At 43.2% G+C, this 144,179-nt stretch overlaps 1 protein-coding gene across 5 annotated transcripts; it reads right to left on the bottom strand.

The window, feature by feature from the left end:
• Positions 1 to 6,830: 6,830 nt before the first annotated feature.
• fmr1 (FMRP translational regulator 1) lies at positions 6,831 to 76,169 on the bottom strand. 5 transcript variants are annotated; one of them, XM_033030288.1, is made up of 16 exons: positions 75,670 to 76,169; positions 65,002 to 65,054; positions 61,769 to 61,862; positions 57,247 to 57,318; positions 56,071 to 56,219; positions 55,851 to 55,944; positions 55,633 to 55,749; positions 42,592 to 42,762; positions 28,605 to 28,683; positions 28,400 to 28,509; positions 16,595 to 16,681; positions 14,204 to 14,399; positions 12,635 to 12,835; positions 11,797 to 11,876; positions 10,666 to 10,695; positions 6,831 to 7,887 (listed from the first exon to the last, which is right to left on the bottom strand). In XM_033030288.1, the coding sequence occupies exons 1-16, from the start codon at positions 75,718 to 75,720 to the stop codon at positions 7,717 to 7,719; spliced, it is 1,755 nt and encodes a 584-aa protein (XP_032886179.1). In that variant the 5' UTR covers positions 75,721 to 76,169; the 3' UTR covers positions 6,831 to 7,716. The 5 variants fall into 5 exon arrangements, with proteins under 5 accessions (XP_032886179.1, XP_032886181.1, XP_032886182.1 ...); XM_033030291.1 differs by having other exon boundaries at positions 7,733 to 7,882; positions 75,670 to 76,140; XM_033030290.1 differs by lacking the exon at positions 10,666 to 10,695 and having other exon boundaries at positions 75,670 to 76,141.
• Positions 76,170 to 144,179: the final 68,010 nt, after the last annotated feature.

Raw genomic sequence — 144,179 nt, forward strand, 5'->3', positions numbered from 1 at the left:
GCACAGAACGCAGGAGGATGAGTGGTGATGTTTAGAGGTGTATAAGATCATGAAAGTAATAGATAGGGTAAATGCAGTCTTTTGTCCAGGGTAAGGTAATCAAAAAGTAACATGCAAGTGAAGCAAGCTATTAAGAAGGCAAATGGCATTAGGAGATGATGTGAGTACAAGAGTAAAGATACCTCACTACAGGACCTTGTCGTGTCCTATAGTACAATATAAGTGTATCTAGTGTACAATACGCACTATTAGTACATCAAAGATACACTATAAACAAGCTTCTCTCTCCAGGACATGAAAAGGTAATGTTTCAGGTCAGGACCCTTCTTCAGACTGGAAAGTCCCGCCCCAAAGAGTCACCTATCCATGTCCTCCAGAGATGCTGCCTGACCCGCTGAGTTACTCCAGCATTTTGGTTTCAATGTTTTTATTGGAAGCATTTGTACAAAAAAACTTGACAATTTTACACCTTTATGAACAGCTTCAATTTTAACACTTTCCAAAAAGGACATTAAATTAAAAAGGAGTCAAAAAAAGAGGGGAGATATACCCGTCGACCCACCCATACGCCTGCTCACCCAGCTTTATGAGTAATTTCGAATTTGTGTTCAAATATTGTGTTGTTCGAGAAAATCAATAAAAGGTGACCATATTTTTTAAAAATTGCTTCAGTTTATCATTCAAGATAAACCTAATTCTTGCTAGATGTAATGTGTCCGTCATTTCTATAATCCACATCTTCACTTGAGGAACTTCAGCATTTTTCCAGAATTTAAGTACGTTTTTTTTGCTGATATTAGTCCATAGCCGACAAAGCGTAGCTGAAAAACAGTCAATTTACTACATGCCTCTGATATTCTCAGTATTATCAGTTTTGAGTCTCTAATCAGATTTTCAGCATTTTGGAGAGTGTTGAATACTTCCGTCTAAAAACGCTCTATTTTTGTAGTACAAAACTGTGGGTTAAAGTGGCCTCTTGGAACTGACACTTATCGCAAAGAGGGGAAAATGTTGTTCAGTTTGTTTTTTGAGTAGTATAACCTGTGCAACACTGAAGTGTATCAGGCAATGTCTGGCATTTAGGGAGCAAGTATGGATATATTGTAAACTTTCGTCCCATATATCATTTGAGATTTGTGACCCATCTTATCTTCCCATGCACACCTGTAAACCTCAGGTGATGGGGTATTGATGTTTTGAAGAACGTTGTAAATGCAGGATATCAACTTCTCTGTATCTGCATGTCTATTCAAACATTCATTGAGTTTATCTGGACTTGCAGTGTTGTAGTCTTGCATGTATGTTTTCACATAGTCCCTAACCTGAAGATATCTGAATAAATTATTGGTATTCAAATCGTATTTCTCCCGCAACTCTTGGAAGGAGGAAAAAGTCCCCTTCCAAAAAAGGTATCCCAGTGTTCCTTTGTTCTTCCATTGTGTGAAAACACCATCTAAAGTAGAGGGTTTAAAAGAGGGGTTGTTTGTAATAGGAAGGAGAGACTGAACTTCAATTGTTACTGATACGAACAGTACCATGTATTATACAATACAATACAATACAATTCAATTTATTGTCATTTGGACCCCTTGAGGTCCAAACGAAATGCCGTTTCTGCAGCCATACATTACAAACAAATAGACCCAAGACACAACATATTTTACATAAACATCCATCACATTGCTGTGATGGAAGGCCAAAAAAACTTTTCTCTCCACTGCACTCCCCCCCCCCGATGTCAGAGTCAAAGTCAAAGCCCCCGGCGGGCGATGGCGATTGTCCCGTGGCCATTTAAGCCACGCCGGGTGATACAAGGCCGCACACCGGGTTCTTGATGTTAGAGCCCCCGGCGTGCGCTCGCAAACTCCCGCGGCCATTCCAAGCCGCGCGGGGCGGTGCTGTAAGGCCCCGCTCAGGTGCTCTTCAACCCCGCAACTCGGGCGGGAGAAGTCGCCGTTGCGGGAGCCCTGAAAAGCGGTCTCCCTCCAGGGACCCGCGGGCTCCCGGTTATGCCCGCCAAACCCGCAGTTGCAGCCACCGAATCTCCGGGGGTCGGGCCGCAGCAGCGTCCACCACAGCTCCACCCGCTCTGGACTCGGCCAGCTCCACGACGGTGAGGTGAGTAGTCGGCACCACAGCCCCCGGTCTTCCTGTTGGAGGCCGCTCCTTGTTGCAGCCCCAACGACAACGGAGACCCGACAAAGAAAAGGTCGGGTCTCCCGTGCAGGGAGAGATTTAAAAGTTACCCTCAACCCCCCCACACCATCCCCACCCCCCCACACACATACCCCAACAAAAATAACAAAAACTACATTAAAACATAGACATAAAATAATAAAAACGCAGACGGACTGCAGAGGCCGCTGCTGACGAGAGTCGCGCCGCCTACCGCCTATAGGTTTAAGAAGGAACTGCAGATGCTGGAAAATCGAAAGTAGACAAAAATGCTGGAGAAACTCAGGGGGTGAGGGCAGCATCTATGGAACGAAGGAAATAGGCAACGTTTCGGGTCGAAACCTTCTTCAGACCGAAGAAGCGTTTCGGCCCGAAACGTTGCCGATTTCCTTTGTTCCATAGATGCTCCCTCACCCGCTAAGTTTCTCCAGCATTTTTGTCTACCCATGTATTATAGGGTTGTGATCGTACATTGACTTATTCAGGGGTATTGGAGACAGGACAATCGAGCCTATGGTGAAAGGCAAGCAATCTTCTCTTTTCATTTTTAGCCAGTTGGCCTGTTGGTGTGAATTATCCAACCAGAAGATTATGGTTTTAATATTTGTCGCCCAGTAGTAAGAGGAAATTGGGTAAGGCTAGTCCTCCATTCTCGGATTTGCACAGGCGTCGTTTATGTATTCGGTGGCTTTTGTAGTCCCAAATGAAGTTAGTAAAGTTGGAATCAATTTTTTAAAGAAAGATTTGGGCAGATATCTCAGTACTGTCTGGAATAAAGCTGTGGGAGAAAGATCATCTTTAAGGCATTCAATCTGCCGAGGAGGGAAATAGGCAATGATTTACAAAATTGAATATGTATGAAGTTTTGTGATTAATGGAGGGAAATTTGTTTTGAACAGGAGGGAATATTTCCTGCTAACGTAAACTCCGAGATACAATCCTAAAAGGGAACTGTTGGAGCCTGGTGACGTCTTGTTCGTTTATTGGCATAATTTTGCTTTTATTTCAATTAATTCTGTAGCCAGAGAAGGTGCCGAACTGGTCTATAATGGATAGTAAATTTGGGATACTAGTTTGGGGGTTAGTAATGTATAATAGTACATCGTCTGCATAAAGGGAAATTTTGTTCATAGTATGTCTAGTATTGTAACCATATATGTCTGGGTGGGAACTGATACTCTCAGCAAGTGGTTCTATGGCTAATGCAAATAGCATCCGGGAAAAGAGCACATCCTTGTCTATTGCCCCTGAATAAGGAAAGTATTTGATTGGTTAATATTCTGGCACTCGGTTTCGTATATAGAAGCTTCAACCATGAGATGAAGTTTTTGCCTAATTGGAATTTTTCCAGCGCTGTGAAGACTATTCAACTTGGGTCAGCATTTTATGTCTACAATGCAACTCCAGTATTTTATGTCTACAATGGACTGTTAATTGGTCTACATCAAACATCTTCAGCTAAGTTGTAATACCAGTTCCACAGTTCACAATTATGCATCCCTCTTGGGATCATACCATCCCTAGTCAACAATCGGCCTATTGGAACCACCCTGACTGCTGCCGGTCCTGATTTGTCCTGGTCTTTTCTTGCTTCCAGGTCCTCTCCCTACAATCAGCCCGAAGGAGAGTACCAACCTGAAATGTCACCCATCCATGCTCTACAGAGATGATGCCTGACGAGCTGAGGTACTCCAGCACTGTCAATCTTCAGCTAAGTTATTTTACATAATTGAGATCCATATCAAGAAAGTTTTCAGATACATTTTGTCACATATCACATCAAACACGGTTATTGGCATTAATTTTAGAAACTAGCATCTGCAGTTCTTTATGTCTACATCAAGAGTCGTGTTTTATTGTTATATGTCCCAAAACAGAACAATGAAATTCTTACTTTCAGCAGCACAACAGATATGTAAATATATTACTCTGTAAATCCCATAACAAAAATTTGAACAAAGAAAAATCCAGTTTACATTTAAAAAAAGATAGACAATAGTAGTGCAACATCAAAAATAATGTCCCCAAGTCTCTATAGCTCAGAGCCTGTTTGGGGGTTGTAGTGTTTAATAGCCTGATGGTTGAAGGGAAGAAACTGCTCCTGAATGTTAGTTTACCGGTTTCTGTACCTTCTTTCCGATGCAGGAATGAAAGTAGCCGGGGTGGTGTAGGTCTCTGATAATGCTGGCTGCCTTTATGAGGCAGCAACTCAAAGCATTTTGTTGCTCTATCTAAAATTGGGATATTTGACTACCCAGAGAATCAGGTCTCAACGCACTAATTTTGGGTGTCCAAGGTACTCTGCCCAGAAGCTTCTGGACCATCTATGTGAATGTGTGTCCCAGCAAAGGTGTTCTGAGCATTTAGAGGTGTCTTGACAGTTATAGCGTGTAAACATTTGTAAGTATGTAATTCAATCGACCATTTGTCAGACTCAAAATACTAAAAGTGTCATTAAAGGTTTTTAAATTGTATTGTATCACCTGCAGTTATCTTTGTTCTTAAGAGTACAAAAACTCTACTGCTTGCTATGACGATTAAAGACCTTTTTTATCTACCAGCTTCCGTCTCCACCATTCACAACAGGCTCAGCCAAAGGTATCAGCACACTATAAGTATTATATAAAAAGCCAATATTTTAGAAAACATTTAGAGATTTAAGGATCATGCTTAATGCATTTGGCGGCTGTGTGAAATATCCATGGCAGTGGCACTGAGTACAACCATGGAAAATGCTGCCTGACCCAGTGAGTTACTTCAACACTGTCTTTAATTTAGTGTGGAAACATGCCCTTCAATAGGTCATCTGTTGTGACCCTGATTAGTCCTCGTCTTTTCTTGCTTCCAGGTCCCTCCCCCTACAATCAGTCTGAAGGAGGGTACCGACCCGAAACGCAACTCATCCATTTTCTACAATGATGCCTGACCAGCTGAATCAATATTGATTTGTCACATATGCTAATGCATAGTGTTTTTTTTTTTGCCTATATTACATGCCATTTTTGACACCATTATTTTGACTCAAAGGTCTGGTCGGCTGCGCACTCAATGTACAGCAGCAATTCCCACAAACCAACATCCCTCTCCTAGCCATTTCTGTGTCCTGGGGGCACCACCTGCAACCTACCTGAAGGCGCTGGAGGAATTACCCCGGTTTACCCTCCTACCAGTCTTTGTTCCTCGTGTCTGATTTCTACAGCTCCCACCTGGTTATGCTGTCTGCTAAGCCTTCGGGAGGGTCGTCAATGTCCGAGCCATCAATGTCCCGCCGACCGCGAGCATTCGGGCAGACTCAGACAAGCCTTCGGGCGGGTTCCTGGTCCCGCTGGGCCTACCGGGCAGATCCTCCGTCGTTGGTCCGCAGCGGGCCGGTCCATGGCGAGCAAGCAGGGCCTACCAGGGGGGCCTCAGTCATTGGTCTGTGGTGGGCGAGTCCTCTTCAGAGGTTGGTCCGCGGCGAGCGAGTTGGGTCTGCCTGCCGGGAGTGTCCCGGCCCGAATTTGACCCAGAGTCCGCGCCAACCAGCAATCCTTGCACATTAACACTATCCTACACACTCTAGGGATAATTTACTATTTTACCAAGCCAATTTACCTACAAATGTGTAGGTCTTTGGAGTGTTGGAGGAAACTGGAGCTCCTGTACTTCTGTACAGATAAGCACCCGTAGTCAGGATAGAACTCGGTCTCTGGCGTTGTAAGACAACTCCACTGCAGCGCCACCATGTATATTATGGAAAATACAAGCTCTACTTTAATCAATTGGCACAATAACATTTAGAATTCTGCTATTTACTACAGTATCCGGTAGTGTTACTCAGAGGGAGGCAGCGACTGCGAGCGCGAGAGAAAAAGGGAGGGAGCATGAGGGAAACAGGGAGAGTGGGTGCGACAGAAAATGACGGCGTGAAAGAGAAAATTACCAGCACATTCTCGTGCAGCACAAGTTATACTAAGCCACCAGGCTCCTGTATATTGGCTGTGGTGTGAAATTTTGGAAAAACAATGAATTATAAGAGGTTCATAATCCCCCTAAAATTACAAACACAAGATGAGTCTGATCTGTATCTTTGTCAAGGATTTATGGGCAAGAAATGTCCAAAAAGTAGCAAATTGAATTAACAAATGGGCTAGGGAAATTAAATATCAGCTTCACAAAGTTGATTCTAATCACGGGGTACGTCTTTACAACTAAATATTGTCCAACCTGTGCATTAGTAAGCACGTAATTGTTCAGACCCATTCAGTTTTCCAACAAAACCTGGTTAATTATCTCTTCATTTACTCAAGACAAGTCATCAATTGCAAACATCAACCCATTCCTTTAGTTCCCCTCCCAAGTCACCTCAACAGTAACATAGCTCCTTACACCACTTGCCTAATTCCCCATACAATTAAATAAAGAGACACCAGGGGAAAGAAATGGGAAAGAAAACATTGCAAATGTTGTATTTTGTACACTGCCACATCTTGTCATATTTCTAACCATTGTAACCACATACATAACATTTCATAATTTTTACCAGGGAAATCAACTTAACTAGCGAAGAAATCAGTGTCGGATTAAATTAGCTAATAGAAAAGTCATTAAAAATGATCTCCAACTCTTAACCCTTAACTGTAGTAAATCAGAAGGAAGTAACTTTTGTCCTACAGTCAGCAGAGGAAGATCAAACTTTATTAATTGAAACTGCTTGCATACAAAATATATTGCACTTCAACCGAACAATATCAACATAAAACCAAATTATTTGTTTTCACTACTATGTACAGAGAAAAATATTGCCCCGTTGCAGATCATACACTGTAAGGTCAATCTACCTTTGTTAATCATCTATACTAAGTTAACACAATAGCCCATAGTGGACAGGTACATAAACAAAGCTTTACCCCTCCCCAAATACTGTACATTCCCAAAAATAAATAACTACAAATCATCAGTTTGGCAACAATCTCCAGGCATTATATGCCTATCAAACAATACACTATTTAATTCTTTACATTTACCCTTGTACATCAAATGCAGAGGTGTAAAGAAAAAAAGTGCCCTCCCACACTGACCAATCAATGCCATACAAACTTCAGTGCAAGGATTTCTGATCCTTTACTGTTCAGCTAGATGCATATATAAGGAAAATCATGAAAAGCATGCATTCTTTTGTAAAGGTTCGCCGGTATTTAACCACACTTTATCTACATACATGTATTTTACATTGTTACTGTCTTCTGCTCATTTAGCTTCCCTGATTTCTGCAACTATAGTAAGGTTATCCCCTTCTGGCAAGTTATATTGAAGGCACAGATCAAACAATATACTTTTTTTTTTCTTCAAAAAGGAGTTTGCTAAGTGAAATGAAAATGGTTACTGCACAAATGCTCCACCTGTCTGGCAAAAGACAACAGTGGGCCGTGTGCATCTGCTGTGCACAAATGAGTTTTATGTCTTTGGCCTAATAGGTTTCTCTAAGTGACATGTAAGCATCTGGTTTGTATGGTTAATGAAAGGAAATTAAGAGAGAACATCACTCTGCAGGTACACGCTTTAAGAGACGCCGTTCACCATCACTTGCTGGTTGTCTGCGGAAGTTTCCGACTTCTCCTTCTTTGGAGTGCGCTCCTTGCCTATGCGTTGTCGAGTGCTCTCACCAAAAACGTTTGGGCTGTGTGAAGCTTTCGTTATGACACTCCTTTCATTATTGCTGTCAGTTCTGATCTGAAACAAATCAGAAAGTGTTCAGAAACTAAATACTGCAGGCATTACACTGAATATGCACCAAAATCAGAACAAAACATAGATCAATACAGCACAAGAACAGGCCCTTCGGCTCGTAATGGCTGTGCCAAACACGACGCCAAGTCCATCTCTTATCTACCGGCACATAACCAATAACTCTCCATTCCATGCAAATCCAGATGCCTATCCAAAAATGTAATCTCTCCATATCGAGTCTGAAGAAACATAGAAAATAGGTGCAGGAGTAGGCCATTCGGCCCTTCGAGCCTGCACCGCCATTCAATATGATCATGGCTGATCATCCAACTCAGTATCCTGTACCTGCCTTCTCTCCATACCTTTAGCCACAAGGGCCACATCTAACTCCCTCTTAAATATAGCCAATGAACTGGCCTCAACTACCTTCTGTGGCAGAGAATTCCAGAGATTCACCACTCTCTGTGTGAAAAATGTTTTCCTCATCTCGGTCCTAAAAGATTTCCCCCTTATCCTTAAACTGTGACCCCTTGTTCTGAAGGGTCCCAACACAAAACGTGACCAATCCATGTCCTCCAGAGATTCTGCCCAAGTTACTCCAGCATTTAGTCTATTTTTGTTAACCAGAATCTGCAGCTCCTTGTGACTCCATCACATGTGCAAACAGTACATACAGAAAGTATTCACACACCTTCACTTTTTCTACATTTTGTTCCATTACAGCCTTATTCTAAAATTGATTAAATTCTTTTTTTTTAAAATCATCAATCTACACAATAACCCATAATAAAGCAGCGAAAACAGGCGTCTAGAAACTTTTGCAAATTAAAAATAAATAACTGAAATATCACATTTACACAAGTATTCAGACCCTTTACTCAGTACTTTGTTGAGGCACCTTTGGCAGCGATTACAGCCTCAGGTCTTCTTGGGTATGACGCTACAAGCTAGGCAGACCTGTATTTGGGTAATTTCTCCCACTCTTCTCTGCAGATCTTCTCAAGCTCTGTCAGGTTGGATGGAGAGCGTCGATGCACAGTTATTTTCAGGTCCCTCCAGAGATGTTTGATGGAATTTAAGTCCGGGCTCTGGCTGGGCCACTCAAGGACATTCACAAACTTGTCACAAAGACACTCCTGCGTTGTCTTGGCTGTGTGCTTAGGGTCGTTGTCCTGTTGGAAGGTGAACCTCCGCCCCAGTCTGAGGTCCAGAACAATCTGGAGCAGGTTTTCATCACGTGTCTCTCTGTACTTTGCTCCGTTCATCTTTCCCTCAATCCTGATTAGTCTCCCAGTTCCTGCCGCTGAAAAACATCTCCATAGCATGATGCTGCCACCATCATGCTTCACTGTAGGTATGGTATTGGCCAGATGAGCGGTGCCTGGTTTCCTCCAGACGTGATGCTTGGCATTCAGGCCAAAGAGTTCAATCTTGGTTTCATCAGACCAGAGAATCTTGTTTCTCATGGTCCGAGAGTCTTTTAGGTGCCTTATGGTAAACTCCAAGCGGGCTGTCATGTGCCTTTTACTGAGAGATACTTCCATTTGGCCACTCTACCATAAAGGCCTGATTGGTGGAGTGCTGCAGATATAATTGTCCTTCTGGAAGGTTTTCCCATCTCCACAGAGGAACGCTGGAGCTCTGTCAGAGTGACCATTGGGATCTTAGTCACCTCCCTGACCAAGGCCCTTCTCCCCCGATGCTCAATTTGGCCGAGTGGCCAGCTCTACGAAGAGTCTTGGTGGTTCCAAAGTTCTTCCATTTAAGAATGATGGAGGCCATTGTGCTCTTCGGGACCTGCAATGCTGCAGAAATATTTTTATACCCTTCCCAAGATCTGTCTCTCGACACAATCCTGTCTTGGATGTATACGGACAATTCCTTCGTCTTCATGACTTGGTTTTTGCTCTGACATGCACTGGCAACTGTGGGACTTTATATGGACAGGTGTGTGCCTTTCCAAATCATGTCCAATCAATTTAATTTACCACTGGTGAACTCCAATCAAGTTGTAGAAACATCTCAAGATTTATCAATGGAAACAGGATGAATCCAAGCTCAATTTTGAGTGTCATAGCAAAGGGTCTGAATACTTATGTAAATGTGATATTTCAGTTATTTCTTTTTAATTACTTTGCAAAAATGTCTAAACACCTGTTTTCGCTTCTTCATTCTGCGGTATTGTGCGTAGATTGATGATAATAAAAATAAAATAATCAATTTTAAAATAAGGCTGTAATGTAACAAAATGTGGGAAAAGTGAAGGGGTCTGAATACTTTCTGAATGCACTGTAGTTGCTTTTGAAAATCCTTGCATTACTCTGCACATTGATAACATTTAGTTTTCCTCAAAATTCCTGATCTTTTCTGAACTCTGTCTTGTTTGACAAAACTTGCCATTCTCATCTGTGATGATGTTTATTGGTTCTCTACATAGTCTAGAACAAAAACTATACCAGTCCCTTGCTTATTCCCCTTACCAAAAAGTATTTGTTTAATTGCAGCCTTCTTCACATGGCTCTTGTATGCATGCCCCCTCTCATGCCTGCTCCATGAACAGCACAAAAGCCTTGATGAAAGTTTCCTACATTATTAATCTTATTATTACTTCTTGATCCATGTCTTTGATCACCCCTCCAACATCTGTTCTTTTCAGCATCATTCACTTTTCAGCAATGACACCTCAACACAATTCACTGGGTTATTTCAAAAGGCGCTACGAGCGCATAAGACCATGTGCCGTTCTGCACTAGAATGTAGCATGTTGCCAGTCAGTCATACCTGTGATTCCCCATATTGTGGCTTCCCAACCTTGGCAGTGCCAGCAAAACATAAAAAGGGGGAGAAAGGTAATAAGTTTTAGAATGTACAAGGTAATCAAGTTCAAGCTAGCGTCAAGTGTACTTTCCAACACAAGGTAAACAAGGTAAAAGATACGGAAATTTGAGCACACGAGCAACTCAGCTAGCACACCGCACTAAACCAAATACCTTATTTTTGAACAAATACCTCATTTGAAATTAAACCAAATTGCAGCATCCCAAAATCATTATATCTTATTGAGGAAATATATTAAGAAAAATATGAGAAGATTCAAACATTGGGTGTAAAAAATTCTCGTTGGGTAAAATCCCCTTTTCAACGGCACTGATCTGGATTACATAAAGATATCGATTAAATAGAATACTGAAGTTATAAAAGTTCAATCCTAATTTTTTGCATGTAAATTTCTAGATAAAGTTATTTTCTGAACATTTGCTGATTTCTATCTGCCTACAAAGCCTTGAACAAGTCAAATATCACAAAACACAACATTGCTTACATGGAACGTTAACTCACCACATAATCAGTTTTTTGAACTTTGGAAGATTTGATTGCATTTAAGAGGGTTCTGAATTGTTCAGTTAATGACTTATGGATGCTTAGTTGATATTGAATTAAGTTTTCATTAGATGAACAGATAGACTGCTTCTCATTTAAATATTCTTTCAAAATGTGACAACTTTAGAAAATCAATTGCTGATGTCCTAATACCTCAAGCTTAAAAGCAAAAAAAATGCTTGTGCTAAACTTGTGTAAATGTTGATTGTGAGATCACAATACTGTAACACAGATCATAGATTCCACAGGTGAGTTAGTCTCCCATGAAATATGATATAAAATAAACTTATAGGTTTTGAGCACTTTGAAATCTAACTACCCTGATTATCTGACAAAGAATGAGAGTCATACAGCACAGAAACAGACACTTCGGCCCAACTCGTCCATGCCGACCAATATACATCCTTTAAGCTAGTCTACACTTAGAGACATAATTTGGTAGACTTAGCTTCGAGGACATTTAACAGCAGAATATACCTCAGAGTAGACAACTCCAAACCATGCAAACCTAAACCATAACCGAAAGGCTACCTCCAATGAGCTGTCCGTCGTCCCAGTCTTCGAGTCTCTTGATGAATTGCGTTTACGGATGTCTGCCCTCAAGAATTCATCTAAAACACCAAAAACAAAACAAAATTGAAGTCATCCCAGATTTGGACTCGGGCCACAGATCACAGAACACGAATGCCTGAGCAAAATCATGTATGAAAATGCACACACACAAACAGAATATATTCAGTTTGAAACATGATACCATTATGTGTGGCACAGTGGCGCAGCTGCTGCCTCACAGCACCAAAGACCCAGGCTCGTGTGGAGTTTGCACATTCTCCCTGTAACCATGTGGATTTCCACTGGCTACTTCGGTTTCCACACACATCCCCAAAACATGCAGAGTTGTAGGTTATTTGGCCTCTATTGTGTAGGGAGTGGGTGTGAAAGTGGGATAACATAGAACTAGTGTGAATGGGTGATTGATGGTCGGCGTGGACTCAGGGGCCGGAGGGCTTGTTTTCATGCTGTATCTTTTAATCAATCAAAACTATTCATCTGTGCAAGGAAAATGTTGTAACCTTTTCAGTTTGTAGGACGTGAGAGTGTTAGCCATGCACACGAAATTCAGGTGTCATTAAAAAAACCCCACTGTTAACCTTGACACATCTAGGCGCGGAAAGACACAATCAGCAAATACAAATTGATGTCATTTGGATTGTAATGTCAATCTAGGATTAAATGATGCAAAACCACAAAATGACAGAACAACGATTCTTGTCAGTAGACTTCTTTCATGAGACCTTGACCAAAAAAGCCTGTAAATCATGGAAGAGTTGACATGCACGGAGAAAAGAGCAAATGTGTGGCCATTTACCTGAAGTTGCCGACAGGTTTTTGTTACTCCCACGGCCGCGGCCTCCGCCGCGACCACGCCCGGCATTGCCACGCCTGCGATTGTCACCCCGGCGAGAATATGGTTCCCTCTCCTCATCTGTAGGCGCCAGCGACCAATCACTTAGCTCATCTCTGTGCTCGGATTCAGTCTCAGAGGCATTAGATGCTTCAGAGTTGTTTCCTTAGCAACAAGAAGGGGAAAAAAACAATGGAATTAAGAGATATTTTACAAAATACAAACTGAAAGAAAAACAATATTCTTTATTTCTGAAATAGCATTTGAATAGGAACACAACTCCTCTCTTAGATGCCACTTATCAACCTTATAAAACAAATAAAATGAGTCCAATAGTCATTGTTTAATATATTCGCTGGCAGCTCTACCCACATTGTTCTAACCTTTTCTTTAATAAATATAACTCTGAAAGCTGCACATCAAAATCCACATGGCAAAACCCTCCCACCTATTTTTTTCTCCAAATAACTTAATTTCCATTATAATCCTGCCTTTAAGAAACATGGTTGACATGCCTCAGGCCTCACGCATCATCTCCTAGCCTCCAAATCTCCGATTTTTAAAATATGTATCTAACCCCTCTTTAAATACCTCAAATTTTCCAGTTTTCATCTTCTTCCCAGGCAGAGAACTAGAGAGATTCACCCACCACAATCTGCGAGGTTCCTCTCTGTGCCTTAGTTTTAAATGAACAATTCCTTACTCTGAAATCATGTCCCCTCGTTCAAGATTCTCCCACTAGTGGAAACATCACATCAATAAGATTATATCAATATCAATAAAAGTCAATAATCTATTAATCTAATTTCTTCAGCCATCCTCTCATGTCAGGAATTAGCCTATTGAATGTTCCTTGCATCACCTTTAATGCTAGTTCCCCGTTCCTAAATAAGGGGACCACAACCACCTGTAGTCGCCTCTCCAGTAACCTCTACAATTGTAAGAAGAATTCCTCATGATTGCTCCAAACAATTTTTAATCAAAGCCAAAGTGACATTGGACTTCCGAACCACTTGCTTCACCCGCCTATCAATTTACTGCGATTCATGGTCAATAATGCCTAGATCCTTTGTGTGCTTTGCACACCTGCATTCGTTCGTCCATTTAGATAAGTCTTAAATGTGATTTCTCTTATCGAAGTACATCACCTCAGCTTTCCATATAACACTCCGTTTTCTGAGTATTTCACTCACTCACCATGTAGTATTTCAATCATCACACTCACTATCTAGCACAGTCCAAAAATCCTCATCTCGATTTGTCACCCTCCCCACCCCATTTCCGTGTCACCGGCAATCTTGGATACCTTACACACTGCTCCACATTCAAGTTATTAATATGAATAGCAGTTCAAAATATTCAAGAGAAGAATCCAATTTCTATCACATGAATTTCTTCAAACGGTGTTTACAAAATTTAAATACATTTTTTGAAATTGTAAAATACAAAGTTTTAAAATACAGTCATGTATAAATGTTGATTGCAAATAGCAAACAAACAAATAAACTGATTTTTTGCAGGTTGAAATGATACCTGATGCATAGCCTGGGCCTCGCCTACCGCGACCTCGACTACCATAAGGTCTTCCCCCGCGCAAGTAACTTGTGCTCTCGTCGGTTGAGTAGCCCCTTTCTTTATCGGGGCGGTTTGCCGGAGTCCTCAAACCGGCACCCATCTGCCGAAGCTGCTCATCTATTTGTAAACGTTCCATCCGGAGCTGGTCAACCTCCTGTACACAAAACACACAATCACCTTTACCTCGGCCACAATTAATAAAGACAGAATCTACCGAACCTGTTCAATGTTCCTAGAATGTTATGACCCTGATAATTAAAGTTATATGATTTATGTTTTTGGTGCCGGCAGGTGCGTGGCAAAGGGGGAGTGTGAAGAAATGGAAATGCATCCAGTAGGATTTGGGCTAAATGCAAAGATTGGCAACATTTTCTGAAAGCAGATCTTTCACCCCAAACAGTTTATAGCATTAAGTTAAAGATGGACAATCAGGGCAGCATTCTACAAGCTGACAGAAATGGATCCATTTCATCCGACTCATCTTTCCTTTCACCAACCTGATAACAGTAAAGTTAGCAATATGCATTTTGGAAATGACAAGGCTGCATATGAACAAATTTGAATTTAATGTACATTTTTGACTCAAGGAAATGAAAATATTTTAGCCAGACTCGCTTCACTGATAATCTACCTTGAGGATGGCATCTGAGGACGGGAATGGCAAGGAGAGCCACAGTGCAACATGTCAACATTAGCTAGATATAGTCAGAGTTGTACATAAAAGAAACGTTTTCAGCATACCACATCTATGCTTAACTACCAATCCCACATACCTGTAATAATTCCATGTCCCTCTCTGCCCTGCTCATTCAAATACCTTTTCGAAATTGGGGTCAATGACACAGCATAGACTTCCAAACATTTACCACCCTTTGAACAAAGAGATTTCCCCTAATTTCAGTTCTCTAGAACTGCTGAGTTCCTCCAGTGGTTTGTTTTTTTGCTCCACATTCCGGCGTCTGCAGTCTTGTGTCAATATCCTAGTGAATCTTTTGAGCTGCTTCTTGAGCGTAATCACAAACTTCCCGTAGTGTGCTGATCAGAACTGCACACAATACTCAAACTGCAACCTACTCAACTTTTTGTACCACTGTAACAAGTTGTCCCAACTACTGTTTTCAATGCATCGGTTGATAAAGGGAAGAATGCCATCCATTTTTTTCACTTGCCTGTCTACCTGTGTTGCAACTTTCAAGATATACTTGGATCTTAAGATCTCGCTGTTCAATAACACTTCCCAGCCCCTGCCATTCATTGTGCATGCCGTGGCCTGGTTTAATTTCCCCGCTAAGCTGCTTTGCTATTACTTTAATACTTCTCTCCATCCATTCCCAATTCTGATGGAATGCCATACATCTAAAACATTTACCGTTTTCTCCTCCAGAAATACTACTTCACTTGTTGAACATTCCTAGCATTTCCCATGTTTAAGGTAGACAAAAAAGCTGGAGAAACTCAGTGGGTGAGACAGCGAGGGAAGGAATAGGCAACGATTTGGGTCGAGACCCTTCTTCAGACTGATGTCGGGGGGGGGGGGGGGGGGGGGGGGGGGGGGAAAGGAAAGGAAGAGGTGGAGACGGTAGGCTTTGTGAGAGCTGGGAAGGGGAGGGGAAATAGGGAGAAAGCAAGGACTACATGAAATTGGAGAAGTCAGTGTTCATACCACTGGGGTGTAAACTACCCAAGCAAAATATGAGGTGCTTTTCCTCCAATCTGCGGTGGGCAATTTCCTCCATTCACTCTGGCCATGGAGGAGGCCCAGGACTGAAATGTTGGATTCGGAATGGGAGGGGGAGTTGAAGTGCTGAGCCACCGGAGATGAGGTTGGTTATTGCGAACTAAGCGGAGGAGTTATGCGAAGCGATCGCCAATGTCATTTGAAGAAAAATGTCTGATACAAATAACTTGTATTGTGGCCAGAGCTTTTCATTTTAAGCAACGGGTAATTGAAAATTCCTTTCCAATTTCAAGCAATCAGCTTACTGGGATACTATTTACACAACAGAAGCTAATAATAGATAACAGATGAGTTGGGAAAGAGAAAATTGGTTTGTGGAAGTCTACATTCCACCATTCTATTGTTGGCCAAAAACTTTCAATACTGCATCACCATTGTAAAGAATTTTTAGATTTTACAAAATATTGAGATTTTAGATCACTCCAATGTCATCTTTTGATAGCAGATTTAAACTGCAGTAAGAGGTGAAAAAACTCAAGAAGAGCAACATAATATTTCTTACATCTCAGGCAGAATAAAGTTTATTACAACAAATATTCCTTCTCCATTTTACGTATCAAAACAAGGAAATTAAACAAATTAGCAATATATGTTAAGAGTTCACTTCTTACCTTTAAGTAGTTTAGATGATAGTCTAATAGAACGCGAGCATTGCTAATGCTTTCCTTTGTTCCAACGAAGACAAAAGGAACCATGCCCTGAAAATGATCAATGAATTAAAATATTTATGCCCTTAATAGAATGATCTTTCAAATTAAAACTTATTTTATTAGTACATCTCAGTTTAAAACATTTTAGTACGCTGATGAATTCTATGACATCTTAGTATTACACTGCTTATGCTTTTGTAAGCTCAAAGATAGATTCTCTGCTTCTCAAATGAATTTATAAAAAGCATGAGTTAAGGTATGGGTAATATTTAAAAGCACATTGGTGAATCTGGTGATCGAGAAATATAACTACCATGATATTCCTGGTCATTTAGACTGAGTTTGAGGTCAGATCATTGCTTTCATATCTTGCCACCCTAATCCACTAAACATTAATCAACTTTTGTCCTTATGGCAGCTATAGCTGTGGACTATTTTGGTTATGTGGTCCTTGAACACTCCATTCCAGGACTAAATGATATTTTGGAAGATTCAAAACTGATCTGTAGAGCCAAGATCGACTGTGAATACTTAAACATTTTCATTCTTTTCTGAAATGAAAAGAGAAAAGCCAAATTCATCTCAAGAGTCTTTGAATTGGATAAAGCCTGTAAAGTTGTAGTGAATACATTTACTTTTAGCAAAGACAGTAAGACAAAAAGCTGATAATTGTTTTGGCTAATATTTACACATCAGTAATGAATATCAGTAATGTTTGTGAAAGTTGCATTTAATTACTTGCCAATATCACACAAGGATTTAATTCCATGATAGAACAACAGGCTTCAAGTAACACAATCAACTCTTGTTCATATATTATTGTAATATGTCTTCAGGACATCTAAGACACTCCAGCGTACAATGAATTATTTTCAAAGTACAAATTTCTGTTATACCGGTTGATATGGTAACCATTTTGCATGCTGCATGGTGTCACAGCCATATAATGATATTGGTTTGTTTTGTGTCGCGTTAATTAAAAAAGACCAGTATTGATCAAAAGCCAAAACTACAGTCATGCACATGCCTCTATTGTAGACTGGCAACTAATTAGGGATGGACATTAAAAGAGATGCCCAAATCCTGAAAAATGTATAGGGTTATTGGGCTTTGTGGAAAATTTTCAGAAACAGGAGATGGGGCAGTGCTGCAGAAGGATGATGATTACAATTGATAAATTGGACTTTCATTACGAGGATGGAGTACAAAACTAGGATGTATTGCAACAACTGTATTAGGTGTTGGTTAGGCCACCACTGGAGTACACTGTACCAATTTGGTCAGTTGTACAGGGCCTTGGTGAGACCACACCTGGAGTATTGCGTACAGTTTTGGTCTCCTAATCTGAGGAAAGACATTCTTGCCATAGAGGGAGTACAGAGAAGGTTCATCAGACTGATTCCTGGAATGGCAGGACGTTCTTTTTTTTAAATTTAATTTATCTATAAATATGTTTATTAGAAGCAATGTACAGTAGTATAAACCATGTATAACATAATACATTTTGTGTACAACCTTGTTTTTAATTTAATAATAGAAACATAACAGAACCAAGGGTACAGTGGGCTAAAGGTACAGTGCTTTAGTAAAGGTACAGTGAGCTAAGGGTACAGTGCTTTAGTAAAGGTTGTGCTTTTTGTTTATATAATAAAGGTACAGTTTAAAGGTCAAGAGGGAGCAGCTGTTGTGAGTCAGATACCTGCTGATTTCTCCCAGCAGTTTCTATTGTATTGTATTGTACTTGTATCGGATCCAGGGTAAGGCGGGAGAATGACAGCCAGAGCAGTGTACTGTTCTGGATGTCAGATGTGGGAGGTCATGGTGTCGGATGGCCCTCCAGACGTCCACATCTGCACCAGGTGCATCGAGATGGGGCTCCTAAGGGACTGTATTAGGATCCTGGAGCAGCAGCTCGATGACCTCTGTCTGGTCAGGGAGAGTGAGGAGTTCATAGAGAGGAGTTATAGGGAGGTGGTCACTCCAAAACCACGGGAGAGAGACATGTGGGTCTCGCTAAGGAAGGGCAAGGGGCAGAGGCAGGGACGAGTGAGTACTCCAATGTCGGTACACCTTGCAAATAAGTACTCCTGTTTGAGTACGGATGGGGGTGACAGCCTGCCCGGGGGTAGCGACAGCGGACGGGCCTCCAGCACAGAGACCGGTCCTGTTGCTCCGAAAGGTAGGGACAAAAAGAAGAGGGCAATAGTAATTGGGGACTCTATTGTTAGGGGGTCGGATAGGCGATTCTGTGGACGCAGTCGGGAGACCAGGATGGTGGTCTGCCTCCCTGGTGCCAAGGTCTCGGACGTGTCTCAACGCGTCCAAGATATTCTGAAATCAGAGGGAGAGGAGCCTGAGGTCGTGGTACATATAGGTACCAATGACATAGGTAAAAAAAGGGAAGAGGTCCTTAAGGGAGGATTTAGGGAGTTGGGAGGAGAGTTAAGGAAAAGGACCAAAAAAGTAACAATCTCAGGATTACTGCCTGTGCCACGCGACAGTGAGAGTAGGAATGGAGCGAGGTGGAGGATAAATGCGTGGCTGAAAGACTGGTGCAGAGGGCAGGGATTCAAGTTTCTGGATCATTGGGACTTCTTTTGGGGAAGGTGGGACCTGTACAGAAAGGATGGGTTGCACTTGAACCCGAGGGGGACCAATATCCTGGCGGGGAAATTTGTAAAGGCTACTGGGGAGACTTTAAACTAGAATGGTTGGGGCGAGGGACTCAAATAGAGAAAGCTAGTAGACAGAATGGGAGGCAGGAAGCAGAAAAGGGAAGCACTCGGACACAAGAAGAGAAAGAAGAAAAAGGAAATAAACAGAGAATAAGAGTTTCTTAAATGTGCATATTTTAATGCTAGGAGCATTGTAAGAAAGGTGGATGAGCTTAGAGTCTGGATAGACACCTGGAAGTATGATGTTGTGGCGATCAGTGAAACATGGTTGCAGGAGGGCTGTGATTGGAAACTAAATATTCCAGGATTTCGTTGCTTCAGGTGTGATAGAATTGGAGGGGCAAGAGGTGGAGGTGTTGCATTGCTAGTCAGGGAAGATATTACAGCAGTGCTTTGGCAGGATAGATTGGAGGGCTCATCTAGGGAGGCTATTTGGGTGGAACTGAGAAGTGGGAAAGGTGTAGCAACACTTATAGGGGTGTATTATAGACCGCCAAATGGGGATCGAGAATTGGAAGAGCAAATATGTAAGGAGATAGCAGATATTAGTAGTAAGCACAAGGTAGTGATTGTGGGAGATTTCAACTTTCCACACATAGACTGGGAAACACATTCTGTAAATGGGCTGGATGGTTTGGAGTTTGTAAAATGTGTGCAGGATAGTTTTTTGCAGCAATACATAGAGGTACCTACTAGAGGAGGGGCAGTGCTGGACGTCCTGTTAGGAAATGAGACGGGACAGGTGGCGGAGGTATGCGTTGGGGAGCACTTCGGGTCCAGTGATCACAATACCATTAGTTTCAATATAATTATGGAGAGGGTCAGAACTGGACCTAGGGTTGAGATTTTTGATTGGAGAAAGGCTAACTTTGAGGAGATGCAAAATGATTTAAAAGGAGTGAACTGGGACATTTTGTTTTATGGGAAGGATGTAGAAGAGAAATGGAGGACATTTAAAGGGGAAATTTTAAGAGTACAGAATCTTTATGTTCCTGTTCGGTTGAAAGGAAAGTAAAAATTGGAAAGAGCCCTGGCTTTCAAGGGAAATTGGACATCTTGTTCGGAAAAAGAGGGAGATCTACAATAATTATATTCAGCATGAAGTAAATGAGGTGCTTGAGGAGTATAAGGAATGTAAAAAGAATCTTAAGAAAGAAATTAGAAAAGCTAAAAGAAGATATGAGGTTGCTTTGGCAAGTAAGGTGAAAGTAAATCCAAAGGGTTTCTACAGCTATATTAATAGCAAAAGGATAACGAGGGATAAAATTGGTCCATTGGAGAGACAGAGTGGGCAGCTATCTGCAGAGCCAAAAGAGATGGGGAAGATATTGAACAATTTATTTTCTTCGGTATTCACCAAGGAGAAGGATATTGAATTATATGAGGTAAGGGAAACTAGTAGAGTAGCTATGGATACTATGAGTTTCAAAGTAAAAGAAGTACTGACACTTTTGAAAAATATAAAAGTGGATAAGTCTCCAGGTCCTGACAGGATATTCCCTAGGACATTGAGGGAAGTTAGTGTAGAAATAGCCGGGGCTATGACAGAAATATTTCAAATGTCATTAGAAACGGGAATAGTTCCCGAGGATTGGCGTACTGCGCATGTTGTTCCATTGTTTAAAAAGGGTTCTAAGAGTAAACCTAGCAATTATAGACCTGTTAGTTTGACTTGAGTGGTGGGCAAATTAATGGAAAAGATACTTAGAGATAATATATAAGCATCTGGATAAACAGGGTCTGATTAGGAACAGTCAACATGGATTTGTGCCTGGAAGGTCATGTTTGACTAATCTTCTTGAATTTTTTGAAGAGGTTACTAGGGAAATTAACGAGGGTAAGTTCAAGTTCAAATTTATTTGGTCACATACACCTTTAGGTGTAGTGACGTAAAGCAGTGGATGTTGTCTTTAGTAAGGCCTTTGACAAGGTTCCTCATGGAAGGTTGGTTAAGAAGGTTCAACTGTTGGGTATAAATGCAGGAGTAGCAAGATGGATTCAACAGTGGCTGAATGGGAGACGCCAGAGGGTAATGGTGGGTGGCTGTTTGTCGGGTTGGAGGCAGGACACTAGTGGGCTACCTCAGGGATCTGTGTTGGGTCCTTTGTTGTTTGTCATGTACATCAATGATCTGGATGAAGGTGTGGTAAATTGGATTAGTAAGTATGCAGATGAGAGGCCCGGGACCGTTGGAGACAGCGGAGGAGGGTCAGGGCGGTGAGTACTTAAATCGGGCACGGGGCTTGTTTTCACAGAGGCCCGGGACCGTTGGAGACAGCGGAGGAGGGTCAGGGCGGTGAGTACTTAAATCGGGCACGGGGCTTGTTTTCACAGAGGCCCGGGACCGTTGGAGACAGCGGAGGAGGGTCAGGGCGGTGAGTACTTAAATCGGGCACGGGGCTTGTTTTCACAGAGGCCCGGGACCGTTGGAGACAGCGGAGGAGGGTCAGGGCGGTGAGTACTTAAATCGGGCACGGGGCTTGTTTTCACAGAGGCCCGGGACCGTTGGAGACAGCGGAGGAGGGTCAGGGCGGTGAGTACTTAAATCGGGCACGGGGCTTGTTTTCACAGAGGCCCGGGACCGTTGGAGACAGCGGAGGAGGGTCAGGGCGGTGAGTACTTAAATCGGGCACGGGGCTTGTTTTCACAGAGGCCCGGGACCGTTGGAGACAGCGGAGGAGGGTCAGGGCTTACCAAATCCCGTAACGTTCCACACTCCATAGGGAGGGTTTCTGGGGAAGCCGCTGATTGGTGGAAGCAGACTAGAGGAAGCAGCTGATTGGGTGCAACCTCAGGTTAGCATTTATGCTTTATGGTTAAAGGTTCAGTGCTTTAGTAAAGGTACAGTGGGCTAAGGGTACAGTGGGCTAAGGGTACAGTGGGCTAAAGGTACAGTGCTTTTTGTTTATATAATAAAGGTACAGTTTAAAGGGCAAGAGGGAGCAGTTGTTGTGAGTCAGATACCTGCTGATTTCTCCCAGCAGTTTCTATTGTATTGTACTGGTATCGGATCCAGGGTAAGGTGAGAGAATGACAGTCAGAGCAGTGTACTGTTCTGGATGTCAGATGTGGGAGGTCATGGTGTCGGATGGCCCTCCAGACGTCCACATCTGCACCAGGTGCAGAGAGATGGGGCTCCTAAGGGACCGTATTAGGTTCCTGGAGCAGCAGCTCGATGACCTCTGTCTTGTCAGGGAGAGTGACGAGGTCATAGAGGGGAGTTATAGGGAGGTGGTCACTCCAAAACCACAGGAGAGAGACATATGGGTCACGCTAAGGAAGGGCAAGGGGCAGAGGCAGGAACGAGGGAGTACTCCAATGTCGGTACACCTTGCAAATAAGTACTCCTGTTTGAGTACGGATGAGGATGACAGCCTGCCCGGGAGTAGCAACAGCGGACGGGCCTCCAGCACAGAGACCGGCCCTGTTGCTCCGAAAGGTAGGGAAAAAAAGAAGAGGGCAATAGTAATTGGGGACTCTATTGTTAGGGGGTCGGATAGGCGTTTCTGTGGACGCAGTCGGGAGACCAGGATGGTGGTCTGCCTCCCTGGTGCCAAGGTCTCGGACGTGTCGCAACGCATCCAAGATATCCTGAAATCAGAGGGAGAGGAGCCTGAGGTCGTGGTACATATTGGTACAAATGACATAGGTAGAAAAAGTGAAGAGGTCTTGAAGGGAGGATTTAGGGTGTTGGGAGGAGAGTTAAGGAAAAGGACCAAAAAGGTAGCAATCTCAGGATTACTGCCTGTACCACGCGACAGTGAGAGTAAGAATGGAGCGAGGTGGAGGATAAATGCGTGGCTGAAAGACTGGTGCAGAGGGCAGGGATTCAAGTTTCTGGATCATTGGGACTTCTTTTGGGGAAGGTGGGACCTGTACAGAGAGGATGGGTTGCACTTGAACCCGAGGGGGACCAACATCCTGGCGGGGAAATTTGCAAAGGTCACTGGGGAGACTTTAAACTAGAATGGTTGGGGCGAGGGACTCAAATAGAGAAAGCTAGTAGACCAAATGGGAGGCAGGAAGCAGAAAAGGGAAGCACTCGGACACAAGAGGAAAAAGAAAAAAAAGGAAATAAACAGAGAAGAAGAGACGGGGGGTTTCTTAAATGTGCATATTTTAATGCTAGGAGCATTGTAAGAAAGGTGGATGGGCTTAGAGTCTGGATAGACACATGGAAGTATGATGTTGTGGCGATCAGTGAAACATGGTTGCAGGAGGGCTGTGATTGGAAACTAAATATTCCAGGATTTCGTTGCTTCAGGTGTGATAGAATTGGAGGGGCAAGAGGTGGTGGTGTTGCATTGCTAGTCAGGGAAGATATTGCAGCAGTGCTTTGGAAGGATAGATTGGAGGGCTCATCTAGGGAGGCTAGGGAAGCGGAAAATCAAAATGTGACAGGAGGATCCAGAATGTGTGAAGATAAAGCTCTAGATGTAAAAGGGGCAAAAACGGAAAGGAAGGGTAGTAAAAATCATCTGAAAGTGCTTTATCTAAATGCACGGAGTATTCGAAATAAGATAAATGAATTAACGGTGCAATTAAGTATATATGGTTATGATATCGTGGCCATTACGGAGACATGGCTGCAAGGGGATCAGGACTGGGAGTTAAATATAGAGGGGTACTCGACAATTAGAAAAGATAGACAGGAAAGAAAGGGAGGAGGGGTGGCCCTTTTAATAAGGGAGGGAATAACGGCAATAGAGAGGAAGGATATTGCGTTGAAGGATCAGGATAGTGAAACAGCTTGGGTACAGATAGAGAATAACAAGGGGAAAAAAACACTAGTGGGTGTAATTTATAGACCTCCAAATAGCTGTGACGCTGTTAGTCAGAACATAAATCTGCAAATAGTTGACGCATGTAAAAAGGGAACTGCTGTAATCATGGGGGACTTCAATTTTCATATTAATTGGGCAAACCAAACTGGGCAGGGTAGACTAGAGGAAGAGTTTATAGAATGTATTAGAGACGGGTTCCTAGAACAGTATGTCACAGAACCGACAAGGGGGGAGGCAATCTTGGATCTGGTCCTGTGTAATGAAGCAGGATTGATTAAAAATGTCATAGTTAGGGACTCGTTGGGAACAAGTGACCACAATATGGTCGAATTCCATATTCAAATAGAAGGGGAGCAGGTTGAAACTCAGGCTAGGGTGCTTAGTCTAAATAAGGGGGATTATGAAGGTATGAGGACTGAGCTGATCAAAGTTGACTGGGATAGCAGACTCAAGAATAAGACGGTACATGAGCAGTGGTGTACGTTTAAGGATCTACTGTATAACCTTCAAGAAAAATTTATTCCTATGAAGAAAAAAAGGGGTAAGGGTAAGAACAGTCAGCCATGGCTCAGTAAAACTATAAAGGATAGTATTCGGCTGAAGGCAAGGGCATATAAGGTAGCCAGAGATAGTGGGAGGGTAGAGGATTGGGAAGCATTTAAAGGTCAGCAAAAAATAACTATGAGATTAATTAAGACGGGGAAAATAGACTATGAAAGGAATTTAGCGAACAACATAAAAACTAATAGTAAGAGTTTTTATAGCTATATAAAAAGAAAAAGGGTGGCTAAGGTGAACGTTGGTCCATTGGAGGGTGAGACTGGAGAGTTGTTGGTGGGGAACATGGAAATGGCAAAGGCATTAAACGAGTATTTTGTATCAGTCTTCACCATAGAAGACACAAAAAATATTCCAACGCTGGATAAACAGGGGGCGGTAGGAATGGAGGAGCTAAATACTATTAAGATCACCAAGGAGGTGGTATTAGGGAAATTAATGAGACTGAAGGAGGATAAATCCCCTGGGCCTGATGGATTACATCCAAGGGTCTTGAGGGAGATAGCGGTGGGGATTGTGGATGCATTGGTGATAATTTTCCAAAACTCCCTGGAGGCAGGAACGGTCCCAGTGGATTGGAAAATGGCCAATGTAACACCTATATTTAAAAAAGGAAGTAGACAGAAGGCGGGTAACTATAGACCGGTTAGTCTAACATCGGTGGTGGGTAAAATGTTAGAGACAATTATTAAAGAAACACTAACGGGGCACTTGGATAAACATGACTTCATCGGACAGAACCAGCATGGTTTTGTGAAGGGGAAATCCTGTTTAACGAATCTGCTCGAATTCTTTGAGGAAGTAACAACCCGGGTGGATAAAGGGGAACCGGTGGATGTGGTATACTTGGACTTCCAAAAGGCTTTTGACAAGGTGCCACATAAGAGACTATTGCTAAAAATAAAAAATTATGGGATTGGGGGTAATATATTAGCATGGGTAGAGGATTGGCTGACAAATAGGAAGCAGAGAGTGGGGATAAATGGTTCATACTTGGGATGGCAACCGGTAACTAGCGGGGTTCCGCAAGGGTCGGTGCTGGGACCCCAGTTGTTCACAATTTATATAAATGATTTGGAGGAGGGAACCAAGTGTAATATATCAAAATTTGCGGACGATACAAAAATGGGAGGAAAAGTTGGGGATGAGGAGGATAGGAAGAGTCTGCAAATGGATATAGATAAGCTAGGTGAGTGGGCAACAACTTGGCAGATGAAATTTAATACTAATAAATGTGAAGTCATTCACTTTGGGAAAAAAATGATAGGGCAAGTTATTTTCTAAATGAGGAGGAGCTGCGTTGTAATGCAACGCAAAGGGATCTAGGGGTATTAGTACATGAATCACTAAAAGTCAGTATGCAGGTGCAGCAAGCAATCAGGAAGGCCAATGGAGTTTTGGCCTTTATTGCTAGGGGGATTGAGTATAAAAACACGGAGGTCTTGCTGCAGCTGTACACAGTATTAGTGAGACCACATTTGGAATACTGTGTACAGTTCTGGGGTCCATACTTAAGGAAGGATGTACTAGCCCTGGAGGCAGTGCAGCGAAGGTTTACAAGATTAATTCCTGCAATGAGGGGATTGACATATGAGGAAAGGTTAAGTAAGCTGGAGCTCTACTCTTTGGAGTTTAGGAGAATGAGAGGCGATCTCATTGAAACATATAAGATCGTGAGGGGCCTTGATCGGGTGGATGCACCGAGGATGTTCCCAATGATCGGGGAAACTAGAACTAGGGGACATAGTTGCAGAATAAGGGGGGGCTCTTTTAAAACTGAGATGAGGAAGAACTTCTTCACCAAGAGGGTGGTTAATTTATGGAATTCACTGCCCCAGGGAGCAGTGGAAGCAGAAACGTTAAATATATTTAAGTCTAAAATAGATGTTTTTTTAGCTGCCAAGGGGATAAGGGGCTACGGGGAGAGGGCAGGGATATGGACCTAGGTATGGTTAGTATAGTAAGACCTGAGTGATCTCCTGGACAAGTGTCGATCGCCTGGTTTGGGGTCGGAGAGGAATTTCCCGGATTTTTTCCCCCGAATTGGACCTGGGTTTTTATCCGGTTTTTTGCCTCCCCCAGGAGATCACGCGGTTCTTGGGGTGGAGAGGGGTGATAGCGGTATAAAGGGGAGGGTAGTGTCTTGTGTTCTGTGTCTTGTGTCTACTGTTTGTGGGTAAGTGTGTCTGTTTAGTGTTCAGCCATGAGCGAATGGCGGTGCGGGCTCGACGGACCTGGTGGTCTACTCTCGCACCTACTTTCTATGTTTCTATGATACCAAGATAGGGGGTGTTGTGGATAATGAAGAGGATTTCCAAAGTCTACAGAGTGATTTAGGCCATTTGGAAGAATAGTCTTAGTGAAACATTTTAACTCGGTTGGATCCTGCAATTAATTGGCTGTGTTGAGGAAAGATCAAATTGACACTGGACTGGAGTTCAGAAGGACAAGAAGACACTGAGGAAATGTGTTCTGAAGGGCTTGCCACGAGAGATGCTGAGAGGGTGTTTTCCTTCATAACATGGGGACAGAGTTTCAAAGGGGTAATTTACTTGAGAAAGAGACAAGGGGGGCTGTAAATCTTTGAAATTATATATTTCAGTGAGCTGTGGAAGATGAATCATGGAATATATTCAAGGACAAAAAACAAAACATTTTTGATTTGTCCAGGGTTGTATTATTAGAAAAGTATAGCCGAGATTAAGGCCAGCACCGTTCCAGTGCCAGAGATCTAGGTTTAATCCAGATCACGGGTGAAGTCTGTACAGAATTTTTACATTCTACTGTGACCACTTGGATTTTCTCTGGGTGCTCGGGTTTCTTCCGACACTCCAAAGATGTACAGGTTAATTGGTTTCCGTAAATTATATTTGTCCCTAGTGTGTAGGATAGTGTTTATGTACAGGGTAATTGCCGGTTGGCATTGGTGGGCCGAAGGGTCTGTTTCCACACTATAGATTGGCCATGACCTATTTGAATACTGGAGCAGGTTTGAAGGCAATTTCCCTTACTCCCGCTCCTTTAGATCTTTCGCACCTGGGCAACTGAGTTTTCAATGACGAGAGAAAAATGTTAAATAAAACCACAAAAATGGATGCTGAAAATACAGCATTTGAACAGAAGAAAATGTTAACATTCTAGGATCACGACTATTTATCAGAACTGTATAAAAGTTCTGAGCTCTATGCAGAGATTCAGCCAGAAAGGCATTAGAAGAGTGAAGTCAAAGAAAATAGGTGCAGGAGGAGGCCATTCGGCCCTTCAAGCCAGCACCGCTTCAAGTCAGGAGAGAACGAAATAAAAAATGAGGGTATTAGCATGGATGAACTAAGGCAGGAATTAAAAATATTGTTGTGGTAACGACACAGGTGTAAATGAAGCTTCCCTGGGTCAAATGCAACACCATGTTGGAAATAATAAACAAAGATGTCAGTTCTGACAGCAGATAGCAGGCAAAAAGTGGCGTAACCTCTTTCTTCAGGAAAGAGTGTGATTTGATGTATTAGAAATTATGGGCTTAGTTTACCACTTTGGGGATAGAGGGCAACATTGAAGTCCTTGATACTGAACCACTGGGAAAAGCAGTCTTCAATTGTATTGGACCTTGAGGAAATAATATCTGCTGTCTCATTGCTGGAGGGGACAGATTCCACAGTGTATTTGAACTAGGGTATCATACATACTTTGGATATATTTTTTCTCAATAACATGCTGCAGTGTTATTAGGCATTGAACATAGCACAACATACCTCTTCCCGTGGAATCTTCTTATCGCCATCTCCTTCAATTCTCACTCGGACAACTCCAGATTTGTCGACAATTTCTTGTATGAGCTTTCCATTTTTGCCTATTACCTTTCCTGGAAAGGAATGTATTGCATAGATATTAGGAGCCACCAAATCAGATTATACAAGCTTAATAAATGAATATTTGTTTTATAAATGATAGTCTTACCTACAAGGTTCCTCGGTACTTGTACAGAGTCTTCTGTAAATTCGAGATAATTCCTGGCCTGCTTGACTGCTTCTTGGTCCTATAAATCAGATTGATATTAAAGGAAGAATGTCGCCTAGAGAAAACATTAATTTCAACTAAATTAATGACATTAATGATACTATTTCTGTATAAAGCTAAACTGCAAACCTACTTGTATTGGATTTACTTGCTATTTTTGTCTACTGAATGAACCTTAGAACGATTACAGCACGGAAAGCAGCCATTTGACCCGTCAAGTCTATGCTTTCCCCCTGCAAGAACAATCCAATAATTTGCATTCTCCATTGGCCCAAGTTAAGTTAAAGAACAACTTCTTCCTATCAACCATCACACTCTTGAACCACCCTGCACAACCCTAAATACAATCCTACCATGGACTTTGAATAAGGTTGCACAATTTCATTTGGCTTGCACTATTATGGTCTGATTTACGAAGTGTAACTGATAATTGTTGTTTAATTGTGCTGTTGTTGCGTTTAATGCGACTGTAAAACTGCAGCAAGCAAGAATTTAATTGTTCCGACCCTGGTACATATTATAATTAAACACGCCCGACTCTTCAGAATCACACAATTCACTTGAAGTTAAACCAACCTTTTATAGATTCAACATAACCATTCTATGAGTCTATCTATAAAGGCTAGCATCGTATCTGCTTTAAAAAATATATTTGTCATAATCAGCACTCGTCACAATACATACACATACACAAACACCCAGGTGTCCATATATTAGTACAATTCATAAGAATTGTACTCAGTAAATTCCATGCATGCGCAAAAGGTTGACAAAAATTGTGCCTGCCCAAATCTTCCAGCCTTGTGAATTCCGTAACTACACTCCATTATTGTTTATTATATTTCCCCACCTGAACATTCTGAAATCGTGCTCTTGGACCCTGGTTCGCCATTCTTATGTGGAAAAAAATCTGTGTTCCTAGTTTGGTCTTTGGGGAACATGAACACACATCTTCCTTTTCCCCCCCCGGGAAAAAAAAGATGTTCATGGCATTTCTGACGTCAAGGTAATGATGGCATGATCTTTCTTTCAGCATAAAAGTTTATAAACCCAGATGAGATTCGAAAAATAAATCAATTCTACAGCATACACACAAATATGCGAAAGAGCCCAAGAATAAAATGGTCTGACCGCATGCAGAATGTTTATGTTTATTCAGAACAGAGGGGACCTTACTCTTTCTTCCACATAGTATAATGCCAAACCACTCGCCTTGGTGGGGTGAAGATAGTAGGCTTTAAATTAGATCAATTGACTGCCAGGCTGCAAATCATCCTTAGTTGAAATATCAATGTAGAATTGGGTGCAAGTACACAACATGCAAATATGAATTATAAACTCCTCAGGTTAACAAAATCCAAGACTGAGAAGACATTCAAAAGGCTTTAAATGCATTGGTGTTTAGCCAAATGAATATCAGTTTAGCAATTTGTCTAGTACCTTCCTAGGAGATGCCTATGAATCTCTTGAAAAGGCTAGTTATAAAATGTAAATAAAGGATTCTTCGTCTCCACATAAATGTCAATCCACTGACAATCCATGCAGAGTTGGATAAACATTCACTTAGTTAAAAGCTTAGGTAAGAAGCTTATGCAAAGCATTCACGCAACACAATGCATATGGCAGAAATAAAAACAAAATTGCTGGAACCAATCTGAAAGTCAGATAACATGTGTGAAAGAAGGCTCAAAGAATAATTCTTGACCTGAAATATTAACTCTTGTTTCTCTTTCCAGGGATGCTGCTTGACCCCCTGGTCATTTATAACATTTCCTGGTTATATTTTATATTTGCAGATTATCATCTGCAGTTTAAAAAAAAATTAGTTAAGGCACAGCTCATCAATTATTTAAAAACGTTCATTCTCTCATGGTCACTAACTTGTATCACATTGTGATTTACGTATAAATGGTAATTAATTGCCAGGAAGTGCCAAATTTGAGAACGATATGCATCCTAGTGGCTGCCTTTTTACGGCATTGACTCTTGACTCTTCATTACATGTTTGGCACACAAAGCTTAATAGCAGTGATGAATCCCTGCTTTCATTACATTTAAGAAAGAACTGTAGATGCTGGAAAAATTGAAGGTAGACAAAAAGCTGGAGAAACTCAGCGGGTGAGGCAGTAACTATGGAGCGAAGCCATTCCATCGCTCCATAGATGTTGTCTCACCCGCTGAGTTTCTCCAACTTTGTCTACCTGCTTTCATTACTGTTGGTTACTGGATCTCTTACACTCTTTCCACCTGCCTCCTTAGGCCATAGTTTATTTGGACCTTAGCCTCAGATGATGGTAGATCTGCTTTTCTCAGAGTCTTTTCCTCTAACCCAAAGAATGCTTACGATTTATTAGCTATCGAGCTCACCTTTGGGCATTGTGGTAGAGAGCACATTTACAGGTGCTAATTATACTCCTGCCTTTGGCTGGAAGCCATCACTTCAGCCATAAGATGTGGATTGACCACAATGGTTTTGGTGAGCACTTTGATATTGATTTTCCAGTTGCAGCATTTCATTATGTCGGGGTCAGATGAATGGAGGCGACAGCGTGGATCTGACAGTGGTTGGTTTTGCTGTCACTGGCATCCACCATGGCACAAGACATGCCCATGTACTCAAAGAGCATTAGCTGCCAAACAGTGGATCACAAGACCGTATACTTGTTTCTCTTGACAAAAGGTGCTGGTTATGATAATGCTGTGTTTTCAGCATTATGGTTGGAGGAGAACTCCACTGGAATTAGTTTTCCTTTCTCCTTTGCTGTCTTTCTACAGTTTTCCTCGGGGGATAAGCTTTGGGACATTGGGACATCGGTCATGTTCCATCACCAAACCAATCTCAGCACAAGACTGTCATTGAATTAACCCTCTTCTCATTCTTCCTCTTTGCAATACTTGAAGCTCATCTCACAACAAGCTCTCTGCTGGTGTGAAACTGTTCAGCCTTATCACCACCACTTCAGAATCAAGCTTACACCACCTTAGTCAATGAGATAAAGCATGTAGATAGCTTGATCTTGTATAGAGCTCAAAAATCATCCCCGATTCCTTCAGCAAAATGTAAAAGGGAATGGGCTTTATACTAACCTCCCCACCACACAATACTGCTTCCCTCTCCAATTAATCATCACTTTGACGAGGCCCTGGTCAACAAGGATGTCACCGATAGCTATATCAGCAAAGACATATAACTGTACAAATGAATCTGTGCAGGGATGATTATCTGTTGCATGGATGTTGGTGGCTCGATCTGTTGCACTTGTTCCATTCACCATGTCTTCTTTAGGATATGATGCTTCTGTTGGACCTCGGCATCCACTGCAGTGCATTAGCAGAGCTTGAATGGCAAGACCAAAAATCACCTCCAAGCTCATGATCCACAAGCAGCAATGATTGCTCCCCTCTCGGCAGAGATGTCCAGACACATCAAAGCACAAATTCAGTTTCGAAAATCTTCCAAATCCGATGGGAGGTCAGGTGAATCAATTACATTACCCTCTTCCAGGCCACCAACTCCAGCCTCAAGATTCTGATTGTTTAACTAGCTGAGATGTAAAGTCACTTTGTCTTCAGAACTGACGCAAAACTCCCAAAATAAGCAATTGACAACAAGCTCTCTTGAGCTAAAGGATATCTTCAGGAAGGTGAAAACAAGCCTCAAAGCCAGCCTTAAGGGCAGCATCTGGTAGAGCTACTGTCTCTCAATGCCAGAGACTCGGATTTGATCCCGACCCTGGGTGCTGACTTCTGCGTGGGGTTTGGATATTCTGCCTTTGACTGCATGGGTTTCCTTTGGTTACGCCCATTTCCTCCCACACCCCAAAACGTGGGGTTTTGCAGGTTAATTAGTCTCTGTAAATTTCCTCTAATGTATAGGGAGTGGATGATAAAGTGGGGTAACATAGAACTAGTATGAACAGGTGAACTAGTGTGAACAGCTGATCGATGGTTGGCATGGTGAGCCGAAGGGCCAGTGTTACTTCTCTCTCCAAACTATAACTAAACTAAGGCTTCCTTGTAGAAATGTCACCACCAAGGAATCATTGGGTCATAAACCTGGGAGAAAATTCTGAGAAAGCTCCAGACACAGAGCATATCCTGTAAGAACACATGCAAGCCAATGGTAAATGGCAAAAAAAAGAGCACAAATACAAAACAACCAACCAACTTGGTTTTATGTGATTCTGATACCTGCCCATCTGGATTAGAGTTTGCAGATCCCATATATTAATCATCACAGAATTGAAAGGAAGCAAAATATTCTTGAGACTGAAGCACTGAATAAAATTCAACAAGCTAGGATCATGCTTCACAATATAGGCAACTTCAATTGACAAAGAGCACAATTGTCTGAATGGAAGAATAAACAAAATTCCACACCAAGTTTAATCCAATCGGGTGACACATGGAATTGAATTTCAAAGCTGTTTTCACAAAAGATTCAGATATTCTACCTCAAGGGAGGAAGTCTTAAATGGTGCATTTAGTACACCCCAAAGCTGCATTATGCTGTTTCAAAACTGCACTCTGGAAAAATTGGGTCAACAACATTCAATAACAAGATTTTTAAGAGGTCACCAGTGCAAACAAGGTATGTCTAGATATTAATCCAGTGATTAAAATGAACATTTTTCTGTTTATCTTTTCTTATCCCCGTATATCTACTGAATATTCCTCAGGCAATTTAGTTGCATTGATAAAATAAAAATATAAATGGTACAAAGTACAAAAAAAGACAAGCAGTATTATAATAAAAAATTACCCTCTCAAACATGTTGTGGGAGGCGTGGTGAATATTTCTGCCATTTTGATTGGCATGAAAAAGAACAAACAGCTTTGGACATTGCATGTCAGCTCATTAGACATTACCTATGCTTTCAAATAGTACTTTAAAATCTTTAGGTTCTACCTTTACAGGCAAGACCAGATCATTGTTTCATACTTTACCTCATGATGAAACTTTTTTTCATCTCTGGCCATTGTCTAACCATCTGCCTGTTTTGTTTTCTATTTGTTTCCTAGAAATTAATCCGATTTTTTACCTCAACTAAACCCCTCGTCTCGACTAAACTTCGCCTCACACTTTTTTAACTCAACATTTATTGACATAACAAAACACACATACAGACCAAAAACCTCGCCTCGACTAAACCTCCCACCTCTCACATAATTCCCACATCGACTAATCGCCGCCTCTCTCCCGCTCCGGCGGGGATGGGCTGTGGCCGCCGTGGGCGGGTCTCGGGCTTGACTTCAACGCGCGTGCGCCCCTCCCATCGGCTCACTCAGCCAATGCGCCTGTGCTGCCCCCCCCCCTGGTTGGAGCCGTTCCAATCACGCAAGGCGCCGCCAACAGCGCGGGGGCCATAAATAGCGGAAGCGGGAGGGAGGCACGGATTAGGTGTGGTGGAGTTTAGTCGTGAGGTGGGAGGTTTAGTTAAATTGAGGTAGGGGTTAAGGTGTCAGGTGAGTTGTGAGATTTATTTGAGGGGCGAGGTTTAGTGAGGTACGGTTTAGTCGAGGTGAGGTTTAGGTGTGAGAAGTTTGGTAGTGAGGTATCATCGAGGTGAGGGGTTTAGTAAGGCGAGGGGTTTAGTCGAGGTGTAGGTGTGTAGGTGAGGGGAAGTGAGCGTAGGTGAGGTGAGGAGAAGTGGGTGTCAGAGGTCAGGAATGGAGACCGAGGTGCTGAGGAGGAGACGAGACCACTGCCTTCTGTGGCAGAGAATTCCATAAATTCACAACTCTGGGTGAAAACGTTTTTTTCTCATCTCAGTGCTAGGCAAAGAGACATTTCAGGTAACATATTTTTTGTCAAGATTTTTTTTAGCTGTATGAGGCCATTTATTGAAACATAAGATTATTAAGGGTTTGGACACACTAGAGGCAGGAAACATGTTTTCAATGCTGGGAGAGTCCAGAACCAGGGGCCACAGTTTAAGAATAAGGGTGGGCCATTTAGAGATGAGGAAATATTTTTTCACAGCGAGTTGTGAATCTGTGGAATTCTCTGCTACAGAAGGCAATGGAGGCCAATTCTCTGGAGGCTGTCAAGAGAGAGATATAGCTCTTAAAGATAGCAGAGTCAAGGGATATGGGAAGAAGGTAGGATGGGGTACGGATTGTGATCAGCCATGATCACAGTGAATGGCGGTGCTGGCTCGAAGGGCCGAATGGCCTACTCCTGTTGGCTATTTCATGAAATATCTTTTGGAGGTTATTTTGCTGCTTATGTGCTAGAAAAATTCTAAGTTTCTGTTATGAAAACTACCAGCAGAAAGCTTGAGAATCATTTTCAATATATTGAAAATGCAGGAGCTTCAGGGGACGTTGACCCCGGAACGCCCACCGGGGCGCTGCCCCTGGACTCCGCTGGGGTCCTAGCCAGCCCCCCAGCCAATACTTCCAACTTTTTTTCTGGAAGTTAATATCATGCTTAGTCCACATTGCTTAAAAATGTTGGGTCTACTGTATGAGAAGAGATTTTTAAAAAATAATAATATTAATAGTGTAATTCAATACAAAATAATTGTTAAAATAAAAATTAAAAGGTTATTAAAGTAACATGTAGGCTAGCCTTAAACGAAAAAATGTTCAAATTAAGGATGTTTCATTCTAAATATATTTAATATATAATTATAAATAATTTAAAACACTATTAACATTTATGACAGAAATTAATAACAACCCCATTGAAGAAGATAACAGTGGTTAGCCAGACCTCGTTGCTGATTGCGAAGTGGCCCCCATAACAGTTCAAGCTTCAGGGCCCCAAAAATGTAGGTCCGCCACTGCTCTTATGTACCTGCGCATAATGCATATCCCTCCATTCCCTGCAAATCCATATGCCCATCAAAAAAGCCTCTTAAATGCCACTATTGCATCAGCCACAACCACCAACCCTGGCAGCGTTTTCCAGGCACTCACCCTCTGTGTAAAAAAAGTTGCCCACATATCTTGTTTAAACTTTGCCCCTCACCTTATGGAGAGGCTATGCCCATTGGTACTTAATTTTTCCAGCTTGGGTAAAAAGTTCTAACCATCTACCCTATCTATGTCGCTCATAATTTTACATACTTCTATCAGGGCAGCACGGTGAAGAAGCAGCAGAGTTATTGCCTTACACCGCCAGAGACCCGGGTTCGATCCTGACTGGGTGCTGTCTATATTGAGTTTGTATGTTCTCCCCGTCGCCACGTGGGTTTTTTCGGTGTTCTGGTTTCCTCCCACACTCCAAAGACGTACAGGTTTGTATGTTTTTTTTATTTTTTTTTAAATAATATTTTTATTAGAAGTAGACATATTATAAAATATAGTTACATATTATAGTAAAAAAACTTTTCATACACATCAGTCATACATTATTAACATTTTCAATTGTCGATTATTTCTGCTTCTAGTGTTTTTTTTTATATAGATAGAAAAAGAGCGAAAGAGAGAAAAAAGTTACAAATATCAAAAAAACAGAATAGGTGGAATGGATTACTTATAATACGTCATTGGAGATAGGTTCGTAGATTATAAAGTATAACTTCTCATCTACTCCTGAGTTCAAGTTTCAGTTGGGTTTTCGTGCGGGACCAGTCTATCCCTTCAGATAATTAATGAATGGAGCCCATATTTTAACAAAGAGTTCTTGTTTGTCCATTAAGACAACTCCGACATTTCCACAATCCGCATTTTCATTGTGGGGGTTACAGGGCCTTTCCAAAATTTTAATATTAATTTTTTCCCGGTTATTATACTGTAGTCGAGGACATTTCTTTGGCTTGTTGTGAGTGTTAAACTTTGTTCTGATATTCCAGGTATTATTAATTTTGAGTCTGGATCCAGTTTAGTATTAATAACTTCTGAAATTATTTCAAAAATATCAATCCAGAAATGTTTAATTTTTGTACAATTTGCAAACGTGTGTGTTAAATTAGCCTCTAGATGTAGACATTTATCACAAATAGGAGAGATATGTGGGAAGATTCTATTTAGTTTTATTTTGGAGTAGTGTAATCTATGTAAGACTTTAAATTGTATTAAAGCATGTCTGGCATTTAATGAGCATTGATGTATATGTTGTAAACTTTCGTCCCACATATCTTTCGTTATAGGATGACCTAATTCATTTTCCCATGTGTATCTATATGGTTCCATCGGTGGTACCTCGTTGTTTAGGAGGGTGTTATAAATATAAGCTATTAATTTTTCAGTAAGGATGCTTGTTCAAACATTCATCAAGGATTTCTGGTTCCCTAGTCCTGTAGACTTGTGTATTAGATTTAACATAATCTCTAATTTGTAGATATCTGAAGAAATTATTTGAGTGCAGTCCATGATTCTGTTGTAACTCTTGAAATGAAAGAAAAGTGCCTTTCCCCATAAAGATGTCCAATCTTTTTAATTCCATAATTTTTCCATTGTGTGAAACCCTTATCGAATAAAGATGGCTTGAATAAAGGATTATTTACAATGGGAAGGCATAGTGGTATATTATTCAATTTTAAAGCTTTAAAAAAAAAATTGTTTCCAAATTCGTATTCCACTATGTATTATGGGGTTTTCCTTATAGGTTTTTTTGTGGGAGCAAATATAATCGGACCAATTTCAAAAGGTAAACAGTCTTCCTTTTCCATCCTTAACCAATCTGGTTGTTGATCCATTTCTTCCAGCCAGAAATTCATGTTTTTTAATATGGACTGCCCAGAAATAAAACAAGAAATTTGGCAAAGCCAAACCTCCATTTATCTTTGACTTACATAAATGTTTTTTACTTATTCTATGATTCTTATAATCCCAAATAAAACTTGTAACAATGGAATCGACTTTTTTGAAAAAGGTTTTGGGATATATATTGGGATTAATTGAAATAGGTACAGTAGTTGCGGTAAGATCATTTTTAAAGCATTAATTCTACCAAGCATTGAAATGGGAAGTGTTTTCCAGTAATATTCTTGTGTAGTTTATTCAGTAAGGGTGGAAAATTTAGTTTAAATAAAGAGGTATATGTCTTAGTTACGTAGATTCCTAAGTATTTAAGTTTATCTTTAACTATTTTAAAAGGGGATTGTTATAATGTATGTAAATTGAGTTTTGTTATTGGCATGATTTCACTTTTATTCCAATTAATTCTATATCCTGAAAACTGACCAAATTGAGTTATTAAATTTAATAGATTTGGAATACTAGTTTCTAACTTTGTAATATATATTAGTACATCATCTGCATATAAAGAAATTTTATTCCTTGCGTCTCTAGTGTTGTATCCGTATATTCCTGGATGGGTTCTAACGCTTTCTGCTAATGGTTCAATTGCAAGAGCAAATAATAGTGGGGATAGTGAACATCCTTGTCTACAACCTCTAGAGAGATTAAATTTAGTTGATAACATTTGGTTTGTTGATAACATTTGGTTTGTTAATATTCTAGCTGTTGGATTAGAGTATAACAATTTAACCCATGTACAGTACTTCTCTCCCAATTGAAATGTTTCCATCACCGAAATTAAATATGGCCATTCTACCTGATCAAATGCTTTTTCAGCATCTAACAAAATAATTGCTAGATCTACATTAGGAATTCTATTGGAGTATATAATATTGAATAGTCTTCTCAGATTATAAAACGAGTAACGTTTTGGAATAAAACCTGTTTGGTCGGGGTGTATTAATTTGTTAATCACTAAGCTCAATCTATGAGATAGAATTTTAGTTAATATTTTCTGATCAGTATTTAAGAGGGATGTTGCTCTATATGAACCTGGGTCTTCAAGATCCTTATCCGTTTTTGGTATGAGTATGATTGTAGATTTATTTAGTTTCTGGGAGTTTCTGTTGAATGTAAGCATATTTGTAGTGTCTGTAGGCGTGGTGAAACCAGATCATAATTTTTTAAATAAAATTCAGAACTTAGACCACCAGGATCTGCAGCCTTTCCGTTTTTTAAAGATTTAATTGACTTTGATGTCTTTTATCGTAATTTCAGCACCTAGTGACTCTCTCTTTCTGATCTAAACCCACAAGATTACATTTCTGTAGAAATGTTTCCATTCCTGCTGATGTTTCTGTCATTTTAGATGAGTACAATTTTTGATAGTATTGTAAAAATCTATCATTAATATCTTTAGGCAGTGTTAATGTTTCTCCCTTGTCTGTTCTAATTTTGTAAATTGTTTTTTCCCCGTCCAGTTTACGAAGTTGTCGTTGTTGAATAGTTACGAAATGTTACGAAGTTGAATAGTTTTTGTGGTTTATCACCAAATTCAAAATTTAATTGTTTTGTATGTTGATAAAGTTTTATAACTTGGTCTGAGTATATCTTGTTTAACTTATATTTCAGTACTGCAATTTTATTGTGTTTTATCATGGATGGTGCTGCTGCATTTTCTATGTCTAATTGCCTTATTTCCATTTCCAATTTCTGTTGTTTGGCCCTATTCTCTTTGTTAAGAAATGATTGGGAAAAGATTAATGCTCCTCGCACAAATGCTTTAAATGTTTCCCAAAGAAGGGAAGCAGAGGTTTCAGGGCTATCATTAGCCTCAAAAAACATATTAATCTGTTTTACGAGGTATTCATTACATAACTTTTCTTTTAAGATTTGGGGATTAAGTCTCCATTGTGACGGTCTCGGCCATTCCGTTTAGTTTAATCATAAATGTTAGTGGAGCATGGTCTGAGATTATGATATTGCGAGTTATAGGTAAATGGGATAAGTTTTGAGTCTACTAAAAAATAGTCTATCCTTGAGTAAGTTTTATGCACTGGTGAGTAAAATGAATATTCTCGACCCGATGGGTTTTCAATTCTCCAAACATCCTTAATGTTGGTAGTATTAATATATGAGTTTAGAAATTCACTTGATTGAGATTTTAGTTTTCTTTGAGTTGATGATCTATCCAAATAAGCATCCAATGTGCAATTTAAGTCTCCACCGATTATTAAGTTTTGTTGTGTACATTCCGGGATATTGTTAAGTATTCTCTTAAAAAAACAGGGGGCTATCAAAATTTGGTCCATACACATTAAGGAGAGTCACTTTTTTTGAGTATAACTCCCCTATTATTACAATATATCTGCCTTCAATATCTTCTATCGTTGATATATGTTTAAAGAGTATACCTTTACGAATTAATATTGCAACCCCTCTAGATTTGTGAGAATGAGGAGTGGTACGCTTTAGCAATCCATTTTGCTTTCAATCTATGTTGTGCTTCCTTTTTAAGATGTTTTTCCTGGAGAAATATTATATCTGTTTTCAATGATTTTAAATGAGCTAACACTTTGCCTCTCTTGATAGGTTCATTAATTCCCTTAACATTCCAGCTACAGAATTTAATTCCATCACCCCCAATTTTCCTATTCACGTCTTGCATCTTGTGATTAGAGTGGTCTATGTTAGAGCAGATGGCTCAGCACACTCAACCCTACCTTATACTCGAACATCAGGTAGATGAATTTTAAGTCTCGTCTGTTTTCCATCCGAACATATCTCCGTAAATAAAATATGTAATTCCATTCCAGATACAAAATATAATATAATATAAGATAGAAAAGGTAAGAAAAAATTGTATTAGTAACGTGTAAAAGGTTGAGAAAGAAAAAAACTACAACTACGATTAGTGCAGTTAGTGATAGCAACCCTAATGTGGCTAAGCATCTGAGGACTTCCGTAGCTTTTGGTAAAAAAAAAATTACTAGCTCCATACTTTCCTTAAAAGAAAAGTTTCAAATTCAATTAAAACAATTTATGGGGGGGGAGGGAAATAATGGTTATATTCCATTAATGATATGATTATTAGTCTCAAATTGAAATGTTAGTCTCCTATAACATAAAAATTTGTCAAAGAATAATCAAAATCAAAAATATCAGAGAACCTCTATAATTTTTTATTAATACAATACCTGAATCACACTTTACTTATATTTCATACTTTTAGTTAATTCTTAGTTGATCCAGTTAACAATAATTAGTATTAATTAGTATTCATGATTATTAATAGTGGTTAGAAATTAGTACTAAAATGTAAGTATTATATATCAGTAGCAAGATATTTGCCCAATTCTTATTGCAGATTTTGGGCAGCTCTTAAGTATAATAGTGGTTAGCCAGACCTCGTTGCTGATTGCGAAGGGGCCCCCATAACAGTTCAAGCTTCAGGGCCCCAAAAATGTAGGTCCACCACTGCTCTTATGTACCTGCACATAATGCATATCCCTCCATTCCCTTAAATGCCACTATTGCATCAGCCACAACCACCAACCCTGGCAGCGCTTTCCAGGCACTCACCCTCTGTGTAAAACAAGTTGCCCACATATCTTGTTTAAACTTTGCCCCTCACCTTATGGAGAGGCTATGCCCATTGGTACTTAATTTTTCCAGCTTGGGTAAAAAGTTCTGACCATCTACCCTATCTATGTCGCTCATAATTTTACATACTTCTATCAGGGCAGCACGGTGAAGAAGCAGCAGAGTTATTGCTTTACACCGCCAGAGACCCGGGTTCGATCCTGACTGGGTGCTGTCTATATGGAGTTTGTATGTTCTCCCCGTCGCCACGTGGGTTTTTTCGGTGTTCTGGTTTCCTCCTACACTCCAAAGACGCACAGGTTTGTATGTTAATTGGCTTCGGTAAAAATTGTAAATTGGCCCTAGGGTGTGGGGTAGTGCTAGTATATGGGGATTGCTGGTCAGCACGGACTCGGTGGGCCGAAGGCCTGTTTCCACGCTGTATCTCTAAAACTAAAGTCCTCTTGCAACCTCTGGCGTTCGAGTAAACAGTGAAGAAATCAATAATATGCCTTAATAAGTAGGAATGCAATCATTACTTAATATTCGGACTCGATAAATCACACTTCATGTTAATAATAATAATAATGGATGGGATTTATATAGCGCCTTTCTAATACTCAAGGCGCTTTACATCGCATTATTCATTCACTCCTCAGTCACACTCGGTGGTGGTGAGCTACTTCTGTAGCCACAGCTGCCCTGGGGCAGACTGACGGAAGCGTGGCTGCCAATCTGCGCCTACGGCCCCTCCGACCACCACCAATCACTCACACACATTCACACACAGGCAAAGGTGGGTGAAGTGTCTTGCCCAAGGACACAACAACAGTATGCACTCCAAGCGGGATTCGAACCGACTACCTTCCGGTTGCCACACATATGGTATAATATATGGTTTAAATAGACTGCAACACGGAAATAGGCTCCCCATGGTGTAATATGGGCATTGGACACTAGAAGGCGCCTACTTTTTCGAACACTTTTTCTAATTAGTTTAATTAATTAATGTGCAACTTTTGGCACTGACGAGTTATGACTTCCTTCTCAATAAAATGTTATCTAAATCTGTGCAAAATTTCATGTAGCTCCGAGACATGGGTTACGAAAGTTGATATCTGGACATATTTGTGATGCTCAGCCATTAGAAAAGCCAGAGTTGGATATATAGTTTGAATAAAACTTCACTGCTCTCATAGTTTTTAAATAATGACAAAGTATCCTGCTATACAGAATTCTAAAGTTTCACCATCTCCAGTGATAATTTCCTCTAATCCTCATCTGATCATTCTTTAGCAGAGAAAATGACCTTTCAGTTTCTACCTTTTAGCTTCCAAACTTTTACACCCTTCATCTGAACACTGGACAACATAGCAGCCAGAAGAAAGGCCGCGACCCGAAAAGTCACCCATCCTTTTTCTCCAGAGATGCTTCCTGACCCGCTGATTTACTCCAGCACTTTGTGTCTATTTGCAGTTCCTTTCTACACACTGGACAATATAGTTTCAATATAGGTTCATAAAACCAAGAAACTCTAATATGTCTGCATTATTCTTTAATTGAAACCCTTGGAAAAACTCAGCTACACCCATTAAACATCCATATTATTAACATTAAACAGGCTTATTCTAAAATGTATTCTAAAAGAACCCACCTCACCGTAGATGTGGAAAGTGCAAGTCTCTTCATCCAGCTCAATAGCAGTAACACCTGACACTTTCCTTGCCTGTTGAATGTTGGCTCCATGCGTACCGATTGCAAGGCCCATGAGGTCTTCTCGTACTATGAACTGCTCATGGAAGCGCGAGGCAAGCTGCCGCGAACTCTGAAGGAAATTCGAACATGCACACAGATAGTATTAATGGAGACAGCAAATACACTGTGATACTTGGCAAATCTTAAAAGAACACATACTTTTAACTGAAGTGAGCTGTCATCAGTGGAAAAGGAATGATTTACATTTTGAACATATTTGCTCACTGCAAATTGCAAATCAAATTAAGCCCTTTTACCCACAGGTTAACTCTACATAATGCATATATATTCCATGAGTAACACTCAGTGAATATTCTGTGGGTCAGGAAACATGATAAACAAGGAAAAAATAAGAATAGGAGATAAATTCAGCTAGAAATACATAGACTGATGGGAAAGCTCTTTATAGATATTTGAAAAAGATAAAAAAGTGCTGGAGTCACTCAGCTGGTCAGGCAGCTTCTCGAGAGTACGTGGATAGACGCCAGTTTGGGTCAGGACCTTTCTTCAGAATGATAGGTCCCCACCTGAAGTCGCCTATCCATTCCCTCCACAGATAGCAATACACACTGATTACCTCTAGCATTTTGTGTTTTTACTCAAGATTCCAGCAGTTCCTTATGTTTTCAGTTGATATGGTCTGGGGAGTTACCAATGGAAAACACTGAAAGAACACGATCAACCTTCACGATAGAGGGTACAATTAATACATGAGAAATAGATGGAAAATGAGAAATGAAAGGAAGGGAGGAAACTGGAAAATTGCTGGAAGCTGGAAACTAGGGGGCCTGATGGACTTCATACTAAGATATCAAAAGAAATGGCTAGCTGCATTTATGATGGGATTGCTTTTACCTTCCATAATTCCTTAGATTTGGGGAACATTCTATTAGACTGAAGAGGGACAAATCTAAAGCCCTCATTCAAAGGCAGATAGAATGCAAGTAGCAGTAAGCTAGGGTAGACACAAAATGCTGGAGTAACTCAGCGGGTGAGTCAGCATCTCTGGAGAGAAGGAATAGATGACGTTTCGGGTCGAGACACTTCTTCAGACTGATGCAAGTAGTAAGCTAGTTAGCTGAACATCTATTTATAGGGAAAATGTTAGAAGCTATTCTTAATAAACTTGGTAGCAGAGCATTTACAACGATTTTAGGTAACCATACAAAGTCAACATTTTTTAATGAAAATAAAATTATGCTAAACCAATTTTTGTTTTGGAGTTATTTTAAAAGGTAGTTTATGTACTGTTCTTAGTTTTGCAAAAAGCATTTGATAAATGCTGCCTCAAACACTGCTGCAGAAAATAAAAGCTCATGGTATTAGAGGTAACATGCTGGCACGAAAAGAAGATTGAATGGCCAATAAGGAAACAGAGTAAGCATTAATAGGCATTTAACTGGTTGGCAAAACGTAATGAGTAATGTGCCCCAAGGATCATTGCTTGGCCCCAACTTCTTTCAATTTATGTAAATGAGTTGGATGAAAGGTGGGGAATTCAATTGTGAAGTCAACATCCCTTTGAATACAAAGGGATCCAAATATTTTAAACAAGTGAGCAATGATATGGAAAATAGAGGGAAATGCATTCAAATATGAAATCATCCAAAGGATGGAATGAGTGCACCAGTATATATCTTAAGTATCTGAACTTGGACTTGAACCAACAACTTCTGATTCAATGGGAGAGTGTATCACTGACTAAATTACTTGGTCAAATTGAATTTGCTTTCATATGAACTAGAGCTGCAATTAAAATCTTATTTGCAGCAGTATTACAAGCACAGAATCAGACAACACCACATAACATAAATTATACAAGACAGCAAAAAGAAAGACTCACAAAAGCAAGATAATAGTGGAAAAACACAAGTAGAAAAGAAATCCATGGGAGTGTAATAGGTGGTCCACAGTATTCTGTGCTGGGGTAGGATTAAGGTTGTGCAGGTCAGTTCAAGAACTTGATGATTGCAGAAAGTAGCTGTTCCTGAACCTGATGGGGTGGGACAGGAGAGCAGTGGAGATAGTCAACAGCTTCAAATTCCTAAGCGTGCATATCTATAAAGATCAGTTCTGGCACAGCAATTTGAGGTGCTATCACAAAGAAAGGTCAACAACACCTCTACCTCCTCAGAAGATTGTGATTTTGATGTCACTCAATACTCAAACTTCTATAAGTGTACAGTAGAGAGAATACGAATTGGTTGCATCATAGCCTGGTTATGTAACTCAAATGCCCAGGAACGTAGGAGGCTGCAAAATGGTCGACATTCCAGACAAACCAGTCTGAAGAAGGGTACCAACCCAGAACATCACCCATCCTTTTTCTCCAGAGATGCTGCTTGACCCGCTGAATTACTCCAGAATTTATTTTTTTTAAATTTATTTATTAGAAGTAGACATATTATAAAATGTAGTTACATATTATAGTAAAAAAAAACTTTTCATATACATCAGTCATACATTATTAAAATTTTCCATGCACAATTACTTCTGCTTCTAGTGTTTTTATTTTTTATAGAAAGAGGGAAAAAGAGAGGGTAGAAAGTTACAAATAAAAAAGAAAGCAAAAAAAAAACACAACAGAAAAACAAGGGAGGTGGAATGGGTTACCTGTAATACATCAATGGAGATAGGTTCGTAGGTTATAAAGTATAGCTTTTCATCTATTCCTGAGTTCAAGTTTCAGCTGGGTCCTCGTGCTGAGCCAATCTATCCCTTCAGATAGTTAATGAATGGAGCCCAAATTTTATGGAAAAGATCTTGTTTGTCCATTAAGACAAGTCTAATTCTTTCTAAGTATAGGGTCTCCGACATTTCCGTAATCCACATTTTAATTGTGGGGGTTGTAGGGCCTTTCCAAAATTTTAATATTAATTTTTTTCCGGTTATTATACTGTAATTGAGGAAGTTTCTTTGGTTTGTTGTGAGTGTTAAGCTTTGTTCTGATATTCCAAGTATTATTAATTTTGTGTCTGGGTCCAGTTTTGTATTAATAACTTCTGAAGTTATTTCAAAAATATCAGTCCAGAAATGTTTAAGTTTTATACAGTTTGCAAACGTATGTGTTAAATTAGCCTCTAAATGTAGACATTTATCACAAATAGGAGAGATTTGTGGGAAGATTCTATTTAGTTTTATTTTAGAGAAGTGTAGTCTATGTAAGACCTTGAATTGTATTAAAGTATGTCTGGCATTTAATGAACATTGATGTATTTGTTGTAAACTTTCGTCCCACATATCTTTCGTGATAGGATGACCTATTTCATTTTCCCATTTGTATCTATATGGTTCGGTCGGTGGTACCTCGTTATTTAGTAGGGTGTTATAAATATAAGCTATTAGTTTTTCAGTATTAGGATGCTTGTTCAGACATTCATCAAGAATTTCTGATTCCCTATTCCTGTAAACTTGTGTATTAGATTTAACATAATTTCTAATTTGTAGATATCTGAAGAAATTATTTGAGTGCAGTCCATAATTCTGTTGTAACTCTTGAAATGAAAGAAAAGTACCTTTCCCATAAAGGTGTCCTATATTTTTGATTCCATAATTTTTCCATTGTGTGAAACCTTTGTCCATAAAGGATGATTTGAATAAAGGATTATTTACAATGGGAAGGCAGAGTGGTATATTATTCAATTTTAAATCTTTTTTTATTTGTTTCCAAATTCGTATTCCACTATGTATTATGGGGTTTTCTTTATAGGTTTTTTTGTGCAGTTTTGTGGGGGCAAATATGATCGGTCCAATTTCAAAAGGTAGACAGTCTTCCTTTTCCATCATTAGCCAATCTGGTTGTTGATCCATTTCTTCCAGCCAGAAATTCATGTTTTTAATATGGACTGCCCAAAAATAAAATAAGAAATTTGGCAAAGCCAGACCTCCATTTATCTTTGATTTACATAAATGTTTTTTACTTATTCTATGATTCTTATAATCCCAGGCAAAACTTGTAACAATGGAATCGACTTTTTTGAAAAAAGTTTTTGGGATATATATCGGAATTAATTGAAGTAGGTACAGCAGTTGCGGTAAAAAAATCATTTTTATAGCATTAATTCTCCCAAGCATAGAAATGGGGAGTGTTTTCCAGTATTGGATATTCTTATGTAGTTTATTCAGTAAGGGTGGGAAATTTAGTTTAAATAAAGAGGTATATGTCTTAGTTACATAGATTCCTAAGTATTTAAATTTATCTTTAACTAAAGGGGATTGTATGTAAATTGAATTTTGTTATTGGCATGATTTCGCTTTTATTCCAATTGATTCTATATCCCGAAAACTGACCAAATTGTGTTATTAGATTTAATAGGTTTGGAATACTAGTTTCTAATTTTGTAATATATATTAGTATATCATCTGCATATAAGGAGATTTTATTCCTTGTGTCTCTAGTATTGTATCCAAATATTCCTGGATGGTTTCTAACGCTTTCTGCTAGGGGTTCGATTGCAAGAGCAAATAATAGTGGGGATAGTGAGCATCCTTGTCTACAGCCTCTAGAGAGATTAAATTTAGTTGATAACATTTTGTTTGTTAATATTCTAGCTGTTGGATTAGAATATAACAATTTAACCCATGTACAGTACTTCTCTCCTAGTTGAAATTTTTCCATCACCGAAAATAAATATGACCATTCTACCTAGTCAAATGCTTTTTCAGCATCTAACGAGATAATTGCTAGCTCTGCGTTAGGGATTCTATTGGAGTATATAATATTAAATAATCTTCTCAGATTATAAAATGAATACCGTTTGGGGATAAACCCTGTTTGGTCGGGATGTATTAATTTGCTGATCACTAAGCTCAATCTATTAGATAGAATCTTAGTTAATATTTTCTGATCAGTATTTAAGAGGGCTATAGCTCTGTATGAACCTGGGTCTTCAAGATCCTTGTCTGTTTTTGGTATAAGTATGATTGTAGATTCATTTAGAGTTTCTGGGAGTTTCTGTTGAGTATAAGCGTATTTGTACATTGTCTGTAGGTGTGGGGAAAGCAAATGGGGAATTTTTTATAAAATTCCGAATTTAGACCATCGGGTCCTGCCGACTTTCCGTTTTTTAAGGACTTTATTGATTCTTCAATGTCTTTTATCGTAATTTCAGCCCCTAGCAATTCTCTCTCTTTCTGATCTAGACCCGCAAACTTACAATTCTGTAAAAATGTTTCCATTCCCGTTGATTGTTCTGTTATTTTAGATGAATACAATTTTTGGTAGTATTGTAGAAATCTATCATTAATATCTTTAGGCAGTGTTAATGTTTCTCCCTTATCTGTTCTAATTTTGTATATTGTTTTTTCCCCGTCCAATTTGCGAAGTTGACGCGCTAATAGTTTTTGTGGTTTGTCACCAAATTCAAAATTTAATTGTTTTGTATGTTGATAAAGTTTTATAACTTGGTCTGAATAAATCTTGTTTAATTTATATTTAAATACTGCAATTTTATTGTGTTTTATCGTGGATGGGGCTGCTGCATTTTCTGTGTCTAATTGCTTTATTTCCATTTGCAGTTTCTGTTGTTTGGCCCTTTTCTCTTTATTAAAAAATGATTGGGAAGAAATTAATGCTCCTCGTACAAATGCTTTAAATGTTTCCCAAAGAAGGGAGGCAGAGATTTCAGGGCTATCGTTAGCCTCAAAAAACATTTAAATCTGTTTTACTAGATATTCATTACATGACTTATCTTTTAAGATTTGGGGATTAAATCTCCATTGTGACTGTGTCTCTGCCATTCCGTTTACTTTGATCATAAATGTTAATGGGGCGTGGTCTGAGATTATGATGTTATGATATTGTGAGTTATAGGTAAATGGGATAAGTTTTGAATCTACTAAAAAATAGTCTATCCTTGAGTAAGTTTTATGTACTGGTGAGTAAAATGAATATTCTCGGCCCGATGGATTTTCAATTCTCCAAACGTCCTTAATATTAGTAGTATTAATGTATGAATTTAAAAATTCACTTGATCGAGATTTTAGTTTTCTTTGAGTTGATGATCTATCCAAACAAGCATCCAAAGTACAATTTAAATCTCCACCGATTATTAAGTTTTGTTGTGTACCTTCCGGGATATTGTTAAGAATTCTCTTAAGAAACAGAGGGCTATCAAAATTTGGTCCATACACATTGAGGAGAGTCACCTTTTTTAAGTATAACTCCCCTATTATTACAATATATCTGCCTTCAATGTCTTCTATCGTTGATATATGTTTAAAGGGTATACCTTTACGAATTAATATTGCAACATCTCTTGATTTATGTGAGAATGAAGAGTGGTACGCTTTAGCAATCCATTTTGCTTTCAATCTGTGTTGTGCTTCCTTTTTAAGATGCGTCTCCTGGAGAAATATTATATCTGTTTTCAATGATTTTAAATGAGCTAACACTTTGCCTCTCTTGATAGGTTCATTAATTCCCTTAACATTCCAACTACAGAATTTAATTCCCTCACCCCCTATTTTTATATTCATGTCTTGCATCTTGTGATTAAGTGGTAGAGCAGATGATTCAGCACACTCAACCCTACCTTATACTTGAACTTCAGGTAGATGAATTTTAGGTCACGTCTGTTTTCCATCCGAACATATCTCCTTAAATAAAATATGCAATTCCATTCCAAATACAAAATATAATATGATATAAGATAAAAAAAGGTGATAGCGAATAGGGTTAGTAAAGTGTGGAAAGTAAAAAAGAAAAGCAACTACAACTACAATTAGTGCAGTTAGTGATAGCCACCCTAATGTGGCTAAGCATCTATGGACTTCCGTAGCTTTTGGTTTATAAAAATACTAGCTCCGTACTTTCCTTGAAAGGAAAGTTTCCAATTCGATGCATACAATTTGTGGGGGGGAAAGAAATATTGATTATATTCCATTAATGGTATAATTAGTAGTCTCAAATTGAAATGTTAGTTTAGTATAATATAAACATTTATCAAAGAATAATCAAAAACGAAAACTTCAGAGAGAGAGCCATCAAACATTTCTCATTATAAAATACCTGAATCATACTTTACTTATATTTCATACTTTTAATTAATTCTTAAATAATCTAAATAATCTTATTATCATTGGTTAGTGTTAGTTAATATTCTTGATTATTAATAGTTGTTAGAGGTTAGTACTAGAATGTTAGTATTATATATCCGTTGCAGGAAATATACCCAATTCTTATTGCGAATTTTAGGCAACTCTTAAATATAATAGTTTAAAGTTTAGAGTTCCATATCTTCTCTGCGAGATAGCAGGGTAGGTTTTAAGAGTTGAATATTTTTCAATCTTCGATCTTGTCCTCGACGTTCTTGGCAAATTCAAATGCTTCCGTTTGCTTGATGAAGAAGTATTCCTTCTTCTCGTAACTGACTCTCAGTGTTGCGGGGTATAACAGTCCATATCTCAGATTCTTTATGTTCTTCAGTATTCTTCTTGTTTCTGTGAACAACGCTCTTTTCTTAGCAACTTCCACAGGGTAATCTCCGAATACGCTAATCTTGTCTCCTTCATATACGAGATTTCTGCTTTTGCCAATTTTCCTCATCATGTCATCCAATACATGGTCATATTGGACCTTTACTATCATTATTCTTGGTCGGTCGCCCACCTTTGGGGGACGTCCCGGCACTCTGTGCGCTCGGGCAAGTAATGGCGCCTGATCCAGGTTCAAAATTGTTTTCAGTACTTCTGCAGCAAATTCACGGGGGTCACGAGTCCCCTCTCTGCCTTCCTGGATGCCCACGATTCTTAAGTTCTGACGCCTCTGTCGTCCCTCCAAGTCTGTACATTTTTCAGTTATTTGATACAATAACTTTGATAGGCGTTGGTTCTCAGTGATGAGTTGTTTTGTAGTTGCTTGTCTCAGCAAGTTCCTCAAGTTATTTTACAATCTTGTAGTGTTGGTTTAATGTCAGGAGAATAGGTTCAAGTTTAGAATCAAATCTGGATTCCATCTTATTCAGTTTTCCATTTACTTCTTCAACATTTTGAGTCATATTTCTTTCCATTTCTAATTTCCAGTCTTCAAGGACTTCGTGTACAACCTCTGTAACATCTTCTTTAATTTGTTCTTTCATTTCTTTTTTAAAAGATGCTAGCTCCTCTTTAACCTCTTGAAAGTTCTGTCTAAGATTTTTAAGTTCCTCCTTAAGGAACGTTTTTAATTCTTCCATCTCAGTCTTTTTCTTCTTCTTTGAGATGTCTTCTCGGGATGCTGTTAAACCTGAGGCAGAGGCTTCAGTTGGGCCTACCTCTTTAGTCTTGCCGTTTTTTGCCTTGTGGGGGGGGGGAGTATGTTGAGTCGACATACTGCCGGTGTCGCGCGCCTGATGACGTCACGGGCTTAGTGCAAAACAATCGGTCCCGTTTTCTGCAGGTAGGATCTGTCTTTTCCTCCCGTTTTTTCACGGAGCTAGTTGGCGCGAGTCTCTCCTACTCCATAGCGCCACCGGAAGTCGAGTTACTCCAGAATTTTGTGTCTATCTTTTGAAAGGTAGATATTACTAGGTCCATCACAGAATCTGACCTCCTCACAATCAATGGGATCTAGTGGAGGCACGGCTCCAAAAAGGCAGCTAACATCAAAGACCCATATCACCCTGACCATGCACCCTCGGGAGAAGGTGCAGCAGTTCTGAAAGCTGTGACAACCATATACAAGAACAGTTTCATCCCATCAACGATCAGGCTCTTGGACACTGCACAGCACTAACCATTAAAGGGCCTGTCCCACGATGCGAGTTTACCCAAGAGCTCTCCCGAATTAAAAAAAAAAAAAGCAAACTCGCGGTAAGTACGTAGAATGTACGTAGCGTGTACGTCGGAGCTCGTGGACGTCTCGTAACGCTAACGGCATGTACTCGGGAAACGCGGTAAGTTCATGAAACTCGTGAAGTTTTTTACAACAGTGTGAAATATTTCCAAGAATAAAAAAATACTCGTGATGAAGCTGATTTTTTTTTAAACTCGGGAGAGCTCTTGGGTAAACTCGCATCGTGGGACAGGCCCTTAAGTCAGCAACTATGATGTAGTATGGAGAAACAAAGAACTGTAGATGCTGGTTTGGCACTGCAACGTAGCAGCTCTACCAACTGTGCCACTTTGCTCCTTTTTTGTTGACCTGTTCTGACGATAGGCAAGTTGTTGACTTGTTGTGGCGATAGCAGATCCAGGCCATTTCTGAGGCTGGAGTTGATTTGCCAAAACCTCTTGGAGCCCTTCCCCTAAAGATTATCCTACCTTTCCAAACAAATGCTTTATTTCATTTGTCAGTCATTTGAGGTCCTAACAAACTCACATTTGAATCCCTTTAGGTGGTTTTATGGACAGTGAAGAGTGTTATCAAAGATAATAAGCACATAAATGAATTGGGGAAATGGGCCAAAGAATAGCAGATGGAATTTAACACTTGACAAGTGCAAGGTGTTGCATTATGATAAGTTAAAGCAGGACAGGTCTTACAGTAAATGGTGGTGCCCGGGACAGTATTATAGAACAGAGACACCCAAGGGTGGAGGTACATGAATTCTTTGAAAGTGGCAACGCATATAGACATGGTGAAGGGAACGATTGGCATACTGCATTCACTGATAAAAGCATTGATCATAGGAATTGAAACGGTTTCAATCATTGGTGAGACTACTCTTGGAGGATTGTGTGCAACTCTGGTCACCCAGCCATAGGAAGGAAGTTATTACGCTGGAAAGAGTGCAGAAAAGATTTACAGGGATGTTACCGGGACTGGATGGCTGGAATGATAATACATTTTTTTTCTTGGAGCATAAGACATCAAAGGGTGACCTTATAGAGGGAAATAAATTAATGAGGGGCAGGCATAAGAGATGGTCAGTCTTTTCCCCCTGAGATAGGGGTAAAAAACTAGAAGGCAAAGATTTGAAGTGAGAGGATAAAGATTTAAAAAGAAGGGGCAAATTTTTCCACACAGTGCATAGTGGGTATGTGGAATGAGCAGCCAGAGGAAGTGGTAGATGTAGACACAATTACAATGTATAAAAGAGATGTGGACAACTACATGGATGGCAAAGTTTGAAAGGGATATTGGATAAACTCAGGCAGACTCTAGCTTAGATAGACTTCTTGGTTAGTGTGGAGAGTTGTTCCATGCTGAATAACTATGATTCTACAATGATAATGATGTAAACAGCAAAGATAATCAGTGATGATGTACTTAAGGATATAATGGATGTGTTCTCTAAGAAATCAGACATTATTCATTTTATTTGGTCAGCTGAAATTACCCTAAAACCATCTGTTTAGTTGTACCATCCTTAGAACTATAAAACTGATCTTGGATGTGTGCGCGCGCGCGTCTGTGTGTGCGTCTGTCTGTGTCTGCTTGTGTGTGTGTGTGCGTGTGCATGTCAGTGTCTGCGCGAATGTCTGTCTGCGTGCGTGTCTGCGTCTATATATATTTGTTTGTGTACGATCACATCTACTCAAAGAAACACACTAACGGTAACATTTTTACATATTCCAGTAGAGATATTTATCCCGTGAAATCAAAAATCGCCTTATCTGAAAATTTAATGCATTATTTCTCGAGTTATTTATGGAAATGTTCACAAATCTCAAATAACTTAGAAAATAAAGGAGATGGTCTCGCTGATGACGTCACAATGGATCTGCCGGCCTGCCGCTGCTTGCGCTGCGAGTGACATCACCGTTCTGTCTTCTGTACTTCTTGGCTTCTTAACTTTCACTTCTTTAAATTTGTCACTTAGCATTTTTAAACTCCCTCTGGGAGAGGTCGTCTATGTCGACCGCAGAGACTCGGGGAATCGTGACGCCTTTTCCTCGCTGGTGATCCCGATCCCACCTGGCGATCTCTGGCCATCACGTGGGACGACCTCCTCTCCATCTCCTCCGTCCGATTGTCTGCCACGCGGGTGGGTGGGCGGGCTTCCCCTCGCGGATGCCACGATCGGCCGGCCCTCTGATGCTCTTGACCGTCCTCAGATCGGGTTCACGCCGGCCACAGCCTCGCTCAGGCCCGTCGCCTGGTGGGGGAGGATGCTGCTCTGCAACCTGGGTAGGTGCTGCATTAACCCCCTTCCCGGGGGAGAAGAGAGGGGGGGGGGGAGAGAGAGAGGGGGGGGGGGGAAGAGAGAGAAGGGGGGGGGGGGGAGAGAGAGAAGGGGGGAGGAGAGAGAGAAGGGGGGGGAGAGAGAGCAGGGGGGGATAGAGGAGAGAAGGGGGGAGAGTAGAGAGAAGGGGGGGAGAGAGGAGAAGGGGGGAGAGAGAGAAGGGGAGAGAGAGAAGGGGAGAGAGAGAAGGGGGGAGAGAGAGAAGAGGGGAGAGCGGGGAGGGGAGAGCGGGAAGGGGAGAAAGAGAAGGGGAGAGAGAGAAGGGGGGGAGAGAGAGCAGAGGGGGGGATAGAGAGAGAAGGGGGGAGAGAGAGAAGGGGGGGGAGAGATGAGAAGGGGGGGAAGAGAGAGAAGGGGGGAGAGAGAGAAGGGGGCTGGGAGAGAGAGAAGGGGGGAAGAGAGAGAAGGGGGGGAGAGAGAGAAGGGGGGAGAGAGAGAAGGTGGGGGAGATGAGAGAGAAGAGGGGGAGAGAGAGAAAGGGGGAGAGAGAGAGAAGGGGGAGAGAGAGAGAGAAGGGGAGAGAGAGAGAAGGGGGAGAGAGAGAGAGAAGGGGGTGAGAGAGATAGAGAAGGGGGAGAGAGAGAGAGAAGGGGGGAGAGAGAAAGAAGGCGGGGAGAGGAGAGAGAAGGGGGGGGGAGAGAGAGAGAAGGGGAGAGATAGAGAAGGGGGAGAGAGAGAAGGGGGGAGAGAGAGAGAAGGGGGGAGAGAGAGAGAGAAGGGGGGGAGAGAGAGAGAAGGGGGGAGAGAGAGGGGGGAGAGAGAGAGAAGGGGGTAGAGAGAAGGGGGGAGAGAGAGAGAAGGGGGAGAGAGAGAGAAGGGGGGGGAGAGAGAGAAGGGGGGTAGAGAGAGAGAAGGGGGAGAGAGAGAGAGAAGGGAGAGAGAGAGAGGGGAGAGAGAGAGAGGGGGGAGAGAGAGGAAAGGGGAGGGAGAGAGAGGGCGGAGAGAGAGAGGGGGGGAGAGAGAGGGCGGAGAGAGGGAGAGGGAGAGAAGGGGAGAGAGAGGGGGAGCGGGAGAGAGAGAAAGGGGGAGAGAGAGAGAGGGGGAGAGAGAGAAGGGGGGGAGAGAGAGAAGGGCGGAGAGAGAGAAGGGGGGGAGAGAGAAGGGGAGAGAGAGAGAAGGGGAGAGAGAGAGAGAAGGGGAGAGAGAGAGAAGGGGGGAGAGAGAGAAGGGGGGAGAGGGGGGAGGGGGAGAGAGAGAAGGGGGGAGAGAGAGAAGGGGGGGGAGAGAGAGAAGTGGGGGGGAGAGAGAGAAGTGGGGGGGAGAGAGAGAAGTGGGGGGGAGAGAGAGAAGTGGGGGGGAGAGAGAGAAGTGGGGGGGAGAGAGAGAAGTGGGGGGGAGAGAGAGAAGTGGGGGGGAGAGAGAGAAGTGGGGGGGAGAGAGAGAGAACGGGGGGGGGGAGAGGGAGGGGGGACTCGCTCGGGTACACGCCCACCCGCAGCCTCGCTCAGGCCTGGCGCCTGGTGGGGAGGATGCTGCTCTACGACCTGGGTAGGTGCTGCCTCTACCCCCTCCTTCTTGTCCCCTCCCTTTTTTTGATAGGTAGTTTGAAACCACTCACGTCACTGGGCTAATTTGTTGTTTAAGAAGGAAGTGCAGATGCTGGAAAATCGAAGGTAGACAAAAATGCTGGAGAAACTCAGCGGGTGAGGCAGCATCTATGGAGTGAAGGAAATCGGCGACGTTTCGGGTCGAGACCCTTCTTCAGACACGTTTGTTGTGTACTTTTTTGTTTCCCATATGGCAGCCTTTCACAGTAAATTTCCTGATGAACTTTGTCCCCCACTTTGGATTGTCAAAGAAAGTACATTTAGAAATGCTGATCCACTTCAACGTACCTCCAGTTGCTTGCTCGCCTCCTCATTCCTCAACATCAGAGTCAACTTTGTCCGAATGCTTCTGAAATGCATGTCACTCAGCATGCTTGCTCGCTTTGCTGTCATTTCATTTGTGGACTGCGTTTAGTAAAAGAAAGTGGAGTTAAGATCAAAGTGCTCCAATAAACCTCAATATTTAGGATATTTTAAAAGCACAAGGAAGAAAGAGCCAAACATACCAACACAACTAGTTGATTGCTTTCCGAATCAAAGTACACGCAATAAGCACCAATGGCCTTTTTAAAATCCTTGTGTGCAGATTCGTTGGCACATCTAGAAATACATAATTGGAAATCCAGAAAGACTGCTAAATGCATCAAGGATTTTTTTAAATGTGCAACAGAATCGAGAATTAATAACGGTTGTGAAATTCTTACTTAGCGTGATAAATTTACTTACGCTCGTCTCAGGTCATCAGGAACATCAAGTTTTATTTTGTGAAACGTGCTTTTTGTCGCAGGTTTATTAGGGTTGATGGGTCTAAGTCTTTCAACTGTGACAATTTCATTGAATGTTGCATCACAAACAGCATACTCTATAACATAAAACTGAATAACAATTTTCATGAGAAAAAAGATACTTGAAATGTATGCTTTACTTTCACTTAATGCACTCAAATCATATTTTTCAATCAGAAATTTCCACATTGATATTGCACGTCACAATGGTACGCTTGTTACTGTTTGGTAAAAACCACAGGTTTATTTTGAATGCACTTAGTACAATGTGTATCAGCCAGCCCACACCTCAAGTCTATAAAGAGCGTGATAAGAATTGATCAGCAGCAACATCAAAACGTAATTCACATGTTTACTTTGAGAAGTAAATTTCTACCCATATTTTTGCCACTTTAAGTGAAATTCAAATTCTGAATTAAAATGAGATCTTATTAAACTGTTTTCAAGGTCAGTAAATCGATGGTATGTGCGTGTATACACTGAATCTCTTTTTATTATATTGTTTACAGAGAACTATGTTTACATATTCTATTGTGCTGCTGCAAGTAAGAATATAATTTAGTTCTGTTTGGGATATATGACAAAAACACTTGACTTGAAGTCTGATAACTGTGCCATTTTTGCACACTTGAAAAATAGCTTGATTTTAAATTAATTGTCATTAAATGGTCACTATTAACTAGCCTCAATTATTAACATGTTGCTATGTAGCTTTTGTTATATACCTATTCACTGAATGTGCTACTTGGTGGAAACCTAGATAACATAACGTTGCAGTAAGTAGTTCCCGGCAAAACAATCCTATTAATGTTACAAACTTACATGAGATCACTTTCCTTCCTCTCTCACCCTGTAACATTAATTGGATATCATTATATGATTCTATAAGCAAATGTGTAGGGTGAGAACAAGTTTATTCAAGATAGGAAAAGCAATTAAGATAACTTAGAACACACGTATCTACAAATAATTTAAAATGCAGTATCCTCAAATTGCTGTCTTTGTTGATTTTTGTTCCACAGCAACTTAAAAAAATTAAACCAGACCATAAATTAGTAGTATTGAATTACTATAAACCAAAATACAACTTGAATTTAAAAACAAATAAATAGCTTACTTCACCCTTCATCATTCTAACTTTTGCCAACCACCAGCCGCAAGGTTCCTTTTCATTAGCTCGAGAATAAACCTAGGAAATATGAAATAACAACTTTTAGATGGAAAAATTCAGTAAAGCACAAATACGAGTAAACATGATGGATTTTTTTTTTTATTGGTAATAAATTCAGCAACTGGATGTCTTTCCTTAATTAGGCTGCGATTCAAATGTCTCATTCACTTAATTAAATTGGCAGTCTGTACATTCTGGACACTTTCTGTTCTGTATAAAACACCTTTAGACAGCTTTACTTTACATGATTTTAAGTACTCTTAAACACTATTGAAAGGTTACCATTACAATGAAGAAAAGTCCACGCTCAAGTTGCTTGTTTATGGTAATTAAGCCAATCTATTTTACAGCCCGCAAGATGATTCCAGAGTTCTGACTTGCACATTTAGCTGAAATCACCTCTTTGAATTGTGCCCAAATCCACATATCAAATAAATATGGTAGCCTAAGTTATATACTGAACTACTAACTCAAGAGGCTCTAAATTAAAATTCCACCAAAGTGTGTAACTTATTCAAAATATTTAGCTATAAATCATACACTTTATAGGGCCATGGGGCAAAACTGGATAGTGAGATTAAGCATGAAAAGTTGAAATGTGTCAACTAATCTCCTTCCATGTTTTATGATTCCATGACCTAGTAATGGAAAACTATCTGCACATGGCATTTTGATCACTTACAAACTCAAAATTTACAAAGTTCTTCAAAAGAAAATAATGGTACATGGGACTCATTTATCCATACACAGATGTAGAAATTTAAACATTGAATGGTATAATCCCCATGCCACGCAGGTTAAAGTAATTATTTGCCGTCAAGAGTTTTATTACACGTCCAAATTATGTTATTTATCAATTGAAGCTGATAAATAAAAGTTCCCAGTGTTTAGAAAGAAAAAGAAAAAACACTATTTTCGCTATCATTTAACCTTATTTTTTCCCCCAGGCAATAAATACACTGGTCTTTACACAAGGCAATGCATAGTGATTAATCCCCAGTAAACAGATTTCAAACCATGCACTCCTTCAAGACTGCAACAGAATAAGACACTTTCTGCATAGCACAAACGCAGTTTCAGCAAAACATTTTACAATCTCTCATTGCTGTAAAAGTAAAGTGCTCGTAAATCCTTGAAACTGAGCTGAGCAAATCAAAGTAACTTCTTTATAATGAAAAGAAAACTGGTGACATAAAAAATCGTTGTGCACAAAAAAACAAGATGGTGACATGTGCCAGAAAGGAATCAAACTTTTTATTTCACTTGTACAAAGTGGAATGGTGATATGGTTTAACCTGGGAGCAAGGGAGTTGGCTCTTCACCCAGAACTGAACAACGGATCTGTTGCAGCAGGCAAACTTCAGAGATCAGAAAGGAAAACTGCCAGACGTTATCAAAATAAGAAACTCTTCAGCATAGATAAAATGACCAATCACATAAACTATGTATTCAGATGTCAGTTCAGTCATTTGCACCATTAGAGCAAAAAATAAACAGCAAAAACTTATAAAGCTAGTCATGGAACTAGAGCCCCGTCCTCACAACGCACGATTGCTGGGGGCCTGCGGCGTCACATACACACACACACACACACAATGAGGAGCAGGGGGGGGGGGGGATAGGGGGAGAAGAGGAGAGGGGGAGAAGAGGAGAGGGGGAGAAGAGGAGAGGGGGAGAAGAGGAGCAGAGGAGAGGGGGAGAAGAGGAGCAGAGGAGAGGGGGAGAAGAGGAGAGAGAGGATAGAGGGAGAGAGATGAAGAATGAGAAGAGGAGAGGGGGAGAACGAGGAGGGAATAGGGGGGGGAGACAGAGAAGAGGAGGGGGGCGAAGAGGAGGGGGAGAAGAGGAGGGGGGGAGCCGAAGAGAGGGCGAGGAGAAGAGCGAGGGGGGGGAGAAGAGGAGAGGGGGGAGGAAGAGGAGGGGGGCTGGGCAGAGACAGAGGAGTGAGGGGGAGAGAAGAGGAGAGGGGTGAGAAGAGGAGAGGGGGCAGAGAGAAGGGAGGGCGGAGATAGAGGAGAGGGGGAGAAGAGGACGGGGGGGAGAAGAGGAGGGGGGGGGGAGAACTGAGGTAGGGGGGGGGACGAAGAGGACTGGGTGGGGCAGAAGACGGAGGGCCGGGTAGAGAAGAGGAGGGGGGGAGAAGAGGAGGGGGGGTGAAGAGGAGGGGGGGGAGAAGAGGAGGGGGGGGAGAAGTAGGAGGGGGGGGAGAAGAGGAGGGGGGGGGGCGAAGAGGAGAGGGGGGGGAGAAGAGGAAGAGGGGGGGGAGAAGAGGAGGGGGGGAGAAGAGGAGGGGGGGAGAAGAGGAGGAGAGGGGGAAGAGGAGGAGAGGGGGAAGAGGAGGAGGGGGGGAGGAGGAGGAGGGGGGAAGAGGAGGAGGAGAGGGGGAATAGGAGGAGGGGTGAGAGGAGGAGCAGAGGGGGGGAGAGGAGGAGGAGGGGGGGAAGAGGAGGTGGGGGGAAGAGGAGGTGGAGGGGAATAGGAGGTGGGGGGGGAAGAGGAGGTGGGGGGGAAGAGGAGGTGGGGGGGAAGAGGAGGTGGGGGGAAGAAGAGGAGGGGGGGAAAGAGGAGGAGGAGGGGGAAAGAGGAGGAGGAGGAGGAGGGGGGAGGAAGAGGAGGAGGAGGGGGGGAAGAGGAGGAGGGGGGGAAAGAGGAGGAGGGGGGAAAGAGGAGGAGGGGGGGGGAGGAGGAGGGGGGGAAGAGGAGGAGGGGGGGGAAGAGGAGGAGGGGGGGGCAGAGGAGGAGGGGGGGGAAGAGGAGTAGGGGGGGGAGAGGAGGAGGGGGGGGGGGGGAAAGAGGAGGAGGGGGGCGGGCTGCGGGTGTCAACCAAAGGACTGCGAGTTCTGCGGCTTCAATCCAGAGACCGGGTTCGGGATTGAGATTAAAAAGGTTGGGAACCCCCTGCTCTACGGCTTCCACTGGCAGCTCGCTCCATGTACCCACCACCCTCAGTGTGAAAAGCTACTCCTCAGGAAGAGGGGGAGGGGGGGGGGGAAGAGGAGTGGGGGGGGGGGGGGGGGGGAAGAGGGGGGGAGGAAGTGGAAGAAGAAGAGGGGGGCGAGGGGGAGAAGAGGGGGGGCAGGGGAGAAGAGGAGGGGGGGAAGAGGAGGGGGGGGGGAGAGGAGGAGGGGGGGAAGAGGAGGGGGGGGGGAGAGGAGGAGGGGGGGGAGAGGAGGAGGGGGGGGAAGAGGAGGAGGGGGGGAGGAGGAGGGGGGGAGAGGAGGGGGGGGGGAAGAGGAGGAGGGGGGAAAGAGGAGGGGGGGAAGAGGAGGGGGGGGAAGAGGAGGGGGGGGGAAGAGGAGGAGGGGGGAAGAGAGGAGGAGGGGGGGAGAGGAGGAGGGGGGGGGAAGAGGAGGAGGGGGGGGGGGGGAAGAGGAGGAGGGGGGGAAGAGGAGGGGGGGAGGAGGGGGGGAAGAGGAGGAGGGGGGGAAGAGGAGGAGGGGGGAAGAGGAGGAGGGGGGGAGAGGAGGAGGGGGGGAGGAGGAGGAGGGGGGGAAGAGGAGGAGGGGGGGGAGAGGAGGAGGGGGGGGAAGAGGAGGAGGGGGGGAGAGGAGGAGGGGGGGGAGAGGAGGAGGGGGGGGGGAGAGGAGGAGGGGGGGGAGAGGAGGAGGGGGGGAGAGGAGGAGAGGAGGAGGGAGGGAAGAGGAGGAGGGGGGGGAAGAGGAGGAGGAGGGGGGGAAGAGGAGGAGGGGGGGGGAGAGGAGGGGGGGGGGGGAAGAGGAGGAGGAGGGGGGGAAGAAAGAGGAGGGGGGAGAAAGAGGAGGAGGAGGGGGGGGGAAGAGGAGGAGGGGGGGGGAAGAGGAGGAGGGGGGGGAAGAGGAGGAGGGGGGGGAAGAGGAGGAGGGGGGGGAAGAGGAGGAGGGGGGGGGAAGAGGAGGAGGGGGGGGAAGAGGAGGAGGGGGGGGGGGAAGAGGAGGAGGGGGGGAAGAGGAGGAGGGGGGGGAAGAGGAGGAGGGGGGGGGGAAGAGGAGGAAGGGGGGGGGAAGAGGAGGAAGGGGGGGGGGGGGAGAGGAGGAGGGGGAGAGAGGAGGAGGACCCTTGGGTCAGTTCTATAACACTCCCTAGGGCCTGGCAACTTACAATGGGGCCCTATGATACACCACTTATTACAGGCCTCCAGCATGAAAAACAACCCTCGACCACAACTCCGCTTCCTACATGTTTTGTGACAGTACACATCGGTTCCAGCAACTTAAAAACACATTACATTTTTCGAATTTTGAAATTTCGAATAAGATTACTCAAGCTTAAATAATAAAATGCATTAAATTAGGTGGTCAGGCCCTTAAACAGATTAAGCATTTTATATTTCCTTTCTTTTGGTTAAACAGGTGTGGAAAGATAAACAAAATGAACTTTTCAGGTGAATCACATTTCATTATAATAAAGTAAACATCATGACAGCACCTGACAATAACCTTTGGATGCATCAACACCATACCACACATTATCTTCATAAATAATCACTTACCTCAACATCATCACCTTCGTTAATATCTTTGTGATAGTCTGCTGGTGGTGGAAATCGTACATCGTGGAAAGGGATTTGTCTTTCAGGTTGCCAGCTGAAATAAGAATTTGAAAGAGATAATTATGACTTACACATTGGTAAAAGGGGCATAAACCAATATTATCCATTTGTTTAAGAAGGGCAACTGGGACAAACCAGGAAATTACAGGCCTGTGACCTTACATCACTGTTAAAGAAATTATTCTAGAAAACGTGCACAGGATTTACTCGCATTTGGACTAATTGGTAAAGTCATTGTGGCTTTGTGCAGATGGAGGTCTTATCTGACAATTATGTAATGAGTATAATCCAACACTACTCAGTTAATTTGGATAAGGGATGAGGAACAATTTTCATCACTGCACTGTCATTGTAAAGTGCACATTGTCAGGTTTTAATAAAGGCCATTTTTATACATGTTGGTTTCACCAGGTAGAAATTACAGCTGTGTTTATACATAGTCCCCCCCCCCCCCCCCCATTTCAGGGCACCATAATGTTTGGGACACAGAAATATAATATAAATGAAAGTAGTCATGTTTACTATTTTGTTGCATATCCTTTGCATTCAACGACTGCTTGAAGTCTGCGATTCATGGACATCACCAGTTGCTGGGTGTCTTCTCTGATGATACTCTGACAGCCAACTTTAGCTTATGCTTGTTTTGGGGGCTAGTACCCTTCAGTTTTCTCTTCAGCATATAAAAGGCATGCTCAATGGGGTTCAGATCGGGTGATTGACTTGGCCACTCAAGGATTGACCATTTTTTAGCTTTGAAAAACTCCTTTGTTGCTTTAGCAGTATGTTTGGGATCATTGTCTTGCTGTAGAATGAACTGCCTGCCAATGAGTTTAGAGGCATTTGGTTGAACTTAAGCAGATAAGTATTTATACACTTCAGAATTCATTATGCTACTACCATCAGCAGATGAATCATCAATGAAGATAAGTGAGCCAGTACCTTCAGCAGCTTCAGTACCTTATGCCAAGGCCATAACACCCCCATCATCATGTTTCACAGACGAAGTGGTATGCTTTGGATCTTGGGCAGTTCCTTCCCTCCTCTATATTTTGCTCTTGCCATCACTCTCATATAAGTTGATCTTCGTCTCATCTGTCCACAAGACCTTTGTCAAGAACTGTGGTTGCTCTTTTAAGCACTTCTTGGCAAACTGTAACCGGGCCATTCTATTTTTGTAGCTAACCAGTGGTTTGCATCTTGCAGCGTAGCCTCTGTAATTTTGTTCATGAAGTCTTCTGCAGACAGTGGTCATTGACAAATCCACACCCGACTCCTGAAGAGTGTTTCTGATCTGTCGGACATGTGTTTGGGGAATTTTCTTTATTAAAGAGAGAATTCTTTGGTAATCAGCTGTGGAGGTCTCCCTTGGCCTGCCAGTCCCTTCACGATTAGTAAGCTAACCAGTGCTCTCTTTCTTCTTTCAGATGTTACAGACAGTTGATTTTGGTAAGCCTACGGTTTGGCTGACGTCGCTAACAGTTTTACTCTTGCTTCTCAGTCTCATAACGGCTTCTTTAACTTTCATTGGCACAACTTTGGACCGCATGTTGATAAACAGCAATAAAAGTTTACAAAGGTGATGGAAAGACTGGCCGAAAGACTAGGTGCTGAGAGCTCTCTTATACCTACATTAAGGAGGCAATTAAAAACACCTGAGCAATTACAAACATCTGCGAAGCCATGTGTCTCAATCATTATGGTACCCTGAAATGGGGGGGGGGGGACTATGTATAAACACAGCTGTAATTTCTACATGGTGAAAACAAAATGTATAAAAATGGCCTTTAATAAAATCAGACAATGTGCACTGTAACCACATGTGATTTTTATCTATTACAAATCTCAAATTGTGGAGTACAGAGGCAAATAAATGAATGATGGGTCTTTGTCCCAAACATTATGGAGGGCTGTGTAGACTGCTGCTTGTTAAATTAGATGATCACCCCATCTCCAGAGCTAATGACAGGACTATCAAACTTTTTTTCTGGTAGCGTTTTCCTGATAAGGAAGGGTACTTCGGTAACTTGATATCAAATTAAAAAAGATGCCTCAGTTCAAAAGATACTTCGGTTCTGAAGAAAAATCGAGAGATAATGATAAATTGCATAGACCACAACCAGCTCCAAGGGCATCTAAATAACTAATTGTCAGTGAGCTGCTGCCCATCAAAGAATCTTTAGATAAATTGAGGACTTCCAAGTTTACACAAGTTCATATTTGAAGGTGCTACTTAAAACGCCAGGGTGCTTTCCCACATCAATCATCAGGTTGGTTTCCACATCCCAAAGAAGTGTAGGTTTATAGGTTAATTGGCCTCTGTAAATTGCCCCAAGTATGTGAGATAACATAGAACGGATGATTGATGGTCAAGCGGGCCGAAGGACCTGTTTCCATGCTGTATCATAAACGAAACTAAGAGGCTTCCCACAAGGCCCAATAAGTGATCTAGTTGGAACACAGAGAAATACCATAACATGTTCTTGACCTGGACTAAATTATACCACCAATCTGAAAGCAATATAATCAAAGATGTTGCAAATCTGAAATAGAAACAGAAATGCAAGAAATACTCCTGTTGTATCCACGGAGAAAGAGTTAACATTTCAAATTGACGACTTTATACCAGAACACAGCTCTATTTTTTTTCTGATGAAGTTCATTGACCTGAAATATTTACTGTTTCTTTGAAGATGCGTTATAAAGTGCTAAGAGATTCCACTATTTATTGTTCCAGGTTTATCAAGGCTGTAATTGGTCAAAGAACATTCCTCACTCCACCCTATTTACCCCAAATCCATGGAGAAAAACAAAGCCCTTTACTGCTATCAGCAATAGTCACCAGGGGTTGGAATTATGTGCTGATACCAGTTAAGAAAAGTAATGCGATCAGCAGTGAATCAGGTACTGCTGCTGCTGAGCATTATGATTGTGGTGAAGATTGATTCTTCGAGAAGATACTCAAAGCTGACAATGCTTCAGTACATAAAAAGTGGAAAACAGTCCAATAAACAATCAAATTTATTCTTATCCTGTAAATTACCATTACTTGTAATCTGACCAAAGAATAATAATAAAGCATTCATGCAATTTTCATTTTGACATTTCATAAAAATTTCACATCCTTTCCAAGCAGATCTAATGTACAGGAAATATCTTACAAAACAAAGACTTACTTGTTCTCGAAAGCCACAGTCAAAGCTTCTTCATGCACATCCTTCACAAATGCCTGTAAGAGATTTAAAAATATTGAACACAAAATAAAGGGCATCGATGAAGTTTGTGCAGTTTATCATGAGGGTTACCATGATTAGTAAATATCGTTAGCGATCAAGCACCATTGCAACATTCAGATGACAGCTTAATAGTGTGTTGATTATATTAAAGTTACCCAGGAAAGAGCATAATACAAAGAGCTGGAGGGAATAGACAGGCCATGCTTTGGGTCGGGGCCCTTCCTCAGATTCTGCATATTTCAATTAATCCACAGATGCTGTCTGACCCGCCGAGTTCCTCCAGCAGTTTGTGTTTTGACCAAGGTTCCAGCATCTGTTGTCTCCTAATAACCCGAGTAGATATGTACAACAGCACATACAACACTACCAAAGCATGATAAACACCCATAAGTGTGAAGAAAATCCTTTTAGTTATTCTCTTAAAAGCATACTTCTAAAACCACCTAATGAAAAGAGCAACTGTCAACAGCTTTATGTTCTCGGAGAAAGCCTATGCGGTCACGGGGAGAACGTACAAACTCCATACAGACAGCACTCGTAGTCGGGATCAAACCAGAGTGTCTGGCGCTGTAAGGCAGCAACTCTACAGCTCCACCACTATGTTGTCCCGGTATGTCTTGTATGACTCTGAATCACTATTCCCAACACCCCAGATCTAGCCGTTGGCAGATTCTGACTCCGTGGTTCATCAAGGGGTTCTGGCTGAGGAATGTTTTTGTACGCACATGTTCATCCATTCATTTTTTTTGTAAATGAAGTCAGTGACAAATGTGGCTTATTTATTTAAACTGCTGAGAAATCTTTGAACATGGCCTCATCCAAAGCAGTCTCATAACCACTCCTCTGACTCCCCATACCAGCTCTTCATAGTCCTCTTTGTTAGTGCTGCACTCTTCAGTGTTATGTGCCCAGCATCTTCATCAACTCTTATGTCCGGTACATGGCATGGCCACTAGATTCTTGAAAAAGCACTCCATTTGCAACTCCATCATGAGGTAATTAGGCGGGAATAGAAAATGCTTCAGGCTGCTCCGAAAGTCTTCTTGAAGAAAATGCAACGTCATCACCAAAACCACACAATGGAATAACAGCATCTGGAAAGGCCGTGAACAACACTGCTTTCTACCATGGGATCACATGGAGGCAGAGGGCAGCCAGCATAACTTCGGCAACAACACACTTACCCCATCAAGTACATGTGGCACAGTCTACAGATCCCACGTAATCAGCTCAGAATTCAAATCTGACACAAAACAAGTGTCATTAACCCCCAAGATCATGCCTCAGAAGGAAGATGATGCTGAACGCTTCTTGCTTAAATGGATAACTATCCAATTTACAAAAGACAGGGCAGCATGGACACGCTAAGTGTTAGGGTTAAGAATAAATCCTCAATAGTTTTGGTGGGGCGGATGACGTGTAAAAGCCTTGGAGTATTGTAAGAACCATTTAGCTTCCAGCCACTTATCAAATGTTAGAACTTTGATTGATATAACTACTGATAAGGTGCGAATTTTACACCATTCTGCATTCATCTACAGTTTTTTGATTTGTATGCACTTTAGAAAGGTTTTTGATAAGGTAGACTATGGTAGACTATTACAGAAAGTTAATACGCAAGGGATCTGTAGCTTGGTGGCAAAGTGGCTCTAGAATTGGTAGGGTGACAGAAAGCAGAGAATAGTAGTTGGGTGTTTTTCCCGACTTGAAAAACTCTAACGTGTGGTGTACTACATGGATCTGTGCTACATTTAGTTTTCGTTTTTTGAGATAGCGTGGAAACAGCGACCATGGCTCACCGAGTCCACGCCAACCACAATCGCCCGTACAACTAAGTCTGAAGAAGGGTTTCGGCCCGAAACGTTGCCTATCTCCTTCGCTCCATAGATGCTGCTGCACCCGCTGAGTTTCTCCAGCATTTTTGTGTGCACCCGTACAACTAGTTCTACCCTAGACACTGAGGACAATTTACAGAAGCTAATTAACCTACAAACCTGGACATCTTTGGAATTTGTTGCTAGTGAGATATATAAACAATTGAATGAGGGTGTAGTATGTAGGAAGTAGTATGACATTATGTAGACAACACAAAAATCGGTTTAATTTAGATAGCGAAGAAGGTTGTCTAACACAGCAAGACACAAATCAGCTGGAAAGTTGGGAAGAGTTTTGACAGTTGGAAGTTAATCCAGACAAGGTTGAGATAATGTAGCAATGTTACAAAATTTTGAGATTTTAAAAATCAAGTCTGTAATTTATCCCATCAGATAAAGCATAAAAATAAGTTTAATTTGACACCTAATTCACTTTCATATCTCAAGTATTTAAAAAGTTATGGCCATTTTCATACTGGGAAATGAGCATCTTGTTCCCTATTGATTTTCTATGGATATAACAAAAATGCTGTGATCGTGAACAGTCAAAAGCCCATAACTTTCTTAAAAATTAAGAGAACTGAATGAAATTTTCAGTTATCATAGATTGAAGCATTCTGAAACAAATATAAAATAATCTTACTTGGATGACCTGAAATTAAAGCATATAATTAGTTAGTTACCTAATTGTAGCTAATTTCAGACTTCAATTACTAGATCTAAACATCTATCCATTTCTTAATAAATGATTAACATTTTTAAATAGCCTAAATGTCCAAATAATATTCACAAATAATTCACAATAAAACATGATTTTTAAATCTCATTTACATTAATTTATAGGCCAAATGGAAGGAATTTAGTGTTTAATTGCTGTAAATAAATGCCCATTTAAATCAGCTTTCCAGTGGGTCCCTGTGGAACGCGCTGGTTTAGAACGTTCACATTGCGGTAGATTTGTGCCCCCAAATGCCGAGAAAAATACTGCGCGATATAATGGGGCCAAATTGAGCTACTCGCAATAGTAAACTTTGTATAACGGGATCTTTAGAAGCCCTTTTTAATGTAAAAATATACAACCTAACTTCTGCTATTTGCTTTATGAGACCCAGCGGTTGGTGACGGTCGCGGGTTTAAAGATTGATTTTTAAACTACTATAACTATTATATGTGGCCTTTAAACCTAATAATAGCTTTTGCGACGGGGTCTTCCAGCGATTTTTCGTTAATAATTAACTAGGCTGAACATTTTCGATTGGAACAGCTTAGAGAAAATCGCGTTTTAAACCCGCCCCCCTCTAAACGGCGCCAAAATCGCGCACACCCACAACGGAAGATTTTCAAGGACGCTTCAGGTAGGCTTTGCAACATACCTAGATAATGCACCCAAGAATAGCAATTTCTGGTAGGAGACACTGAGTACATGGCATTGAGCATGGAAACAAGTCCATAACTCCCTGAAAGTGGCGGCATAGGTGGATAGGGTAATATAAAACACATTTGATATTTTGGTTTTGCCTTATAGTTTAAGAATTGGGACGCCATGATGTAATTGTACAAAATGTTGCTAATACCACACTATTATGTACTGTTCTGGTTGTCACAATAAAGGAAGGATAATTCAGTTGGTCAGGCAGCATCTCTGGAGAAAAGGAATAGTTGACGTTTCGGGTGGAGAGGGGAGAAATTGAAAGGAGATCTGCGGGATAGGTTTTCTACAGCACGTGGTGAATACCTGGAATGAGCCACCAGAGGCAGTGGAGTCAGATATAATTACAAAAGTTTAAAAGGTACATGGATTGGAAAGGCATACAGGGTTACAGTTCTAATAGAGGAAAAGCAATTAGTGTAGGAAGGCATTACATATGAAATGGATGAGGAGTGCTGAAAGAGCCTGTGGCTGTGCTGTAGGCTTATATCATTCTTCACATGAATCTTTGGATAGATGTAAATGTAAATGCCAGTTAATAGTTTCAGAAAACGTGGAAGGATAATTTACATGGAGCAAAAATAAGCATCCCTGGAGAACATGGATTGCTGACGTTTCGGGTCGGGACCCTTCTTTGATTGAGGTGGGTTAGCTCTCGCTCCATCCATCCAGCCAACATCCATCCAACATCAAAGCATGATATCCAGGGATGTTGTCTGACCTGCTCTATTTATTCTAGTACTTTGTGCCTTTAAAAAAAAATAAAAAAAATCAGCATCTGCAGTTCCTTGTTCCTGCAAAACTTTAAGTGGATATCAAGGTATGATTTATTGGATTTGATTTATAAGAAAAACAAATATGCTGTAAGTCTTGAAATCGAAACTTTGACCTAAGAAAAGTCACAAACAGCAAAAAGACTAGATGGAAGATACACCAAAATCTATTTCTTCACTATTTGATTCTGCAAAACTGGTGAAAAATGGGAATTCAGCATAAATTTGGCAAAAAAACATGAAAAAAAATATTTTGCACCAATGAAACTCAATCAAGCATTTGATATTCCAATCTTAGGCCAGAATGTAATATTCAGAATAGCCAACCAAGATTGCACTGAACAAACTAATTATATTGATTACCAAGCTGCAAAGTAAATTTGATTTCCAAAAATGGCAGAAATGTTTTCCAGATCAAATCCCATGTCACAGGGTCAAATGGCTGATTCAACAATATGACTACCATAATTTGCTCTTCCATTTCATCAGAAGTAAATGTTTTGTTGCACAGAAGTCACTCCACCATGAGCCAGAATCCAGTTGACCTAAAGACAATGAGTACAAATTTCACCATGGCAGATAGAAAATTAAAAAATTTGAGTAATTTTTATAAATCCAAGTTATCGTAAAAAGGTAATAAAATGATGGGAACAATGAAGCTACTGAAATGGAGACAAAAAATAATTTCATATACTTCAGGGAAAAATTTGATATTCTTAATCATTCTGACTAATAAAATTAGCAGTTTGACTTTCCAGTGCTTCTTCAGTTTAGACTTAGGAGATACTACGCAGAAACAGGTCCTTCAGCCCACTAGGTATGCGCCGACAAGCGATCACCCCATACACTAGCACTATCATACACACTAGGGACAATTTGAAGAAGCCAATTAACCTATAAACCTATACATCTTTGGAGCATCGGAAGAAACCAGAGCACCTGGAGAAAACCCATGCGGGTGCTACAAATTCCGAATAGCCAGCATCCGTAGTCAGGATCAAACACGGGTCTCTGGCGCTGTAAGGCAGCAACTCTATCGCTGCATCACTGTGTCACCCCTTCGGGGCATCTGGGGTGAGGGCAATAAATGTTAGCATATCCTGTAATTAAATAAATATCAGTGCTAGAGTAAGCATATCTAAATTCATATTTTCATTGCACAGGCAACACTCCGCATTACTGGGACTCTTTTCCCAGAAAACGGTCCGTTTAGAACGCAATTTTCTGTATTGCGAGGTAGTGTCACCTGAGCGTGTCAAGAAACGAGGTTGAAAAACTAAATTTTAATTTATTTGTTTATAAGAAAAATCTGAGAGTAAATTTTATCCTGCATTTCAAATTTTTTGGTAATGATTTTTGAGTTCCGCATGGGCCAATTTTCATTACCTTACACACCCAACGATCAACAGATAATCTGGCCACCAGGAAATAAAAATCAGAACAATAAGGAAGGCTCATCCATATCAAAGGGGGACAAAATGGTCCTTGCCTTTGTGCTGTAATGCATCATAGTGATACGTCCAAATAGTCAGCAGAGAGAATAGCCAATTTGTAGGTTTGCTGGACAATAGTGGCGAGTTATTGGCTAATATTAATTCGTCCAGCAAATCCCCAAATAAAAGGAAAATAGTTTCACTCTTAAAAATAATCCCAGCTCGATTTTCATTGTCATACATCAGATTTTCACATGCACTTTTCTAACCTCATCTACTGCATTCGGCACTCCTGATGTGGCTTCCTTTACATCAGGGAGACCAAGCGTAGATTAGGCAACCTTATCGCCAAATATTTGCACTCGGTCGAACAAGACTTTTTGGATCTCCAAGTTGTTGACCATTTTAACTTCCATTTTCATACTGGCCTTTCTGTCCTGGACCTCCTCCTCCTCCACTGCCAGAGTGAGGTCACACACAGACTGGAGGAACAGCATCTCGCGTTCTGTGGGGTAGTTACAGCTTAATGGTACGAACATTGAATTCCCCAATTTTGGGTAACTAACTGACAAACACCCCACTTTTTCCTCACCCCTCATTCTCCTTCCACCAGTTTCGCATCTTTTATCCTTATCTTCTTATCTCACACATTGTGTATTTTCATCTCTGACCTTTGTCTGAAGAAGGGTTTTGGCCCAAAACGTCGCCTATTTCCTTCGCTCCATAGATGCTGCTGCACCCGCTGAGTTTCCCCAGCATTTTTGTGTACCTTCGATCTTCCAGCATCTGCAGTTCCTTCTTGAACACTTTGTCCCGCCATTTGTCAATCAAAAGCACTTCTCACCCGTATCCACCCATCACTTGCCAGACTGTCCCGCCATATTTCCTCCAGCTTCCTCCCCCTCCCCCACAATCAGTCTGAAGAAGGGTCCTGACCCGAAACGTTGCCTATCCATGTTCTCGATATATGCTACCTGACCCACTGCATTACTCCAGCACTTATGTTTTACGTATTTTTTGTAAATCAGCGTCTGCAGTTCCTTATGTCTATATTTCACAAGTGTCATCATTTGAAGTGATATTACGGTTGGACAATTGGTACTAAACCTGGTCCACTAGTCTCATTCTTATGATTGCCCATAATGCAATGTACTCAAAAGTTCAAATAGACCTCAAGAAAGCACTTCAACACAGCCGATAAATTAACCCAAAGTTTCAAAATGGGCCCCCTTTACACCGAGCAAAGAACAATATTCTTTCTACACAGCATATTGTTGTCATTTGGAACACAATTCCCAAGAGGACAGTGAAAGCAGATTCTGAGTAATTTTCCAACGGTAATTGGATAAGTAAGGAGTGAAAATTAGTTGGGTAGTAAAGATTAAAAAAATAAGCAAGCTGGTGGGACTGGCTGGGTAGCTCTACCAGAGAGGCAAGATGGACAAAATGCCTTTGTATGCTGCAAGATCTTTTGAAACACTGAACAACATTGGCAGCAGACAAAAGCAAACCGTGCAGCACTTTAATGTTTAAAAGGCAACAGAACACATTTCATCAAAAAGCAGGCCTTTGCCCGATAGCTGACATAAATTTGTCTGAACAAGGTTCCAAATATATCCTCCCATGAAAAGCTACAAATTAACTGAAAACAATGATAAATTAAATGGAAGAAACATTCCAATTTTCATACAATGTCTAGATACTTCTGCGTTTTCTTTCATTCTTTATCTTATCAATGGTCCAACTTAGTATCCAATTCTATTTCAGTGTTCTGCTTTTCTGTTAACTCATAGCTGCTTCTCTATGAAAATTCTGAACACAGCTTTCCTATCTCTTTTCATTCAGTACTAAACTGATCAGCTATTGCTCCAACAGCTTTGCATGTCCACTGTTTTGGTATTAGTAATTTTATGTGTATTTCAATTTTGTGAAGTAGAGCATGCAAGCATTTCCACGTGCAATGTTTTTATACAAGCTAAAAGGAAGTTGCATTGACATGATGCTGTTCAAAATCCTAGGGTGTCTCACAACACTTCACAGCCAATAAATTACTTTCAAAGATTGTTTTTCAGCTAGCAATTTCCACACAGCAAGGTGCCACAAATAATAAGGGAGATAAAGTAGATAACCTGTTGGTTGAGAACGGAATATTGTTCAAGGTACGAGAAGAACTCCCTGTTCTTCGAATAATGCAATGGGAACTTGTACAACAATCTGAATAAACAGACAGACCTTGATTTAGCACTTCATCCAAAAAGAGAACATCTCCAACATTGAACATTACCATCACAACACTGAAAAAAAAACTTGTCTGTAACAAAAGTGAAAGTAACCCATTAACATGAGTTCACAAATATTGACACTGGTCCAAATAAAAGTCAGGCTAGATTATCAAAAGCTTGACTAGCAATAGGTTAAGGAACATCAGAAGGAAAAATGGAAAAACAAGAACAGAATTGAGAAAATTAGTTCAACCTTGGCAGCTGAACCTTCGCACAGCAAATTTGGAATTATTTCAACGTGACCCTGACACCAGTCAACTCTTCCGGACCCCACCCCATTCCGTAGCTCTGCAACTCCTTGGTTCGCTCATTCCTCCCAACCAACCTGCTCCATTCCCACTACTTTCCTTGCAACTGCAGGTGATGCAACACCTGTTCCTGCACCATCTTATTACCATCCAGGGATCCCAGCAGCTCTTCCAGGTAGGACAGAAGTTCATGTGCAATTTTCCAACCTCGTGTATTGCATTCAGTACTCCCAATGTGGTCTCCCGTTACATTGGTGAGATCAAGCAGAGGCAAAAATTGTGCCGAACACTTGGCCTGCTGGATTTCCTGGTTGCCAACCATTTTAACTCCCCTTCCCATTTTAACCTTTCAACCGAACCCACATATAAACTGGAGAAATAGCAACTCACATTCCGATTAGGTAGCTTACAACACAATGGTATAAATATCGAATTCTCCAATTTAACAGAAAACTAACATGGTTATTTGTGCCTTGAAAGTAGAGTATCCAAAATAAATGTCCATTTACAGTAGACTCAAGGCACTCCACATTGTTATTAGTGATAAGTTTGTCAAATAAAACTGTAAGTTAATTCCACTTGGGTTCCATAACAATGCATTGAACCATGGTGATTAAAGTAGGAACCGCACTTATGATCAACCACCTTGCTTGGAACAGAGGCAAACACTAGGCCAACAATCCAAGAATGGGCATAATAGAAAAAAATGATAAACACTACTAACACACTGAATTGCACAACCAATAAATATCTCCCCCCACACCAATACACCTCCCAATATTTATTCGAAGGCAACTATACAAATGCACAAGAATTTAAACTACAACTGATGTTCTACAATGCTGAGAACTATATCCCGAACAAGGTATGCAAAACCTTTTTTACCAAAACCAAAAAGATTTTTACTGCACTTTGGCACATGTGACAATAACAAATCTAATGGTAAAGTATAAGCACAATAAAATGCCATTAAAATGATTACAGGGGTGAAGGAATCCCGTTCCACTGCTGAAAATTCATCAACCCTAGACATTATCTCTCTTCAGATGCTGCCTGACTTGCCAAGCATTTCCAGTGGTACTTTATTTCAGATTTCCATTATCTGCAGGATGTAACAATCATCAATGTATGATCTCACGATATTCATCCTTCCAATATGGATTTGGAAATCCATCTTGCTTTAATAAATGTTTGTACATTTCTCTATAAAATCTCTCAGCATCTGTTCAAAGTAAACACCAGTTTGCGAAGCCGTAATATCCTCTGAACTAAATTTCAGACACCACCAATTAACAGGATAAGGAAAAATAAGTTCACTGTCATTGTTTGGTCACTTTTTGCGATCTAAAATTACAACATCTTGAAACTTGGATAGGAGGCTGCCAGCAGCTTCCTGGACGCCATGCGTCTTTCCCAGATTTGGGCGCAGATGGCCAGCGTCTGCCAAGACAGCCAGCAGCGCTCCCCTACCACCAAGACGTGAAGACACTCCCCCCCCTCCCCCGGTGACTTACAGACGGCGAGAATCCCTCAACAAGACAGTCAGAGTCCCTGTCCCGACAGACGCAGAGGGCCAGCAACGTCCACCCGAGGCTCAAACGGCCACCACCTTGAGGTGATGGCTGGATGCCCTGCTCGAGATGTGCAGACATCCGCCGCCTTCACCCCGAGACACGCAGAGGGCCGGCAGCCCCCCCGAGAAGCACGGACGGCTGGACGTCCTGCACAAGCTGCACTGACAGCAGTTGTCTGGACGGTCTGTTTCCCTGTGCCACCCCCCCCCCCTCCAAGACATGCAGATGAGTGGTTCCAGACAGCCAGTGTCCGCCCGAGACAAGCAGGCGATTATAGAGATGTAAAAACTCATGACGACGTATAGATAGGATGAACGAGTAGACTCTTTTACCCAGAGATGGGGGAATAAAGAACTAGCAGACATAGGTTTAAGGTGAGGGGGCAAATAATTAATAGGAACCTGAGAGTCAACATTTTTCAGAGGGTTGTGGGTGTATGGAACGAGCCTGCTGGAGGAGGTAGCTGAGGCAGGTATTATAACATCATTTAATAGACTTTAGACTGATACATGGATAGGATTGGTTTAGAGGGATATGGTCCAAACGCAGGCAGGTAGGACTAATGCAGATGGGACATGTTGGTCAGCGTGGGCGAGTTGGGCCGAAGTGCCTGTTGCCACGCTGTCGAACTCCCCACGACACACAAACAATGAGCATCTCCAAGACGCTCAGACAATGAAGAGGCGCCTGGGAACGGAGTGTAAACACAAAGGGGACGGGATCTTGGTCGGCAGCCAGCGGGGCGAAGAGTAGCCACAACACGGGGGAGAGTGATTCCCATTGCCCAGGGCAAGGCCTTCGTGTGAGGGGGCGGAGGAGGTGTAGGGGGAGACAAGAAGGAGCCGAAGGCCCAGCCTGACCGCCCACCGAGCCCAACGTATCCGCCCGGCGGCCCGGCCGCAGCAGAGGGCGGAAGGGGGATGGGAAGAGGGTAGAGACGGCGGGAGGGGATGAGATGGGAAGGGGAGCGAGGGTGCAGCGACCGGCGCGCCTACCTTGTAGAAGGCTCCGTTCGAGCCGCGCACCTCCACCATCAGATCCTCCATCTTGGCCGCGCCAGGTGCAGTCTGGGAGCCGCGCGGGCGCGCCCCCGACAACGCCGCTTCCGACCGACGCGCGCTCCAGCTCACAACTGTGGAGGGGAAGGGGGGGGGGGCGAGCGCGCCCCCGATCTGTCCCACGCCCCACACGAGAGCGCGCTCCCTTCTCCCCGCCGGCGATCCGCGCGCTCTCGCACGGCGACCGTTGGTCGTTGGTCGCGTGTGCGCGAGCCTTTTAAAAATCGGGGTTGGGTTTTTCTTTTGACGATCGTCAAAAAAAAAATAATTTTCGCCACTTCTCCCCTCCTCCTCCTGCCGGGTAAGATATTTCTTTTTTGACCGTGCGAGCGATAAGAAGAAATAATAAATACATAAAATCTATTCCCTCAGGCTCCCAAATGGCGCGCGTTGCTGCCGGCCCGCCAGAGGTGTGGGGTGGGCGGGCACTCATTGGTCGGGTGATTGACTGCCGGTCGGACCAATGTGAGGCGCCAACACGGTGCAGATGGGCCGGGCCTCCGCCGGCAGGGTGAGAGGCGGCCGCGGGTTGGCTGGCGGGCCGGTCGGTTGCCATGGCGGCGGGGCGGGGCCAATAGGGAGTTGGTCCCCGGAGCGGGGCCGTTGCCGCTCAGTCTGAGGCGAGGAGCGGCTGGGAGCGGAGCTTGCTACACGATGTGAGTCTCCACACCTCGCACAGAAAACATATCCACTAGCGATTAAAAGAAGGGTCTCGACCCGAATGGTCACCCATATCTTCTGCCCAGAGATGCTGAGTTACTCTAGCATTTTTATCTTTCTTCGGTGTAAACCAGCACCTGCAGTTTCTTCCCCATACAAAACTGCGTCGTCCCTGGTTGTGGACCACGGTTGAGGTTTATTCGGTTTTCACACTATCCAAACAAATGATACAATGTATCAATACAATCGTCAAACTCCATTACAATGGAGAGCAAAAGGGAGGACAGAGTGCCTGCAGAATATAATTTCCAGCTTCATAGCACCACCTTTCCCTTCAATTCACTGATGCATCTCTTGAGAACAAATTAACTTAAATCCGCAAACTCTTTTTTCCTTTCAGGCCTTGAAAGTCATTCTTATATATTCATATTCTACATGAAACACGAATACCCTAAAACTTATTTAAGGTTTATTATTGTTACGTGTGCCAAGGTAAAGGAAAAGCTTTATTTTGCATGCTATCCAACCAAATCAGAGTATATCTTGAATACAAATAAGATCTAGTCAACGTCAGGTGAGCTCCCAGTGAGCACTGTGCAGCCATGCTGGGCCGGGCACAGTCGCCAGAGCGGAGCCGTTCAGGACCAGGCCCTCCGCCAGCAGAGCAAGGACAACGGGAATAATCCGGAGATCGTCGTGGCCCATAGACTGTGAACTGCACCGGCAGGTCCAGCTCGCCTGCCGCAGACGAGATTCGCCCGGCTCGTCCGCCTCACCCGCCGCAGCATTGGACCAGCGTCGCAGTGCAGAACCGGCTTTGTTGGCACAGCTTGCCCGCCGCAAATCGGGGACTTGGGAATCTACCAGGTGGGCTGGTAAGTAGACCGCCTGCGGGAGGGTGTGCATGGCCCCGATGGAGTGGGCCGCTAGAGGCCCTGCAACAGCCTGGGGCGCTGCTCCAAGTGGCCGAGCACGTGGATGGGAGCGGCGTGCAGCTGTGAGGACACAACAGCTACACTTGGCCATGCCGACCCTCAGCACTTGTACTGAATTCTAGTTCTGATAATTGTCCTGGACTTTTTATAAAAATTAATTTCAATGTGCCTCGGTACATGCGACAATACAATAGAGGAAAAGGGAGGATACAGAGAGCAGAATATAATTCTCAGCTTTATAGCACCACCTTTCCCCTCATAGTTTATTCTGATGCATCTCTCAGGACCAAATTAACATCAACCCATAAACATTTATTTCCTTTCTGATATGGAAAGTCATTTTTAATTGCATGTAACCACCGGGTGGCGATGTCAACGATGGCAACCTTGCCAACCGTCTCTGTCTTTTCATCTTTTTTGTTATTTTTAGTGTGTTTTAAAATTAAAATATTTGTGTTAATGTTCTCTGGTTTGTTTTATGTGGGGGGAAATTTTTCTCAATCTCTTACCTTGCCGGAGATCTGATTGTTTACCGGATCATAACACCGGTCGCTCTGCGGCGTAATATCATGGAGCTGGCAGCCTTGCTCGAGACTTACCAATGGAGCCTGCGATCCCTTGTCTGGATCGACACGGATTCCAACATCGTGGAGCTCGCAGTCTCGGGTAGAGACTGATGTCGGGAAGCTCGCAGAAGGTTCGACCAGCCCCGACCCAGGGTCTGATCGCCTGGCGCAGGGAGCTGGGATTCCCCATGATGCAGGAGCTTAATCGCCCCGACACGGAGGGCCCAACCGCCGACTACGGGATCCAAGATCGCCCCGACAACGGAAAGCTCGAGACCCCCGATGGAAGGCTCGAGGACAAAGAAGGGAAGAGATTGAACTTTTTTTTCGCCTTCCATCACAGTGAGGAATGTGGAGGAGTCAATGTGGTGGATGTTTATATTAAAATGTATTTTGTGTGTTCTGTTGCTTTTTATTGGTATGACTGCAAGGCACATCAAATTCCTCATATGTTGCAAAACATACATGCCTAATAAAGTTTGATTATGATGTATGACACACGAATAACCTAAAACTGCTTTAAGGTTTATTGTCATATGTACCAAGGTAATGCACCTGTGCTTATGTACACTTGAACTGAATTCTTATTCTGATACTTGTCCTGAACTGTATACAAAATGAATTTCACTGTTCCTCGGTACATGTGACAAACAAAGTTTGGACTGGATCTAGCGCTGCTCCAAGAGGTTCAGCACGTGGACTGGACAGTGGTGGAGCAGCAGCGGAGGACAGCAAGGCTACGCACTTATAACTGTGACTTGTAAATGGTGCCAAACTGGCGACTATACTATCTCAGTGGACTACTACTACAATACTCTATTTGAGATGGTTATCTAATATGTATCCAAGTACAGTGAAAAGTACTGAATTATATACAAAAAATATCCGCGGGGAGGGGGGGTTAGGGAGGGAGGTAGGGCAGACGGGAGGGTAGAGGTGGAGGGGGTTGGGGAGGGAGGGGGCGGGCGTGGACTTGAGGACCCGAGCAAGGCCGCGGGTGGGTGTGGACTTGAGGTCCCGAGTGAGGCTGCCCGCGTGCGGGTGTGGACCCGAGGACCCCGAACGAGGCCGCGTGCGGGTGTAGACCCGGGAACCTCGAACGAGGCCATGTGCGGATGTGGACCCGAGGACCCCGAACGAGGCCGCGGGCGGGTGTGGTCCCGAGGACCAGAGTGAGGATGTGGGCGGGCATGGACTCGACCCGAGCGAGGCCGCGGGCGGGCATGTGTGAAACGGGTGCCGACCTGAGCCATGGTGCCCGCCCACCTCATTGTAACATATCGTTAAAGATTGCGAAGCCGGAATGAAGCACGAATGAGTGCATCAAGCAGTGAGAATGAAACAGGTCGACCGTTGGGCAGGTGGTGAAGCGTCAGAAGAATGTTCTGGTAATGTGGCCCTCCCCCTGACGTCACTCAAAGCTCGTGGAATATTCTGTGTGTGAAACGGGCTCCAAGCCGAGCCATCGTGCGTACCCACCCACCGACATCAGTGGAACCTGGTCGTTTTAAAAGGGAATTTTGTTTTTTTTAAACCTTAATCAGCAATAAGTCGTGAAATAAAGCATAAAATCTTAAATGCTTAGAGGGCAAAAATTTGTCAGAATATGTAAAAATCTTATTGTTACGGCGTAGTATGTTTGCGAAAATATAACGACACACATACACACACATATATAAGATGAGAGTTTTAAAGTTATAGAGATATTAAACACAATACTCTCACTGTAGAAACAAAGAACTGCAGATGTTGGTTTATACCAAAGATAGGCACCAAAGTTCCTGACATTCCCGCAAGCAGTGTGCCGGAACACTCCTGGCAAACAGCGGGCCATGACACTCCCAGCGAACAGCAGACTGGGACTCTGCCAGAAAACAGGCCTGGCTCGCTGCTACAGACCAATGACAGAGTTCTCGCCGGCTGTGGTCAGAGGAACACCCGCGACGGATCGATGATGGAGGATCCACCCGGTAGGCCCGGATCACCACTATGGACGCCAAATCGGCCCGAGCCACCGGCATCGACATGAAGCGCACTGCAGAGAGCAAGGAGGGACCAAGAGCATGGTGGGCGGCTGAGAGTAAGGTGGACTGCCAAGCTTAATGGGGAGGACCTGGCATAGCGGGACCTGGCGTGCTGCAGGCGAGAACCAAGGGGGACCCAACGAGAGGGGGTGGGGGGCCTGCTGTCACAAGCGGAGGCTGGTAGTAGATATAACTTTGGTACTCTTGTAATTTTGTCGGCACCAACATGTGGCGACATTACTGCCTAGGTTGTATGCAAACTAAAGCGTTTCACGGTACCTAAGTTCCCTCGGTGTATGTGACAATAAAGTATCATGAATTCATTCATACATTCATTCAAGGTGCTGGAGTAACTCAGCGGGTCAGGCAGCATCTTTGAAGAAAAAGGATTAGTGACATTTCAGGTTGGGGCTCTTCTGTCTCCCTAAAACTGGTTTATATTTATTATGTGTACTGGCATACAGTGAACAACTTTATTTTGCATGCTGTCCAATACAATCAGATAATACCACACACAAATAAAATCGTCAAACTCAAATGCAATCGAGCAAAGGGGAAGAAACAGAGTGCAGAATATAGTTCTCATCATTGTAGCACCTCAGTTCCCCTCATATTTCATTCTGATGTCTTTCTCAGGACCAAATGAACAAATCCATAAACCAAATAGTGCATTTTTAATTGCATATTTGAAATGTCAAAATATAGCAGCAATTTCATTTATATGGGTTATGAACCTTATTTTTGCGACCTCACGGAAACTTAATACCTCCATCTCTGGATTATCAGCCAACCACTCTGCTTCATCCTTTCTACAGTGAAAAGCTTTATTCACAATAGGCAGAGCAAAGAAGATACAAAGTGCAGAATCTACTTTGGTTTCTGCCCAAACTGGGGACTCGCCCGAGAGGCCCGCCGTGGCGGTGGACCCGCCTGCTAGGCTCGAGAACTCACCCGCCACGGACGGTAGACCAGTGGACCGGAACCTACATGGAAGGCCCGGCTCTGAGGATTGAGGACCCATGGGAACCCACCTGGATGGCCGGTACACAAACTGTGGGAAGAAGTGTATGGCCTTGATGGGGGAATGAGTCGCTGGAGGCCCTGCAACAGCCTCGGGCTCTGCAGGACTGGGTGCCTCTCCAAGAGGCTTAGCCGTAGACTGCATGCGGCTTACAGTGGTGGAGCAGCACTGGAGGACACCACAGCTACGCTTGGCCAGGCCGACCCTTCAACACCACTCGGACAATAGATCTTCATGGTCGGATCAAGGTCCCTGCACTTGCAACAAATGCAATTCCTCGTATGTTACAAAAACATACTTGGCTAATAAAGTATGGTTATGAACTGGAACTTGAAAATGGTGCCAAACTGGTGACTTTATACTCTCAGTGTACTACTGCTATACACTTGTACTGTATCTGAGATTGCTTATCTAATATGTATCTAAGTACTTATGTATAGTGATACTTGTGCTGAACTGTACAACAATTAATTTCACTGTACCCCGATACATGTGACAAATAAAGTATAATACCATACAATAGAGCTAAAGGACATACAGTGGCTTTGTTGATGGCTGCCTCTGCCTACAATCTGTTTGTCTTTTTTATTTTTAGTTGTTTAAAGTGTGTTTTTGGAGGTTTCTTTAGTACTTTATGTGGGGGAGGGTGGTAGGGTAAGGGGGGAACCGTCTTTCAGTCACTTCTGGCGAGGATGCGTCTATTATCCGAGTCGCGCCCTCACCCCACTCCTCGCGGCCTACCTACTGGATTGGCACGGCCTTTCCTGCCGGGGACTGGACCAGAGCATCAGCAGCGGCGGCGCAGCGCTGGATGCCTCACTTGGGATCGCCGTTTGAGTCTCCGGAGTGTTAGGCCGGCTGCATCGACATCTCGGAGCTGTAGTTAGTGGAGCTCCCTGCCCGGGCGGCGCTGACCAACATTGCTGAGTCCTGGGACCCTTTGTCGGGGGCCGCCAGCGTTGAATCTCTGCCCAGCTCGGCCTGTGGACTTCGGGAGCCGCAGACTCCAGAAGGAGGTGGCCGATTCAGAGGTCCAGGCCGCTGAGGATGTTATTCCGTTCAACGTTGGGGTTCCATCATTCCAGGCGAGAGGGCCTGAATATCAGGCCGCCCATAGCGGCGAGTGTGGGGGGCTCGGGGGGCCACGTCAACGGGTGAACATCGGGGAACATCAGCGAAGAGGTTGACTGGACTTTGACCCTTCCCTCACAGTGGGGAACTTTGGTGCCGCTGTGGGGATATTTGTGTTGTGGAATATCGTGTTCTGTTTTTTTTATTCGTATGACTGTATGGGAAATAGCATTTTGTTGTCTCTTACTTGAAGACAATGACAATAAGGTTGAATCAAATCAATCAAATCAAAAGGGAGGACACAGAGCGCAGTATCCAATTCTCAGATTTATAGCACCACTCTCTTACAGTTCATTCTGATGCATCTCTCAGGACCAAACGAACTTAAATCCATACATTTTATTTCCTTTCAGATTTATAAAGTTATTTTAATTTCATGTATGAAACACAAAAACAAAATTGCTTTAAGGTTTATTATTGTCACGTGTACAAAGTGAAACCACTTATTTTGCATGCTATCCAATCAAAACAGATTGTACCTTGTACACAAATAAGATCTTGTGAACCTCACGTTAGCTCCAAACGAGCGCTGTGCATGCAGAGAAGGGAGTTCCCGGCGAGCACTGTGCAGTTTTGCTGGACCGGGCGCAGCCGCTGGCACAGAGTCAACCAGGAGTGGTATGGCCCATTGACCGAGGACCTGCCCGGAAGGTCCACCTCACCCGCCAGAGACCAGCGACTCGCCCGATAGGCCTGACTCCCGCTGATGCGGAGGACTAATGTTGCAGAGCAAAACCCGCCTGGTAGGCCCAGACCATCCACCGAAGACCGGGGACTGACCCACCATGGACGGAGGACCCGTGAACCGGAACCCGTCTGGAATGCCTCTGCGGATTGAGGCCTTCCAGGAACCCACGTGAAGAGTAAATAATAGACCAGCTGCGAGAGGATGTGCAGGGCCTCGGTGGGAGAGTGGGCCGCTGGATGTCCTACAACAGCCCGGGGCTCGGCTGGACCTGGCGCCGTGCGAAGAGGCCGAACACGTGGACAGGACACGGCCTGCAGCGGTGGAGGACACCACAGCTCCGCTTGGCAAGGCTGACCCTGCAACGTTGCCAGGACACAGACCTTCATGGACAGATCAAGATCCATGCACTTAAAACAACTGGCGACTGAGCTGTCTCAGTGTACTACTGCTATGAACCTGTACTGTATTTGAGATGCTTATCTAAGAATTATCTTGCATGGAACTGTTTCCAAAATGAATATCACTGTACGTCGATGCACGTGACAAATAAAGTACCAGACTGGGACTTGCCCGCCACAGAAGGAAGACCCGTCGACTGGCACCTGCCTGGCAGGCGCATTCGCCCGCTGCGGATTGACGTTCTCCAAGAGGCTGGATATGGCCTACAGCGGTGGAGCAACAGCAGAGGACACCAAGCCTATGTTTGGCCAGGCCGACCATACAATGCCGCCAGGACAGCAGACATTCTTGATCAGATCAAGATCCCTGCATTTACACCAACTAGGGCTTGAAAGTGGGGTCAAACTGGGGACTGTATACTGTCTCAGTGTACTATTGCTATGTACGATTTTCCAGCATCTGCAGTTCCTTCTTAAATACTATTGCTATACACTTGTACTGTATCTGAATGCTTATGTAATATGTTTCTAAGTGTTTATACACACTTGTACTGAATTCTTGTTCAGATTACTTGTACTGATCTGTATACAAAAATGAATTTTACTGTACTTCAGTTCATGTGACAAATTAAGTACAATACCATACAAAAGAGCAAAGGGAGGGTACAAAGTGCAGAATATAATTTTCAACTTTATAGCTCCACCTTACCCCTCAGATACCTTGTACACAAATACATTCTAGTCAACCTCAAGGGAGCGCCCAGCGATTGCTGCGCCAGCACTTTGTGGTTTTACAATGGCTGCTTCACTTCGACTTTTTTTGTTTTATTTAGTGGGTCCAAATGTATGTTTTAGTGTCTCTCGGTATGTCTTGTGTGGTGGTGGGGGCGGAGTGGGAATTGCTTTTGTCACCTCCTCGACGGAGAGGCGACTTTTTCCATGTCGCCTCCCACGCTGCCTAACAGCATGGATTAGAGTGGCCTTTCCCGGAGTTGGGCCTGGAGCTACAGCAGTGGGCGCAGCGTGGATCTTTTCCATCACAGAGCGGGTGAACCCTTGCGGGGGTCACCAGAAAGGAGTGCTCCGACCACCGGCCTGGTGACTTTGACATCATAGGGCTGTGGTCTGCGGAGCTTCTAGCCGCGGGCGGGGCGTGGACTTACCATCCCCTTGCCGGAGATCGCCAGAGAAGAGCTCCGACCGCCGGCCTGCAGCCTATAACATCCTGAAGCCCCGATCTCCGGTAAGAAAATGCCGATTCGGGCGAGTTTGACAATTTGTGCGATAGTCTGATACGAGACAGAGTGATTTATGGAATTCTCAATGATAAGGTACGTGATGAACTTCTATGTGATGCTGATCTCACTCTAGAGACTACTGAAAATTGTTGTCATATTGCAGAAATGACAGATTCTCACACCAAACCTTTGGGGCATGGTCCCCATTCTGCCTATGATGATAATGCTGCCGGCACAGTTTATGAGGCCCAACGCCAGTTTTCACATGTGCCTGGCCGATCTGGTGTAAAGTTCATTAATAATTGTGTGAACTGTGGTGGCATGCAGGCATTCGTGAACAATGCCCGGCTTATGGAAAACTGCCACTTCTGTAAACGCAGAAATCATTTCATTCATTGTTGCCGTTCGCAAAGCAATCCGTCAACCTACTCCAATTTGAGAGCTTAGATCCAGAGCCTTCCTATGCGGCTCCCACGAAAGCTCCTCTGACTAACGTGGACATACTGTCTGCTAACGAGAAACTAGATATCAACATACATTCCTTGTCGGATTTTTCTCGTAAACATCAAGATCCTATGGTCACTCATTAACGGAATGAACGTTATTGTTAAACTTGAGACAGGAGCTCGTTGCAACGTATTATCCTCATCTGAAAATAGATTAGGAAAAACGAGGTCATGAATCACACGGCCGCCACTCTACTTCCATTTGCAGGTGGCGCAGTGCACCTTATCGGTCAAGTCGAGCTACGATTCTATCTTGATTCATGTGTCCACAGCCTGAACTTCTTTATTGTCCAAGAAAAAGTGCCTTCTCCGCAAGGCATTGATGCTTGTAATGACATGGGTCTGGTCACCTTCAGTACATCTGTATCAACTGTCAGCTACATGTGGCTGCACTCAACAAATCCTGACACAATACAAAAGTCTGTTCGACGACAAGCTGCGCAAATTACCTGTCAAGTACCCAATCACGACTGACCCCGACCTACTCCCAGTTGTACGTCCGGCACACTGGATTCCCCATGCCATGCGGGACCAGATACAAGGTGAACGCAATAGAATGGTGACTATGGGTGTGATTGCCCTCATCGCTGACCCATCGGATTGGGTCTCAACCATGGCCGTAGCAACGAAAAAGAATAAGGAAAAAATACGGATTTACATCAATCCTAAAGATTTAAACACTGCCATTAAGCGACCACACTATCCCAAGTAAAAAAGGTGAACTACGTAGGCCATGTGTTCACTAAAGACGGCCTCAAACCCGATCCATCAAAAACGGGTTTGAGGCTATCAACGAGTTACCAGCACCCACAGACGTGCTCAGCCTGCAGAGATTCCTTGGCTTGGTAAATTACTTGGGGAAATTCATTCCAAACTTAATTGAAACCTATCGGCCCCACTGCGCCAGCTAACCCACAAAGACACTGTTTGAGCCTGGCATGAGCAACAGCAGAGGGCGTTTGACACTCTTAAACAACAGATGTCTTGTACCCTCACTCTCGCCTACTTTAATGCTAAATTATCAGTCACACTGACTTGTGATGTCTCACAGTACGGTTTAGGAGCAACTTGCCTCCAAGATGATGGTGACAGCAACAGGCCTGTTGCCTATGCTTCGCGCACCATGACAGACACAGAGCAACGCTACGCCCAGATTGAAAAGGAGCTGCTAGCGGTCGTTTTCGCATGCAAGAAGTTTAATGACTTTATCTTCGGGAAAACGGTCACGATTGAAACTGACCATCAACCTCTGATCAGCATCTTGAACAAACCAATACACGCCTCTCCAGGATGCCTTCAACGGATGTTGCTACAGCTTCAGAAGTATGACATTGTTCGAACCTACAAACGTGACAAGGACATGCACCTGGCTGACACCCTCTCGCGTTCTCCTCGTAAGACTTGTGAGGGTTCATCCACACCAGATGACGGTTTTGTGGTTATGACTGTTTCCTTTATTCCCTCATTCTGCTTGGAAGACTTGGTAGCCCACACTGCCGCTGACGATACCTTACGATCGCTCTCCTCTGTCATTAAGCGTGGTTGGCCTGACAAGCAATACAATCTACCACTTCCAGTTCGACCCTTCTTTGCTGTCCATGATGAACTAGTACTACAAGATGACATTATCATAAAGGGCCACAAAGCTATAGTTCCTGCCTCTACACAGCAAGTATTTTTTCAACTGTCATGCGAGCAAAAAACATGTTTTACTGGTGTGGCATGACATTCATGAGAAAGTAGAATCCTGTGATGTGTGCAACAGTTTGGCACCACATCAACAAAAGCAACCACTTCTCTCACGCCCAGTTCCTGCCCTCCCGTGGTCCATAGTGGCAATTGACATATTTGAGTGGCATGACAAACAATACCTGGTTCTTGTCGACTCGTATTCTGGTTAGTTTGACATCGATCTTCTTGTAGCTCCACTTCTCTTGGGGTAGTTCAGAAGCCGGCACACCATTTATCCGACCACAGAGCTCCATGTCAACTACTATCTGATAATGGCAGTCAATTTCCCAGCCAGTACTTTAAAGACTTTGCTACATGCTGGGGTTTTTGTCACATCACCATCAGCTCTGAATACCCTCAGTTGCATGGACTAGCTGAACGTGCCATCAAGAGTGCCAAACAATTAATGGAACAGTCCCACAGAGCAAAATCAGATGTGTACCTGGAGCTACTTAACCTGTGCAACATCTTCCGGTACCCAATATTGGGTTCACCCGCTCAGCGTCTGATGTCAAGGTAGATCCAAGCCACATTACCTGCGGCGAAACGGGCTCCGCACCAGTGTCCTCACCATCAGAAGTCCAGTCCAAACTACAACAAAAGCGCCTCATTCAGAAAGGGTGGTATGACAAAACGAGCAGATCACTTCCACTGGCCGAGGGACAAGTGGTGCGTCTGCAAACCGTCAGGACAGCCTTGGTGTAATTTCTGGAACTGCCTTCGAGCCACGTTCATGCTTGGTCAATGCCAATGGCGGCACCAACAGACGTAATAGGCAACATATCCTGCCTGTGAATGAGCCAGCACCACCTCCATACTATTCTGACCGCACAAGTGTACTTCCATCCACATCCAACGGCATCGGCCCAACTGCACCAGCACGACAACCTGTTTCTGATCCGATTACTTTGCCAATGGCCACGCCACCTCCACCTGTGCCAAAGTCTCCTGTTTCGTCGCCGGGAGTGCCGTTTCAATCCCCGACAACTATTTCACCACCGAGCATGTCCCCGGTGATGGGAGGAGATGCAGGACTGTACCGTACGCCTGCTGGTCTTGTTTGTAAGCCCACCGTAAAGTACCCAAGCTATGTTTGAACTTCCTCCAATTTATTGCCACATACTATGTGGTTTATATAATCAGCAGTATACATTTGCATTTAATTCTTTGTAGTACTCAGTAGTTTTGCATTTCCATTTAATTCTTTAAGAGGGAGGATGTAGATTAGTGTGTCGATACTATATATATGTTACCACACAGATTATGCTTGCTGCACATTCCTTATGTTGTAGTGCGTGGGTCTCAAAAGGAAGCACGAAGTCCAGTGTTTTGAGAGGCACCTTTTATTATGTTTCTCCCGGTTGTAGGGAAGACCAAACAAGAGAAAGATGGCACCCAAACCCCTGCCTTTAAACCCTCTGGCTAAGGGCTGCCTCCGGACTGAACCACTCCCGTGCCGAGGGGTTCGACAGTATGATGGCACGACCCTTGGGAGCCGCCACAGGACCCCCCCCAGAACCAGAGGCACGAAACGCACCGGCGGGAGCACGACCCGGCCGGCCCGCGTGCGGAAGTCAGCCGATCGTGGGGCTTGCGGAGGCATAGGTGGAGGGACAGGTCGAGGGACCGGCGGGAGGACAGGTGGAGTGACAGGCGGAGGGAGCCGTGAAGGGGGGCGCCCTCGAGGCCGATCCTGGTCAATTTCCAGGTGTGCCGGCTTCAAACGGTCAATCGACACTGCCTCCGGCCGGCCCCCCATGTCCAGGACAAAAGTCGACTGTCCGTTTTCTAGCACCCGGAACGGGCCATCGTACGGCCTCTGGAGTGGCGTCCGGTGGGCATCACGGCGCAGGAAGACGTATGGGCAGTCCCTGAGGGCTGATGGCACGTGTGGGCGAAATGTCCCATGGCGGGACGGGTGCGAGCCTGCCAACTCGCTCGCGAAGGCGCTTTAGGGTGGATGAGGGCGTTCCCTGCTGCCCCGGCGCCGACTGCACGAACTCCCCGGGCACCGTGAGTGGCGACCCGTACACGAGCTCCGCCGATGATGAGGCCAAGTCCTCTTTGGGAGCAGTCCGGATGCCCAGCATGACCCACGGCAACTCGTCCATCCAGTCCGGGCCGGAGAGTCGTGCCTTCAGTGCTGCCTTTAGCTGCCAGTGGAATCTCTCCACCAGACCGTTAGCTTGCGGGTGGTAAGCCGTGGTGTGGTGTAGCCGCCCCCAGCAAGCGAGCCACGGCTGACCACAGCTCGGAGGTGAACTGTGGCCCCCGGTCTGAGGAGATGTGTGCCGGCACCCCGAAGCGAGCAATCCAGTGCGCGGACAACGCACGAGCACACGTAGCCGTTGAAGTATCGCCCAGCGGAATGGCCTCCGGCCACCGCGTGAAGCGGTCTACCATTGTAAGAAGGTGGGTGATGCCCCGTGACGGCGGGAGAGGCCCTACAATGTCTACGTGGAGATGGTCGAATCGCCGGTGAGGTAGACCAAACTCCTGGAGAGGCGCAGGGACATGGCGCTGGATTTTTGCCGTCTGGCACGGAATGCAGGTGCGAGCCCATGGCCAACCTGCTTGCGCAGACCGTGCCACATGAAACGAGCGGCCACTAGTGCCGTTGTCGCCCGGATTGATGGGTGAGCCAGTCCGTGGATCACCTCGAACACCCTCCGGCGCCAGGTGGCAGGGACGATGGGGCGCAGCTGACCGGACGACACGTCACACAGGATTGTCACTCCCCCAGGACCGAGAGGGACATCCTCAAGGCGGAGGCCGGAGATGGCAGTCCGGTAGGCGGGCACCTCATCGTCCGTGAGATGTGCCTCTGCCAGAGCAGAATAGTCAATTCCGGGCGCCACCTCGAACACGGCGTTGATCGCGGGGCGGGACAATGCGTCGGCCACCCGGTTCTCTTTCCCCTCGATGTACCGGATAGATGTTGTATACTCCGATATGTAGGCCAATTGCCGCTGCTGTCGTGTGGACCAGGGGTCGGAAACCTTCGCCAGGGCGAAAGTGAGCGGCTTGTGGTCCGTGTAGGTGGTGAACGGGCAGCCCTCCAGGAAGTAGCGAAAATGGCGCACTGCCAGGTACAGAGCCAGGAGCTCGCGATCGAACGCGCTGTATTTCGACTGCGCACGGTTGAGGTGCTGGCTGAAGAAGGCCAGGGGCCGCCAACCTCCTCCCGTCAGTTGCTCCAGCACAGCACCAACCGCCGACTCTGAGGCGTCCACCGTGAGAGCAGTCGGGGCATCTTCCCACGGGTGCACCAGCAGTACGGCCCGAGCAAGGGCCTCCTTCGCGCCGTCAAAAGCTGCCCCTGCCTCGTGGGTCCATTCAACGTTATTGTTCGGCCCACCCGCCAGAAGTTGATGCAGAGGCCGCATGATGTGGGCCGCGGATGGCACGAAACAATGGTAAAAAGCCACCATGCCGACAAACTCCTGCAGGCCACGCACCGAGCGTGGGCGGGGAAACTGACGAATGGCGTCGACCCTGTCAGGCAGGGGAACCGCGCCTTGCGCAGTCACGCAGTGGCCGAGGAAGTCAATCTCGGTTACACCAAAATGGCACTTGTCGAGGTTGATGGCCAAACCATGCTCGCTGAGCCGCTGACAGAGCTGCCGAAGGTGGGCGCAGTGCTCCTGCTGCGAGCGGCTGGCCACCAGGATGTCGTCCAGGTACACAAACACGAAATCGAGGTCGCGACAAACCCCGTCCATTAGGCGTTGAAAGGCCTGCGCAACGTTCTTGAGACCGAACGGCATCCGCGTGAACTCGTAAAGTCCGAATGGCGTGATGATCGCCGTCTTGGGTACGTCATCCGGATGAACCGGGATCTGGTTATAACCCCGTACCAGATCCACTTTAGAAAATATTGTGGCCCCAGCCAAATGGGCGGTGAAGTCCTGGATGTGGGGTACGGGGTATCGATCCGCTGTTGTTGCGGCGTTCAGCAGTCGGTAATCCCTGCAAGGTCGCCAGCCCCCGTTCGACTTAGGGACCATGTGGAGTGGGCTGCTCGAAGGGCTGCTCGAAGGGCGGACGATCCCCAAGGTCTCCATTGTGCGGAATTCCCGCCGTGCCAGACGCAGTTTATCCGGCGGCAGTCGGCGTGCTCATGCATGGAGTGGTGGGCCGGTAGTCCAGATAAAATGCACTACGTGGCTGGGGGTCGATGATCGAAACTGCGGGGTCAGAATGTCTGGGAACGCGGCCAAGATCCGTGCGAAGCGGGAGTCCACGGACGCCAGGGGCCGTCCCACCGGTTGATACAAACGCAACGCGATCGGCTCCATCGTAGCGGCGTTGACCAAACGCTGACGCCTGACGTCCACCATAAGGGAATGCGCCCGGAGGAAATCGGCCCCGAGCAATGGCTGGGAGACGTCGGCAATGGTGAACCGCCACGAGAAATGGCAGGAGCCGAACACGATCTGAACCATGCGCACTCCATATGTGCGGATGGGGCTGCCATTCGCCGCGGTGAGGACGGGCCCCTGCTTACCGGAACGAATGTCGGCCAGCGAAGGGGGCAGGATGCTGAGCTCCGCTCCAGTATCCACGAGGAAGTGGGTCCCGGAGCGCCGATCCCAGGCGAAAAGGCGGTGAATTTGGCCGGCCGCGGACGGCCAGCGCGTTGACGTCATCAGGGTGCGTCGGCCTCAGCGCGACCCCGTCTCTGCTGACGGCCCGCGCGCTGACGTCATCAGGGCGCGCCATCCACAGCGCATCGGCGCGCCTCCCGAGGGCCCTGAGGTCGGCAAACGAGGCGTCTGTGAGCTGCAGACGAATGTAGGCCGGCAGCAGATGCAGGTAGGTGTACTCGAACAACAGGCACGGCGTGTGCCCATCCAGTAGAGCCACCATCTCCTTTAGGAGGCTAGGTGGCCGTCGGTCGCCTAGGCCCTCCATATGCAGGATCCTAGCAGCACGCTCCATCCTGCTTAGGCCATAAATCTGGAGCAGGAGCTCCTTAAGGCCGAGATATTTATCAGTGTCCGGGGGGGCTGCGAGGAAGTCCGTGACCTCTTCAACCGTGTCCTGGTCGAGGGCCCCCACCAGGTAATAGAAGCGGGTGGCATCGACCGTGATGCCCCGCAGGTTGAACTGGGCCTCCGCCTGCTGGAACCAGATGAGCGGCCGGGTGGTCCAGAAGTTGGGCAGTTTCAATGAGACCGCGTCCAGAGACAGGGCCGGGCCAGCCTGTGAGGAGGTAGGGCTTTCTCTTCTCTCCATCATGACGCCAATGGAGCATCGGGGGTCACCAATGTAGTGCGTGGGTCTCAAAAGGAAGCACGAAGTCCAGTGTTTTGAGAGGCACCTTTTATTATGTTCCTCCCGGTTGTAGGGAAGACCAAACAAGAGAAAGATGGCACCCAAACCCCTGCCTTTAAACCCTCTGGCTAAGGGCCGCCTCTGGACTGAACCACTCCCATGCCGAGGGGTTCGACAGTATGATGGCACGACCCTTGGGAGCCGCCACAATGTCACTCATATTACTGGTCAGCCCACAGGCTTATTAGTGAGCTCTATCTCTCTCTCCAGTCAGACTAGCTGAATGCATTGAGATGAAAGCACCTTGTTTTCCTCCGTAGAGTTCCTAATAAAAGACTATGGATTCTAATCTGATCATTTCCTACAATCGTCGAGTGAGGAGAACAATTGGAGCATGAGGAAGACCATTGGAGAGCAAGGTCGGCCGTCGGAGAGTGAGGAGGGCCATTGTAGGGTGAGGAGAACCGTTGGAGAGTGAGGAGGGCAGTCGGATAGGGCTGTCTGAGAGAGGAGGGCCGTCTGAGAGCCGACAGAAACCATTGGAGAGCAAGGAAGGCCGTCGGAGACCGAAGAGGCCAGCCGGAGTGCATGGAAGGCCCCCGAGAATGATGGAGGACCCAGCACCGAAAATGAAGGGCTGGAGTGTTGTAGGGTGCTGTGAATCAATGTGACACAATTGGGGGGTGAGTGGGGGGGGGGGGGGGGGAAGCGGCTGGCAGTAGATATAAATGTTTGGTGAACTTTTGTAACTTTGTTGGTGCCAAATCGTGGTGACACGTGAATTGCCTAAATAAGGTCTGCTACATGATTTTACCGGCATTATATGCAAAACAAAGCATTTCACTATAGCTAGGCACATGTGACAATAAAGTATAATTGAAATAATTAATTGAAACCATTGAATTCCCTCGAGAAATAAAGAGGCTTCACTTCACTGCCAGATGTTCCTATTCATTTCCCCCGATGCCCTCTGTTCTGTCCATGTGATGGTTGGAGAAACCTTTGGGCTGGAGGGCTGAGTCTAGGTGAGCCATGTCGCTGTGACACAGAACACACAGCATTCCCTTATCTCTCTTCTTCCTCGTGTCCGGCCATCTTCCATATCACGTCTTTCCGGTCGGTCAGTGACGGTTGACGGTCGGTGGTTGTAGAATTGGCTACTTCAGTCAGTCACTGTGGTACAGTTTCTGTCGTCAGCATTGCCGGGAAGCGCCACGTGGAGGCTTCTGCTTGCATCCCATCTCTCTGATAAAGCAGCCTTGCCTTAAGTCCTCCACTTTATTTTCTAGTGACTGAACATTTGCCAATAGAATGGTGGGGAGTGGGTCATAGTCACCTGTGATTCATTCTTACTTGCAAGCCTGCCTGTTGGCCATGTTTCCAGAGAGAATGGAAGCCTCCCTGGTGTTTACTACCACTTGCTATAAGTGCAATCCTCTGTGAGCCCTGGGATTCCCATCAAAGCCGGAAAGGACTGACAGGGCGCAGGACAGAAGGAAGACTGACAGGCCGTGGCCTGTAGAGGGAAGCTGTCCAGCCCGGCATCAGCTCATTCCCTGAAGACCGGAGAGGAGGATGGAGGAAGCCGGCAACATGCAAGGGTCAATAAGCGAGCAAACCGGGGTTTTATCTTCCTTGCCCTCAAGGTCATCTCCGTGAGTTGACCCCAGGGCACTAAGTTTGGCGGTGGCTGGGTGAGCAGAGGGATGAGAATTCACTGTACAATCCGGACAAAAGCGATGGCTGGAGCACCTGCAGCAGCTGGGGCTCGCCTGGATCAGGTGCCGCTCCAGGAGACAGCATGCTCACCGGACACGACTTTGAGAATGGCACCAAAGCCCTGCGACTCTTTCATGCGGTCTCAGTGGGATATTTCTGTACACTTTGCTAATCGGGGATTGTGCTTAGGTAATACTTTACTGAAATGCATGCAAAAAAAATAATACTGTACTTTGGTACAATGTTATAATATAGCACTATTTACCATTGATCCCCTGCATTAGGGAATTCAATAAGAACATACATTTAATTCATTTTCATGCTTCAGTACCAGGTGATCCAGATGGATAGTGGAATAATAGGTTTTGAGAAAGCGATCAGGTATACCTCAGATCCAAAAGCTTTCCAAAGGATCATGCTCCTGAAGGATCTTCTTGTTAACAGACTGCAATACCATCAGGGGTAATAGAAGCCCTGGACGGACCATCAGTGTTCTCAATATTGAAATGTGTATCGAAAGCATTGAGCTTGTCTGGGAGTGATGCTTTGCTGTCACTTCAGCTGCTCTCTGGTTTTGTCTTCCAGGAAATTATGGCACGCAAGTCGAACCACAGCTACCGAACATCCGTCTCTTCACCCAGCTTAGAGTGGAAGTTCCATTTAGCCTTTTTGATGGTCTTACCAAGATCATATTGATTCTATGGTGCTGTAGGTCACAAGCTGGTGGTAGTTAGCGAATGATTTCTTCAAACTGACTTTGTTGGTCCATAGTCTATGAATGGAAAAGCGTAGTTGTATGTCGCATGTTGTTTGTTGCTTCAGTGCTAGACAAAGGCCTGACTGGAGTATACTGTGGTCATGATGATGGAGATGAGTTGCGTGCCCCGGACTGTTCCCCGCGACTGGAGCCAAGCCCTCTAGTCGGCCCAGTTCACCCAATGAGGGCATAGACGGGACCCACGGCGCGAAAGCGAGGAGGGAATCGCAAGCGAGGAGATTGTCGAGGAGCGAGGAAGGTTGTTGGAGAGTGAACAAAGCCATCTGAGAGCATGGAGGTGTGAACAAGAGTAAAGAGGGTGATCGAAGAGCCATTGGAGAGGAGGATTGTGGGAGAGCTGTCGGAGAACGATGAGGGCCACTGGAGAGCGATGAGGACCGTTCAAGAGCAATCGAGAAGGGCTGAGAACGATATTCTGGACCAGGAAGGGGGGGGGGGGGGGGGAGCACCAAGAATGAAGGAGAACGGGTGGGGGAGGGGCAGTCCTGCTGCCACATGTGGGGCAAGCAATAGATAGGCATGTTTGATGAACTTTTGTAACTTAGTCGGCACCAAAACATGGCCAGGAGTATCAACTAGCGATATCTAGGTGAGGTCTGCTTCATGATTTTGGTAGGTTGTGTGCAAAACAAAGCATTTCACTATACCTAGGTACATGTGACAATAAAGTATCATTGAAATAAATCATTGAATTCCCTTGAGAAGTAAAGAGGCGGCACTTCACTGCGAGTTCCAGACGCGAAAAGCAGTGGTTGGAAAGGATCGCTACATCTGAGCACCATGAAGAGTTTACCATGATGCAAACACCAGCACCTCTCCATTTCCCCGATGCCTCTGCTCTGTCCACGTGATGGCTGGAGAAACCCAAGAGCTGCAGGGCTGAGTCTGGGGAGATGAGGGTGAGCCATGTCTCTGTGAAATGGCACACCTCATTCCCCTTCTCCCTTTGATAAAGCAGCCTTGCCCTTAAGCCCCCTCTTTTCTAGTGACTGGACATTTGCCAGTAGAATTGGGAGTGGGTCATAGTCCCCTGTGTCTCATTCTAACTTGCAAGCCTGTCCATTGGCCACGTTTCCAGACTTCCAGAATGGAAGTCTCCCGGCTGTTTACTCGCACCTACTGTAAGTGCGATCCTTTGTGAGCTGGGGTTCCCATTGGAGCCAGGAACGACTGGAAAACTGGAGAGGAGGATAGATGATGGTGGAACAAGATCAAGGGCCGGTAAGATATGGATCTGGGGTTTTATCTTCCGCGCCCTTAAGGTCAGCTGCAGGAGGCGATCCCGGTGCAAATAAGTTGATGGTGGTTGGGTGAGGAGAGGGACAATAGTTTACTATACAATCATTGAGGTGAGGGTGAGGCACGAGGGATGTGGCGATTGGAAGCAGCAGCCTGGGGCTCGTCTGGATCGTGCGCTTCTCCAGGAGACCAAGGGTGTGGATTCGTCTGGACTTTAAAACTGGAGCCAAATCGAAGCATGATAATCGGGGATTGTGCTTATGTATGGGAATACTTCACTGAACTGAGTGCAACAAAAAAAATCACTATGTTTGTACAATAAAGCGCCTTTGACTAGCGAAGTTACAAAACTTACCTTCAGCGGCGCTGCAGTTCTGCCACTGGCCTTGTGCGCGACTTTGGCGCCTTTGAGGTGGGGGGGGGGGGCGCGGGATTAAAATGCCGTTTTCTACTACTTATCAGAGGCCGACTTCCTCGGGCTGCTAGCTGCTGAAGAAAAATCGATCCGACTTCCATTCCCGATTTTTTTTTTTTATTTAATCGCGAGACAATTTAATAATTACATTAAAATAAAAAGTTACTTCTAACGCCCTCAATGCCTACAGCGTGAGGGATCGCATGAACGGGACAAAAGAAAATGTAAGTTGTTTATTTTACATATAATCTTGTTTCTTGGAATGGCTTTAATCAAATTTTACGATGCGAAAATGTGATTTGGGCCCCATACGAACCGGCAGTGTTTTTCCTGCCGATATGGGGTTCAAATTCACTGCAAATGCAACGTTCCAATCGATCGCGTTCCAGAAAAAGCCACTCGCAAGCTGATTTAAATGCTCTTTTTTTGGACAACCATGTCATAAGAACATCTTAATCGTCTATATTTTGTGTTATTGTCAACCCATAGTCAATATTTTTATACTAAATATCAGTTTTAGTCCAATATATTGTGCAAAAAAATAATTTAAATTATATTGTGGATGTTTCTAGATTAATTTATGGGAATTAAATTCCTTCCATCTGGCATAAATTCATGATAGTGAGATTTACAAATGATGTTATATTGTGAATTCTTGTGTGAATGGGATTATTTGGATATTTAGTTTTTTTAAAAAATATATCCTTTTCTTAAGAAATGGAATCTACAGGACATTCTTAATGGGAAAGTAGTGGGCAGAAAGTCATGCCATGCGTGGTTTGAAGAGCAAAAACTTGTAGTTTACTATGCCAAAATTGAAAAGTTGAGGAAAAACAAGATGTACAGAGTTACTTATTGGTTATAATCTGACGAGTATGATGATGCTACTGATTATGATATGCCAATGTACCAGCTAGCAACTGATCTTCTCCATAAAGACTTGGTCTTTTGCTAGAAATTGTAATTTATTTACCTATCTGTTATGGACTTACAGCATATAATACATTAATAATAATAATAATAATAATAATAATAATAATAATAATAATAATAATAATAATAATAATAATAATAATATTTCTGATCTTGAGAATATCACATTTTTGAATTTTCAAGGCAGTCTGGGTATTTATTACTATTTCAGTCAGAATGGTCAATTTTGTAATTAACTACAATTAGGTAGTTAACTAATGATATGCTTTAATTTCAGGTCATTCAAGTAAGATGTTTTATATTTGTTTCAGAATGCTTCAATCTATAATAACTGAAAATGTCATTCAGTTCTCTTGATTTTTAAGAAAGTTATGGGCTTTTGACTGTCCTCGATCACAGCTTGCTAATTTCCGAGTATGAAAATGGCTATAACCTTTTTAATACTGAAGATATGAAAGCGAATTAGGTGTCAAATTAAACTTTGTGTGCTTTATCTGATGGGATAAATTGCAGACTTGATTTTTAAAATCTCAAAATGTGATATTCTCAAGATCATTGGATTCTCCTGCAATTGGGAATTTAGTACTAGAAAATATATTTAATTCATTTTCATGCTTCAGTGATTCAGGTGATCCAGATGCTAAACCATTAGGATTTCCAACAGTGGGAAAAAACAGTTTTTACTGTATGTTAGTGAGCGGCCAGGCAGATAGTATAATAATGTGGGAAAATGTTAGGTTTTTCACGTTGGACGAAAACATTAAAAAGCAACTTATTATGTAAGTGAAATGATATTACCAACTGTACAAACACAGTAACAGCAAGTCATCAGGCTTGGGCTTTATGAAAAAGATAAGGAGTATAATAATTGGGAAATTCTGTTGCAACTTTACATTACATTGGCGAGACTAAAGTTGGAGTACTGCATGCAGTTCTTGTCCCCATATTTAAGGAAGAATGCATGATAAATAATCATGATATAATAAATAATGGAAGTAGCCATTCAGCCTATTACATGCATGGCAATCATTGATCACCCAATCACACTGGCTCTATATTATCTTACTTTCTCATCCACTCTCTACACAGCCATTTTTTAAAGAGGCAAATTAACCTACAAATAGGCACGTCTTTGGGATGTGGGATGAAACTGGAGTACCCGGAGGAAACCTACACAATCACAGAGAGAATGTGCAAACTACACACAGACCGCACCTGTGAAGCATCATCTGCACCGCTTGATTCCTAGTCTGAAGTGGTTGACCAATGAAGAAAAGTTGAGGATGAATGAGTGGCGATCTCATTGAAATGTATGAAATATTGAAGGAAATTGACGGATTGGAGGCTGCAAACATTTTCTTGGCTGGGTATCTAAACCAGGGATCATAAGGAATCACCCATTTCAGATGATGAGGAAACATTTCTCCCAGAAGTTGATGGATATTTGCAAATCTCAACTGCAGGGAGCTGTAGAAGCAGAATAAATGCATATACTTTACGCTACCTCGCAAAAGCAACCAGCACATTTAAGGATAAGTCTCATACCAGATACTCCTCCGTCTCCCTTCCCACTTCAGGTGAGAGGTACTGAAATGTTAAAACACTGACATCCAGTTTCAGGGACAGTTTCTTCCCTGCTCTTTATCAGGCAACTGAACCATTCTATCAGCAACTAGAGAGCTGGTTCTGACCTGCCATCTACCTTATAGGAGACCCTCTGACTATCTTTAATCAGACTTTTCTGGACTATAATAGAAAGATTAAACGAAAACATACCGTTTGAAGTTTGATCTTTATTTTATGAGACGTTGAAGTGAGGGAATACGTGAAGAACCTGCCAGCCCACATGCGCGTCAATCTTCAGAGCAACTGTATGAAACCACAGACCACTTGCACAAACTTAAACTATAGAGAGATTAATAACCCTTGACTTACCGAATGATCTTTATGAGATTCAGGGTTGGGAGTGGAGGGCACGTAGTCCCTCATTTCAACTTCTCATAAAATATAGATCAATCTTCAAACGGTAAGTTTTTGTTTAATCTTTCTATTTTATATTGAAGTCTCGTGAGAGACTACGTGAAACCTTCGAAGCTCTGTTGTTTCATGCAGTAAACCAATTTGTGTGTGAAACACTTAAACAGATAAACCTTAAATGGTAGAAAAGACATGGGCTATTAACAACATGATGCTAGCTTACGTACATGTGCATTGCCCTTCATCGGACCACAGTCCCAATTGTCTTTGGGTTAGATAATAGCTCATGCAACACTGTTCAGAATTCTATCTGCAACCATCCAGACATGTTCAACAAAATTTCATAACTTCTGAAAATGTACTTATCTGAGCCTCCTGTTGCTGCAAGGAGATGATTCAAAGACACATTCCATTCTATTGGCTGCTAACCAACCGCCCCCCCCCCCCCCTTTATAGAGTGAGACTTGAAATTATTTGAATTCACTCCCGCTTTTAGCTGCTTACACTCTATCCATCTTGAAATAGTCTGCACCAACAATCTTGTGTGAAATTATTAAATAACTATGAAGGAACTATACTTCATTTCATACGTACTATTGTACTCATTGTATCTTTTTACAATAATCGACACCCCCAATCTCCGATCTGGTGGGTATGCTGTCAACTCCAACTTACCCAACCGTGCCCGTTTGCTTTATGAGTTTATTCATAAAAGGTGTCCTTATGTCAGATATGACCCAGAGATCCAGACGGAGATTGTGTAAAGACTGCTCTTTGTTGAAATCAGTTGTCATAAGCATAATTAACTTAAAATATACTGCTTCAACATTAGGAATACAGTGAATGAATATCTGCATAATAATTTATACTGATTACACATTCCACACTACTTTGAATCTAGGCTTTAGAGTGTTCATATAAAATACACCTTTCATAACCTTAGTTACCAGTGGGTGAATAACCAATCATTTGTTGGCCCACTTATAGAACTAGATATAATGACAACGCAGCAAGAGCAGTGTCATTTGCGCTATAACATAATCGCTTCTGTTAAACCCAAACTGAAAGAACCACAAACCTCTGCTACTTTTTGTTCAAAGTAGCTCACATGTATCTCTTCACAAACTTTCCATACAACCATGCAATGATAGATGCACGAGAAATAGGCTGAATTAACCACCAGTCGTGTCTTCCAGCAAATATAGGAGTTTCTTTCGGCAGACTTATCTATTATGGAAACTCAAAATGGCACTACTATAATTCATGACGTCAATAAACTCCATGACAAAATGCCCTTTAGATCTGAGTAGGCCAGCATTAACTTTAGAATTTTTGTAAATAGCCTAGGACTGAAGTCAACCTCTTAGGTAGAAACTAAAATTTCCAAAACTGGCCTTGCGATAAAACAGCAGATATATCTGTGCCTCTTGTATATTGATATGGAAAGGTATAAATCTTAAAGATCGATTGAGGCCCTAAATCCTCTGTAATCAGCTAAATTGCTGAATGGCAATTATTCATCTTAAACTGGTTATACCAACCACATGATCAGAGCAGCCAATTCCAAGCCTGATTTGGCATCCTCCATTTTTCTTCAACCTTGAGCAAATATTAGAATATACACCTCTAGTTCTTGGGCAGACTGCTCTTCCTTTGTGAGGTCTCTATTTTCACTTGGATAGCCAGAGTTTCCTCTTTGAACCATAAGTACGGAAATCTTGGCTTCTCTTGCCGCGGAGGAATTATTTAACCAGAAAACTGGATCTTATAACCGTTTATGATTTGTAAAATGGAAAATTCGGAGATTATCTGTCGCCACCTGTTTGTCGAACCGTCTTACCTATCTCCGACTTGAATATCGACAGCACATCTCATGTGACTGATGTAATAACATTTGCATACTCAACAACCTTCAGCTCATTGTTGCTTTGCTGTCCATGACGAGACAGATGGTGACTGTAGATGTGATCAAGGCAGTTTCTGAGAAAGCCCTTGCTATAAAAAAACCCACCAAGACTGCTAATAAAATTATAGACAAAAGGTGATATCACCCCCCACCACGAAGATCCAGCAATCCCCGAGACAGACCCACCAAAACATTTGGCCTCGGGCAGAAGACTAATAGTCAACTGATCCTAGATTTGCTCTATCTCCTTGCACAGACATCCTGAACTGCTGGGGACAGTACTGAGTATGAGGAGAGTACAACAACCATGGTGAGCGCTGAACCTGCAAATAAATGCCCTCTGGCTTTGATAGTAGTGTAGGCCTGGTGCTCCAACCAGGCTCCGTGGAGCGGTATCTGCCATTCACTAGGTAGAAGTGAAATGTATGCAGGTAAACGGAAGTCTACCCCCAAAGGGTGTATTACCACACCCACCAGAGCCTCTTTCTCTTGAGAAAAATTAGCATAAATTGGAAAGGCCTCAGACCTATACCATCCTAACACAATTGAGTTTAGACTGCGCATAATACAGAAGTACCCTCTACTGATCTTGTACAAGCCGAATCCTTCCCTTTGACAAATTTCAAAACTTTCTGGGTTAAAGCCTTTCGCCTTTGATTTCGCCTCAACTGATGGCATTAACCTACAAACCTCCATTGTCTGACAGAATCGGAACATACATCAGATCCTTATGCAACTAGAACTGAAGGGTAGCATCAACTTGGTGTAGGAATACGAGTTCCCTGTCAACTCCTCACAGTCAGAGTCACCCTCTGAGTGGAAAATATCATAATGCAACCCTGAACCAGGAGTTGCTGCCACAGTCCTCTGCCTGGAACGACCTATCTCAGGCGCCAGTGTGCGCAACACATTCTCTACACCAAGGTGAGCGCGATGGCCCTGGCCTAAATAAGGCGGCTGGCTAGGTCTGAATTGAGTAGGCTTGGTGTCCCAACCAGCCTTGGAGTAACGATTCCTGCCATCAGTTATATATAGTGGTGGTATGCCCGCCAGATATGAAAGCCCTACCACATAGGATGGTTCTACCACCCCCGCAGCTGCCTAAAATTCTTCCTGCAAGTCTCAAACTTGCTAACATAAGTCCTCTCCGAAGAGATACTCTGCAGGCTGCATGTTACTGGCCCTGCATAAATGAGCATTTTTTTAGGAATTACCTCAAGCCTTATAGCATTTTGCGAAGGCAATTTAGCTCCAACTGCATATCACATAGAAGCGCTAATGCAACTTCTGCACTACCGAAAGCTGAACCCATCTACTGCCCTTGCAAAGGCCGTAACGACATCAGTGAACAGTCTTTGGATATGCTGAAATTTTAATTCTTTGCCCATGTATCACCACTGAGATATCCCAAATGGTGAGATTGACTTTTGGAACATCCAAAATCAGGCAGTTCATCTGGACTGGCATATTTCCTAGGCGTATCAAGCATATACCCCTCCTTAGCTGATGAGAAGTGAAATCACTGATGCTCTTAGCCAGATCTCCTCCAGTGGATCTCCTATCCCTGAAGGGATGGCAAATGATGTGACGAGAGCCATATGTGGGTGCAGAAGGCCGTCGGAGAGCGAGCAACATCGTCAAAGGGGGACCTGACAGGAGGTGTTGAGGGGTGTAAGGCCTGCTGCCACATGCGGCAACAGGCAGTAGGTAGGGATGTTCGATGAACGTTTGTAACTGTCGGCGATAAAATGTGGCAACACTTATTTTAGCGGGTTGTATGCAAAACAAAACATTTCATTATACCTAAGCACATGTGACAATAACATTATTGAAATCATTCAGTTACCTCACCAATTAAAGAGGTGGCACTTCACTGCCAGGTGTTCCAAATGTGGAGAGCAGGAAGTGGACGGAACCGCTACATCTGAGCACTACAAAGAGTTTACCATGAGGCAAGTGCCACTGGCATTCTATTTTCCCGATGCCATTGTTCTGCCCATGCAATGGATGGAGAAACCTTCGCACTAGACGACTTAGTCTGAAGAGCTATGGGTGAGCCATGTCTCTGTGAAACATGAGGGCCATTTTCTACAGAGGCAAATTAGCCTACAAATCTGCATGTCTTTGCTAAGGAAGAATCTGCAAACTTTACACAGACAGCTCCTGAGGTCTTGGTCAAAGCCTGGTCTCTGGCACTGTGCCGCATCACCTCTGCATCACCTAATTCCTAGGGTTAAAATGGTTGGCCAATGAAGAAAAGTTTAGTATGAACAGGTGATTTCATTGAAATACTGAAGGAAATTGATGGGGTGGATGTGGGAGAGAATGTTTTCTTGGCTGGTTACCTAAAACGAGGATCATAAGAAGTGAACCATTTCAGATGATGAGGAAACATTTCTGCCAGAGGGTGGTGTATCTTTGGAAATCTTTACTGCAGGAAGCTGTGGAAGCAGAGTAATTGCATATACTTCATGCTGCCCCCGTGAAGGCCACCAGCATAATCAAGGAAAAGTCTTGCCCCGCAAAATACTTCTCTCTTCTCCCAGCAAGCAAGAGGAACAGAAATGTGAAAATGCAAACCTCCAGATTCAGGGATAGATTCTTCCCAGCCGTTATCTGGCAACTTAACCAACTAGAGAATGTTCTTGAGCTGCCATCTACTTCATTGGAGACCCTCATGCTATCTTTAATCAGATTGTACTAGGCTTTATCTTGCACTAAGTGTTATTCCCTTTATACTGTATCTGTACACTGGGCAACTTCATTGTAATGAATCGTCTTTCCGCCGACTGGATAGAACTGAACAAAAAAACATTTCACTGCACCACGGTACACGTGACACTAAACTAAACAACAGTATATTCAAGTCTGTAGGAAGGAACAGCAGATGCTGATTTACACCGAAGATAAACACAAAATGCTGGAGTAATTCAGCAGGACAGGCAGCATCGCTGGATAGAAGAAATGGGTGACGTTTCGGGTCGCGACCCTTCAGAATATGTTGCCTGTCCCGATGAGTTACTCCAGCATTCTGTTTCTTTTTTTTAAATTTTAATTTTTTTTTATTTTATTTTTATTAGAAGTACAATAAGTTGCAGTAATACACACCACATATATCTCATTACATTTGTTGTACCCCTTCATTTTTTGAACTTTAAAAAAGATAGAAATAAAAGAAGTAAGGAAAGTGAGAAAGAGTCGTGAAGGTGCAGGAAAGTGTTGGGTAAAGAAAGCCCATTAGAAAAGGAGTTAGAGAAGAAAGTTAAGAAATAGACCCTAGAAAAGAAAGAAAGAGAGAGTAATAATCGCTCTATTATAAAAAAAATTAAAAACTCCGCAAAAAGGGATATACCAACCGTATTTTTCACCCCCCATTACCAGATCCTGGCACCATTTATTTTTTAAATTACTATTGCACCTTATGCTTGTAATAAGTCCATAAATGCAGACCACGTCTTTTGGAAGTGGTCTGCTTTGCCTGCTAGGAGGAGTCTCATCTCTTCCAGATGTAATGTTTCGAACATGTTTGAAATCCACATTTTTATTGTTGGTATAGGAGCATTTTTCCAGAATTTTGAGTATATGCTTTTTTCCCCATTATTAGCCCGTAATTAAGTAAATTCTTTTGAAACACGTTTAGTTCAGGGCTACCTTCCGTTATTCCAAAAATAATCCATTCTGCTTTTAGTATGAGTTTTATTTTAATTAGTTTTGTGAAGATTTCAAATATTTCGTTCCAGAATTTTTGGATTTTTATACAAAAAACAAAAGAGTGCGCTATGGTAGCTTCATGAGACTTACATTTATCACAAATGGGTGAGACGTTAGGGAAAAGTTTATTTATTTTTGTTTTTGAATAGTATAGTCTATGTAATGTTTTGAATTGAATTAGAGCATGTCGTACATTGATCGAGCATTTATGCACATATAGTAAGTGTTTATCCCAGCTCTCTTTTGAAATTTTTATAGCTAATTCTTGTTCCCAGTCTCTTCTAATACCATCAGTTGTAGGTATTTCTATATTTAAAATAGTGTTGTATAAGTATGATATTGGGTTTGCTGATTCGGCCTTTGTCTTCATTGCTTCGTCCAGTAAGCCTGGAGGCATGTTATGATAGTCTTGTGTGTATATTTTCAGATAGTCACACAATTGAAGATATTTAAAATATTGATTATTTCTCAAATTATATTTCAGTTGTAATTGTTGAAATGATAATAATTTTCCGAATTCATACAAGTCTCCGAGCGTTTTGATTCCTATTCTTTCCCATTGTGTAAATGATTTATCTATAGTAGAGGTTTAAACGACGGATTATTGACTATTGGCATTAAAAGAGATAGATTTCTTAATTTTAGATTCTGTTTTATTTGTTTCCAAGTTCTAATTGCGCTATGTATAATTGGATTTCTATTGTAATTTTTGTTATTCAGATTCATTGGTGAAAGGAGAGTCGCTCCTATATTACACAGAGAGCAGTCCTCTCTCTCCATTACAATCCAGTTCACCTGCTGGGCAGAATTGTCCAGCAGGTGAATCATATTTTAAATATTTACTGCCCAATTATAGTACATAAAGTTAGGGAGCGCTAGACCACCCAGCTCTTTGGGTTTACTAAGGTGTGTTCTTTGTATTCTGTGGGATTTATAGTCCCATATAAAATTTGTAATGTCTGAGTCCAGTTTTTATGAAAAGCTTTTTTTGGAAGATATATAGGTATTGATTGAAATAGATATAGGATTTGTGGTAGAAAGATCATTTTTATAGCATTTATTCGACCTATTAAAGACATCGGGAGCGTTTTCCAGAATTTGATTAGACTATTTAGTTTCTTAAGTAAGGGACTATAATTGGCATTAAACATAGCATTATAGTTTCTAGTAATTTCAATTTCCAAATATTTAAATTTTTCTGTGGCTATTTTAAAAGGGAATTTTAAGAGATGTGTTGAGTCTTTCGGTTTTATCGACATAATTTCATTTTTGTTCCAGTTTATTCTGTATCCTGAGAAAGATCCAAAATCCTCAATTAGATTTAGTATGTTTGGTATACTAATTTGGGATTTTGTGATGTACATCGTCTGCATATAAAGATATTATGTTATTTGAATATTTTGTATTATAACCGTAAATACCCGGGTGTGTTCGGATTTTTTCAGCTAAAGTTTCAATTACCAGAGCAAATAACCGGTGATAATGAACATCCTTGTCTATTGCCCCTTGATAATTGGAATTTCGTAGATAGTATATTATTAGTTAATATTCTAGCTGTAGGTTTGTTATATAATAATTTTATCCATGCGATGAAATTCTCTCCCATTTGAAATTTTGCAATACTTTAATCATATAATCCCATGCTACTTGATCAAATGCTTTTTCTGCGTCCAATGAAATGATTGATAACTCTTGTTCTTGAGGTTTGTGTGAATGCATTATGTTAAGCAGACGTCTCAGGTTATTAAATGAGTGTCTCTTGGGTATAAATCCCGTTTGATCCTCGTTTATTAATTTACTAACATATTTACTTAGTCTTCTAGCTAGTGTTTTCGCTAATATTTTTTGATCCGTATTTAACAGTTCTGGTGTTTACATTTATAAAATTCAGAGCCTGGTTCTTCTATGTCTTTTTCTTTTTTAAGTATTAATGTAATCGTTGATTCTGCTAGTGTTTCAGGTAGGATTTGTTCTTTAAAAGCGTATGTATACATTTTCTGTAAATGTGGTGTAACTATGTCGTAAAAACATTTATAAAATTAGTTACTGAATCCATCTGGTCCTGGTGTTTTTCCATTCTTTAGTGTGTTTATTGTGTCTTCTATCTCCTTAGATGTAATTTGTGCTCCCAGTTCCTCTTGTTCCTTCAATTCTAGTTTTGGAAGATTACAATTGTCCAAGAACTTTGAAACTTTATTATTATCTGTTAGCGTTTTGGATGTGTATAAATTCTGGCAAAATTGAGCGAATCTTTTATTGATATCATTAGGTAGTGTTAATAATTCCCCTCTATCTGATTTAATCTTTAAAATTGCGGGGTCTTTTTCCCGTTTTTTCAGTTGGCGTGCCAGAAGTTTGTGGGGTTTATCCCCAAATTCAAAGTGTTCCTGTTTTCTAATTTGGAATAGGCTTATAACTTTCTCTGATAATAACTTATTTAGTTTAAATTTCAATATTAATATTTTATTATGTTTATCCATATAAGATATAAGATATAATATAAGATAGCCTTTATTGTCATTCAGACCGAAGTCTGAACGAAATTGAAGCAGTCATACATACAATACAATACAATACAATAAAAAACAACAATAAACACATATTAACATCCACCACAGTGAGTCCACCCAACATCTCCTCACTGTGATGGAGGCAAAAGTCTTAGGTCTCCAGTCTCTTCCCTCCTCTTCTCCCTCTTCTTCTTCTTGGATCTTTAGCATTATCTATATCTAGTTGTCTGATTTGTTCTTCTAATTGTCTTTGTTCGTTCTTATTCTTTTTGTTTTGAAAAGCTTGGTATGAAATAATGACTCTTCTAATAAATGCTTTGAAGGATTCCCATAGTAAAGTGGGCGGTATGTCTGGTGTATCGTTTGTCTCAAAAAATAAGTCCATCTGTTTTTTTAGATATATACTCCCTTGTGGATCTTTTTAAATTTGCGAGTTAAACCTCCAGAATGATTTATTCGTAGACATTCCTTCCAGTTTTAAAAAGAAAGTTAGCGGGGAGTGATCTGAAATCGTATTGGTGAGATATTTAGGGTTCATAGTGTAAGGGATTAGTTTTGTATCCACTAGGAAATAATCTATACTTGAGTATGTTTTGTGTACCGTTGAATAAAACGAGTATTCCCTTCCAGTCGGATTCGCGATCCTCCAAACGTCTGTTATATTTGTATTTTTTGTGTATGTATTTAAGAGTTCACTAGTTTTAGATTTCATAATACCTCTTTGTTTTTGCATCGATTTATCTAAGTACGGGTCTAAAACACAGTTGAAGTCTCCTCCAATTATAACATTTTGGTAGTTGAACTCTGCGATTGTATTCAAGATTTTATTGAAAAATTGAGGATTATCAAAATTGGGCGCATATATATTTACCAAGGTGATTGGCGTAGCATGGATCTCTCCTGTAACTATAAGATGTCTCCCTTCCTTATCTGATATAATGTTCTTTGATTTAAATGGTATTCCTTTGCGAATAATAAGTGCGGTACCTCTGGATTTCGAGGTGTGTGAAGAGTGATATGTTTGGCCTATCCAATTCGCCCTCAATCTCATCTCATCTTGGTGTTTAAGATGCGTTTCTTGTAAAAAAAGTAATGTCCGTGTTGTATGATTTCAACTGAGCTAGTATCTTGCCCCTTTTGATTGGTTCATTAATACCCCTTATGTTCCAGCTGCAGAATGTGATTCCTCCCATTTTCTTTTGTTTATCGTCTTGCATTTTCGCTGATTTTAATACTCCTAATTATTATGGTGCATCCATACTTCAGGACTCTGGATATTTGGGGAACGTTTATGTTACTGACTTCCTTTGGTAGATCCCTTTTGCGATTGTCCTTAAAAAAACCCCACATAGTTGTGACATATTGTGATTTAAAAAAAAATTGAACAAGTGAAATTACAGTGTCTAGAGTAGTCGACACTGTAATGAGTGTCCCACACGTCTGTGGGGTTTGACATCAATTCGACTTCCGATGTTGATGTTCTGCAATTAGCTCCGCTCCCTTTATTACTCTTAGACTAGGAGGGAGGGACCTTTTCAAAATCAGTTGTATTTCACCCAATTACAGTATATATATATTTCATTAAGACTTATCAAATTGTATGTTCAGCTACTATGAAACTTATATATCTAACACCTTTATCTACTAACTATTTATAGTTATAGTTATACCTTTGATAATAGTCAGCTGTCGGCTGAGAAGGTTAACCAGAATCAGGCTCCTGGAACTATGCCAGGTGCCTGAGTCTCCTCCCTTCCCCACACGAAGTACATAGCACTAAAACTTGTGATATTATCTACGTTAGTTCTAAAATTTGTTATTTGTTATTTCTTTATCCCTGCTTAACTGTCTCGCTCTATATACGGGATAGTCTGTCTTTTTAAAACATTATTACATTTTGCTCATTATATAGTTCAGGTTAGTTTCCATTTCTATTTCTATATTAGTGTTGTTAATTATTGTTAATTCTCTATGTTTTGTGAAACTATTTTAAGATCTTAATCCGCCATTTGTCCTTGTGATGTTTTCCACGCTTGGCTCTCCTGTTCGTCTCTCCGTTGTTAATCAGTCTTTCCTTCATTTTGAACAAAGAGTGTCCTTGAGTTAAATTCCAAAGCGTCCGAGGGAGATAAGGTGTCTAGACCAGCGCACATGGAGATACTCCTCCATTTTAGACTTTTAGAAAATGGTGTTTCTTCCCTTATCTTCGGGCATTCTCTGTGAACTAATAAAGAGAAATAATTTGTCCATACCGTCCCGCTGCATTCCTTAATCCTCTTTTTCTGCCACAATCTCTTGGGCATATTTAAACGCTGAGTCCGGATTAGTGAATGATTTCTCCTTTCCCTTGAAAGTAATTCGCATCCTGGCTGGATAAAAAACGCCACATCTGACATCTTGAACTCCTTGGAGAATCTGTCTTATCTGTGAGAACTGTTTTCTCTTTTGCACGATCTCATAGGGATAATCCCGGAAAAGTTTGATAGAGTCGTTTCCAAACGTCATCTTCACTCCGTGTTTGATTTTTTTCATCAGCTCTTCCAGTGCTGAAATGTCCCGAAGTTTGACTATGATCTGTCGTGGGTGGGCTGGATCTACTTGTGATCTTGGCTTAAATCTGGGTACTCGATGTGCCACTTCAATTTTCGGCTCCACGGATAAATTGTGTACATGTTTGAGTAAGTTGGCAGTAAACTCACGGGGGTTGTTTCCCTCTGCTCCCTCTGTTACTCCCAGTATTCTTAAATTTTGGCGTCTTGAGCGAGCTTCGAGATCGAGGCATTTATCCGAGACTTTTGCCAGATGACTCTTGAGGCTGTCTAGTTCTAGCTTCATTCCCTGCATATCTTCAGACATTTGTGCAACAGCTGTTTCCATGTCTTTCATTGCAGTTACATATGAAGAAACAGTTTCATGCACAGCCTCAAACTTCTTCGTGGAATCTTCTTCCACTTTATCAATTCTCCCGTTAGCTCTTCTTGCACATCATCAATTCGTTTTTTTTATAAATGCCAATGCAATCAATAACTTTTTGATTGCCAGCATTGATGTTCGACATATTTTCCATCATTTTTGCATTCATATTTTCCATCATTTTTAAATTTCCAGCCTCAATATCCTTTCTCAGTTCTCTTACCGAATTCTTTATCTCCTCAAGTTCATTTTTCTCCTTAGTAGCCATCGCAGTCTTGGATCTTGTAGCCATTACAGAAACCACTTCAGAGGTCAGTTCTTCAGGTTTCTGGCTTTTCAGCAGGTGTTTTGAGGCTGTTCTCTGAGGGCTCTGAGCTGGAGACGTTTTTTTCATTTAAAAGCCTTTATCCTCCGTTTAATTCGCAGCGCTTACTGATGATGTCATCAGCGCGACGTCCAGGGGCTCCGGTAAGTTTTTGAATTGGTCCCGACCTCCAGACATGATTTTAACGTGAAAAATCACGAATTTTCAGCAGCGGAGCTAAATGGTGCGACTGCTAGTCCAGCATGGCGCCACCGGAAGTCAGCATTTTGTTTCTGTCTACACTATATTCAAGGTGGAAATCAGCAGTAAAGTAGGTGTTTGGATATGAAGAGAGTGGGAATATGATGTTATGGCTAAGATTAGATCAGCCATGATCTTACTCAATTACGGTGCATGTTGGGTGGACTGATCGGTCTCTCGTTCTTGTTTCTTTGCTCTTATGTAAGTGGTATGGGGTGTGAAGAAATGGATATTACTTGAAAACCTAAAGAGCCTGTCCCACTTAGGCGACCTAATCCGCGTATTTGCCCTCGACTCATACTCGCAGCATGGTCGACACGAGGTTGTAGGAGGTCTTCGTAACTCTCCTTTATGCTCACGAGTGGTCTCTGCGTACTCGAGGCCTCAGCTAGGTTGCGGTGTTTTTTTCAATATGTTAAAAAATGCCGTGAGTAAAAAAAGTCGCCATGGAAAAAAATCGATACTTTTTTTACTTGTAGGTTTAATCATAGTAGGTCGTAGTAGGTCAGCATGTTAGTCATAGGTAATCGAAGGTAGTCGTAGATAGTCTTCATCATAATCAAAGGAAGGTCGAAGGGAGGTCAAAGGAAATCGAAGGAGGTCGTCTTCACTCTGCTATTCGGTGTCCAATTTTCCAGAAGTTATTTGTAGCTAGTCGAAACACAGCAATCCCTCATCTATGATAAAGCAGCATGCACTTAAGTCCTCCACTTTATTTTCTAATGATTCAACATTGGCCAATAGAATGGTCGGGAATGGTTCCCTGTGCTTCATTTTTACTAGCAAGCATGCCTGTTGGCCACATTTCCAGAAAAAATGGAAGCCTCCCTGGTGTTTACTGGCACTGTACTTGCTGTATGTGTGATCCTCTGTGAACTGGGGATTCCCATCAGAGCCGGGAAGGGCCGGCAGGCAACGGGACATAGGCAAGGTCTGGCATATCGTGACCTGCAGAGGGAAGCTGCCAAGTCTGGCCCCTGCTCATCTCCTCAAGACTGAAGAGGAGGATGGAGGAAACCGGCAACAACGAAAGCAACGTGCAAGCGTCGTTAAGGAAGTGAACCAGGGTTTTACCTTCTACGCACTCCAGGTGTGCTGCGGGAGCCGACCCCAGGACACAGATGATGAAGATTTGCCGGGTGTGGAGAGCCGATATTTCATTGTATATTCCTGTCATTGGCAATGGTTGGAGGCTCTGCAGCCCCCTGGGCTCGCCTAGGTCGTGCACCGCTCCAGGAGACCGAGTGCGCAGACCAGATTGGAATTTGAAAATAGCATCAAAACCTGGTGGCACTTGCATGTCGTCTGAGTGGACTATTTCTGCACACTTTGCTAATCGGGGATTATGTGTAGGCAATACTTTGCTGAACTGCATGTAAAAAAATGTATCAATAAATTATAAATGAAATAATTCACTGAAATTGAATTTCAGTGAATGAAATTTACTTCACTGCCAGGTGTTCCTCTCTGAAGATCAGGAGTTGGACAGGACCACTACATCTGAGCACCACAAAGTGTTTACTGTAAGGTAAATGCTACTGACTATCCATTTTCCCCGATGTCTCTGTTCAGACCATGCGATGGATGGAGAAACTTTCGGGCACGAGGGCTGGGTCTGGGGAGCTAGGGGATCAGCTCCGCACAACTCCATACGGCTCCGGCGATCGAAGTGGGACTGGCCCCGCGAGGCCGTATGGCTCCAGCGACCACATTAGGTCGCGCTTGCCGCATGGAGTCGCATGCTCGTGGGACAGGCCCTTAAGTCCTCCACTTTACTTTCTAATAACAACATTTGCCTGTAGAATCGTGGGGCAGTCCCCTGTGATTTATTCTTACTTGCAAACCTGTCTGTTGGCCATGTTTCCATACACAATGGAAGTCTCCCTGGTCTTTACTGACACTTGCTGTAAGTGCGATCCTCTGAGCTGGGGGATTCTCATCAAAGTCGGGAAGAACTGACGGGCTACAGGACAGAAAGAAGGCCTGCAGAGGCAAGCTGTCCAGCCCGGCCCCTCTCGTTCTCCGAAGACCGGAAAACCAGAGAGGAGGATGAAGGAAGCCGGTGATGACGAATGCTGTGCAAGGTCCGATATGAGAGAACCGGGATCTTACCTTTCGCGCCCTCAAGAACGGCTCCATGAGGGAAACTTTATGACAAGCTGCACTGTGAAATGGCACCAAAACCTGTCAACTATTGCAGATTGCATATAGACTCAATAGGCTGTTTCTATGTGTTGCTTTATTTATTGTACTAATGTATGACAATAATCTTTTGATCTGTATGCAAAATAAATTGATTTCACTGTACCTTGGTACTCATGATAATAAAAAAACCATTAACCATTATTATTATGACTAAATGGCTTGTCATCATCTATATAATTAAAAGTCTCATCTTGACCATGTCCTGTCTGCGATCTATATAGATTTTAGAAAAAATGCTACCATATGATTTTTGGCCACCTTACAGTCCTCTTCCGCTGAGCAGGTCCCGAGGATTTTTCCAATCGATGAAAAATTAAAAAGTTATGAGTGTTTAAAAAACCTTGACATATTCTCAACTGTCAATCATCGCGATGAAGGCAACGCTTGCCCTGTGCTTGGAACTGCAAAGGCAATGGAAATGAAATGAAACTGCAATGTGCTCTTTGGCCTGCCCTGTGCTTGAAACTGCAATGGCAATGGAAATGAAATGAAAAATGCAATGAGCTGTTTGGCCTGCCCTGTGCTTGAAACTGCAATGGCAATGGAAATGAAATGAAAAATGTAATGAGCTGTTTGTGCTGCCCTGTGCTTGAAACTGCAATGGCAGTGGAAGTAAAATGAAAATGCAATGAGCTGTTTGACCGGCCCTGTGGTTGAAACTGCAACGGCAGTGGAAGTGAAAAGAGAATGCAATGAGCTGTTTGGCCTGCCCTGTGCTTGAAACTGCAATGGCAATGGAAATGAAATGAAAAATGTAATGAGCTGTTTGTGCTGCCCTGTGCTTGAAACTGCAATGACAGTGGAAGTTAAATGAAAATGCAATGAGCTGTTTGGCCTGTCCTGTGCTTGAAAATGCAACGGCAGTGGAAGTGAAATGAAAATGCAATGAGCTGTTTGGCCTGCTCTGTGCTTGAAACTGCAACAGCAGTGGAAGTGAAATGAAAATGCAATCCGTTTGGCCTGCCCTGAGCTTGAAACTGAAACGGCAGTGGAAGTGAAATGAAAATGTAATCAGCTGTTCGGCCTGCCCTGTGTTTGAAACTGCGACAGCAATGGCGGTGAAATGAAAATGCAATCAACTGTTCGGCCATCCCTGTGCTTGACACTGCGACAGTAATGGAAGTGAAATGAAAATGCAATCAGCTGTTCGGCCTGCACTGTGCTTGAAACTGCAATGGCAATGGAAGTGAAATGAAAATACAATCAGCTGTTTGACCTGCCCTGTGCTTGAAACTGCAATGGCAATGGAAGTGAAATGAAAATGCAATCTGCTGCTCGGTCTGCCGTGTGCTTGAAACTGCAATGTAAATGGAAGTGAAATTAAATTGCATTCAGCTGTTCGGCCTGCCCTATGCTTGAAACTGCGATGGCAATGGAATTGAAATGAAAATACAATCAGCTGTTCGGCCTGCCCTGTGCTTGGAACTGCAATGGCAATGGAAGTGAGATGAAATGCAATGAGTTGTTCGGCTTGCGCTGTGCTAGAAATTGCAATGGTAATGGAAGTGAAATGAAAATGCAATCAGCTGTTCGGCCTGCCCTGTGCTTGAAAATGCAATGGAAATGAAATGAGTTGTTTGGCCTGCCTGAAACCACTACATTCGGCCCACAAATCCCCTTTAGCTGAGAAACCAGTCCCTTTTTCCCAAAATGCCCGTATTAACCCAGGAAGAGCATTTGGGCCCAAAAGGCCCATGCCAGGCCAGGAAAAGTCCAGAAAAAAGTGCCTTTCACTGAGATTTCACAGATTTTTTTTAAAGAACCCCTTCGGCCCTTCGGGCCTGTACTACCCCAGGAGGTCCCTTCGGCCCATCAGTAACTATTCCCCCTGCAGGTATTAAACCTCACACCAGTATTTTTCTCGCTCCCTTCATTGGCTCCCTGTGAGATCCAGGCCAAGATAGACTTTCCTCCTTCATGGCTGTGATCTGCAGAAAAAGATGAAAAATGCCTAAAATTGATTCTCCACCCTCTCCCCCTTCTCTTTCTCACAGTCTCTCACCTATTTTGGGCAGAAATTCTGGCAGTTTCTGAGCCGCCAGCCCAACAGGCCAGAGTGACTGTGCTGCCAGCCCACCAGGCCTGAGTGACTGAGCTGCCAGCACACCAGGCCTGAGTGACTGTGCTGCCAGCCCACCAGGCCTGAGTGACTGAGCTGCCAGCCCACCAGGCCTGAATGACTGAGCTGCCAGCCCACCAGGCCTGAATGACTGAGCTGCCAGCACACCAGGCCTGAGTGACTGAACTGCCAGCCGATCAGGCCTGAATGACTGAGCTGCCAACCCACCAGGCCTGAGTGACTGAGCTGCCATCCGATCAGGCCTGAATGACTGTGCTGCCAGCCCACCAGGCCTGAGTGACTGAGCTGCCAGCCGATCAGGCCTGAATGACTGAGCTGCCAGCCCACCAGGCCTGAGTGACTAAGCTGCCAGCCCATGAATCCATTCGACCCACAATGTCCATTCTAGCCCTCTGGAAACCACTCCCTTCGGCCCACAACACCCATACTAGCTCTCCAGAAAGTCACCCCACTGACCACCAATATTGGAATTGGTAGAAAGGTGGAATATTGCATTTGGGGACCAGCATTTCCGTGTGAACGTGGGACCCAACGGGTCCCACTTTGTCTAGTAGTATATATTTTTAACTTTATTTGTTTCTATTAAGATGAATTCTAACTTGTCACCTCCAAATTCCTTCTACCGTTGTTATACCTTTAACAAAAATATACAATGCTGGAGTAACTCAGCAAGTCAGGCAGCATCGCAGTAGTCATAGAAAGATAACATTTTGGGTTGGAACCTTTATTCTACGCGTGTTCCTTCATCGGAGGTTGGAATAAATGCGTTAGAAAATTCTTGTTCACTTTGCATAACTATTACATTGCATGAAGCAGCCAACAAACTATTCTTAGAATTTCCTTAAAGCTCCACATGAAGTGACTGAAATATACCATAGTGTACGTGGTTTATGGTTCTGCTATTAAATTCATACTGTATGAATTAAAGTTTCCAATGCAAGTATATTTGAATTCCCTAGTCAGTTGCTGCAGGGAATTCTGTACTCCCTTGTTTAGTTTCGTCCCCTTGTTTACTAATGCTAATGCTGTAAAAACCCATGATACAATATCAAAATGCTGCTCCTTTGGTGGAAGATGTATAAATCTATCTGCATTATGCAGCAAAAAGGTATTTATAACCAGCTTCAATCTAAAATAAACTCATCCTAAATTTTTATTTTCAGATTTTCCTTTATTTACTGTTTTAGAAGTTCAGCCATGATCGTATAGAATGGCAGAGCATGCTGGAAGTGACCTATTCCAACTCTTTGTGATTCCACTGTTACCTTTCTTCTTTTTCTGCTTGGAGCTATTAGTCACGAGGCAGTTATTTAACAAAGAAAAACTTGCATTAAAGGAGTGCCTTTCATGAGTCGGGACTTCTCATAGTAGCTTATAGTTAGTTAAGTTCTTCAGAAGCAATCGGGGAAAACCAACCAATTTGCGCACAGCAAACTCCTACAAACAGCAACTTTTTTGGATAGAGACACGGAACTGCAGGAGCTGGTTTACAAAATAAGACACAAAGTAATGGAAATAACTCAGCGGGTCAAGCTGAACAGCAAGCCACTTATTCCTATTCTTCAGAGATGCTGCCTGAGCCGCTGAGTTACTCCAGCATTTTGTGTCTATCTGGTACAAACCTGCATCTGCAGTTCCTTCCTGCACATATAGAAAGAATGTGCAGGTAAACAAACTCACTCCAGATGAGGAAGAATCCACAAAACCAGGCAATTCATGTTTTATAGTTTTCTATCGAGGTAATTGAGACAAATAATATAAAATAACCCAATACATTCATGATGACAGATTAACAAATTGTACAACAGAATAAAATCAATCATTGGGAAGCAAAGGCTGCTCAAAGGTATGTTCACAACTCTCAGCTCGAAAGAGGCTCTCTGCTGTCTGATGTATTACCATGATCTCATACACAACAAGCAAATCTCTTGTACACGTCAATTTTGCAAAGTCTTATTTTTCAGGTAAGCCATTGCTTATTGCTTCAGCCGATTGTGTTATTAACAGTACTTTCAAATTAAGATGATGTTCAGTGGTTGCAGGAAGTGCAACAGTCCATATTGGCAGTCTTGTTAACTTCAAGTGTGGGAAGGAACTGCGGATGCCTGTTTACACCGAAGATGGACACAAAACACTTGAGTAACTCAGCGGCTCATCCAGCATTCTTGGAGAAAACAAATAGGTGACGTTTCGGGCCTGAAGAAGGTTTCCGACCCGAAATATCACCTATTTTTTATCAGAGATGCTGCCGAACCCGCTGAGTAACTCCAACATTGTACTTCCGGTGGCGCTGGTGCCAGCAGCCTCCACCTACAGCCCGGTATCTTTTTGTTTTTTGTTTATTTAGTTATGTAAAAGTGTGTTTTTTTGTGTTTTTTTTGTGTTTTTATGTGGGGGAAGAGGGCACGGTGCGGGGGATACCGTCCTTCAGCCACTTCCTGGTGAAGACGCGACTATTATTCGAGTCGCGTCCTCGCCCCCCCCCCCCCCCAGCGGCCTACCTAGTGGATTGGCGTGGCCTTTCCTGCCGGGATCGACCAGAGCTCGAGCAGCGGTGGGACAGCGCTGATACATCGCGGGGCTGGCGATGCCTTACCGGGGATCGCCGTCTGGAGCCCGGAGTGCTGGACCTGTGGCACCGACATCATGGAGCTGAGGTTTGCGGAGCTCCCAACACGGGCCTCGCTGATGGACAGCGCGGGGTCCTGCGACTCTGCCCGGCTCGGCCTGCGGACTCGGGAGCTGCGGACTCGGGAGCTGCGGACACAGGAGCTGCGGACTCGGGAGCTGCGGACTCGGGAGCTGCGGACTCGGGAGCTGCGGACTCGGGAGCTGCGGACACGGGAGCTGCGGACTCGGGAGCTGCGGACTCGGGAGCTCGGGAGCTGCGGACTCGGGGGCTGCGGACTCGGGAGCTGCGGATTCCGGCTGCGGTAGGCGGCTGATCAGGAGGTCCAGGCCGCTGAGGAGGAGGATGTTCACCGTCGGGGTTCGGCGTCGGCGTTCCACCAGCCCGGCGTGAGGGCCTGAACATCGGGCCACCCGGGGCGGCGACTGCGGGTGCTAGGAAGGCCTCGACCACGAGTGAACATCTGGGAAGAACGGAGGGGAGGCTGGCTGGACTATGGTGCCTTCCTCCTATGGTGCCTTGGTGCCATTGTGTTATGTTGTGTCGTGGACTTTCTGTGTTTGTGCTTTTTTTAAAATTCTATTTTATTTTTAATATGTTTTATTATTTATTATTATTTATTTATTTTTATTTTTATGATACTGCCTGTAAGGGAAATTCATTTCGTTGTCTCTAACTGAGACAATGACAATAAATTTGAATACAATACAATACAATACATTTCATGTCTATCTTCTTGCTAACTTCATGTTGGTCCCATGAGACAGTGGGATAATTGACATACTTGCTCAAAGTGACAGCGGTAACATTTATGAGATTTTTTGTTGAGATGACTGCTGTAGGTTGTCTATGTCTCTGCAGGTAAGGGATAATTACAGCTCAGTAGTTTACAAGCTTAGTGCTGGATTGAAGGAGCTTCAATATGCCACTAATACTCTCTCAAACTTCTACAGGTGTATGGTAGAGTGCATATTGACTGGTCACATTGTGGCCTGATTCAGCAATTCAAACACCCAGGAACAAAGGAGATTACATAAAGTGATAGACACTTACAGTTCATCATGGGTAGTGACCTCTCCAACATCGAAGGGATCTACATGAGGCTCTGCATCAATGAGGCAGCCAGCATCAACACAGATCTACACCACCCTGGCCTCACTCTCATTTCACTCCTACCATTTGGAAGGATGTATAGGAATCTGAAAACCATGTTCAAAAATAGCTTGTCTGCAGTTACTTTTACAAATTTCACAGATGCACCATAGAAAGCATACTGTCATAGCATCACAGGATGGTTTGGGAACAGCTCCAAGACTAAGAAATTGCAGAATATTGTAGTTGCAGCCCAGTACATAACATAGACCTGACTTCCCAACATTGACTCCACCTACACTTAACACTGCCTATGAAAAACATAAAACATATTCAAAGACGTCCCACCCTGTCATTTCTTCCTATCCCTGCTCCAGTCCCGCAGAAGGTACAAAAGCTTGAAAGCATGCACCCCCAGACTCAGGAACAGCTTCTTCCCCTCTTTTATTAGGTTTCTGAATGGTACTTCCATAAGCTAGCCATTCACATCTAAACTTTTGCGAACATTGGACTTTGTCTATGAAACTGATGCGCTATAATGTTGAGAACTATTCTGTATTCTGTATCTTTCCTTTCGCAGTACCTATTGTACTTCTCTATGACTTGGTTGTGACTTTATGTACAGTAAAGCATTATCTGATTTTATTGGATAGCATGCAAAATAAACCTTTTCAATGTACGTTGGTGCACATGACAATACGTTTGAGTTTAGTGTATTGCCACGTGTACCAAGATACAGTGAAATGCTTATGTTGTGTGCTAACCAGTCAGCGGAAAGACAATACATGATTAATAAAACGTAAAGCCTGCCAGTGATGTCATTTTTTGTGGAGAAATACAAATAATCAACTACAATTTCAGCTCATTAATTGCTTTCGGCTGTGGAGGCCAAGTCATTGGATATTTTTAAGGTGCAGTGTTGACAGAATTTTGATTAGTCAGGGGTTATGGGGGGAAAGCAGGAGAATGGGGTTGAGAGGGAAAATAAATCTGCCATGATTGAATGGTGAATTGAAATCTGCCATGGACCCACTGCAGTTCGCTTACCGCCACAACAGATCAACGGTGGATGCGATCTCACTGGCTCTCCACTCCGCTCTGCTCCACTTGGACAACAAAAACTCATATGTCAGGCTGTTATTCATTGACGACAGCTCGGCATTTAATACCATCATCCCCTCCAAGCTGGTCTCTGCGCACCCGTCTGCAATTGGATCCTCGACTTCCTCATCCACAGACCACAGTCTGTCCGTATTGGTAGAATTGTGTAATCCTCAATAACAATCAGCACGGGAGGACCTCAAGGCTGCGTGCTCAGCCCTCTGCTTTACTCACTCTATACTCATGACTGCGTAGCCGGTCATAGTGCGAACTCCATCATCAAGTTTGCCAACGACACCACTGTTGTGGGACAAAGTATAGAAGTGAGATCGACCGATTGACCAAATGATGCCAGCACAATAACCTGGCTCTCAACACCAACAAAACCAAGGAACTGATTGGGGACTTTGGAAGGGGTAGGATAAAGACCCACAATCCTGTTTATATTCACGATGGTAGAAAGGGTCAAGAACTTCCAATTCCTAGGCGTGCATATTTCCGAAGATTTCCTGGTCCCAGCACACTGATGCAATTATAAAGAAAGCACATCAGCGTCTACTTCCTGAGAAGATTACGGAGAGTCGGGATGTCAAAGAGGACTCTCGAACTTCTACAGGTGCACAGTAGAGAGCATGCTGACTGGTTGCTTCGTGGCTTGTTTCTACAACTTGAGCGTCCAGAAGCGGAAAAAAATGCAGAACGGTGTGTCCACTGGCCAGTTCATCATCGGCTCTGCCCTCCCCACCATCAAAGGGATCTATCACAGTCGCTGCCTCAAAAAGGCTGCCAACATCATCAAGGACCCACATGATCCTGGCCACACACTCATCTCTCTGCTGCATCAGGTAGAAGGTACAGGAGCCGGAAATCTGATACATCCAGGTTCAGGGACAGCTGCTTCCCCACAGCCATCCGGCTATTAAACTCGCCATCAAACAAACTCTGAACTGTAACAGCCTATTGCACTTTATCTGTTTATGTGTATATATATGGTCTATGCGATATAGACACACTGAACTGTTCTGTATTTATGCTTACAATATTCTGTTGTGCTGCAGCAAGCAAGAATTTAATTGTCTTATCTGGTACACATGACAATAAACTCTTGACTTGACTTGACTTGGAACAGACTTGGGTCAATTGGCCTAATTCTGCTCCTATAACTTATGAACTTACATGGCTTGTTCTCCCAAAGCTTAATTGCTTGCACTATGCCTCTCTCTACCATCACATCTTGCTAAATTAAGTAGGTTCTCAATTGTTCAAATTTCACTCTCTCTTTCTGCCTTGCCATTTTCCTTCATAACTCACTCTAGCTGTCTGCAACCACACAATACACACTTATTTGGACTTTGACTTGCCACTCTTCCAACTACCTTGGCCAGCTGTGCTTTCAGCTGTTTAAGACAAATTTTGGAATTACTATTGTTAAAAACATTTCCCTTCCAATAAAATCCACATCTGATTAAGGCTTTTTTTTAAATCCCCGTCTCTTATTTAGCAAGCATCAGTTTTTGTTTGATTACATTTGAAGTGCATTCAGAAAGCATAAAGTCCAGTAAATAAATGTAAATTGCTGATGTTTTGATGCTTGATCTCTCAAGTTTCTGTTTCTGAGATTAGATTTCTACTAGCCATCAGAGCATCTACAGTAACAACCTTAATTTGTGCCATGTCCCATATCCTCTTTAAATAGCAATAGCAAATAGCTAAATAATCTTTATCATCTGCCTGTTTCTCAATCACAAGGCAACAGCAGATGTTATGTCACCGGCTATCAACTCTTCTCTGAACAGGAACACATAAGTTATTAATTTTAACAATGAATGAGTACAAAGCTTTGTTTAGAGATACAGCGTGGAAACAAGCCCTTTGGACCACTGAGTGCAGGCCGACCATCCATCGTGTAGGAAGAAACCGCAGATGCTGGTTTATACCGAAGAGAGACACAAAGTGCTGGAGTAACTCAGAGGGTCAGGCAGCATCTCTGGAGAAAAAGGATGCGTGATGTTTCAGGTGGATAGTCTGAAAAAAGTTATTTTTATGTAGCCTGACCCAGTTACTCCAGCATTTTGTGTCTATCCATCAACCAACACTAGTTCTATGTTATCCCACTTTCGTATCCTACACACTAGGGGCAATTTTACAGAAACCAATCGACCGAGAAACCCGCACATCGTTGGGATGTGGGAGGAAACCAGAGCACCCGGAGAAAACCCATGCGGTCACAGGGAGAATGTACAAATTCCGCACACACAGTACCCGTAGTCAGGGGCGGAAAACACGGGGGAGCCTGAGGGGACACGTCCCCCCCCCCCATGTTTTAAGAGGTGGGGGACATCCCCCCCAAGTTTTTGTAATCCGGATTTTAAAACCCGGTGAAATCTCCCCTTTCCGCGAGACAGTGAGGGTGGGACTGATGATCGAGGGCGCCGATTGGACGAGAGAGACGTCAGTCAACAGGCAATGGGGGCGTGACATGATGATTCAGCGTGATGATTGGAGGAGGGAGGGGGTGGGGGGGTGGGACTGAGTTTAGAGTGCGGTGATTGGAGGAGAGAGACGTGGCACAAACCTGCACTTCATCCGCAGCCAGGATCGATCTCGGCCGGGTCTCCGGCGCTGTCCTGAGTGCCCCCCTCCCCCCCCCCCCCACAGGTGGCCAGAGAGGTCGGCAGCAAAGATCCTCCGCTATAGGATCTTTGGTCGGGAATCAGACGGGCGCGGTGCCCACAGGCCCACAGCCAGTGCAGAGAAGCAGCACTAAACCCAGCTCAACTCTGCCTGTCCCACCAGGTGAGCCTACAGCCCTTCCTGGACTTGCGGGAAATATGGCCAGCGTGGAGAAGCAGTGCTGGTGTCCCGTCAGTCCAGACAGGGCTGTAGTTAACCCGGTGAGACAGGCAGAGTTGAGCTGCGTTTGGCGCTGCATTGCGCCTCCGAAGCCTCGCGCATGTGTGAGTGTGTGGCCGCCAAAAAATTGTGTCCCCCGGTCCCCTCCATGTTTTGATAGCGAGTTTTGGCTTATCCACCCTAAGGAATCAGCTTATTGACATTTACACTTCAATCCCACACAAATACCAGAGATTTAATGAAATCTCAAAGGAGCCTGAAGAAATGTAAGATGTTACGGCAAATGTTCTCAATCTCTTTTTAGGTCAGCCCCATAATCCCCACAAACAATCAAGTGAACTGCACTCTGAGTACATTCTTAGATGTGGAGATCAAAAATGTCACATCATTGGTCTCACCAAAGGTTTATAAAGACATTGGCAGACTATTTTTATTACAGTGAAGAGCACTATATCTTCACAATTTCTTGCTGTGTCAATGTTTCGCAAAATAGAAGATCCTTAAGACAACTAAATTTTCACCTTCATGAAAAGCATTTTTATGCATTAGGTAATAACTTCATATTTCCCCTTATTTATCACCATTTTACCCAGGTGCCTAATCTGCCTTGGGTGACTTTCCTAAATCATTCTGTCTTCACTTAACAGTTCAATATAAATGGTGAACAATTGAAAGCCCAGTGCTGAACCTTACAAAACCTCTCCAGTGACAATCTGCTTACTTGAAAATGGCCTGTTTATTTTAAATCTCTTTTTTTCTGATCTCTAATAGGCGGTTATCTTGTCCAAAAAGGGAATCAGTAATCAGCAGAGAGGAAAATTTATATTTTACAACACTCCAAACCAATACCCAATTGTAGATTCTTCCCCCAACGTTTTCTGGCTTCAACTTGCTCATTGACCAACCGTTGATTGAATTAAGTGCAAGATACAGCATGGAAACAAGCCCTTTGGCCAGGTGAGTCTGGGGGTTTGGGAGGAAACCGAAGATCTCAGAGAAAACCCACACAGGTCACGGGGAGAACGTACCACTCCGTACAGTCAAGCACCCATAGTCAGGATCAAACCCGGGACCCTGGCAACTTTACTGCAACACCACTCTGCCGCCAAGGTCTATGTTATCCCACATTCTCATCCACTCTCTGCACAGTGCGGATAATTGACAGAGGGCAATTAACCTATAAACCCACACGACTGGGACATGGGAGGAAACCAGAGCTCAGAGATATAGGATGGAAACAGGCCCTTCAGTTTACCAAGTCTATGCCGACCATCAATCACCTGTTCACACTGATTCCACGTTACACCACTTTCTCGTCAACGCCTTACACACGGGCAATTTACAAAACCTACAAACATGCACATCTTTGGGTTGTAGAAGGAAACTGGAGCACCCGGAAGAAATACATGGGATCACAGGGAGAACGTGCAAAGTCCACACGGACTGTACCCGAGGTTAGGATTGAATCTGGGTCTCTGGTGCTGTGCGGCTCCTGTGTTGTACTGCTATGATTTGAACAGCATTTTGCAGTCAGTTTTCATTCATAAGAGCCAGATGAAGCATTGCCCCCCTCTTTAAAGTGCATTCTATTTATCACTGACAATGTCATCCTCATATTAGAGATACACATGGGATGCATCAGTGCCTGCTACATTCAACATTCATCTGTGTTATTTTTACATATTTTTCAAATGCAGACCTTGAATATCTATTAATTTCATGTTTGCCAATAGATTCTCTCAGATTATCAAGACACAATTATGGATAAAAGTGCAACAACATATTTTTTTTTGTCAGAATCGGAAACCAAGTTCACTAACGGGTGAACAATAATTCCCAGCTTACCTTGAACATTTGTGAAACAGCATGGTAATAAGACTAATGAGATTTGGCATAATTCAGCATGACTATAGATGGAAAAAACTGTTAAGATTGACAGTTAGTTTAAATGCAGCAGTCTACATGATGGCATGGTGGCACAGCAGTAGAGTTGCTGCTTTCCAGCTCCAAGAACCTGAGTTCAATCTTGACTATGGGTGCTCTCCATACTGAATTTGTACATTCTCCCCATGACCACATGGGTTTTTCTCTGGGAGCTCGAGTTTCCTCCCACACTCCAAAGACTTACAGGTTTGTAGGTTAATTGACTTCAGTAAAATTGTAAATTGTCCCTAGTGTGTAGGATAGTGTTGGCATTTGTAAATTCCTGGTTGGTGCGGACTTGGTGTCAAGTCAAGTCATTTTTATTTCTATAGCATATTTAAAAATCAACTCTCTTTGGTCAAATTACTTTACATTGGTGGAGGTACTAATGGGTCAAAGGGCCTATTTCTGTGCTGTATCTCTAAACTAAACTAAACTAAATGGTAATTGTTTAGTTCAGTTTAGAGATACAGGCATGGAAACAGGCCCTTTAGCCCACCGAGTCCACGCCAACCATTGATCACCCGTTCACACTGGTTTTATGTTATCCCCACATTTGCATCCACTTCCTACACATGAGGGGCAATTTGCAGAGATCAATTAAGCTACAACCCCACATGTCTTTGGGGTGTGGGAGGCAACAGGAGCACCCGGAAGAAACTCACGTGGTCACTGGGGGAACGTGCAAACTCTGCACAGACAGCACCCAAGATCAGGATTGGAACCGTGTAGTACTGTGAGGCAGCAGGCCTACCAGCTGTTTTACCTGGTTTCAAAATCACGTATTCTCTCTCTTGTCATGGTTAAGCAAATAAAAGTTATTTTTTAAGTAGACAGAATAAGGTCAATTGGAGCTATTAAGGAAAGAGACGGCATTGAATTCTATTGCACTTTTCATAACTTCGCAACATCCTGTAGTGATTTACAAGTACAACAATAATCAACAATACAATCAGTTTTATTCGTCACATTGCACATAAAGTGCAAGTGAAATGAATTTGTCAGCAGCGGTACAATGAGAAAGAACACACAATACACGATAAAAATTTAACACAAACATCCACCACAGCATTCATCACTGTGGTGGAAGGCACAAAAATTGGCCAGTCCTCCATTTTCCCCCGTGGTCGGGACCTCAACCTTCCACAGCCGTTGCTGCGGGCGTCCAGATGGTAAAAGGACAAGGTAAAAGTCAAGGTAAGTCCAGGATCGGCTCTTCCCCACCGGAGACCGCGGCTTCAGGCTGGTGTAGGCCGCAGGCTGGCGGTCGTAGATTTAAAGTTCGTGCCGCAGCCAGAAGCACCGCAGACTGCAGGGCCGGCGGTCAGAGCTGCTCTCCAGGGATCCCTGGCGAGGGACCCCGCTCCTGATGGTAAGTTGCCACGGCGCCCGCGGTAGAAGTTGGCCGCGGGCCGGCATCCCCAACGTGAGATCCCGGGCTGCAGACGAAGTAAGTATTTAATGAGGAAAATTAAGTAGTTAAGGGTTTAAAGAAACAAGTTAATGTATTCAAATTCCATCACAGCTGCTGAATAATTTAAATATTGTTAATTGAATAAAACTGATCACCATGTAATTACTGGAATTTTGATAAAAGAAAATCTGGATCATTGCTCTTTAAGTAGATTTGTTGTCCTTATCTGGCCTTTGAATCCAGACCCAGAACCACACAGTTGATCATCTAGGCTGCTCCTTAATTTAATTTAAATTATCTTCTGAATTGGCATTCCCTACTGGGCTAAGGTAGAGGATTGCTGCAAGATGGCAGTCTGAATGATTATCAAGACAGTTGCACTAGTTTAGTTTTAGTTTAGTTTAGCGATACAGTGTGGAAACAGGCTCTTCAGCCCACGAGAAGACGTAAACCAGCGACCCCCATGCACTAACACTATCTAACACGGTACCTGGACGTGGCGGCGAAGGACGAGAAACTGAAGCGAAGAAGTGGAAACCAAATAACCAAACGGAAACGACACTGAAAAGCCAAATAACCGAAAGGGCGCAATGCCGAAAAGCCAACTAACCGAACAGACGCAACGCCAAAAAGCAAAATAACCGATAGGGCGGGATGCTGAAAAGCCAACTAACTAAAAGGGCGGGACGCCTAAAAGTCAACTAACCAAAAGGGCGCAATTCCGAAAAGCCAATTCACCAAATGGACACAACGCCGAAAAGCCAAATAATGGACATGACGTCGCCGGGGGGTGGGACTTTTCAGCAATTGGTCCAGACCCCAGCGTCCATCACATCACTGGCCGGGGGAGACGGGAGGGTGGGGGTCACTTTTCCACACAAGGCTGTCCGGGGCTGGAGGGTGACTGGACGCTCTGAACCCGTGCACTAAGGTATAAGCGGCCGAAGGAGTGCATCCCTCAGGACAGCCCTCACTCTTTCCCCCCATGGTCAGCACTGTCCAGCCACGGCCGCCCTCCGCCTCGTTTCCCCCATGCTGCCGCACTGTGATGGGCTGTGGATCGGCAGCACACACACACACACGGGGACGGTAATCCGGCAATGTCCCCGGCCCGTCAGCTGCTGCAGTCTGGTCCCTCCGTCCACCCAGAGTCACTCACCGCGATGCACCGCCACCGGACCCCGACCCACACATGGGGTGATTCACCTCCCCCCCCCCCCGGGTGTGGGGACAGACGGCCTGGGGCACTGGCAGCCATAGTAAATCGCGGGACCTGAAAGTCCCTGGCGGGCCGATGACAAGGCAGCAATAAAATATTTGCCACATATTTGCCTTTAGACACAGTCTTCAGGTCTGAAGAATGGTCTTGACCCAAAACGTCACCCATTCCTTCTCTCCAGAAATGTGGCATGTGGCCTAAGTTACTCCAGATTTTTGTATCCATCTCCAGTTAAAACCAGCATCTGTAGTTTATTCCAACACAACTGTCACAGCAAACTAATTGTTCAGGTTGGCTCACTGAATATTGCATAAGACATGGTCAGAAGAATGGGGTGGTTATATATATATATATATATATATATATACTGCCTCTTTTATGTATATTCGGGAAAAAGATTCAACATGTGGCAAATATGTTATTGCTGCCTTTGTTTCGGGGAAGGGGAAAAGTTGCAGTTGAATAATTTGCAATTTCCATTTCATTCTTTTCCGCTCTGTGCGATGTGGGTTGATCAATAACGTGTCGCTCGGCTATCTTTTGCTCGTGCTCATGAGATTGATTTCAAGATGCTCATATGATCTTTTAATGAGCCCCGGGCCATCTGTCCCATGGCCGGGGAGGTGAATCAACCGTTGTGGGTGTCGGGGGGGGGGGGGGGGGGGGGGGGGGGGGTGAATCACCCTGTGTGTGGGTTGGGGTGGGGGGGATGAATCATCAGAGTGTGGGGGTCGGGGTCTGGTGGTGGTGCATTGCGGTCAGTGACTGGGTAGGTGGAGGGACCAGACTGCTCCCAACTCTGCTGCACCCGGCCCCGTGTGTGTGTGCGCTGCCGACCCACAGCCCATCACAGTGCAGCCACACGGGGGAGATGAGGTGGACAGCGGATTTATAACCAGATAGTATAACGGCTTTCTCTATATTTCAGTCTGAAGAAGGGTTTTGACTCAAAACATTACCTATTCCTTTACTCCAGAGATGCTGCCTGACCCGCGGAGTTACTCCAGCATTTTGTGTCTATCTTCAATATAACAGCATGTAGTGGTTTCCAAGACGTGACAGCTCTTTATGAGCTTCGTAAATTTTACTTCTCTATTAAGGCATGTAGCATTTGATTGCCTCCTGGGCCACAAATAGCTGAACAAAGTCATTACTCCAGAATTCTTCAGCATAGTTAAGAGCAGCTGTGTGGAGCTATCATAATAGTGATGTTATTGGACTAGTAATTCAGTTCAAATCCCACTATAGCAGCTAGGTAATTCAAATTCAGTTAATTAAATACTGCTGATCACTGTAAAAGTCCTGTAATTTTATTTTAAAGTATAATCTAGATGGCTAATGTTCTACAAGGAAGTAAATCTATAGTCCTCATCTCACCTTTATGATTCCAGAACCAGTAACATGGTCATCTAAGTTGCACTTTTAATATAACTTATATTTGCCCTGTGTGTAGAAAGGAACTGCAGATGCTGGTTTATACCGAAGATAGACGTAGTTCTGGAGTAACTCAGCGGGTCAGGCAGCATCTTTGGTGAAAGGGGATGGGTGACGTTTCGGTTGTTTTGGGACCCTTCTTCAGACTGCTAAAAAAGAAATACGTCAGTCGATACTCTATCTCTCGTGATGTAGACGGTGAGATCAAGAAAGGGGAGGGATGTGTCAGAGATAGCCTAGGTGAATTTGAGGTAAATTTGTCCTCTACCTTGGCACTAAGTTGAAAGTTACATAATTTAAAAGCATGGGCAATAAAGTCCGAAGAAGCGTCTTGAATCAAAACGTCACTTATCCATGTCCTCGAAAGATGCTGCCTGACCTGATGAGTTACTGCAGCAATTTGCGTTCTACCATTGTGTCACCGATCAACTGGACTCTGACAACTTGCATTCATTTTCCAATCACACTTTATTTACATATGCACAAAGAGAGCAGCATAGTTGCTGTACTGTAAATTCCACTTGGAACGGTTAAATCTGTATACAGCATGTAAATTTTTTTGTGTTTCCATGGGGAATAAAATGTTGATCTAATTGTTTATCTGTAAAGCAAAGAGACAACTATAAGACTCAATAATAACATTTGTCAGCAAAATTGATCTTGATTAAAACAAATTAAGAAAAGTGAATGCATTCTTTTCACAGGATTTTTGAATTGTTAAGCATTAAAGGAGGCCATTCAACCCAACAAATCCATGCCAGATCCAAATAAAGCAATATAATTGTCTCAGTCTTTTGATCTCGAATCCTCCTTGTGTCCATCATTTCTATGTTTTTTTTAACATTTAAGGATGCTCTTCTTAGTTAGCTATGCATATATTTGGGGCGGCACGGTGGCGCAGCATGTAGAGTTGCTGCCTTACAGCACCAGAGACCCTGGTTTGATCCTCACTATGGGTGCTGTCTCTACGGAGTTTTTATGTTCTTCCCATGGCAGCGTGGATTTTCTTTTGAGTGCTCTGGTTTCCTCCCATACTCCAAAGACATACAGGTTTGTAGGTTAATTGGCTTCAGTAAAAAATTGTAAATTGTCCTTTGTGTGTGTAGGATCTTGTGCGGACATGGCGTCGAAGGACGAGAAGCCGAAGCAAAGATGTGGAATCCAAATAACCGAATGGAAATGACGCAGAGAAGCCAAATAACCGAAAGAGTACGACGCCGAAAAGCCAAATAACCGAACGGACGCAACGCCGAAAAGCCAAATAACCTAACGGACAAAATGCCGAAAAGCCAAATAACAGAAAGGGCGGGACGCCTAAAAGCCAATTAACCGAAAGGTTGGGATGCCTAAAAGCCAACTAACCGAAAGGGTGCAATGCCAACTCACCGAACGTACACCTCTCCTACACTTGTCTCCCGTACTAAGTCACCCCAACCCCCCTTCCCCCCACCTTTCCCTCCCAACTCCAGTCCCCGACCCCCTGGGTAATTGAAGGGAGCGCCAATCAACTGCCACGGATACAAATAATGTCATACACAATAAAGGGCAGATGCTGGTTGACAAAAAGTGAACACACTGCTGGAGTAACACAAAGACGCAGAAGAATTTTGGAAACGTCATCCCGTCACCCATTCCTTCTCCAGAGATGCTGCCTGTCCCGCTGAGTTAAAGAGTGCCCACGGTAGAATCACGAGTCACTACAGTAAACTCACGGGATACTACGTTACAACGAGTTTAAAAGTTTAAAATTTTTACTTCAAGAGTAAATTTGACTCGTGGAAATCTTTCGTCATGTTGAAAGATTTTCACGAGTTAAGAGGTAACCCGAGTACCTGCCGTTAGCGTTACGAGTTGCTAAGTTACGTCCACGAGTTCCGATGTTCCTACTACGTTAATTCTACGTGATTACCACGGGTTTGATTTGTTTTAAACTCGGGATCACTCGTGGGTGGACTCGCACCGTGAGACAGAGGTTTAAGGCTTTATTTCTTGGAGCGCAGGAGGATGAGGGGTGATCTTATAAAGGTGTACAAAATCATGAGATGAATAGATCGGGTGAACGCAGTCATTTAGGAAAAGTAAGTGAATCAAGTAGCAGAGGGAATTGAGAACCAGAGGACATAGGTATAAGATGAGGAGGGGGGGAAAAGATTTAATAGGAACCTGAGGGATAACTTTTATACACAAAGGGTGGTGGTGTATGGAACGAGCTACCGGTAGTTGAGGCAGGTACTAATGTTATGTTAAGAAACATTTAGAAAGCTACTTGGATAGGACAGGTGTAGAGGGATATGGGCCAAAAGCAGCCATGTGCGAGTAATGTAGATGGGACGTGTTGGTCGGTGTAGGCAAGTTGGGCTGAAGCACCTGCTTCCATGTTGTTTGACTTTACGACTCTAAGGGGAAATAGTAACAGTTCAGCATGAAGTTAATGGCATTTCCTGCAAGCCCCAGCCCATGGCAACATTAAAACCAGAGAAAGGAATAACATTGTAGTAAGATAAACATAATAGAGCATCTTACCTGACAACTTGAAGAGGATTCTTTCTCCAGCAGACATCGTTTCTTTATATCTGTCCACTCAAATTCTTTGTGTGGGAAGGAACTGCAGATGCAGTGGTGGACATGTACATAATAACATGGTTCTAAAGCTATTACTATTTATTTAAGAGGATTGGTTACCTGCCATGCCTTACGTTAAGTTGCAATATCTAATTATTACATTTGTCCATGAATTGGTCCCTAGTTGGTGGCGCTAAATACATAACACAATAACTTCTGGAATTTGGAATCACAGGCAACATAGAAACATAGAAACATAGAAACATAGAAATTAGGTGCAGGAGTAGGCCATTCGGCCCTTCGAGCCTGCACCGCCATTCAATATGATCATGGCTGATCATCCAACTCAGTATCCCGTACCTGCCTTCTCTCCATACCCTCTGATCCCCTTAGCCACAAGGGCCACATCTAACTCCCTCTTAAATATAGCCAATGAACTGGCCTCGACTACCCTCTGTGGCAGGGAGTTTCAGAGATTCACCACTCTGTGTGAAAAAAGTTCTTCTCATCTCGGTTTTAAAGGATTTCCCCCTTATCCTTAAGCTGTGACCCCTTGTCCTGGACTTCCCCAACATCGGGAGCAATCTTCCTGCATCTAGCCTGTCCAACCCCTTAAGAATTTTGTAAGTTTCTATAAGATCCCCTCTCAATCTCCTAAATTCTAGAGAGTATAAACCAAGTCTATCCAGTCTTTCTTCATAAGACAGTCCTGACATCCCAGGAATCAGTCTGGTGAACCTTCTCTGCACTCCCTCTATGGCAATAATGTCCTTCCTCAGATTTGGAGACCAAAACTGTACGCAATACTCCAGGTGTGGTCTCACCAAGACCCTGTACAACTGCAGTAGAACCTCCTTGCTCCTATACTCAAATCCTTTTGCTATGAAAGCTAACATACCATTCGCTTTCTTCACTGCCTGCTGCACCTGCATGCCCACTTTCAATGACTGGTGTACCATGACACCCAGGTCTCGCTGCATCTCCCCTTTTCCTAGTCGGCCACCATTTAGATAATAGCTTTCCTGTTTTTGCCACCAAAATGGATAACCTCACATTTATCCACATTATACTGCATCTGCCAAACATTTGCCCACTCACCCAGCCTATCCAAGTCACCTTGCAGTCTCCTAGCATCCTCCTCACAGCTAACACTGCCCCCCAGCTTAGTGTCATCCGCAAACTTGGAGATATTGCCTTCAATTCCCTCATCCAGATCATTAATATATATTGTAAATAGCTGGGGTCCCAGCACTGAGCCTTGCGGTACCCCACTAGTCACTGCCTGCCATTGTGAAAAGGACCCGTTTACTCCTACTCTTTGCTTCCTGTTTGCCAGCCAGTTCTCTATCCACATCAATACTGAACCCCCAATGCCGTGTGCTTTAAGTTTGTAAACTAATCTCTTATGTGGGACCTTGTCGAAAGCCTTCTGGAAGTCCAGATACACCACATCCACTGGTTCTCCCCTATCCACGCTACTAGTTACATCCTCGAAAAATTCTATAAGATTCGTCAGACATGATTTACCTTTTGTAAATCCATGCTGACTTTGTCCAATGATTTCACCACTTTCCAAATGTGCTGCTATCCCATCTTTAATAACTGACTCTAGCAGTTTCCCCACTACCGATGTTAGACTAACTGGTCTGTAATTCCCCGTTTTCTCTCTCCCTCCCTTCTTAAAATGTGGGGTTACGTTTACTACCCGCCAATCCTCAGGAACTACTCCAGAATCTAAAGAGTTTTGAAAGATTATTACTAATGCATCCACTATTTCTGGAGCTACTTCCTTAAGTAAGTAAGTAAGCAACAATATGAGTTTACAAATTTATGTTCTTTCTGAATATAAAATTGGATCTATGGTAATTAATTATAAACTTGGGACTAGGTAGAGTGAATTCACAGTCTTTTACCCAGGGCAGGGGAATCAAGAACTAGCGGGCTAAGGTAAGAGGGGAAAGAATTAATGGGAACCTAAAGGGCAACATTTTTCACACAGTGTGAGGTGGATATATGGAATGAGCTGCCAGAGGAGATAGTTGAGGCATGTATTATAACAACATTTAAAATACATTTAGACAGGTACATGGATAGGAAAGGTGTAGAAGGATATGGGCCAAATGTGAGTAAATGGGACAAGCTGTGGAATTCATTGCCACAGACAGTTGTGGAGGCCGTCATTGGGTATTTTAAAGGCGGAGATTGACATTCTTGATTAGTAAAGGTGCCAAGGGTCATGGGGAAAAGGCAAGAGAATGGGGTTGAGAGGGAAAGGTGGGCCGAACGGCCTAATTCTGCTCCTATGGCATGAACTTAGATGGGGCATCTTAGTCGGCACGGAAGGGATTGGACTGAAGGGGTCTGGTTTTGCGCTGTATGACTTTATGTCTTTAAATAACGATGTTATTGTTTGTTCCTAAAGATAATTTTTTTTGTATCAGCAAATTTGTAGAATTTTGAAAGTTACCAACTCAATACTGGTGGGCACCACAAAACTTTCAAGTGGAACACATGCCATTCTTTATTTTGCCACAGGATGGTGGTGTTACTTCACAACAGAAGGAGGCCGTTCTGCTGCCTAACAATAAAAGCAACGGTACAAAAACAAAACAATGTGAATGGTGGCAATCTGAAATGAAATAAAATTACACTGGAAACGCTGGACACATCAGTGAATCAACAAACAATGTTTATGTATCAGGTTGATGACTTTTCATTTGAACTGTAAAACCTAGAGATAAACTGGTGTTATGAGTGTGGGGCAGTTTAGTTTATTATTGCCATGTGTACCGAGGTACAGTGAAATGCTTATGCCATGTGCTTTCCAATCAGCAAAAGACTATACATGATTACAATCCGGCCGCCCACAGTGTACAGATACATGATAAAATGAATAATGTTTTGTGCAAGATAAAGTTCATTAAAGTCTGATTGAAGATAGTCCGAGGGCCTCCAATGAGGTAGATGGTAGGTCAGGACTCTAGTTGGTGATAGGACGGTTCAGTTGCCTGATAATGGCTGGGAAGAAACCGTCCTCTTTAAAGCCATGCCCTTGAGTCTGAAACTCTTCCTTAGATTGATTCTGATAAATGGTTTCATATCTAAAATGTTAACTGTTTATTTTTCCACAGATGCTGCTTGACCTGTTAAGCTTTCCCCTCGCACGTTCTGATTTTATTTCAGATTTCAGGCATCTCAATTTCAATGGATACATGATCAGGATACATGATCTTCAATTCATTCAACTATGATTTCATTCCCTATTAATGAGGTATATGCTTCTGTATCTCAATTGTGTTGAATTTTGTTAGGAAGTAAGATGGTTTCAATGTTCCTCGGAAGGGTTTTTTCAGGTGCGGAAAAAAAGCAGCAAATTTATTACTGGTAGCTGGGCCAAGTTTTATTATTTCATCAACTCATGCTTCTTTAAAGAGAAACATTTTTAATTAGAACACAAAGTGCTGGAGTAACTCAATCGGCCAGGCAGCATCTCTGGAGGAAAAGAGAACACAAAGTGCTGGAGTAACTCAGCGGTTCTGGCAGCATCTCTAGAGGACATGGCTAGGTGGCATTTTAGATCGGGTCTCTTCTTCATATTGACATTTTTAATTTCTAAAATATTTAATTAGTGTCATTTATTCAAAAGAGACATATAGATATACAATACAGATAAAGGCCCTTCAGCCCATTGTCCATGCTAACCAAAATACAGCCATTTACACATCAGACACCAACACATTGTATTCTCCCCATGTTTCCATCAACTCCCCAAATTCTACCATTCACTGACCCATCCTCGCTCCTTGATGAAGCAAAATAACCCAGACATATTTAACGATGTGGGAGCAACTAAGATCACAAAGCATGCAAATTCCACCAGACCAACACTGGAATTTATGACATGATGGTTTTATTTAAGAGACTTTTGGAAAGACATATGGATAAACAGGGAATGGAGGGATATGGGTTATTTGCTGGTTGATAAAGGTTAGTCGGCATCATGTTTGGCACGGATATTGAGGGCCGAAGGGCCTGTTCTTGTGCTGTGCAGGTCTATATTCTATGTTCACAGAACTTCCAGAAAAAGAAAATAATTAATTACATTAGTGAATGAATAGTACCTGAAATGGAATTATTAACATCTTATATAATACCAGCGGAAGAACTGACATACTTTACTTACCTTTACTAACTCACTTTAGTAGTCATTATGCATTGGTAATAATTAAATAATTTGACGAAACTTGTTTTAAGGGATTGGGGGGGGGGGGGGTGTCAAGGGGACGCAGCCCCCCCCCCCCCCCTGTTAGTTTAGGTTAGGTCAAAGGGGAGGTCAAGGGAAGGCAGCCACCCGTTAGTTTAGCTTAGTCGGTGTGTCAAGCATCCCACTGAAAGTAGAAATTATGGTTTGTATTGATGAAAAATTCCCAAATTCTTTGCCGCTTTGCCAAGACTAGAGATTACTGCTGTTGAGAAGGAATTAATCATCACTGACGTTTTATTTAGTAAATCATGAAAATTCATTATCTGTATAAATTTACAATATATTTCCCCATAAATGAATGACTAAATTTACCGTTTGAATTCAGAGATTATCCAGACATGTTCACTCAGTAGTAGGGGGGAAATCAGCTGGTGATGGCGTTTGTTGACATTTTGTTTCTCGTCATTCTGCCGCCAGATGGCAGCACCAATGTAATTGCTCATTCTCTCGGGTGGAAATAAAGTGTGCGGTATGTTTAAAAAGTAGGATTTTTTCCGATTTACGTGGTTTAAAAAGTGGGATTTTTTCCGATTTATGTAGTCTTTGAAAATTATGTTGAGGCTGGAGTTGGAATCGGGCCTTTTATACCAAAAATTGCTCCGACTGACTCTGACTCGACAACTCTGACTCCAACTCCACAGCCCTGCTGTGAAGCCAGGGTTGCTGTAACCGAAGGAGCAACATGACTTTGAAAACAATGCCGCATAGACACAAGCCATTTGGGCCAATCAGTATGTGCAGGTGTTTACACCCCACGCATGGCTCAGCTAAGTTAAATTAAATCATTTCCATGCCTGACCGAGCTATAAAAAATACCAAATGTGAAATGTAAAATCGCCGCGTGTTACAGTGTAGAACCAGGCCATTTGATCCATCAATTCTGTGCTTCTGTGTTTTCCATTCATTTTAATATTCGCACCTTTCAAGCGACTTTTCAACTCTTGCGTAGGCAAAAGGAACTGCAGATGCTGGTTTACAAAAAAATCCACAAAGTGCTGGTGTAACTCAATGGATCAGACAGCATCTCTGGAAAACATGTATAGGTGACATTTCAAGTGGGGTCTGAAGAAGGTTTCCGACCTGTAGCATTACCTTTCCATTTTCTCCAGAGATGCTGCCTGGCTCGTTGTGTTACTCCAGCATTTTGTTTTTTCTTTTCCAATTATTACTATCTGGTTCAGATGGCTGATTGTTTTTTCTGTGTCCAACCAACATTTGTGCAGTCAGAGTGGTTGGTCACATTTAATATGGTGCTTAGCACAAAATAGGCCCTGCATTGTCAGCTGCCTCCTGGATAGTGGGCTTTGTTTAGTTTAGTTTAGTTAAGTTTTGTTTAGAGCATGGAAACAGGCCCTTCGGCCCATCAAATCCACGCCGATCAGCGATCGCACCCGTACACTAGCACTATTCTGCACATTAGGGACAATTTACAATTTGTACCGAAGCCATATTAACCTACATACCTATACATCTTTGGAGTGCAGGAGGAAACTATAGCACCCAGGGAAATCCCACCTGGTTACTGGGAAAGCGTACAAAATCCTTACAGGCAACACCCGTAGTCAGGATAGAACCCGGGTCTCTGAGCTGTGAGGCAACAACTCTACTGCTGCACCACCATGCCGGCCTGTGCCTATGGACATCCCCTATTGAGTGTACACTTAGCGTTTCAGGGACAGCCACCACTACTCTTGATCTTCACTTGTAGTCGCACAAGTTTATCCAACTACACATTCACAAATAGAATTAATGTGCCAAGTAGGCTGGCCTGCCAGGTTTGATATTCAATTATTTTTCTCAAATAGATGGAAGGTGAGAGAAGTAACATTATACACAGATCCTAGATGTTTTCTAGGCACTAAATATAGATTTCTATCCTAGTCCTTTGCCTCAGGTATGTCCCCAATTATTGGAAGTGGCCATCAGGCTAATTCAAATTAGATATTCTTTCCTCCCTAATCTTCCACATATATTTGGTCTTATTGGTAAGAATTATTGGTCTCCCAGTGGGATGTCCATAAGGAAATGTCACGAACTGGTCCACTCCAGACTGCAGGAGTATGTGCTGAGGGACTCACTGAAGCTCGGTGCAGCCAACGCCAAGGCTCTGTGGAGGAGGACTACAATCTAGGGTCCTTCCGCTGCTGGACATTGAGGGACAGAATCGGTAGGGACATCTCTCAAACAAGGGGGGAGATATCTTCTGCTGTTGGAATATCTGCAATGTTGGAATAACTTAAGTCATGCACAGTGGTTAAGATCCAAAGACTTTATTAGCGTTACAGCATGGTTTACAGCATGTGTGCTGGACCGACAACTGGGATTATCTCAGGGTTAATGGTAATTGTGTACTTAACAGCCAACCTGCCCAGCTTGTCATCAAACAAGGACTTGAATTTTGTCAGGATTTGTTGGCTAAAGTCAAAGGTTGTAGTCAGATGACAAACAGAAGGGCTGAAAGACACAAGTCCCAGGTCGCGACAAGCGTTGGCACCCAGCAGGGATGGCACATTCTCACAAACAACATAGAAACTCAGGTTGTGGACACGTGATTTAAGACAGCAGCGTAACTTGACTTGACCGATAGGGTGCACTGGACCTCCTGCAAATGGGAGAAGGGAGGCAGCCGTAGGAGTGACAGTCTCTGTTTTTCGTAACTTTTTCAACACAGCTAGACAGATCACATTACACCTGGCCCCTGTGTCAACTTTCTAATAAAAGTTCTTTTATTAATGAGCAAAGCGACCTTGGGGTCTAGTTGTTTGTGAATTAAATCAGACAGGGAATGCACATCCAAGTCAAAACCTTCGCTAGCAGCCTGCAAATCTGTGGGAGCTGGTTGAGAGCATTCCGAGAGTAAGCTCTCATGGTCAAGTGAATTAACAGATTGCCTTGTTTGAACTTTGTTGCTACGCGAACGGCAGCATCTGAAGAAATGGTTCCTTTTGTTACAAAATTGACATAATTTTCCATACACAGGGCAACGGTCATGAGCAGCAGCATGCGAACCCCCTCAGTTAAAACAATTGTCTATTAGTCTCACGATATGTCGGGCACTTGAGGAGAACGGTGATAGATTTGTTAATACATGCCAGCAACATTAATTTCACGACCAGAAGAGTGCCCTAAAACTTTTGTATGAGCATCAGCCATTTCAGCAATGTGACAGTGGTTTTCTGCAGTCTCTAGAGTGAGCTCAGCATCCCGCAGTAACTCGTGTAATTTATAATTGCGGACACCATAGACCAAACGGTCACGGACTAGGCTAGCACATATATCCCTGAAATCACATCGACTGGCAATGTGCTTCAAAGCACTGACATACATCTCCACAGGTTCATTCTGCCTCTGGCTTCGGGAAAAGAACAAATGCCTCTCCATGACCAAATTAGTGCGTAACTCACATAACTGTCGGAATTTGCATACTAGGCAATCAGGGTCCCGGATAGACTCAGCGGGAGCGATCTGGACACCAGCCGGGTCAAACCTAGCCGGTTCATAATGAAATCTTCTGGCACGTCGAGCATCTTCTGTGGCTGCTAGATTAAGAAGAATTGACGCTCGAACACCGGGAGCAGCACCAGGGTGAGCCGCTTCAATGTAAATTGAGAAGTCTTCAAATACGCGCCACCGTTCTGCAAGGTCTTTGTCAAACACCACGATCTCTGGTTTTCTGAGAGCAGATGCCATTGTAATATATACTGGAGAAAGCAACAAACTAAAATAAAAGCAATATAATTAAGCAAGGAGTGAGTCCGTACACTCTGACACAATGTTGAGCTTCTGCTGTTGGAATAACAGTGGTTAAGATCCAAATACTTTATTAGCATTACAGCATGGGTAACTTCATCTTAACACATAACTCACGACAGAGGGAGAAAGGGCAGAGAAGCTTTCTGTTAAACTCGTGGGCATGTAACACTGATCTGCACCAGGGGGCCACATGAGTGGCAAGTGTATTTTGTTTAAAGGCAACTGGGACCACTACTGAGTATTAAACTAATGATTGTATAAATATGGAGAATGTCTGAAGAGTTTAAAAAATATATATTTTACTTTAAAAAACATATCTGTATTTAATTTTTCTCTATATTTTATATCTATAAAAGTTATATTGAAATAAAAAAAGGATCTCATCAAAATCTGGAATATAGACACAAAATGCTGGAATAACTCAGCGGGTCAGGCAGCTTCTCTGGAGAAAAAAAACATGATGTTTCGGGTCAGAATCTTTCTTCAGACTGGATGTTTCACTGGATGTATTTAAGAAAGAGTTAGATAAAGCTCTTAGGACTAATGGAATCAAGGGATATGAGGGGAAAGCAGGAACAGGCTACTGATTCTGGATGATTAGTCATGATCGTATTGAATGGCAGCGCTGGTTCAAAGGGCCGAATGGCCTACTCCTGCACCTATTTTCTATGTTTCTGTGAAGCATCAGCTATTATTTTTCTCCAGTAATGCTGCCTGACTTGCTGAGGGTGGCGGCCCTTCCCCCCTTGTGAAGAATCAATGGTTCATGAAGTTAAAATCTTGGGGAGCTGGAGAGGGCGGCGACCCCCTCCCCTTGCGGGGGGGCATTGTGACGTCAATCGAAGCTGCTTGAAGAATCTGTGAGTGTTTTGAAAGGCTGTTTTGGCTTTTTAAAAAAACTTTAATGATGAATAACCTTTGGAATATAGCATGAAATGCGAAGGGAACCTGTTTATTGCGTCGACCGGGTTAATGTGAGTAATAATCTAAAAATGTCAACTCTAACGCGCAGTGTTTTGACTCAGGTAGAAAAACACATACACACACACACACACACACACGCACACACACACACATAAATACACACACACACACACACACACACACGTATACATACATACAAGACGAGACTTTTAGTGGCATATAGATTACTGTCAAAGTTTTAGAAATAACCTTGATATAAACTTCTAAAAACTTTGAGCAGTTAGAAATAATTTTTAAATATATAATCTCAGATCTGATGGTGGTGTTTAAGAGTATTTTAAATGCGCACATGGATATGCAGTGAATAGAAGGATATGGATTTTAGTTTAGTTTAGTTTATTGTCACATGTACTGAGGTACAGTAAAACGCATTTTGTTTTTGTTTTTGTATCACGTGCAGGCAGAGATTACATTATCTTGAAATCATGTTTCACATAGATATAGGCCAAAGGTCCTGTTCCTGTACTGCAAATGGAATGCCCTACTATGTTTAAAAAATATTATTACATAAGTTACATAACCTTCACATAAATTCAGACGCAAGGAACTGTAGATATTTGAATCTTGAAGAATGGTCCCAACCTGAAACGTCACCTACACATTCCCTCCACAGATGTTGCCGGACCTGTTGAGTTACTCCAGCACTTTGTGTTTTGCTTTACATGAATGCATGTCTTTTCTTCCAGTGTTGTAACTGCAATCGAGAAATAACTGAAAGTGGACCCACTCTTTGCACAATTCCATTCTACAAGGAAAATGTATAACCTCTGTTATTTTTTTTAAATACAGTGTGCTGATGCTTTTTGTGCGCAACATAACAGTCCAACCTGTACTTTTACTCAATTCTCTGTGGAAATCTTTTAATTGAGGACAAATTACCCTTTTCATTTTCTTCAAGGCTTCATTGCACTGTTCCTTTGTTCTACCGAAAGAATTTCATTTTAATGACCTAGAGTGCAGATGCTATTAAGCAAGGCATGACACCTCCAATGATTTCATATCATATTTTAATTGCTGTGTTTTCACCAGTTTCATAACAGCCTGTTGAAAGATTGTATTTTCAATTGCAATCATATATTGAAATTTCACGTAAACATCTTGTACCTCAGGAAAGCATCACAACGAAAGTATGTTAATCGACAATGCTGAAATTGGTCAATGCAGTCTAAGCATCTGAATTTGGATACCAAATTCAATGGATCACTTAACATCCTGACATCCAATTTCCGAAATCCTTTTCAAAACCTCATTCTCTACTTTAGACTTCAGATTTTAGCGATATGGGATGGAAACACGTCCTTCGGCCCCACTGAGTCTGTGCTGACCAATGATCACCCCGTACACTGGCATTAGCCTGCACGCTCAGGATAGGTTTCAGTTTCAGTTCAGTTTAGTTTATTGTCACGTGTACCGAGGTACAGTGAAAACATTTTGTTGCGTGCTAACCAGTCGTCAGAAAGACAACACATAATTACAATCAATCCATTTACAGAAGCCTATAAATCTGCAAATCTGCATGTCTTTGGAATGTGTGGGGAAACCGAAGCACCCGGAGAAAACCCATACAGTCACAGGGACAGCGTACAAACTCTGTACAGAAAGCACCTGTAGTCAGGTTCGAACCAGAGTCGCTGGTGCTGTAAGGCAGCAATAATGGGACATTAATGGGCTCCACTCTTCCTGACGTCATTTGTTGCCGGCCCTGATTTGTTCTGATCTTTTCTCCCCTCCACTTTATTCCCTTCCCTCCCCCCTCCCACCCACCTTTATTTTCAGCCTGAAGAAGGATTCCAACCCAAAACGTCACCTATTCCTTTTCTCCAGAGATGCTGCCTGACCTACTGAGTTATTCCAACATTTTGTGTCTATCTTTGGTATAAACCAGCATCTGCAATTCCTTCCTACACATTTGGTGTTGGACGTTTCTACTCTGGATAAACTAATCTGACTGTCTACCCTATCTATGCTACTGATGATTTTATATACTTCTATCTGGTCTCCGACTCAATCTTTAATGCTCTAGAGAAAATAGTCCAAGCCAGTCCACTAATTCCCTCTAATCCAGGCAGCATTCTGGTAAACCTCTTCTGCACCCTCTCCAAAGCATTCACATCCTTCCTGTAACGAGGAGACCAGAACTGCACACAATACTCCTAATACGGCCTTACCAAAGTTTTACAAAGCTGCAATATAACATCTCTGACCACTGATGATTGAGAGTAGATGAAGTGGCATTTGGCCAGATTGCAATTTTTTTTCATGAACAGCTCATAGGCAGTTTTACACATTGTCAAATAAATGCTTGAAACCCATTTATTAAATCCTTGCTGTCAGTAAAATAGCCTTTTCCCCCAGCTCCAATATTTTATAACTTGCAAGTGAAGAAATCTGAAGAAATGTTGTTCCCCTGCAATTGTTCTTCAAAGGTTACTCACACAGAGTCTTGAAGGTGTCAGATTATGGGGAAAAGGCAGGAGAATGGGGTTGAGAAGGAAAGATAGATCAGCCATAATTGAATGGTGGAGTAGACTTGAGGGGCCGAATGGCCTAATTCTGCTCCTAGAACTTATGAACATGACCAATTCTTGGAAATACCTAGGTGTTACCGGGTGGTGCCGTATGATGGCAGCCTCGCAAACAGTCTGTCTCGTCCTTTTCTTCTTTTGTTGTTTTTAGTCTGTTGTTAAATGTATGTTTTAGTGTATCTTTAGTTTTGTATTATGTGCGGGGGGGGGGAAACTTTAAAAAATCTCTTTCCTCAATGGAGAGCGACTTCCGTATCGTAATACCGTCCGCACTGCGGCCTAACATCGTGGAGCTAGCAGTCCCTTTGCTGGGGATCGATTTTGGGAGCTCCAACTGCGGGAGCCTGCGGACGTAATATCATGGAGCTTGCGATTCCTTCTCAGGGATCGATGGGAGCTCCAACCGCAGGAGTCTGCGGACTTTACATAGTGGAACTCGCGGTCCATTAGTTAGGTATCGACTTCGGGAGCTCCAACTGTGGAAGCTTCGACTGCCCTGATTGTGGGAGCTTTATTCGCCTCGTCGCAGGAGCTTCGATCGCCCCAATTGATCGACTGCCTCGACCGCGAGAGAAAAGGAGGGAAGAAGATGATACGTTATTGACTTCCATCACAGTGTGCTGTGTTGATTTTTATGTAGTTGTTTTCTTGTTGCTTTTTTGGTATGACTGTATGGCAAATCAAATTCCTTGTATGTTTTTACATACTTGGCTAATAAATTAATTACAATACAATACAATACAAGAATTGGCAATCTTTCAAATAGTTATTATAGAACATAGCCTTCAGCACATTAACAGACCTTTCAGCCCACAATGTCTGTACTGAAAATAATAAGCGAGTTTGGTATTCCGAAAAATGCAAGGAATCATGGGATTTGTCATAGGTCACAAGTGAAAAACACTCTCGGCAGCAGTGCCGCGGCATGGACATAAACCTGCACCTCATCTGCAGCCTGGATCGATCTAGGGTCTTCGGCACCGCAATCGCTGCCGAACCGCCACTGGACCATCCCCGTTCCCTCCCGAGTGCACCCCCCCCTCGTCCGGGGGTGGCCAGAGATGTCGGGAGTCAGACGGGAGCGGCGCCCCCAGGCCCACAGCCAGCGCAGAGAAGCAGCGCTAAATCCAGCTCAACTCTGCCTGTCTCGTCAGGTTAACCTACAGCCCTGCCTGGACTGAAGGGACACCAGCTCGGAACCGTGGAATTAGCCCTGCTTCTCCGCGCTGGCTGTAAGCCTGGACTGTTGGTCCATTAAGTCCAGGCAGGGCTGGTAGGTTAACAGGCAGAGTTGAGCTGGATTTAGCGCTGCTTCTCCATGCTGGTGGTGGGCCCGGGGGCGCCGCTCCCATCTGACTTCCGATGTCTCGGGCCACCCCCAGATGAGGGACTTCCGGATTTTATAGTCTCTCCGGAAGGGGCGTGGCCTTCTGGAGAGAGAATCTCAACATTTTTTAAACACTAATAACTTTTATATTTAATCGATGGGAAAAATCCTCTTGTCCTGTGCAGCGGAGGGGGACTCTGAGTAAGATGGCGAAAAATCACAACCGTAAGTGGCAGCGTTT

The sequence above is a fragment of the Amblyraja radiata genome, chromosome 12 (genome assembly GCF_010909765.2).
Source record: "Amblyraja radiata isolate CabotCenter1 chromosome 12, sAmbRad1.1.pri, whole genome shotgun sequence".
In the NCBI taxonomy this organism is placed as follows: Eukaryota; Metazoa; Chordata; class Chondrichthyes; order Rajiformes; family Rajidae; genus Amblyraja; species Amblyraja radiata.

Excerpts from the sequence above, each read along its gene's own strand:
- fmr1 (XM_033030288.1), bottom strand. The coding sequence starts at position 75,720 with ATGGAGGATCTGATGGTGGAGGTGCGCGGCTCGAACGGAGCCTTCTAC. Across the intron at positions 61,863-65,001 it reads ACTGTGGCTTTCGAGAACAA|CTGGCAACCTGAAAGACAAA; the intron begins GTAAGTCTTTGT and ends TTCTTATTTCAG. Across the intron at positions 10,696-11,796 it reads CGACGGACAGCTCATTGGAG|GTTGGGAAGCCACAATATGG; the intron begins GTAGCCTTTCGG and ends GGCACTGCCAAG.